We start from the raw sequence: 144,179 nt of genomic DNA, 5'->3' as shown, positions 1-144,179 counted from the left end.
CATGAGGTAAAATGTTTATCAGGTCAACATCTATCTGCCCTGAAATTTTCAGATGAATCGGTCAATTGGTTGTTGGGTTGCTTCCCCTGAATTGGTAATTTTGAGGAAATTTTGCTGTTTTTGGTTATTATCTTGAATATTATTATAGATAGAGATAAACTGTAAACAGCAATAATGTTCAGCAAAGTAAGATCTACAAATAAGACAACATGACCAAAATGGTCAGTTGACCCGTTTAGGAGTTATTGCCCTTTATAGTCAATTTTTAACCATTTTTCGTAAATTAAAGTAATCTTTTACAAAAATCTTCTCCTCTGAAACTACTGGGCCAAATTAATCCAAACTTGGCCACAATCATCTTTGGGGTATCTAGTTTAAAAATGTGTGGCATGACCTGGTCAACCAACTAAGATGGACGCCACAGCTAAAAATAGAACATAGGGGTAAAATGCAGTTTTTGGCTTATAATTCAAACACCAAAGCATTTAGAGCAAATCTGACAGGGTAGTATTGTTCATCAGGTCAACATCTATCTGCCCTGAAACTTTCAGATGAATCAGTCAACCCGTTGTTGGGTTGCTGCCCCTGAATTGGTAATTTTGAGGAAATTTTGCTGTTTTTGGTTATTATCTTGAATATTATTATAGATAGAGATAAACTGTAAACATCAATAATGTTCAGCAAAGTTAGATTTACAAATAAGTCAACATGACCGAAATGGTCAGTTGACCCCTTTAGGAGTTATTGCCCTTTATAGTCAATTTTTAACCATTTTTCATAAATCTAAGTAATCTTTTACAAAATCTCCACTGAAACTATTAGGCCACAATCATCTTTGGGGTATCTAGTTTGAAAAATGTGTCCGATGACCTGGCCATTCAACCAAGATGGCCGCCACGGCTAAAAATAGAACATAGGGGTAAAATGCAGTTTTTGGCTTATAATTATGAAACCAAAGCATTTAGAGCAAATCTGACATGAAGTTAAATTGTTAATCAAGTCAATATTTATCTGCCCTGAATTTTTCAGATAAATTGGACAACTGGTTGTTGGGTTGCTGCCCTCCAATTGGTAATTTTTAAAGAAATTTTGCCGTTTTTGGTTATCTTGAATACTATTATAGATAGCGATAAACTGTAAAAAGCAATAATGTTCAGCAAAGTAAGATCTACAAATAAGTCAACATGACCTAAATGGTCAATTGACCCTTAAGGAGTTATTGCCCTTTATAGTAAATTTTTAACAATTTTCATTAATTTGGTAAATTTATGTAAATTTTTACCAAATATAGTTCTCTGTTACAAATGGGCAAAGTTAATATAGATATAATTGTAAGAAGCAAAATCGTTCAGTAAAGTAAGAACTTCAAACACATCACCATCACCAAAATACAATTTTGTCATGAATCCATTTGTGTCCTTTGTTTGATATGCACATAGACCAAGGTGAGCGACACAGGCTCTAAAGAGCCTCTAGTTTATTTTATTTTCTACATGTCATTGTAAATGATTTTATAATCTGTTTTTTTTAATTCAGAAAATGTCTCTCAGTCAGACCACACTCAATTAGCGTTTTGTCATCTGATTTTTTTTTTAAAGAAAAATTTGATATATCATTGTACATATAATATATGTATATCAAGTCATTTAATTTTTATCTCATACAACAAATTTCAAAAGAAGGTCAGTATATATATATACTTTTTTTTATATAGATAAGACCGTTGGTTTTCTCGTTTGAATGGTTTTACACTAGTAATTTTGGGACCCTTTATAGCTTGTTGTTCGGTGTGAGCCAAGGCTCCGTGTTGAAGGCTGTACATTGATCTATAATGGTTTACTTTTTTTAAATTGTTATTTGGATGGGGAGTTGTCTCATTGGCACTCACACCACATCTTCATATATCTATTTGAAGACATGACCATAATGTCTTTTCTTAAAACTACTAATAATCTAATTTGTATGTACATCCTTGACTTTTCGACTGCAACCACTTTGAACATTTCTTATTTTGATAGAATGTTTAAACCAGCAGTTGCTCATACATTTGCTATACATGTACATGTATGTTCATTATTTTCTGAGCCTCTCTAATATAAAATTTCAATATCCAATAGGTACACTATTGTGGGTTGAAAATCAGATTAAACAAGAGCAATGCATCAACACTCGATGCTACAAATGTATTGCTCTGTCCATTTTAATCAGGTTGTTACATGTAGCTTTCTCAGTCGAATTGTGGTTGTAGTATGGGTTTTGATCATTGTTGAAGGCAGTACTGTGACCTGTAGTAACAAACTTCTACATTGTTCAGTCTCTAGTGGGAAGTTCACTCATTGGCAATAAAATCCATTTTTCTAATTTTTTATAGCATAATACCTTTCTGAACTAGTTCTTGGAGAGAAGATGCTACAATCCCTTTCTTTACACTTCTGTCTTGGTTCCAGATCTTGAAAGGTCTGGCACCAGCCATTCAGAATCCTTATTAAAATAATAGATATTTTCAAATATTAATTAAAACATTTCATTTGATATATATTTAAAATTGTCTAACATGTTCATGATGTTTAATAACCTTTTTACTTAATACATGATTTGTTGAATTGCCATTAATAAATCATCATGTTTACTGTTTACTGGTAGGTTCCTCCTAGTCTAAATAATTATGACGTCTGGCAAGGCTATTTTATTTATTTCTGGGATGCCTTTCTACGACCTTGCCAGACGTCATAATTGTTTGGACTAGGTTCCTCCTATCTGAAGAGCAAAGCTGTAAACATGAATTGTTATTTGGTATAGCTTTCAAGTTTTGCAAGCTTTTCTTTTCTTCTTATGGTATCCAGTTAACCATCAGATTTTAGATGATTACTAACTGCTGCACATGCGTAGGATAATAATAAATAAATATTTACAAAATAATAGTGCCAAAAATAAACAAATACTAACATGACATGTGGTTAAAACTATTTACATAACTACTAGGTTTACTGTTCTATATTGTAGAGAACAGTAGGTGTCAACTGTTCTCTAAAAATATTGAGAGTGGGGGAAAGTACTACCTTTGGAGGTAGTACATTCCATTGTCATGATTGTATCATAGTATACAGAAACTAGAGGCTCTCAAGAGCCTGTGTCACTCACCTTGATCTATGACTTATTTGTAGATCTTACTTTGCTGAACATTATTGCTGTTTACAGTTTATCTCTATCTATTATAATATTCAAGATAATAAGCAAAAACTGCAAAATTTCCTTAAAATTACTAATTCTGGGGCAGCAACCCAACAACAGGTTGTCTGTTTTGTCTGAACATTTCAGGGCAGATAGATCTTGACCTGATAAACAATTTATCCCCTTGTCAGATTTGCTCTGAATGCTTTGGTTTCAGAGATATAAGCCAAAATCTACATTTCGCCCCTATGTACTATTTTTAGCCATGGTGGCCATCTTGGTTGGCTGGCAGAGTCACACCACACATTTTTAAAACTAGATACCCAAATGATGATTTCGGCCAAGTTTGGTTAAAGGAGTAGGGGCATTAAAGCCTAGTTTTGGCCCAAGAAAATAAAATGTTTGATAACCATTTCAAATTGGCACATGTTTAGAAATGCATCAGGTCAGTAAATATAAATGAAAAACAAAGATTTTAATCTGATAACGTCAAAATTACGTCATAATATGTACTGTTTTCACAAAAACGATGAAAAATACAGAATTTATGCAGTTTTCTATCTTTATTTCCTTTGTGGAAACATCCTGCGCAGCCAAGAAACAACAAAATAATTTAACAGAAGCTTTATTATAACTATTGGCATAATCTCACCAAATATAAAGTTGTTTCTTGGGTGCACACATACTTTTTCAATCTAAAATATACATAAAATTTGATGGATAACAAGGAAAATCACGAAAGTTAACATAATATGCAAATTAAGTCATGATTTGTTGCCATGGTAACTTGTTTGATGTCAAATTTGTTTTGTTTTTCTTGATACCTTATACCTTAGTCAAGTTTTCAGTTATTTAAGAATATGTAAGATAACTTTTAAATTTGCGGTAATTTTTGGGCCAAATAAGGGCCTTATTGCCCCAACTCCTTTGGCCCAGTAGTTTCAGAGGAGAAATTTTTTTAAAAGAATACTAAAATTTTAGAAAAATGGTTAAAAATTGACTATAAAGGGCAATAACTCCTTAATGCATGTAATGGGTCAACTGACAATTTTGGTCATGTTGACTTATTTGTAAATCTTACTTTGCTGAACATTATTGCTGTTACAGTTTATCTCTATCTATCCGGTATAATAATATTCAAGATAATAAGCAAAAACTGCAAAATTTCTTAAAAATTACTAAATCAGGGGCAGCAACCCAACAACGGGTTGTCCGATTTGTCTGAAAATTTCAGGGCAGATAGATCTTCACCTGATAAACAATTTTACCCTGTTAGATTTGCTCTAAATGCTTTGGTTTTTGAGTTATAAGCCAAAAACTGCATTTTACCCCTATGTTCTATTTTTAGCCATGGCGGCCATCTTGGTTGGTTGGCCGGGTAACCAAACACATTTTTTAAACAAGATACCCCAATGATGATTGGGGCCAAGTTTGGTTTAATTTGGCCCAGTAGTTTCAGAGGAGAAGATTTTTGTAAAAGTTAACGACGATGACAGACCCTGACGCAAAGTGATGGGAAAAGCTCACTTGACTTGGCCCTTTGGGCCAGGTGAGCTAAAAATGAATATTTGTAACAATCTTGAAATGTAAGTAGGTGTCTGTAAGTTTGTGGATGAAATTTTCTGGTTCTATTGTCTGTTGGTATGAGTAATGTTGATGGTACAGCGACAGTATGGTGAACAATTTTATAAAACATTATAAGTCTAGTTTTAAGTCTGCGTTGTTGTAAGGTAGGCCAACTTAGAGTATTGAACATGTCTGTAACGCTACTGGTGTTGTGATAACGATTAGAGGCATACCTAGCAGCTCGACGTTGAACCATCTCAAGTTTATTGCATTGTTCTGCAGTATGAGGGTTCCAAACGGAACAAGCATATTCTAGTTTTGGTCGGACAAGTGCTAGATACGCCTGAGACTAATGTTTGTGATTGATGTTTTTAAATTTCTTTTTAGAAAGCCTAGGCTTTTATTAGCATTACCAATGAGGTTGTTTGTATGCTGGGTCCATTTTAAGTCTGATTGCAGTGTTATTCCAAGATATTTAGCGGAGGAAACATATTCTAGAGTATGGCTGTGAAGGATGTAGTTGTGTTTGATGGTATTTTTCTTGTTTGAGGCAGTGAGAACTGTACATTTGTCAGGATGGAAAGCCATCAGCCAGTCCTCTTCCCACTTTGCAGCAGCATCAAGACCTTCCTGAAGGCTATCACAAACTTTTTTAGATTTGATGCTTTTGTATATGATACTGTCGTCTGCAAACAGTCCGAGTTTACTGGATTCAAATATTCTGGTAGGTCATTGTAGGTCGTTAATATATACCAGAAATAGAACTGGACCCAGAACTGTTCCCTGTGGGACACCAGAAGTAACAGGAGCAACGTCTGATGACTCTCTATCTAGGACAACTGTTTGTGTGCGGTTTGATAAAAAGGCAGAGATCCAGTTAAGTCTTTCATTTTGTATACCATAGAAATGTAGTTTATATAAGAGTCTTTGATGTGGGACTTTGTCAAAGGCTTTGGCAAAGTCCATAATTACAAGGTCTGTTTGGGTGTTATTGTCTGAATTTGAAGCTAGTTCTTGTATGAAAGATAGAATTTGTGTTTCACATGATCTAGAGTGTCAGAAGCCGTGCTGGAGGTCGTATAATAGGTTGTTTTTTTCTAAGTGATTAATTAAATGTTTTGTTATGACATGTTCCATTTGTTTGCAACTGATACAAGTGAGAGAGATTGGTCTATAGTTAACTGCGTTGTATTTTTCACCTTTTTTGTATGCTGGTGCAACATTTGCATGTTTCCAGTTGGATGGTATACAGCCAGTTGTAAGTGATTTCTGGAAAATAATGGTGAGGAATGGTGCCGTAATGTTTTAAAGTTGTTTTAGTACTCTGCCGCTGATGTTGTCTGGGCTAGTGGCTTTGTGCGGATTGATGTTGTGTAAAAGTTTTTGTATGCCAGGTGCGGTAATTGTGAGTGATGGTATGACTAGATGGGGACTTGGCCCTTTATCAGGCATATTATTTGCTGTTTCGGTGGTAAAGAATGATTGGAACTGCTCATTTAAAATGTTGGCTTTTTGTTTTGTATCAATTATTATTCATGTTTTTAATTATATATAAGGGAGCTACCATTTGATTTTTATGGGGGGGCTAGGATGAAAAATTTTGTCCTGCATTTTTTTTTTAGTTGTAATCTTTGTCCTGCCTTTTTATTTTTCACTCTATTCGGTCCTGCCTTTTTTTTATTAGTTTATCCTGACTTTTTTACCTAAATAAATTGTCATCCTGCCTTTTTTTTTTGCAAAGTGTCTCATCCTGCCTTTTTTTTTACTCAAAACTCCTGTCCTGCCTATTTTTTTCAAATTTCATCCTAGCTCCCCCCCCCCCCCCCCCATAAAAATCAAATGGTAGCTCCCTAATTGGCCCTCGTTTTCTAGGGGAGCAACTTCACTATTGTCAGTTCTGATTGATTTAATATAAGAAAAGAGTTTTTTTTGGTTTTGATTGGTTGCTGTAACTCACATGTAGGTCTGGGTCATTTGTTGGAAGGTCAAGGATTATTTTTTCTATGTATGTACAATAGGCACGTCTCTGTTCTTGTTGGACTTATTCAGTTTTTAATATTTTACTATATGCTTTTTGTAGTTTTTCATGTTAGAGTACAATTTATTCTTTTTATTTATCATTCTTCTAAGTTTGTTGTGCACCCAGGCATGCCAGGGAAGTGGATGTTTATATGTTAACATTTTATGTGGGATGTTTGTATCTATTGATTTTGTGATGTTGTTTTCAAATATATCCCACATTTCATTAATAGTACTGTTGTTGTTATTATTCAAACAGTAAGCTCTTCTAGGTTTCTTTTGTAGGTCTGCTTCTATATTTTCCCAGTTTGCTTTGTCATATTTTAGTATTTTTCGGGGATGTTGTCCAACTTTTCGAAGCCAAGTGTCTGTTTCTATGTAGACGATGTCATGGTCACTTAGTCCTAGTGACGGGAGTGTGTTTACTTTGTTTCAAGACAGTTGTTGGATTGTTTACTAGGATTATGTCTAATATTCTTTTTTTTCTAGTCATGCTAGTTGGCGTATTAACTATTTGTTGAAGGTTAAAATTTTCTAGTAGTTCTAAAAGTTTATTGTGATGTTCAGCATCCGGTTTACCTGGTATTACCTGAGGTATAGACCAGTCAATATGACCTAAGTTAAAGTCACCACCAATCATGATATTAGTATTTGATGATTGGTTAATTTAACAAAGTGATAGTTCTAGTTGTTGTAAAGATGTTCTTTTATCTGATGGTGGTCTGTAATATGCACCTATTTTAAATAAGTTCTTACTATATATAGCTACCAGTCATTTTTATTTGAGACCAAACTATTTCACAGTCAGTTTTAAGTTCACTTACTTCTGTGCTTATAAGTTCTTTATTAATGGCAATAAGTACACCTCCATGACTTTGGTTATTTTTATTTTGAGGTCTGTCTGATCTATAGACATTAAATAGTTCTGATGGAAAGAATTCATATGATATATTTTTGTCTAGCCATGTTTCAGTGCCTATATGATTATGTCAGGTTTAGATGAATCAATTAACTGATTGAGATCTTCTTTTTTATTTCACATCGATTGAAAGTTAATGTTAAGTATCCTGATCATGCTGATAGGTTTATGATTTTTAGTAGTGGCTTTTTGTTATGTTTTGACTTTTGGTTTTGATCTAGTCTTAGTCATTGACGACGAAGATGCCTGAGGAGCACCAAGGCTGTTATTGAGTGATGTATCACTCATACTCCAGTTACTACTAGAATTTAATGATATGCTTGATTAGTTTTTGAATAAGCTAGTGGAGAAATTGGCATTCCACAATTTGTATATTCCCAGCTAATATTACTAGCATTCATACACTTGTACATTGTAGATGTGAGAAGGAATACTCTGACAGTTAATGTGAAACCAAGTATCGCAGCTGACGCAGCATAGTGCCTTTTGATTCCAGGTTACTGCTTTTAGAAGTCAATTGGAACCAGGAAGTACACGGAAACCTTGTTTTTAACAAATATCTGGAATTTATTTACTGGTAGTTGCTATCAATACACCTTATCGCTAACAATGGCTAATCCTGGCTGACCTCGCCGCTTGAACTTTTGACGTAGATATTTTGTATTATGACATCAATATTTTACGGAACCTGTGTTATATCCAGTAATGGCGGACAAATAGCAATAAGGTGTATTGCATTTTTCACAAATATAAGATACACAGGCACTCGTCTCAGAAAATAAATCCTATATACCTTTATATAACACAAGGTACTTACATGTAACTCGCAATTTAGAAAAATGTCAGGCGGGGACGAAATTCCGTTATATGCCGATTTCTCGGCTGTCAACCCCACTAAAACTTGTTTTTTTCGTGGGGTTGACAGCCATTAAATTGATTTAACTTCACAATGGTGTATAACATGCCTACTTTTGTTGTCAGATTCATCCATAGGCTTTTTAGCAATCCTACCCAAGGATGCCAATCTTAATTATTTCGTCTACCGACGATGGATTGGCAATGTGTCACATCTTTTATATATCTCACTTTCCGATTGGTCAATTTTATGGGAATGTCTAATTGATTCTCAGAGTTATCTGATCTTGTTTCATTTCATACGTAAAGTCAAGAGAGTCTGAATGACATTGACGTCATGGGAAAATTTGTAACTTATTAGACATACCACAAATAATACATGTTAGATTTTTTTCACGGTATCTTATACAATTTTACTAACTGGATGATAAGTTCAATTCATACGAAAACTAACAGTTTTTTCTGAAACAATTTTTATAATTGATCATTTACTGCGAGACGTTTATAGCCAATTTTGTGTAGGTTGACGAACTAATTACGATTGACATACTTGATCATACTTGGGTATGATTGCTACGGATGATTCCGACAACAAAAGTATGCGTGTTATACACCATTATGAAGGTAAATCAATTTGGATTTACGAAATAACAAGTTTTAGTGGGGTTGACAGCCGAGAAATCGGCATATAACAGAATTTCGTCACCGCCTGATATTTTTCTAAATCGCGATTTAAGTACCTTGTGTTATATAAAGGTATATACAGATATAGGAAAAAAAATTCTGAGACGAGTGCCTGTGATCACAGGGGCTTGTTTAGTGGGTCAGACGAGGTTTTACTGTCAATGGGGATCGCTATCCTATATTTTGGGTCAGACCCCACTAAACAAGCCCCTGTGCTGTGATCAGGTGATTATCATAAGATAAGTAAACTGTCTAACAGGTGTATATTGCTATCTTACGTTATCAAAGTGTATGGATGGAAGTAGCATATTTGATATAGAATTATTATGGGTAAAGCTGTATTTATTTACCTGTATAAATAATAAAGAAACAACTTGAAGACTCGAATTTCAATTCTTGCAAACAATACCAAAGAAATCAAAGCGGAAATAAAACAATCTGTGTTAAAATTTGACCGTACCGGAAAAGTCGCGGAAAGTCAGCCGGAATTCAACTCCGCGTCCTAAAAAATAAAAAAGTTATTAGCACTTTTATTTGGTCCTGTCATTCTCGCTTTCGGGTCGATCCGGCCCCACGTCGATCCGGCCCAAGTCGATCCGTCCCACGTCGATCCGGCCCAAAAAAAAAAATTATTTCTAAGGAATAAAAATAAATATATATTAATTGTAATTCATAAATGTTTATTACAATGTTAAAGGTGTACGGTAAAAAAAGTAAAAAAGGCCTTTGAAAAATATTTTCTTTAGATGAGTATAAAACAACTTGGTTGATTATGTCTTTATTACAAGTTTTCAAGATTATTGGGTATAATTATATTAAAACGTATATATAAAAGAATTCAGACATCAACATTAATCAGCAGTAATTAGCATTTTCTTTCAATTGACTGTGATCCTAACAAGTCTTTCATCTTGTGTAACATATAATAACAAATAGTTACATACATGAACGGTACAAGCCGATCCCCAAGCTGATACATATAAACTTTGTTTTTCTTTTTAAGTTCTTAAAATTTCTAAAATTGAGAAATGTTGTTTGATTTGCTGGATCCTTTCTATAAAAGAGTGCTGGTATTATATTTTAGAGAGTGAAAACGTGTATTCAATGTCATTGTTTTGTTGTTTTCTTGCAATAAAGAATAATGGATACTCATATGACTTTTTTTTTTTATCTACACTATTCAAAATATTGTAAAAATGACTGATAAGAAAAATATATTGACTATATCTGATGTTACAAAAAAAAAGTGTTATAGAATAGAATATTTTTTATATGTTATATAGAAGCCTATGATGTAACCTGGAAAAAAAATACAAATAATTATTATAATATACACCAACCAGAAGATCAAACTATAAAGACCTTGTTGAAAAACAGATTACGTAACTTTAATTAATCAGCATTGGATTGAATTAAGTGATTACGAATGGCATTACCTTAGTTCACAATCATCAGACAATTTTTGAATAAACAAACCAATTATAGACTAATGATTTGATTAAATAAGTCATTATTATGCGTTAAATTTTAACGGTTCCATTGAACTGTAAATATTTATTTAGCTATTTTGTGTGTGAACTGAATAAAATAAAAATCGCCATGACATTCAAAGTAAAAGTTATCATGGAAAATAACTTCATAATTTAAAAATGTAGAAACTGCGATACAAACAGACACAATAACACTAATTTGCGTATACTTTACTGACTGACCTGTTGTCATCCATCATCGATCAGACACTTTTTTCAAATTCCATTTATACTGTTAAAGTCAGCCGGAATTCAACTCCGCGTCCTAAAAAATAAAAAAGTTATTAGCACTTTTATTTGGTCCTGTCATGGTCGATGTTGGTCCTGTCATTATCAGAGTTGGTCATGTCACGTTTTCTAAAGTTTCTTACAAAACTTTTTATTGTTTTTCTTAAATCTATTTATCAAATGATGAAATCTTATTATATTTTCAAATTTCAGAAAAATATTTTGAGAAATAAAAGAGAAATTAGCAATTTCATCTGGTCCTGTCATTGTCAAGGTTGGTCCTGGCAGTCAGGAATGGTCATGTCACGTTGCCGAAAGTTTTTGAAAATAAATTTATATTTTTTATAACATTTTAGTTTCAAAATATGACCATTTTATATTTCAAATCTGAGAATAATTTCTTAGAAAAATAAAAAAGTATTTTTATTTGGTCCTGTCATTCTCGATGTTGGTCCTGTCATTATCAGAGTTGGTCATGTCACGTTTTCTAAAGTGTCTTACAAAACTTTTTAATTTTTTTTCTGAAATCTATTTATCAAATGATGAAATCTTATTATATTTCAAATTTGAGATAAATCCTTTGAGAAATGAAAAAGTTATTAGTATTTTTCATTTGGTCCTGTCATTCGGTCCTGTCATTTGGTCCCAGTCATTAGTGTAACCCTAAAAAAACGACTGTTCGGAATAAATGAGCCGATCCCGATAGTCTGGTCCTCTCCCTTGCAACATACGGGTATCACAGATACCATCTGTCATTTTTGAAGCCAAACAGATAAAGGACAGAGAACCAGTCTAATGAGCCGAAAGATCAATTTCTGAAGAAAGAAAAACACTCTTTTATTAATTTAATGATAAAATAGCCATAATTGAAAATAACGTACAGAAAAAAAATAACAAAAAAATCTTTTAACTTCAAGAGGGTGATTGGTTTTTAGGTGGGTTTTTTTCTGTTTAGGCCGAGTTAAATAGATAGACACAGTAAATTATCCTTTCAGAGAAAAACATATGGCCGTGAATAGCTTCCCGCCACATTTTTGTGGGGCATGAATACCTCACTAGATGTTTTCAAGCAGGGGAACTGAGCTTCAGCATTCATTAACACATGGCAAGAGTTAAATCTCTTTGTTCTTACAGTGTTATAATCTGGATAATGCACAGCAAAGGTGTGCATTAACTACCTCAGATATACTGCACAGTTCAAATCTATTTTTATCTTAAGGGACGGTTCCTAGATTTTAAAAGGGGCGTTATTCTATCAAATTAAAAAAAATATCACCGCGTGTAGCGAGACTAAAGACAAAATTGACGATTTTAAGCTAAAACACGATACTTTGTCCAATCCAAGGGTTAAAGACCTATTCGCCCCCACCCCCGAATCCGCTATCTGCCTTGAAATTACGACAAAGTTGAACTTCGTACAAACATCGTAGTTTAAAAATAGGAAAACGAAAGGTTTCTCATTCCTTTTTTTTTTATCTAAGCTGGGACATAAACTATTTTATTATATTTTGTGTAAAACGTAAATCTAAATCAGTGTTTTAAAGTTAGAAAGATAGTTAAAACAATTTTTGGTAATTTCTGACAAAAAAGAAATGTATCTTCGAATATCCGAATAAAAGAAATCTGATTTGGATTAGTTTCAGACTCAATGGAATTATAACGACTTTTTGGATAGCTATTCCTATAAAAGGACTATTTTTGGATCGAATTTAATGAAGATCATATTTAAGTTAGTTTCAAAACGGGGATTAGCTGGTTAGCTGGAGATCAATCAGACTTTATTTAGATGGACGTGTCTTAAAAAGTAATACAGAAGATAAAAAGGAAATTGGTTGGGGGGGGGGGGGGGTAAATGTTTTAAAAGAGAAATGTATTTTCTGTTTATTTAACATTTAAAATTTAGGTAATATAACATATTCCTCGGTTCTTTTTTTCTCTAAGCATATCATTGAGGGAAAGAAATTCAAAAGCAATTAATCTAAGTTAAACTCAATAACCCTTGCAGTTATTTTTCTTTTCATACACCAATTTGAAAGTACACAATTTCCGATTTCCCGCAAAAATAAAAGACCCTATTCAATATTCCTGCAAAAAATGAATAAAGGCTCAATACCGACGTCCCCGGCAAAAAAGATCTTTCAAAATATCTCCCCTTTAGAAAGTATACAGTCTTATCTTTCAACAAAATGTCTAATGATGAGAAAAAAAATCATCTATGTTTACGTTTAACGAGTACGACAAGACTATAGTTAAATTGTTAATGGAGTACTATATATACTTTAGTTCTTGTTTTATTTGTTGAAGTTTGACATTTTTGTTATACTTTTTTTCTCAACTCGAATGCATACATAGCAGTACTTTAACCTAGACACTATCGCATTATTCTAGGTCGGTTTATTCTTTCTGTTTATATTCAGTAAAATTTCGGACGAAGACTAAATTGAAGCTGGGTGCTATAAAGATGGGCAATTCAGGTTTAAGAATATGCTACACAAAATGATTTGTATTATGTTCCACGATATTTCAGAAGGTAAAAACAGAAGAAAGACGAATCAATGCACAGTAAAATAAAAGATACAAAAACTTTGATTAAACTATACATGCTATGTACTGTAACAGTAGTTGTCGTTTGTTTATGTAATTTATACGTGTTTCTCGTTTTTTGATTTTATATAGTTGGTTTTCCCGTTTGAATGGTTTTACACTAGTAATTTTGGGGCCCTTTATAGCTTGTTGTTTGGTGTGAGCCAAGGCTCCGTGTTGAAGGCCGTACATTGACCTATAATGGTTTACTTTTTTTAAATTGTTATTTGGATGGAGAGTTGTCTCATTGGCACTCACACTACATCTTCCTATATCTATATAGGTTTGAAGAATACATTTTATTTGATTAAAAAATAAAAAATATCACGAAATAGAAGTTCCTTCATAATATAAGTTCCGAAAGGAATAGATATTACAGTACATATGTTCCTAACGGAATAAATGGTATAGAATATTTGTTCCAACAGGAATAGATATTATGATAATGTTTATAGCAAAGTTCCCATTGGAACTTATGTTAGCAGGGCCGTAAAATTACATAGAGGCATGTAGGCAGTTGCCTTCTATTGCAAACCGAGAGAAAAAAGAGAAAAAATGAAGAAAAAAACACTGAAAAAAACCACAAACAAATGGTTAAAATCATGCTTTATTTTAATCGTACTGGTTGTTACTCTTACGCCAATTAAGGAGGTTGGGTAAAAATATTCGATAGAGCATTCAAACGCAATGTCATGCTATTAAAACATGGAACAGGTGAACAATGACGGAAAGCATATTGTGTAGTCTCTCTATGCAACACATACATCTACATTATGTCATAGAAGTCACAGTGTTGCAATATTGAATGCATATATATATATATAAGTGCGAGTAAAGAGATGGGATTCGACCAGGCACAGAAAAATCCCTTTAGCATTTGACAAAGCCTAACCGAATAAAACTTTCAGTGTAAACAAACTGTGTTTCGCTATAACAATTTGAATTTGATAATTAAAGTTTTGTTAAGTATGCATTTTCATTTTAAGGTTTGAAAATTGTGTGTCTGAAATGAAGTAAAATAGCTCCATTTGGACAGTCAAAAAACCTGATAAACCATAAAAAAAATTATTCAACTTCAGGGGGCATTTCATTTTAAGTACGCATATTGGTTCCCTAAAACGATAGCTTTTCAAGAGTCATAAAGCAGGACAACTCAAGAGATAAAAAAGATCTTACTTCAACCGCACACGTTATCTAACTTTGGATAATAAATATTTCCAATATATTCCGGGCGCTTATTTATTGAAAAATTACATAAATTTAACAAGAGGTACATTCTGGGGAAGTACATTGCATTTTCATCATAAAAGGTTCACAAAATTTTTCGCCTCGTTCCGCTCGATGAACCTCAACTGCCTCCCCTTATAGGAAAAACAATTTACGGCCCTAGTTAGGCGGAACAAAAATACGTTTACAGCTTCATTATGAATGTAGCAACTCGTTCCTGTTCTGATCTGTTCTAAATGCGACACGAACATATAAATCCATATTATTATGAAGCCCTGTGACATAATGCACCCATGACCGTAGAGGTGTACAAGTCAAGCTTCAGGGTGTATTTGAACAAAATACGGAAGGTGGCATTTGTGTTTTTACTTGTATGTAAAAAAAAATGGGCGATGTTGCTATTCCGAATTCAAAGAGTCTTAGACTATATAAAAACAGCAATAATATTCTTTGATGTGTATGTGACGGACCGTTACGGGCACATAACAAAGGAATACACATCTTAATTTAACATTATTCTTAACTTAAATAATACGGTTTTAGCAAAGTTCTTCTGATATTAATTGAATCTAAATATATTCTCTGTTTTATACCTAAAACATTGGCTGCGAACATTTAGATTCAAACTGGTACCGTCAATGTTTATAAACTATTTTGTTTAAAATAGTGATCACCATGGTTCTCATATATTTGTGAACCCATATTTTCTCAAAATATTTAAAAAGTAGTCACACACTAAAAATTAGTATATAAAGCAGTATTTTGTCACAGGCAAATTTTCCTTCCTCGTAATTTTTGTCGGAAAATATTAACACATCTTCTTTCTGTGTATTTGGCTTACTCGAATACATAGTGCTTGTTGGTTCAATGAGTTGAAAGAAAATTAGCTTATAATTCCGTTTTGCCGACTACTCGCATCTTTAGAATTTAGCATTGAAGATCAACGATATTTTCACATATATATCTATAATACTTAATTACGAGGTCCAATTTATCAGCCGTCATCACGTAAAAACGACGAATCACAGAATTCAACTTTATATATAACTAATATAGTACAAAGGTGTAGATTAAAAATTACACCACTCCAGGCCCTTTTGATTTCCACGTAATTAATTACCGTATCACCATGATTAGTCAGAGGCTAAACGTCAGGTTCGGGTAATTCTGTTAACGGTATTTCTGTTATTTCATTGGTTATAAATACTATCTAATGGCTGCTTCGTGGCTGTTTCCGGAATGATTCTGGGGGAAATGAAGGTCATTTTAACGTCTGATTGGCTATTAATGAGTGGCATGCATTATATGTTCTACGCGTCCGTAAGTGGTGTCGGATTGAAATCATGATACTAGGTTATAGGTACATATTATGATAAAGTGTTCATTTGCTATAGTGATTAGTTATGATGATAACTCACGTCAAACTGTCTATTTGGTGCAGATTATATAATCATGTGACAATGTGATGATTTAATCTTGAAAGTATGTTGCTATTTTGGTAAGAAACTGTACATATATGTATTATTGCTATTCTCTAAAAATAGGACAGTAATGTGTATAATTTACACTTTCAACTGCGTATTAAAACGGTTAAGTAAATGATTACTTTTGTGTTAGATTTCTTCGTCAGCTTAGAATACACAAAACGTATGCTCTCTGTATAAAAATAATAACCATTTATTTTTCATTGCTTGGACATATTGATTAGAAAATATTAAAATCACGGAATTTACCGAAGATGTAATTTCGTTTCCAGCACTTTCATCGCTTCATTGATTTCTGGTGTAAATAAACAAACCCGACGCTACTGATTAAAAGAATTCAAAAATTACAAGGTGAGCAATATAGTTTCTTATATGCAAAGCATCACGGTATTGTTATTGGCAAGGGTTTCAGCAAACTCCGGACAGTGATCGTTTCCGTTCCGGAACTGTTTTCCCTTACTCCATCATTAGGTGGCACGGTAGTATTTGCATTCCAGAATTTAGGTTGCTCTTTTGTGTACCCTACTTAGGTAAATGTATCTAAACAGTGTGATTGGACAAAAAATACAGTATCAACTGAACATACTTTCCCAAACTGAAGGATGAATCAGGTGTAGAAAAATATGAAATAATTTTACATACAGATGAAAATGAATTTTTGAGAATTTTTTTAAATTTTGTATTCACTGCACCATAAAAGACCTAAAATTACTAGTGGCCTTAGGTTTCTAAAAATAGCAAAAAAAGTAAACGGTCATGATACATATTCAAATTCATTTCTGAATAGTAAAATGAAAGTACTTCAGTTAAGTGTGAATGTAGATTTTTTTGCAGTGTTAGAAAGTGGTGAAAATTCTAAAAAGGCTATCATTATCCCTATGGGCCAGGAAATACTACCGTGCCACCATTAGCGCCCATCATTAGTGTAGAGTAGTATTCGGGCCCGTATGCGGATCGGAACTGGAACTGCCGGGGAGTTTGGGGTTTCAGTGCACTATAGGATACTTCTTCTCTCCGTATTAGCTTCCTTTATAAGGAACACCAAGGATTATCTCCAAGTAAAAAAATTAGTTGATACTATAGTGTCAGCTGTTGCATATTATATAATTTAGCTTTATATTTGACAATGACCCCCGAGGCAATCATTTATACGATCCTTCAAACCAAAAACACTTGCAACACAGTGAACTCCGAAAAAGATGTTTGCATGTGGGGTAGACAGTTTGACGATCTTTGGTGTACTCGTACATGCTGTTTTATTCTTTGGAGTTGTCAGGAGTCTGATTTAGAAGGGGACCAGGGGGCATGCCATCCTTTTCTGGGAAATTTGGTGGGCCTGAACTTATGAAAATTTCTGCATCCGCCACTGGTTGTTGGACCATAATAGTCCCAGTATGGACACAGTGGTAATCAGCAGTCATTATAAAAAAAGAAGATGTGGTATGATTGCCAATGAGACAACAGTTACTGTCTACATTAGTGACCAAAATGACACAGACATTTTAAAACAACTATAGGTCACCGTACGGCCTTCAACAATGATCAAAGCCTATACAACATAGTCAGCTATAAAAGACCCTGATATGACATGTAAAACAATTCAAACCAGAAAACCAACGGCCTTATTTATATATACAAAAAAATGAACGAAAAACAAATATGTAACACATAAACAAACGACAACCACTGAATTTATACAGGATCCTGACTTGGGACTGACACATACATAAATAATGTGGCGGGGTAAGACATTGTAGAGGGATTCTGATCCTCCCCCTAACCTTGGACAGTGGTACATGTATAACAGTACAACATAAGAACGAACTATAAAAATCAGTCGAAAAAGGCTTAACTCATCAGATTGCCCATTGATATATCAAAAGCACTGAAAACTCTATTTTATACGTCTGATTTCAATTTATTCACATCATCAGGTCTTACACTTAGTATATTTTTTCGTGATGAACATTACTATTTGGTTGATTATGTAGGGAAGCACTGAAGCATGAGTGGAGAAATCGCCCCTCTCCCCCTTATTGTCCCAGCTGACCTGAGAATCTGTCCCTCTTTAACCATTAATGTCATACAACAATTACTATTCCATTGTGGCATCATATATTTTGTATTAAAACATCAAAATTTTACATGAAATATTTGTGATGTACATGTACAGTTTGTAATGGCAGACATATACATACATGTATGTAGCAATAAGGTGTATTCAAAGCAAAATAATTAATAATAAATCAACTCAATGGAAAGAAGCATACTGGTAAGTCAATTGGTTTTTTCGCACAGCATCTGCATAGAGTGATGAGATATAAATCAGGAGATCAATCACTGGTTTAAGAAGTCAAGAATTTTTATATTTTACTTATTTGGGTAGATACATGTAACACAACATTTATCTTGACATTATACCTCAGTGTTCTTCATGAAAACTATCACACTGATTTTAAATATAGGAAAGCACAGTGTATAAGCAAACATTTCAGGAGGCAAAGAGTCTTTTATAGGCTGACTGCAATAGTCTGTATATTATCTGAAAAAGCTTAGTTCTTCTCAACTTTCTTATTATTTCAAACATTTTAATAGATGTCTCCTAAGTTTGTATTTCTTTTTCAACCCAGCCCAGAATATGTGGTTACCTTTAATATAGCTGATTTAGAGAAAGGCGACCTGGGTCACCTCTAACAAAGGCTATATTTATTGTCCATGCCTCTTTTTTTTCATAATTCATCTTACATGTACATCTCCTTTGAATTTGTTTGCTTATTTGTTCTATGGTCTATCTATGCATATCTATCTTTATACCACATTTTTTCATGGTCCCACAAAAATGTTTAAAATGTTTACATTTTACTTTTTTCTAGCTTCTCTCATGTGATAGCCGTACCTTTTTGGTCACTATTTATGTGTTGCGTTTAAATATAAATTGTAACACTTTACAGTGACTGAACAGGTAAAACAAATACTTCTCAAGAAACAGGAAAAAAAAAGACTACTTGGAACAGCACCAGACTACATGTATGTATGAATAAAAACTCAGATCGGAATAGCATGGAGGATATTATATGTGATTGTGAATAAGCAAGGAAAGCTTTTAATAATAGTGCCTATTTTTTAATTAACTAGATTTTTCATTCATTATCTGTGCAAATTTCAACATAATTTGTCATAAATTCTTATCTAATTTTACTCAAACTTTCAGTGGTGGATCCAGAAATTTTCATAAGCGGGAGCCTACTGACTGCCTACAAAGGGGCCAACTCCGGTCATGCTTGAGTGATTCCCTATAAAAACAACAAAACTCCAACTCTGACTTTAATTTAATATGACAAGTGTTTCATTCACCAAAATACTGGTGCGTTTCTTTGATAAATATCATGCACAATTTTATAAATGAGAGGGGAAAGAAGATCCACATGTGGTGTACCTGCACATGACAATTGCAAACTGTCCCATTTTTTTTTATCACAACCATTCAACTGATCATGCTGATACTGACATTACCAGAGAGTACACATCAAATGAAAAATCACAAATAACTGATACATATTATCAGATATTACAGAATTATATATGTTTTAAATTTATTACAAAAAAATGTGTTCTCAATCTTGTAGATAGATATTACAGGATCTCATATACATGTAAATACCAAAGACAACTGTCTATCCAAGTCACAATTTATAAAAGTAAACTATTAAAGGTTGTAGTTTGGTCTTCAACGCAAAGCTCGGTTCACACCAAACAGCAATTTTATATAGTCCATATCAATCATGACAATGGCGCTTGGGGTTAAACATGTTTTCGTAGGTAAATAATATTGCCATGGAATTTTTTCATGAGAGTTATAGTCTATAGAGTATTACTTCCTGTTTGGTAGAATAGTGAAATAGAAGTCAATACGTTCTTGCTCAATCCTATGTCGCTTTGAAGGTGTCATGATTGTCATCCTCAGCTTAAGCAATGTGTTACTGTAATTTGAATTTCAAAATGACTGAGCGACGTTTTTCGAAGCACTGGTCAACTCCACCATAGCAAATCACATGACTTTGACAATCAGTAAATTCCTATTATAAATGTATATATAAGTAAAGAATTGTCGTATAAAAATTAAATAATAGAGTACACAGGAAATGGCAAAGTTCACATAGTCTAGTATGATTAATCATTTAAAAAAAAACAAAAAAACCTAGCAAATGGGGGGCGGGGGATGGGGTACAAGTACGCCCAGTACGCCCTCTATGTCCCCCTCTGGATTCGCCACTGTTGTTGTCCATTTTGTCAAATAGTAATCCTCAAAAGTACGTGTAGGTTATATGCTATTTTTATCACGTTGATTATAGACACAGAATACATTTTATTATAATATCATTCCCCATTTCCATTCTCAATTTTATAAAGCCTCCTACCATTATAACATGGGTCCATCAATAATGCAACAAAAATGACAAATTAGTAGAAAAAAAGCGCTATGTTTTCATATTGCTTGAAGTGCAATATTCCAATAAAAATAAACTACTCACAAACCACTGATCTCAATATAATCAGCTAAAATACGGCAAGCTTTTTGGAAAAGCTATTACTTGTATTGCCAATAATGAAGAAGTTCCGGGTCGAGTCCGCTACCGATACCAATAGTATATTCACCTGTTACCTATTACCTTATCTATACGTTCCGCATCTGACTGGCGCACCACCAAACGTTGTATTCAGGATTAATATGCTATATACACGGGTCATAACCACAGGATTGACACTACTAAATTGTCAAATTGTTACCTATTGTAGTATTTTAATCAGTTAGACTTTCTAAGATAACAATACGAATACTAAAAATATGGCGTATAGGTACAGTTTTCAATTTGTTAGTGGGCATGACGTAAAACAGCGAGGCAAAGAATTCAACTTTACTTATAACTTATATAGGACAATGCTGTTGATTAAAAAATACTCCATTCCAGGACCTTTTGTTTTCCAAATAATTAATATTACCAATAATTGATAAGTTCCAGTTCAACGGGTTCAAACAGAAAGACTTGAAAGCAGAGAAAAACTGTGTATCTTATAATCGGCATGACTTTAACAGATGACAATACTAATACTAAAATAAGGCTTGCACATAGTTATATACTTTAATTCAATCACGGACCCGTGATATCACGGGTGTGTTCTAGTATATATTTAATAATAAGCTTTATCTGGTTCAATTACACCATATGAGGCATTTTCGTAGTTAAGTTCACTATAGTAAATCTTTGTCATTTAAATGCGATAAATTGCAGTTTACCTACCTTTTATACCTATCTGGTATTCATTACAACGTATAAACTAGGTTTGTTCTATAGTCAAGCAGTAGAAATACGATTTGAAGCCATCAAGACAACTGTCTTACTATTATGCGGGAACTTGGTCCCGTCTTTGTAATTCGTGTTGTAGTCTTTCTTTCATGGTTTTATCAATTCTTTTTGCGGGGAACTGCTCACATTGATGTTACATTATTTGGGAACTAGCTTGGACTCGGTATGACAACGGGACCTTAAACGATATTACTGGTCACTACTCTTGCTCCTTCAATGCTTCATGCCATGCGGAGAAGCAATACGTACTAGTTTTCAAGTCTATGGATGACCCGTGACCCCTTGCATCCGACTTGATCAAGCTACCACCAGACCATCTTAGATGCATCTTAACTTATTTGTGCATCCACCTTGACAGTAAAAGCCGACTTAACAATTTAATTATTATCATGCAGTTTACAGTACCACTTGGAACCCTGTTGTGTATATACTGTTATGAATATAAAATATATCATGTCGTATAATTGCCGATATAAAGAAAACTATTTATTTTTATTCATCGTTTTTTTTTGTCTTTTCATCTCTGCTATTTGTTTATGGATCGTTTTTTTTTTTTTTTGACAACGGTTTTGTTTGTTTTTCGACTTAAGTGGCCATATGGAATTTTCTGCCTTTTTGGAAAAAAACCTGAAATGCCTCAATACTTTTCTGCGCAATGATAGATTTTGTAACAACATGAGCAACACGACGGGTGTCACATTAGAAGCAGGATCTGCTCCCCTTCCATAACACCTGAAATCATCCCTAGTTTTTTGTGGGGTCCGTGTTGTTTTTGTATCCCTATTTGTGACATTTTGTTCATGCATCATTGTCAATATAATAGAAATTGATGCTACTGTCGTATAAGTGAGAGGTTTAGCGCTGTAAAACCAGATTCGATCCACCATTTTCTACATTTGAAAATGCCTACACCAAGTAAGGAATATGACAGTTGTTGTCCATTCGTTTGATGTGTTTTATCAGTTTTTTGACATTTGATTAGGTTCTTTCCGTTTTGAGTTTTCATCGGAGTACAATATTTTTGTGATTTTACTTTTGTTATAGAACCTTTAAAGTGCAAGCTCACATACCTGAAGCCTCGCCTAATAAATATTAGATATTACAGCACTTTCCCATATCGAACATATTTTGTGACTCTCTGATTTCCGAGTTGTTGTAATTATCGGACTTAACTGGGTTTTTGATGAGTTAAGTTTGATGTAGATTTTATGATAATTGATGAAGCTATCCTAGCAACAAAGAATTAACTTCAAATATTTGAAGTCTTTCTCCTGTAAAAATAGACCTTCGTTTTTCTGTATTATTTAAATTATTGGACTCATCCGATGTTTTGATGAGTTGAAACATAATCACGGCCGACACTCGGCTAACCGAGAGTTTGGTCGGTTAATCTATATTGAGTATGCGGCTATATCGGCGGTTGGTCTGTTAATCGGGTTGGCTAAAGTCTGTTAATCAGGTGTTATCGAGAAAATCATTGCAAGGTCAGTATGTTTCATTGTATAACTTTTTAATTATATTTATATCATAAAAACTATTCATGTCTGACAAAACGATTTGGAGTACTGAATCCAGTGGTGTAATTATTTTTTTTCTAGCTTCAATAAACGATCTATAAAATGAAAAGGCGATTTACTCATCAGTAAATTTATACACATTTTACACACACAAAATGTACACAAAAATGACAAGTTGGTTGAGTTTACTTGCATGCAATATTTTGAACATCGAAAAAAGACAGGCATTATGTTTATTTACCATATTAACATCAATATGTAAAAAATCTACACGAAAAACTGTATTTTGGTGACATAAATCAATTTTTAATAAAAATATGGTCTGTTAATGGGTCGGATGTATAAAACTCGGTCTGTTGATTGGTCTGTTAAGAGTTATGATAATGAATGACATTACAATCATAATTTAATTGCTATATGGGGTGTTATCTGAATAAAGGGATAGACGCAAGATTAGTGGCTAGAATATATGGAAACAACACATGAAAAATGAAACATAAGTTTAGACAATGGAATCTGAAAATTGATAGAAATGGTTTCAAAAAGTGTAATATCAAAGTAATATTAATTTCAAAAGACAATACATACCGGAAATAAACTCCTCATAGATACCAGGATTGAAATTTTATATTTACGCCTTATATTTACGCCAGACACGCGTTTCGTCTACGAAAAACTCATCAGTGACGAAAAAAATGTTTAAAAGGCCAAATAAAATACGAAGTTGAAAAGCATTGAGGAAACACAACTAATACCGGCGTCACACATCAGCGTATAGCACTGGCGTGTTCAAAATCATTTACGCTGCCAATACGCTAGTAATTTTGGATGCATTTAACCTGACAATCATATTTGTAACGTGTGCTAAACGAGCTTTAAGCGTGTATTGGGCGTACTAGAAACGTATGTTGGCGTATGTTGTATGTTTTTTTATGCTGCATACAAATTTCCTGTGATTGTAGCGTTCATCAAGCGTGTTTACTTTCCTTCATTGGCTAGAGGAATAGGGGGAGGGTTGATATCTCATAAACATGTTTATCCCCGCCGCAATTTTGCACCTGTCCCAAGTCAGGAGCCTCTGGCCTTTGTTAGTCTAGTGTGATCTAGTAAACATATCTTTTAAGGGGCCAGCTGAAGGACGCCTACGGGTGCGGGAGTTTCTCTCTACATTGAAGACCCATTGGTGGCCTTGGTCTGCTCTATGGTCGGGTTGTTGTCGCTTTGAAACATTCCCCATTTCCTTTCTCAATTTTACCTTTGTATTTCGACGTACTAAAAACTTATGCAACGCGCTTTGAACTATAATTGCTAAGCGTTCCTATGGCATGCAACTAACGTATACCGACTTTGTCAATTTTCTCTGTACGTTTGGTGCACGCCGGTCTATACGCCAATGTGTGACGCCGGCATTAGGTAATCTATTCCTGAGGTAGAAAACTTTTAAGCCTTAATATTTCAAAGTAAACGCATGGAATTTAACCAGCTGCATTGCAACACATGACAGATTCATAGATGTTACAGACTTTGAACAGACAAAAAAAATAAGGCTGATTGATAACTTGGCGTAAATAATAAATTCGTGCGAATTCGAGCGGCCAATCAAACCATATAACGCTATATTGAAGTGACACACCCTTCAATGAAATGCAAAGAAATAAAATTAAAATAAAAGTTCTCTTTCTATAAGGATACTGTTGCACCGTATTGTAATTTTTTCGTCACAAGTACATCTCATTTTTTTCAATGTGAAAATATAAACTAAAGGTAGTAAGACTATTGTCGTGGCTAAATAACTCTTAACTGACACGATTTAAATTGTCCAACCCATTAACAGACTGTATTCCCCTAATATTCATTAAAATGTGGTATTACTCAACTTATATAACAATTATGAAATATTTATCTATGACAATTATTTTTTTAGAACCAAAGTACTATTTTGTGTCCTTTAAATCATATATAAAAATGTTTTTAGCCTTTTATCCAAAATATTGCTATGCGTACAAGCATAAAAACCACATACTTGCGAGACGCCTTTTCGTTTTACTTAAAACTGCGCAGGCTATGCATTTTTTTTACTGGTGGAAAATGTTCTATGATAGATATCATTTTGTCAGACACTTTTCTTTTTTTGATGTGGTTCTCATAATATGGCAAAAATCTGTATATTTAACCAATTTTAACATTAAATTGTGAGTTTTACTCTTAACAGACGTATAACCAACCCGATTAACAGACCAACCGCCGATATAGCCGCATACTCAATATAGATTAACCGACCAAACTCTCGGTTAGCCGAGTGTCGGCCGTGATAATGATAATATCAAACTTGAAGAGGATCAGAAACGTGAATGTTCTCTCCCGTCTACAAAAAATAACACTCGAAAAATTGTTCCCCTTACCATTGTACTATTGAACTTGTCCGTACATATAATTTAAAAACAAAATGAAGGTGGACTGATTGACAAGACGAAAGCATTATAGATTTATACCATGAACAATTTTCACGTAGCTTGGGGTATAATAAGTACTATAAATGTTGGATTATTTAAGAATCCAAAATGGGATAAAAATTGAAAAAAAAAATGTATATACTGACAATTTATAGAAATAAGTGATTGATTGATCCTGCATTTTGACTTTTGTAAAATTTTATCACTTTTCAGGTCAGAAATTTAGATTTTTATAGAAAACAGCTTCCAGAAAGTGATCAATTGCGGGTGACTCGACATCGCAATGGTTTTTTTTTGTGTCATTGGGTTCATGTCTCATTAACATTTACCAATAGCAATATCATCCAATAGCAAAGATAAAAAAGACAATCATTATTTAAAAATAAACAATTAGAGACAACACTACCAAAATCCAAAATATTAACAACATTACTTATAACTCTCAAAGCATCTTTTGAAAAGTATTTGTAATATACATTTAGTTGCATAACAATCTATATTTGACACAAACTTTATTGCTTGTTTATTAAGGAAGACATCAAAATGTATTAAATAAACATTTTGCTATTTAAAAATCATTGTCTTACATTCATGTTAGGAAGTATAAAAAATTATCAATATATAAAAAAAAAAATCATTATTAAATAAAATGCATTACTGAGCGAAGCATGAAACGACGTCAGAGGTCGAACACTGAATAGTTGAGGCAAGTATGGACATACTATCAAAGCTTGATACTACTGCCCAAATTTGGATTATAATTAAATTGTTGATATAAAACAGGTTTCTAACACAAAATAGATGTGTTCAAAGATCTTAAAAATGTATTGTGCAATACTGTATATTTGAAGATTTTTTCTTGAAAACTTAAAATTTTGAAAAAAAAATATGAGCCCTTTACCAAAATTGCTAAACCCCAACCCCAAACTTCTTTACCCCCACCCCCCCCCCCCTTTTTATCAATTACCCCAAAACTCAATCCCTGCCTTCCCTTTTTAGTATGGAACCTTGAAGTACAATTTCAGAGACATCCATAAACATAAAACCGTTTACTTAAACAAAATGTATTGTCCCGAAACCCAATGTGTCTTCGGACGACAACGCAGACGACGACGACATCATGCCATGATACATATTATACGGACCCCACAAAATGTTTACGGTCGTATAAAAAGTACTGATTCTGTTTAACATTGCACATCGCAATGTTATTGAAATTACAAAAAAAAGAAAGAAATACAAAATATACGAAATCAAAAGGAAATCTTTGACATCCAGTGTATTACCGCCAAAAATACCTAGAGAAATTATTCGACAAAATATTGATCTTTGAGATGCTCATTGAAAACAATAGCTGTCAGTCAGAGCTAATACATGTTCCTAATTACAAAGAAGAATTTCAATGATTTAAACAATCCAGGAAGCCGGAAATGTCAAAAAAGAAAAAAAATCTTTTGAATTGGATATTAATCATCCGTACATTTTTGTTTATTATGTCTCAAATTTCATTCAGAAAAATATGAATATGAAATAAGTGTCTTTACTCGTAAAACACATATCATAAAATTGAGAAAGGAAATGGGGAATGAATCATGTATTATTGTATTTGTTTACTTTCAAATATAATTTAGATATTTTACAGTAATCTTTTAATGTATTTACTTTTTAGTTTGACACCATGTCAAATTTCACATTAAGTATTTAAAATAAAAGCATTGTTAAATATTGTGGTTTTAGTGAATATTTGCATATTTTAATATATAGTCGGAACTTTCCGAATCCGATTAAAAATTATGTCGGGAATCAATGGAATACATGCAGCCAATGTGTTGACCTTCAGTCTTAACCTCCGATGCAACATTGTATAAAATCATATCTAATAAGCAATATTGTAAACATCCAAATACTTAAGAGCAAATGTCTGCATTCCATTCATTTTTAAACTGTCTGGTATTAGCCTTAAAAGATTAGCTCAGGGATACATCCTTTCATATTTTACATTACACATTTTTTAATACAGTGAACCATCAAATATTGATATTTGTTTTAACATTATAATTCTATATAAAGTTAATAGCAATGTAACACATAACACATAGAGATTAAAACATCTGTCTTTAAAAAATTGCAATATTTAGATTTAACTTTTTGACACTTTTAATGAAATAGGATTATGAATATTCTCAAACTTTTCCTCGGAGAGGAGATGTGACATGATTTTTTTTTTTTTTTTTTTTTTAAATAAATATTTATTTATACATAATTACCCCCAAAAAACATCGATAACAATATAATTATCGTTTAAATGGATAAAAAATAAATTTAAATGTATCGATCTGTCGACATACTAATTATGCATATTTCAATCCCGGAAGTCACTCAGAACGAGGCTGTGACGTCAGTGGTTACATCAATCATATTTGACTGACGGGTGTAAAGGCATAATAAGCGCAATTTCATATTCGAATATCTTCCAACAAAACCCATAACAGTGATTAAAAATGGTTCTGTGTTCTGCCAGTAGATGCAACAATAGGCATAAGGACAATTTGATAAAAAAAAATCCGTTTTCTGAGTAACCCGCAGACTAGTCCCAGGAAGAGATAGGACTTCCTACCAAGCACTAGTCATATAGACTTTGTTCCGCCTACTTTACAAATGCATGTTACGATCGTGACCCAGAAGTTATGAAGAATCTCGAGGGATGTCCTACCATGAAGCCAAAACTTCGTCCAAATGCGGTACCTGACATTCCATTGACACAACCAACAACAGCTGAGCCCCACCTAAGCGGGGAGCTTGTGAGAAGCGGAGAATGGCTGAGGGAGAAAAAAATCTTTTTCTTCGCAAATATTTTTTGCGTCCCTTATTAATAATTTTTTTAATAGTTTAGTCATATTTGTGTTTAATTTTATAGGCAAATATATCTCAATGTTTAAAATTTGGTATTGTGTACCTGCGTGTACCTCACTACCTGTTCACGTGTGCAGGTGTGTACACTGAAATTGGACATAATAAATTAAAAGTCATCAACATCGATCAGAAGTTACAGGTATGCGGCACACTTTCTCTGCAGTGATGGGTTACCTTTGAAGTTGAAAGCTACAGGTGTCATGCCCCCGGGTGGTGATATATATGACATCGGCAATACGCACTATTGCGTAACATGCGTCGAATCTGTATACATCCATGATCACCTGCTGGGTGCACAGGTGAGGTTGGAAAATATACTAGAGCAATGGTTACAGATATAAGTTACGTAATGCATATCTGTTTAACCTGTTTGAATAAACAATAGTCAATACCTTACTGTCGGATATTTATAGATTATCGTTGATCATCTCAACGAGATTAATTTTCTCGCTTGAGCTGGTACAGCGAAAGTGAGAAAAGTAATCGAGTTGAGATGACCAATGATAATCTGTTTATCGCTATTTTACCCATAGAAAGGTATGAAAGGTGTATTGCAATAAGTTATTAGTACTTACCTATTCTATTTATTTATTAAAAATCCTTTTATTTCTTAATAAAAAATAAATTGTGAAGAGATATCAAGTGATGCTTTTAAAATGACAGACCATTGATGCAAGGTTATCGTGGTGAAAAATTATATGTAAAAGGTGACTTGAATGAGAAACAAATATTTTGGCTAGTGAATGTATGCAAGTCTTTATATTGCATAAGACATGGAGATGAATAACATAGTTTCAACTTAAATAATGCAGATAAATCCAATTGATACAGACCTGGGAGTAGTAGATAATGTATAGTATAGACTGAGTTAGTTAAAACATATTTTACTTGCTGAATTAAAGCAAAAAGGATAAGACACAAGTAAATCATACTTATGAAGTCTTCTCCATAATACAATATAAAATTACAATAATAGTATGATATAATGGACATGCATATAAGGAAAACAGTTTATAGAATAATACTAGCTTTCATATGTAAAAAAGAGAAAAAGAAAGTTTGAAAAGTCATATGATTCTGTGACGGTGACGTGTGTACTGATGATGACAATGATGTTCCGTGCCAGTAACAATAACCTCTATCAAGGCATAAAAAATGTGTTTGACCATTTTATGAAATTTTGTACATGTTTGAAAATTTGAATATTTTGTTCATTCGAAAGTTCCATGTGTCCGCAAATTAATAGTTTTGTATCTAAAACAATGTTTTCGGATAGCCAGTTGAGATTATTGAATAAGGTTTTTCAACATAGTGTGTATTTTTGGACAAACAAAGAAGTAATGGTAGACACCATCAATATCTGACTCACAGTGACAAGAAGGATCATTTATAAATTTATATTATTAGCTCTAAATAGATCATTGTTTAAGAATGAAGGGGAACATCTCAATTGCGTTAGATGATATTCAATTTCCTTGGACCGTACAAATGAAACGTTTCAATTTTACATATTGGCCTATCGTTTTTTTAATTCTTTCTGTTATGCATTACTACTCTCTGTTTTCTGTAGTGTAGATAATCCTGAAACCACTTCAATAAGTTTCCGTCAATACCATAAGCTTTCATTTTACATATGAGGCCCCTATGCCAAACTTTGTCGAAGTTGAAGAGAAGTCACAAAATACAAAACAATTTATAGACTGAGTATGTACCACATGGAAAAAATATCACAAAAAATAAGCCAGTACTCATAGAACATTTTCAATGGGATTATTATGGAGGAGAAAAAGACATATGAATATATATATTACTGTTTTAAATCTTTAAATCTGGCTTACAATTACCCCCCCCCCCCCCCTGTTATGTCATACTTATTACACATTTATTTGGGGCAGCTTTAGTAATTCAAATTTTACACCCAACACTCTTGGTAAGGTGATAGGTAATTTATGACGATTGTTGAGAATTGTTTTTAAATTATAAGAGAGTGATCTTGAAATATTTTATTTTATTACATTTATTCATTTTCGAGTTTAGGAAATTTTTCATGAAGCTTGATTAATGAAAAAAATTTAAATTTAAATCATGCAAAGGATATATATATATAATTCATGCCACAATGAAGCCATTTATAGATACCAAGCCACTTTGACATGTTGTTTTTATAACAATTATTTGATCATTATTGATATCTATTTTGAATAAATTTTAGTAACAAAGTTACTTAATATATAATAGATCAAGAATTTTGTATTTTTTAAAATTATGTTTTCTTGTTATATGAAAAATAATTTCGAAAATAAATTGTGACTTTTTGTCCTGTGAATTTTTGTCCGTGACTTTTTGGCTGTGACTTTTTGTCCTACATTATTTATGACCTGTCTTTTTGTATTATTAAATGTAATTCAATTACCTGTTAAACGTAAACATTTCTAAGAAATATCTCTTTATTTTTGGTGAAATTAATTATTGATCTTTCAAGCAATGCCGATATGAAAGATCGTCAATGTCGGATGACGAATTTATATCTTCTACTTGATTATTTTCAACAAGTAACGGCTCAAACTGATACGGTTGAATATCTTAAGTTTAAGAATTGCCTTGAAAACTTCTGTCAACACCGTTCATTGTTTAATTTTACAGGAATATGATCGACTTCGTCCTTTTTGAGACATTTTCTCAGATTGTATCCACTGACGTCATCACGATCACGTGACCGGTATCTCATTAAAAATCAAAGATTACGACAAGCGCTGAATTCTTTGACCATTAAAAGGCCGTTAATTAAATGAGGTTTTGACAAGAAAAAATTATTACAATATGTTATTTGACCAATATTTATTAATTAATTAAAAAAAAAAAAAAAAAAAAATTGTGTCACGTCTCCTTTCAGTATTTGTGTGATTTTACCTTTTATGTTTAACATTTCACACGTCTTAACATGATGTAGTCATCAGTCCTAGGTCTTAGTACATGGACATGTTATTAACCAAATTATGTTAAAACCAGGTGCTCCACAGGGCGCAGCTTTATACGACCCCAGTGGTTGAACACAGAACGGTTGGGGCAAATTTGGTCACAATATTAAAGCTTGATTCTGTCTGAATTTGGATTGTGATCAAATATTTGACATAATATAGGTTTTTGTCACAAAATTATTTTGGTCAAAGATCTCACAAATCTATTGCACAAAACTGTGCAATTGAAGATTTCTTCTTAAAACTTTTCAAAATTCGAAATTTGAAAAATATTGAAAAAAAAGGAAGCCCTTCAAAAATTGGTGAACAAAAAAATTCCACCCTCCCAACTTTTTGAAACCCTCTTGGAGCAATAGCCCTTAAACTCAATCCAATGTTTTTCCCTTGTAGTAGTGAACCTTGTAGTACAATTTCAGAGAGATCCATAGACTTAAACACAAGTTATTGTCATGATTGTTTGGAAACTAGAAACATGCTTCTTTTTGTCCCTTTTTTGGCCCCTAATTCCTACATATTTTACAAAACTTAATTCCAGCCTCCCCTTAAAGGCTTTGTTATGGGGTACATTGTGGTACAATTTCAGAGAGATCCATACAATTACACACAAGTTATTGCCTTGAAACTAGAAAAAAATGTTTGTTTTGACCCCTTTTTGATTCCTAAACTTTGGCCCCATAACCCCTAAAATGAATCCAACCTTCTACTTGTGATTTTAAACATTGTGGTATGATTTCAGACAATTGAAATACTTCTACACAAGTTATTATCCTGAATCTAGAAAAATGCTTGTTTTGGGTCCCTTTTGGGCCCCTAATTCCTAATCAGTTGGGACCATCATCCCCAAAATCAATCCGAACCTGCCTCTTGTGGTATTGAACCTTCTGAAAAAATTCATGAAGATCTATTCACCTGAACTAAAGTTATTTAATTATCCGGAAACCAGTGTGTCTTCGGACGACGACGCAGACGACGACATCATACCATTATACGATCCCAAACAATTTTTGGGGTCGTATAAAAAATAAAAAGGAGCAGTATCAGTATAAAGATCAATATTATCATATTTTATATCATATATAGATGTTATGAATATCTAATATATATGCTATGTAAAATAAAAACAAATACTGAACTCCAATAAAATTTAAAATGGAAATAACTCAAACGAAATGAATACAAATGTCATATTCCTGACTTGGTACAATCATTTCCGTATGGAGAAAATGAGGAATTTATTATAGCATATAGAAACAAAAGTTAGCATAGGTTTGTTTAACTCAAGGTTTACCATTTGAACTACTAGTATTTAAAAAAAAAAGACATGGACAGTTAACAAACCAAACAATCAATATCAGTACAAAGTACAATATCATCACATTTTTTAGTTTCCGATATCGATGTTATGAATATCTCATATAGGTTTAAATTGAACAAAATTATATTAAAAAAATAACGAACTCCAAGGAAAAGTCAAAACGCAAAGTCACTTGTAAAATGGCATATTCAAAACATCAATCCAATGGAACACAAATGTCATACAGCCCGTAACAGAGAAGTGATCGAATTGATGTTTCTTTACCGTCAAAATTAGCTACGTTATCGACAAACTTAATTGAGTAGTGACCGAACTATTGGTACTTTAACGTTAAAAAGATTGACAATGCTGACAAACTTTCATTTGTAGATAATCAAGTTTAATACCGATAATATTGAAAATAATTCTAATAATATTAAACAAAATATGTCCATGCACCATTTCGATTGGGCGACTGAAAGCAGTCATTTCTTCAAAGTCAGAACAGAAAAAAAAGATTTATGGAAGGACGTCTTGATAGTATTATTTCCTTTACAACTTTACCCAAAACTAAAAGAAATATACTGGTAAACAATTAAAAAGGTGTTTGATAGGAATGAAGTCCTTTATTTTTTCGGACTACAATGTGTACCGTATGTGTGATGGATTTGAATTCAATCAATAACTTTGAAATATTTTCTCATATGTATATTTTGTACATGTTTAACATGTATGAAGTACTTTTGTACATGTTATAACTTGTATTTTTGCATTGTACAAATTATAACATGTACAAAATAGAGGGACGAAAGATACCAAAGGGACAGTCAAACTCATAAATCTAAAACAAACTGACAACGCCATGGCTAAAAATGAATTAGTCAAACAGAAAAACAATAGTACACATGACACAACATAGAAAACTAAAGAATAAACAACACGAACCCCACCAAAAACTAGGGGTGATCTCAGGTGCTCCGGAAGATCCTGCTCCACATGTGGCACCCGTCGTGTTGCTTGTGTGATTACAAATCCGGTAAATAGTCTAATTCGGTAGGTCACATTCATGAAAGGGAAGGGGATAGTAGTTACGACGTAAGGAATATATCCGATATCATTTGTGAAACGGTTATTCCATAACGGTCAACCAACTCGTGATGGCGTCCGTAAAATTTACGAAGGGATGATTTCAACTTCACCATTTGGAACTCTTGGTTTAAGAGCTTCCTTGTAAGCAGTAACCCTCTATCAAGAAAATCATGATAAGAAATGCACGCACGGGAATATCGTATCAATTGGGAGATATATACCCCGTATGCAGGTGCTGCTGGAATGTTGCTACTTAGAAATGGAAAGTTCACAATTGGAAAGCTGAAATCTTCTCTTTTGTCGTAAAGTTTTGTTTTCAACCGACCCTCATTGTCAATTTCTAGATGTAAGTCAAGATATGAAGCCGACTTAACTGTATCTGTAGTATCCTTTATCTCGAATTCGATGGGATAAATGCGTTACACATAGTCACCAAATTTTGAACTGTTTAGTGAAAGAACGGCATCTATATAGCGGAAAGTCGAGTAAAAGGATATTGCTAACTTCTTATCTTTCTTCCTAAGAAATTCCTGCATGAAGTCAGCCTCATAATAATAAAGAAACAAAATAATATTTTCATCATTGTTTTCTTATTATCAATTCATGTTAGTATCCAACCTTTTTGATACAGTTAATGGCCAGATAAATAGTTTTTATAATAACTTAATCATGTTAATACCTTAAATACTTTTAAAATACACATGTAGTCAATGAACATTATTTACTGTAAGATTATAACCTGTACAAAATCGCAACTTGTACACGACATATACACAAAAGGGAGGACTGGTATTTGTACTCCTGTTAGAATATGTCTTCGTCCGTTTCACTTGCCAAACTTTTTTCTAGTACAGTTTAAACGGGAAAATTTTGTTGAGAATTTTTTTTAATATGACAAAATAACGAGCAAAACTATTTCTTGCAATGGCACACACAGAGAATATTTTTTTTTAGTTTGACCATGAACAATCACATATCTTAGAAAAGCAGTCGTTTAATTGATTATAAGAACGTTTCAGTATATCATGTCAAATTTCTTTAGTTTGAGAGTTTTCCTTTAGTTACAAATGTAGCTCCATGTCTGATGGTGAAATAAAAATGAATGTCTCAGAAAGTGGTGAATTAGTTTCCATAAATTGGTCCGAGACGACAATTATTTCGTAGAGCATTTCTTTTAGAACATAAATGAAAATAAAAAAAAATCCCACCTGCGCTTTCTCAAAGAAACTTTTACAGTGTGTTGTTCTACTTTTGGGACAAATTATATAAATTATAGAAAACTTTATCGGCTCTAACTCAAAATATGGAAAATTTTATGTTTAGGGCGTCTTGAAATCTTTTGACAGCTTCCGAAGTGCTAATTTTAAACCTTTTTCAGCTGGACCAAATCACTACTTTCTTTTAAAATTATGAACCCATTTTTTTTACAGTGTAGTTTCACCCCTCTACTTGCAATTTGAGGCATTAAACATGGAGAAATAAAGGAGTAGGTCCGGTAAGGGCCGATATTTGCCTCATTTCAAGTTCATCTAACGAAAGATTTTGGACACTTTTTAAACACTTAAGTGTCTATTTCAATTGATTCAATTAGTTTTTGTGAAAGATTTTAACTGATTTAGTTATTAAAAACGCTCCGTTTCAAGCTTAAATATGAAAAATATATCAAATATGCCAAAATACGTCACTTTTCAGATGGTTTTTGTCAAAAATGAAAGTGGCCGCATCCGTGTTCATCCTCAACCTTTATATATGTTATGTATAATCATAAAATACAACTTACATTTCAATATTATGGATGAACACGATTGCGGCCACTTTCATTTAAGACGGAAACCGTCTAAAATTTAACTAAAATGCTTAAATTGTGAAGATTTTGGCAATTTAGCATGATTTAATGATGCTAGTACCCGATATATGTGCATTGTATTGTCAAACAGCCCATATTTATGTAGCAGAATCATTCTACTTTCCAGTAAATAACTAAAAGATTACACAATTTCACAATTTTGTAAAACTGCTTTATTTTGGGGCCAAAAAGGGGTCTTACTGAACCTACTTCTTTGGAAGGAGTATAAAAATTAATGGCAAGTAACCCACTGTCAACACTAGGGACTATATTTCAAGGGACGACAATTGTGGTCTCGGACCTTATGACAGATGAATCGGGCCAAGCTTAGTAAATACAGTAAATAGACTACTGTAACATTGACGCACTCGTCGAACTGTTTAAAAGATTTGTGTTTATGACCAAAAATTTATATACAACTTCATTTATAAATTAATCTGAATTTCATAGCGCGTCGTCACAATAATGAAAGTTATAAAAAAATCTATAACCAGCAGATCTATACTTCTATAAAGAAAGTATTCTTGTTCAAAAGGGTATTTATTATAAAATGGTCCTAACTATAGAATAGATAGTTTACCACAGAAATCTTAAACGGAAGTTTCGACAATTTTAAACAGAAGAGATTTGAAATTAAATTTAACTTTAAATAAACACTGAAATAATTTTAATACCTCGAAGGTGTAAAGAATAAACAAACAATCTCAATCTTTAAAAGTGTCTTCATTGCACTAACCGAAGAGTTCATGTTTACAGTAGAAACAGTGGATGTGACTCCAATAAATTCATTATCATGGTAGTCATGAATATTTATCGCTTATATTAAATTGATAAAGATTTTATCGAGGTCGCACCAACTGTTTCTACAGCTAAGATCAGTTACATGTAACATGATCTCGTCGATTTGCACGACGAAGTCATTGTTTATGACAGAACACACATTCTAGATTATGTGTTTTTGTTTCCGTCAGTTCGAAAGTATTTGATCATTCCAACTCCTTTGTATTTTATAATATGTGTCATGAACAAAGACATATGTTCGATTGAATAATGATTTCCCTCGTAACAAATGATAGATATTTCGGAGATCCCGTATTTGATCCTTTACCGTTAAAATGAAAATGCCAATGACAGAGGTTGATTATAAAAAATGTTTTACTGTGTTAAAAAAACTTCGACTTAAACAATGAAAACTTGCACGTTGGACATGAAATACTTTGTCGATGAAGAAAATTAAATTATGTCACTTCTGAAATAAGTTTGTCGATAACGTAACTTATTCTGACGGTAAAGAAACGCGAATTCGATCACTACTCTGTTACGGGCTGTACTTCTGACTAGCCACAATAACTTCCTTCTGTAGAAAATGGTGGATTAAACATAGTATAAAGAAACATATAGCATAATTATACCCTGCAATTTATTTAGTTCCCTTGTTTAAGTTATAGATAATGCATATTTTAAGGTTTTTCTTATCGTAGAACATCCTTCGGTCGGTCTTTCATTTGATCAATCCTGACACCCCGAGGTGTGTTCTACGACAAGAAAAACCTTAAAATATGCATTATCTGACTTATATACCGTCAAAAAATATTATTCTTATAAAGATTTGCAAAATGTATCGTCCTATTTTACCGACCACACAAAAGTGGGATATTCCTATCTAATGCGTTCAGGTTTTAATACGCCCTACGGCTCATTTAGAATTTGAAATAAAACTCACTAATTAATCTAGATGTAAACCTTCGAAATTAATATCTATACACAATAAAAATATTACTGTAACTGCATGACGAAAGACACAAATGAATTGTTACCATTCGATAACGGTGTATGACAAACACAAGACACGTTGTAAGTAATTTATTGTACCAACTTAGTTTATTGAAAAGTGGGGCGGGGGTGGGGGTGCTATGTTTTTTCCAATTGTAATGACATTTCTACTGCGAAAAAGTGGTTAATTTTTCAACAATTTTAATTGAATCGAATGAAATATTCAGAAAGATTGTCTTTTAAATAGCAACACATTTTGTTAACAGATAATCAGTATAAAATTATATACCCTCCCCATCCGCCCCCTTTTGAGAGTTTCGTGAATGTTATTCTTTAATTAGTTGATCATTTGATATAGTAAAAGGTATATATACATACATTTTAAAAAAAAAGTTAAGAACTGACACGAAGGCGAATATAGATGTACATGTAGGTCACAGTATCATTTCCTATTCAGGGTGTATCGTCCTGAACATGCATGAAATATTTGCCACTGGACGTTAAGCAACCAACAATCAATCAACCTTTTCAGTGTGACTCAATAAGATTTTCAAATCTTACACACGAATATGTTAAATCTAGCTTCATGAAAATCTACACTAAAATTCATTTCGCATAAATTCTGTATTTAAGTGATAGATTAACTTTAATTCAAATAAAATTAAAATGTGGTCAATGACGATTTTTTTTTATACCTATCATTGATTAAACTTTTAAAAATAAATTTCCAAAACAGCAACAAAAACAATCAGACGAATTTGATTTTGAAGTAACTTATAGATTCTATTTTTATCAAGGAAAATAATGACCTCACACAGGTCATTATTTTATGCCTTGGAGCATATTTCATTGAAACATGGTATTGTCCGGGTTGATTCTGAAAAAGAATGACCTATGGTTCTGAAAGGAAATAACTCCATATAGGTATATAATATGAATTTAACGTTAAGATAAATTTGCTCGCCTCAGTGTTAACTTTTTTGTCTATTCAAAAAACAGCAAAACTTTCCGCCAATCATGTTTTTTGGCTGTTTCCATTACAATGTTTTGATCAAATTCAGAACCGTCCACTGTTTTTAGGATGGAAAGCACTAACTGTTCACGCGCTGAGTGCTTGCATAATTCTGTTAAAACTGCGTTTAAATCTATGAGTCCATGGTCAACTTGTCGAATGATTAAAACAACTGAATCACTATCTTCACAGCGACAAGCCTCAATTGCAGCATTTCTCACATTTAGCTTTTGATGGTCAACATTTTGTAATAGTAATGCAACAATTTCATCCCAACCTTTATTGCATGCGGAGAGCATTGCAGAATTTAAATCCAGTTTTTCATTGGGAATGTTTTGGAGAAGATATTTCACAATGTCACACTCTCCGTTTACACAAGCATTGTTTAAAGGTTCAGCTAAGTCATCATTATATTCCAATTCGTTAAAAATCCATTTAACTACTCTAGTCCAGCCAACTGAACATGCTCTTGTCAAAACAGTTGGGATATCAAAAGAATTACAATTAAAATTTCGTAGAAAAAACATTGTTATATCCTCGTTTTCGGATGCCTTAGTCCTCTGTTCAGATATTTTCTCAAGATCAAAGAGTTCAGTCCCAAATGTCTGATACATGAAATCAATAACAGGTAAATGACCATTAGTACATGCTTCAATAATACCCGACGACACCGTCATATTGTTAAACGTCGAATCACCGTTATTTGTAATATTCTTAACGATATCTATCCACCCGTTCCTACAGGACTCAATTAGAACGTAACTCATGTCGAATGTTTGACCATCAGTAGTCTGGAGTAACCACGTGACTATTTCAAGTCTATTGTAAGTACACGCATCATTCATTGCTGTTTTCATATCTAATTTGTCATGATTTATATGTTCATGATTCCATACACGTTTTACAATGTTAAGCCAACCATATCCACATGATTCGATCATTAACGAATTTATATCAACGCAATCTAACGAAATAACATCCAAAGACCACTGTATAATTTTCATACTGCCATATTCACATGCCAGTTTTATCTTTTCTGCATTCATTTCAAAATACTTATGACTAATATATAGCCAAATACGTTCCACAATATCTATCCAATCGTGCTTACAAGCTTCAATTATCGCAAGTTCGATGTTTATTTTTGACGGGTCGGCTTTTGTCAGTATCAATAGTACCAAATTCTGTTTTCCTTGACGGATATGCTTTACGTTTTGACCTTGATTGATATAAATAGCAAGCACTGACTTCAACGCCTTTTGAAAATCAATGTTGTTAAACTCTGTACAGTTAATCAAGAATCGAACTATATCGATATTACAGCATTTACAAGCTGTTCCAATCAATGAGCCAATGCTTAATTTTGCTTTATCAGCATGCTTTACAAGTACTTCAACAATATCTGCACTGCTGCATTTAGAACTCAAACATACAGTTTGTAAGGCATGTGGTAAGTCAAGCAAATGTTCGGGAACATTCATAATCAACCATTTAACTGTAAATACATTACCACTTTCACAAGCCTTGAGTAATGAGTTTTGTATTTGAAATGTTTCAGTATTGATATTTATCCAAAGCCATGTAACAGATTTCGTTCTTCCATACGCACAAGCATTTTCCATAGCTACCTTCATATCAAATATATCTCTATTGACATTTTCCCACATCCATTTTAATATTGAAATAGCATCTTCTCCAATCGATCTACACACTTTAAGCATTGCTGTCTTCATATCAAACAGGTTGTTATCTGCGGATTCCCATAACCACTTAACTAAATTCAAATCCCCATGTAGACATGCTTCATTCATTATTGTTTTTAGGTTAAATGTAGAAAGTTTCTGATCTTTTAAAGCTTCCATCGCGATGTCTGTAAGGCCACGATGACACAATGCATTTATAACCGTTTTCATATCCATCAACTTGTGATCACAATTTTGAAGAATGTTGCGAACAATATTACGAGCACTGTATTTATAACAATGCAATGTTCTCAGAACGGCGGTATCTAAATCGAAAAAAGCATGGGTCGTATTATTCAGAAGCCATTCAACAACTCTACTAAAACCAACACCACACGCCTTACTTAACACATCTGACCAGTCAATGTTTTCATTTTTCGTTTTACAAAATAATATTATTTTGTCCTCAGTATCTTCACAGCCATCGTCAATACTATTGAAAGTTGTGTTAATTAATTCCTGTATCTCTTCTGTTACACAATGTCTATGATCATAAAAATATTGCAATTTGCTTAAGTTCACTCTTTCACAATCAATATTAACAGCTGTATTCTTCATATAAACATATGCACACTTAAACGTCTCCATCAAATATTCCAGTATCTCCAGCGATCCATACCGACAAGCCTCGTTCATTACTGTTTTCATATCAAACAGAGTATTATCAACATTCTCCATCAGATACTTCACTATATCCAGCGATTTATACCGACAAGCAGCATTCATTACTGTTTTCATATCAAACAATGAATAATCAAAGTTTTCTATCAGATACTTCACTATATCCAGCGATCCACCATGACAAGCTTCATTCATTGCTATCTTCATATCAAACAATGTATGATCAACATTATCCATTAGATACTTCACTATATCCAGCGATTCACACTGACAAGCTTCATTCATTGCTGTATTCATATCAAACAATGCATGATCAACATTCTCCATCAGATACTTCACTATATCCAGCGATTTATTTTGACAAACTTCATTCATTGCTGTATTCATATCAAATAATGTATGATCAACATTATCCATTAGATACTTCACTATATCCAGCGATATACACTGACAAGCTTCATTCATTGCTGTATTCATATCAAACAATGCATGATCAACATTCTCCATCAGATACTTCACTATATCCAGCGATTCATTTTGACAAACTTCATTCATTGCTGTATTCATATCAAATAATGTATGATCAACATTCTCCATCAGGTACTTCACTATATCCAGCGATCCACACTGACAAGCTTCATTCATTGCTGTATACATATCAAATAATGTATGGTCAACATTCTCCATCAGATACTTCACTATATCCATCGATTTATACCAACATGCTGCATTCATTGCTATCTGCATACCAAACAATGTATGGTCAACACTCTGTATCAGGTACTTTAATATATCCAGCCGTCCAAAGACACAAATGGTATTCATTACTGTTTTCATATCAAACAATGTATGGTCAACATTTTCAATCAGATACTTTACTATATCCATTTGGTCGTGTTTGCAAGCTACGTTCATCAACATTTTCATATCAAATAGTGTATGGTCAACATTTTGTAATATCCACAAGATCTGTTCTCTGCATTGGCTGTTCTGATTTGTTTCTATCATCGTTTGCATGACAGAAGTTAAATTCACATGATGATGGTCTACATTTGAGAAGAATATCTCTATCAAGTTTCGATCTTTTGATTTACATACTTCAGTAGCGTGATCGAGAAGGTCCAACCGTTCATGATCATAATTCTTTAAACTCCATATTAGAATTTTTGTAAATCTTTTCTTTACCGCCATATCCATTACATATCTAATTGGTAGAACTGATGGTTCAATATTTTCCTGAAACCACTGTAATATGTCTACATAGTTAGTAATTTGACTGTTAAGTGTACCATATATGCTTTCAGCTAAAGTTTTGCGATGTGACGCAAAAATAGTAAAACTCCACTTTAAAATCTCTAAATTTTCATTATTAATTACTGATTTCTTAATATATTTATCTACTTCTTGCAACAACCAATCATAAAAAGAATGAATATTGCCTAAATCAAACTGAAAAAAAATACTATTCATAATCATTATTGTGTCAAGAGCGCTTCTGACATTCAAGATCAAGCATTTCATGGTTATAAAATTGTAGTCAGCTAATGCACGAGTGAATACTGCTTGAAAGTCACAAAACCATGGATATCGCGATAACATCAGTTTCATCAAATGCTTCATGCTTTTTGTACCTGCTGTATTGAAAATGTAAACTATATCATTTGGGTTAAATATGTTTTTATGCATAAGAATTATTAACACTTCTTCCCAGCCGTTTTCACACGCATCGTTCATAACACCATTTACGTTTCCTATCGAAAGGTTGGTTTCCAGCAAACACCAAGTTAAAAGACTAACAAGATTTTTTGAGGCTGATGTTATTATTATGTTATTTATATTGAACGTGTTATCAGGCGTATTACTTATAAGCCATTTGATAAGTTCAGTTACGTCAGTACCTCTGTATGAACATGATGACGAGATCTTGAAAGTTTCACTTGCTATCTTAGCTATTCTTAGCATCTCTTCTGCATCCAGATTCATAATAAGTTCAACTAGATTAATCTCCTGTGACAAATATTGCAAAAGAAAACTCGCTGTATTATTCTTTTCATTATCAATTGCTCTGTATATAAACTCATTGATATTACAATCAATTCCCCATTCAGTAAGTGGTTGTACAATAAATGCTGATATGGTATCCACTTCTTCGTTTTCACATAAGTAGTCAAATATTGAAAGTATTGTATTTTTACAAGAAGAAACCAAGTTCTGTTCTATTCCGTCTTTAATTAACTGCTCCATAAAATATAATGTCACTGTAATAGAGTTGTCGACATTCTGCTTCTTTGTCAGATACAGTAATAAAGCAGAACAGAAATAAAACTTAACCTTAACTGTCTTGTCAAGGTAAGAAAGATCGGTTTCGTCACTAATTATACACGTTTCTGATTCTTTCAATAAGATATTAACGAAATCTGCATTATCTTCTAACATTAGATTTGTTTCACATAGTTTTTTTAGAAATTCAAAAGGCTTCGTCTGGTAATCTTTCTGTACAATTCTTAGCAGTTGCTTTGCTAAATTAATGTATTGGTTATTAGGTATAATCAAAACAACTTCTCCTTTGGGTTTTAAATCTTCAGTATAAAGTCTAACCATTGCACTAATGAACTCAAAATCAAGTACATCTATAACCGTTTCTGGATCTATATCAAAGTATGATATAGCAACAGCTTCGTAAACCATCTGATGTTTGAACTGATATGATTGGTTAGATGTATCATACATGAGATATGTACCGTCCATTTTCTCAAGACTGTCAACAATGTTACATCTACGTGTAAACTGTTGGTTACTTCCACCTAGCTGCATTATTGCCTTCACCTTTTGAACATCTATGTTGTTTAATGATATACAGCTATTACAAAGGAGAATGTAAACGAGTGTTGCATATGAAACTAAGTCAAATCTCCATGAGTCTTTAACGTCGCTAAGTGCATTTACCTCATCTATCAAGGAACTACTTGTATGTTCGAAAAATTGTAGTCCTAACCGAAAGTAGCATTTATTTGATGTAAACAAATAACATGCGGTTGGGTATCCCATATAAGGATCTGTTTTGACAATTTCATTAAACGTGTTCTTGTCCAATGCCATATCACTGACATTCTGTGTTTGATTAAATCTTATTTGTATTTTTTGCTTTCTACAAAACTTGGAAAGGACTTCTTCCTTTTCATGATCAGTCATTCGGAATTGTAACAAATCAAGGTCCATTTGATAGTGACCCTTAAACAGCCTGTGGGAATAAAGTAAACCTTTAAATGATTTTCTAAATATCGATCCTACGGCAAATATTATTTTTAGATTTCCAGCAGATCTTCTTGCATTCAATAAATCTAACTGATTCACATTCAAATCACTGTTGCACGGGCAATACTTTGTACGGAATACATCGTCTAATAGTATTACAATTTTTCTGGTGTCTATAATAACCTCGTCTACTTTTTTGATATCAGAAATTTTAATCATTGTGTAACTTTTATCTTTCATACCAAATTGCCTCAAGATCTCTACTCCTGTACACGTTTTTCCAATGCCGTTGGAACCATAAATTATAAAAACATCGAATTTCTCTGCATTTGCTATAAATTTTCTGACGGCATTTGTTTCTACATACGTTCCTTCGTTCACGTGGCACTGAATTTCCAAATCTGTCTGACCTGTTGAAATCAAGAGAAGTATTTACAAGCTAATTATAAAGACTTAATATACAGTAATATATAAACAGCATTCTGAAAATTAATTAATACAGAATAACAAACACAACTACCACTAAGTACTCCACAAAATTTACACACACACAAAAAATTTCAAAATAAATCTCATTCGTCATTAATTAAATGTCTCTTAAAAATCTAAAAAAACTTAGTGATTGTTTTCCTTCAAAATATCTAGTAATGAACAATATTTGACATAGCATACGTTTCTGACACAGAATGAATGTGATCTTAGAACTTCAACATTTACCTTTTATCGTCCAACATATCCAATACAAAAAAATTCAATACATGGCTATTTCAAAATGTGAAATAACTCAAAATACTTAATTTGTGACGGAAGCAAACAAAGTTAAATTTAATTTAAACCATTTGGACCTCAATGTGAACAAATTTCATGACGGGGTTCAAAATCCATATATTACCACACAGTTATATTCAGCAAATCCAAGAAACCCCATTTATTCTTTTTTTGTTGAAACGACAGAAAGCTGAATTTTGGACCCCGATTTAGACCAACCTGAAAACTTCAAAATCAAAATCTAATACATGTTCAGATTTAGCATGGACCCTTTAGTCCTAAAAATAGGACCAATTTGAGAACCGGGCCAAAACATTAAAGATCTAAATACATGGTTATATTGAGCATATGATTGATCCCCAGAGATTCAGTATTTGTTGAAATAACACAACGTTTAATTTTGAACTCTTTAAACCATTATATGGACTAATTTTAAAACGGGCCAAAATTATAAAGCTTAACATACAGTAAGATTTGGCATAACAAGGAAAACCATCAATTCAATTTTTGATGTAATAAAACAGTTTAATCTTGAAACCTTTCAACCTCAAATAAAAGTAGATAAATCAGGAAACCGGGCAACAAAACTAAAAAAAGTAATAGTGTCAGCATATTAGAGAACCGCATGACTGTTTTAATTCCAACTGACTACATATAATCTACACCCCTCCCCCCAACAAAAACAACCAGCAAACAAACAAACGAACAAAAATGCATGTATTTTGTCCAAAGGGCCCTAGCTACAAGGAGTCTCCCGTAACCAGAACGTAACTACACCTCTGTTACGTCTGGATACAAAATATCTAAACATTTGGTTAAGACGTCGGAAATTAAAGTTATGAAAACTTCGGAGAAATGTTCTTTGATGTATGTATTTTACACAAAAGTTGCCTAATTAAAACGAATTTCAAATTCGAAATGCACTTTCGTGTCTATCGATAAAAGCCAGAAATCTAACAGGGATTACATGCTGACAGACAAACAAACGGATTGCAAGCCGGAAGGTAAAAACAAACCGGAGGGAATCACTTAATCTTGAAATAGATTATACGGTCAGTAGGTTTGAAGTATCCTGTTGTGGTATGCACCACTGTAATCATTGTAATGTAAAAATGCAAGAGACAATGAACCAACCAGATATGTGAAAGCCACCAAATGCTCAGTGAGACAAGTTGTCATTTGAAAAACTGAAATCATTATGTATGTTCATGCAATTCAGTTGTTGTCGTTTGTTGCTGTATATTACTATTTCGTTCGTTGTTTTGCATACAAATCAGGACGTTTAATAGTTTTCTGTTTTAAATATTTTACATTTTTCCTTTCCGGGTCTATTTGTAGCTTCAAATTTGGCACCTTTCGTATTGCGCATGGTCAATACATATTGGTTGATAAGTCTCATTCTAGAGGTGTAATACTAGTAAATGCGGAAAAGAGGATATAATTGTGGTAATATTTAAGAAAACACTTTTTCTTTCTATTTAAGAATTCTTCACTTTGTATTAGAATTAATAAATTGGTCAGGAAATTAGCAATGTATAAAAAGTATCAAAAATATTGTTTGTGACACCTTTTTCCTTTTTAAACTGTTGGGGGCATAAGCCTTAAAATCAACCACAAACGTTCTTTGTTGGTATTGTATCTATAGTTATAACTTCATAGATATCCATACGCTTATATAAACAAGTTATTGTCTTTAAATTAGAAAATGGTTGTTGGACTCTTTTTCTTTGTGACCTGTTATTCTTAAAACGTTAGTACAATAACCCCTAAATCTTCCTTTTGTATAATTGATCTTTGACGTACATTATTAGTAATCTACGGATATGAAGGTAGATAACTAATTTATCCCCGGTCTTAGTCCAAATCTAGCGATTTTTAGAAATTCGACCACAAAGTGTAACGTAAAAGCATTGCAACATGTCTCGTAATCATATAACTGATATTCGTATATGAGTGTGTGATGATGACAACTGACTGTTTGTTTTTTTAATACAAATGATTAGGTCAAGAGTCAAGACTACCTAAATGATCTACAGTATCCAATGATTACTGGCTAATTTTTTTTTAACAAATAAATAGATCAAGACTAACTGAATGATCTACAGTATCCAATGACTACTGTCTGGTGTTTTTTTTTGTACAGATAAATAGGTCAAGAATACTGGAATGATATACAATATCCAATGATTACTAGCTGTTCTTTTGTATACTAATAAATAGGTCAAGACTATTTACATGATCTACAATATCCAATGACTACTGACTGTTCTTTTGTACGTACTAAATAAAGACTACCTGAATGATCTAAAGTATTATAAGTAATGTGTATTTTTTTTCTTGCAATTACATGTTTCTAAATCAAGAATACAGACTACTAGTATCATTTCAAACCAAATGATTATGAAGAGCCTGTTGTAATAAGTTCTTATACCCCACTAGTCCATTAACATATGACTTCGCATTCTTATTCAATTTTTAACGTTTTTATACTGATATTTTCATTTTTTTAAATGTTTGAATGCAAAGTGTGAAACATTGATAGTAAAATAAAATATCAGAACAGTAAATAGAAATAGTAAATAATGCTCCTGAGGTCATATGTTATAGGACTTATTACCCACATACTTATTAAATAAGTTACTAGTGACATACACAAATGTAGTTATTTCTGTTACTTGAAGCAAATTATATTTCTGTAGATTTACACAATATTGTTATACTTGTTTTATTTCACATTAAAGATTAGACAAATAGGGATACTCCTTTGATTTTTTTATTTCATGTCAGTCAGGTCCCTTTATATAAAACTTGAAACCACTTCTCATATTGCCATATTGATACATGTATTTTCTAACAACTCTGCCCATGACCCATATAATTTGATATTCATTCTTTAACCATATATCATAGTAAGCTAGTTTTTTTATTTTACACTAATCCACAATCTTTCATGTTAAATTTTGTCTCCATTTAAGTTTATGCCATTGAACCATCATGTTTAAACACAATTCCAAGTAATTATACTGTTATAGAGGGTCACCATATAGTCATCTTGGCTGGCATTCCAGTTATTGAAATGTGTGTCAGATTTGAGAATGAACTAGAGAATTGATCTCATAATTTATTATGGAGCTATCGTATGCGACCCCTACTCAGTAACAAAAATAAACATCCTTGTTTTCAAAATTCCAATAGCGAACATAACTTTTATAATTGTCTAAAGAACCCAATTTTTCAAGACGTTTCGACCATTGGCCTTCTTCAGTTGTTTATTTTTCCTCTTAACTACATGGCCGTGGAATGATTGAAAAAGAAATGTCAGCCATGTAGTTTCGAGGAAAAATAAACAACTGAAGAAGGCCAATGGCCGAAACGTCTTGAAAAATTGTTTTTTTTATACAATTATAAAAATAAACATGTCAAGCGGCAAAATTTATCCCTAGAGATTACAAGTCACAAGAGAATGGATAAGTCTCCAAAATGCTTGCCAAACTGGAACTACAACAAGATCTCCAGACAAGGACGAACAAGGCGTTGAAGCCAAAGTTAGTATTTATGTACAAAGAAGTTGAGGGGCTGATTCATGCTATTGAACCAGACGAATTCCTCTTAAAAGCATGAACCATATCTGCAGAGAAATTCAAAGATTACCATGCAACAATTATTGTGGAAAAGGTAGTAAAGAATAACTGTTACTGTGAGTGTATTGAGATTCCGCCAAGTAAAACACCGTACAATATTCAAACCAGGCCTCTACAATAACTTTTTTTTCAACTTGTCCTGTCGGACAAGTACATACCAAAATTTACTTGCCCGAATGAAATTGTTACTTGTCCAAGAAATTTCTATTAAAAATAACCTTTTTATATTTTTACTTGATTAAAGAAACAAAACGAATTTAAACTATAATAGACATTCATGTACATTTCTTTTGATTTGAAATACTTTTCAAAAATATGAGTCAAGTTCAACTGAATCTAGTCATGTCACAGGACTTAGGTTCTAGTTTTTCATCAATGCCAGTCTCATCAGACTCTAAACATGAGGCACCATCTGATAGACCTGTACACTCAGTGGATTTGTATAATCCTTTTTTTTAAGTTGAAAAAAGTTTATTGAAATTCAATCAAAAGAAAGAAGAAGATAAGGTATGATTGCCAATGAGACAACTCTCTGCAAGAGACCAAATGACACAGAATCTAACAACTATAGGTCACCATATTGTCAGTATTTTTTTTCTTCTTATGATCAAATATGATTGCGTGAATTTAACATGTTTAATGGGAAATAAAAAAATAAAAATTTTGTGAAAAAATTACCAGTATAATGGTATTTGTGATAAGAAACAGAATAGGGTAGCAAAATGAGGTATGATTTGTCTTGGTCCCGAAATGTCTCCTGCCTTGCCATACTGTCTATCAATCATGTCTACTAAATATGTCTCCTACGCTGCCAAACTGTCTATTAAACTTCAGCTAAACCTGTAGAGGTGAAGAACTGTCCTGTAAAGTTACCTTATCTACAAAGCGCATCATTGATTCAGATCAGTAAGACTGGTTTCCGAGAATAGTATACATTTTACCTGTTGAAAAGTACCTGACAAAGAACCAGTTAAAATTTATCGATTGCAAGTAAACATGTTGAAGAAAAAAAGGTTTTGCATTTGAATAAACAGAATGCAGAAACATGTCAAACTAATATTTGTTTTCTTGTTTTTAGTTTATAATTACTTTGTTATTCACAGTTGGATTAAATTTATTTTCTGCTGAATAATCATGTACTTGTCCCGACGGACAAGCTTGATACAGCTTTTACTTGTCCGACCTTTTTTCTCTCTGGTACCGGACAATCGGACAAGCGTTATTGTCGAGTCCTGCAAACTCACTTTAAGGCCTTAATACATGTAATAATAGGGTAAAAATGTGAATAAACATGATAAAATTAGGTTAATATTTCTGGCCAACCCATTCCTGATCTAACTCTTCTTGGGTAAATACTGTAAAATTTCTGGACAACCCATTCCTTATTTCTACTGTTTTTGCTTAAAATACTGTTAAAAATATATATTAAACAAACCTAACATGGGTGCCGATTTAACCAGGTGCCAATTTGACTAGATGCCGATTTGACTTCATGTATACCGGGTGCCGAATTGACCAGGTGCCGATTTAAGGGACCGGTCAAAATTTATCGTCACATAGGACCGGTGCAAAAAAAAAAAACATTTAATAAAAGTTACAACCCTATCGCTTTCTGACTGAAAAAAAATGATGTCCTATGCCAACTTAGTAATAAAAAAGTTGGTGTCCTATCCTACTTTTCCAATGTATTGTAAATAAAAGTATACTTAATAGAGGCATTTAACATATGTTGTCTTTATAATATGATCAAAAGCAACAGTTTCATGTTTTATTTTGTTGATTCACAAACAATTACAGGCATGGCATTATCATAAATTATACTATGAATATAGCATTGAAAAAAACAAAGACATTGCATAATGCAATCAAACCACAAATAGGTGTTTGTTAAACTGAAAAATTAATGAAGCTGCATGTATCTTATATAGAATTTTATCAATACCTTTAAATATTAATTATAAAAACAAGCTCCAGGAGAAACATGAAACTCAATAGCATTTGGTTGAACTCTATATATATTTTAACCTGAAGACCCATAGGTTGCCTTGGAATGTGTTTTTTATTAGGAATGGTAATAATTGCTTTAACATTTTCCAACTTACAGAAAATGTACCTGATGTGACCCCCGAATTTTTGCTACTTTGTTGGATGATATAATGTACATGATGTACATGATGTATGTTTGTTGCACTTCACCATATAAGTGAAATTAAATTTTACAGCAAAACAATAAAAAACTAAATGACATTGGATTCAGTAAGCTTGATATATATCTAAGATAGCTGCATAGTTTGAGTTGAATTTAAAAAGTTATCAAAAAAAATTAAAGTGTACTATCTCTATTTTGTTCGAACTGCAAATCCTAGCTTTTTTAAACCAAGATTACTTTAATTCTTAAATTTTACAGCAAAACAACAAAAAACAAAATGACCTGGGATTTAGTAAGCTTAATATATATCTAAGATAGCTGCATAGTTTGATGAAAATCCAAGTTGATTTGAAAAAGTTATTAAAAAAATTAAAGTGTACTATCTCTATTTTGTCCGAATTGCAAATCCTAGCTTTTTTTACCAAGATTACTTTAATTCTTAAATTTTACAGCAATACAACAAAAAACTAAATGAAATGGGATTCAGTAAGCTTGATATATATCTAAGATAGCTGCATAGTTTGATGAAAATCCAAGTTGATTTGAAAAAGTTATAAAAAAAATTAAAGATGCCTATCTGAATTTTTATATAATAATTTTTATCTTTACATATTGTATATTATACTTGTTATTTTAAGTTTTGTTATAAATGTATTAAAAATTATTTCAAAGTAATCGTTTGAAAAAAAACTTGTGTCCTATGGATATTATCTGTGAAAAAAGTGATGTCCCAACAAAAGCGATTCCGGAAAAGTATCTGTCCTACTGCACTTTGCACCGGTCCTATGTGTAGATAAATTTTGACCGGTCCCTAACCAAGTGCCGATTTGACTAGAATTCCGTCAGACAGTGATCGCACCGAATCAGCTAGACGGCCAGCATCGATATTGACAATTTATTCACATGTCATACAGATACATTCTGTTACAGACTCTACTGTTGTAACTTTGTAAACAAAGATTGGGTCGGATTTCCGGTACTTCGATCAGTCTTATAACCAGTAGAAAGTGGACCAACACGGACACATTATATTTTCTTATAAAAAAGGCAGTTGTTTGTAAAAAGAAAAGACTATCAAGTTTTTCCGATTAATTATATATATTTAATGTTTTAACAATGTTTTAGTTTTACTTCACATAATCAATAAAGTTATAAAAATAGATTTATGAGTATCTTAACAACATTGGTTGGTACACTTCGATCTTTTTTGGTAATAAGAAGGACCGGAGGTATGTAAACTGGTTTCCGGTTGATTACTACACAAAAATGTAATACAAGCAAATTCCAGTTTGTATGTGAAATAGTAAATACGAAACCAAGCGCGGTAGACGAAGAAATGTAATGGAAAGTAAATACGAACCAAGCGCGGTAGGCAGAGAAATGTAATGGAAGTTCAGTTCACTAGTATCGGAAACATGCCGCTGAAAGCGTCAATTTTCCAAAAACCAGTTATCAGGTATGGCGACTCAGTAACCTTCCTTACATCACATATTTATTAAAAATGAATATATGGTATATCCAGTATTTGCGCATGCGCGAAAATGTTACAAAATTCTTCAAAAACATTTAAACTATTTACTATTTATTTAGTGTTTTTTTTTATTTCTAATTATATTATGAATTGGTTTAATAACATTTTTCAAGGTTAGGATACACATGTGTTTATCACTTTCGCGCATGTGCAAACTATTTATAGACATCAAGAGCGATTGGTTGCACTACCAGTCAATTCTCCGGTATTCGATAAGGCAAAAAATGTGGTGAATCCCGGAGAAACATCAATTTTAACTGCAGATCAGTCACTTTTGGAAACGCCTAAGCAAATTCACTGGAAATGACCTGATTTTTACGGAAAAGATAAGTTTATCGTCATGTTTGGTGGATTGCACATTGCAATAACTTGTTATAAAACTCTGGGTAATATATTGCGTGATAGGGGATGGACATGTTGTCTTACTGAAGCCAATATTGCAACAACAAGAACGGTAGATTCATTTTATGTATGTTCAAATGTACCTAGGACTAGAAATGCGCATCAGACAACTGTATGTATTTTGCTTGAACTGTTAATTTCGGATTATGAAAACTAAACTCAGAATATATAATTATGTCATGACTCTGTGACATTCAATGATTTAAAAGACTGGTGTATAGAGCCATCTCGACCACAGTTTCATTCCTGGCGTTCAATTATAAGTAAAGAACCTCTTCTGATTTTGATATTATGCTCATTTCATGAGTTAGATTTCGTACTTACGTAAGACCAGCAAATTTCTTTCTTTAATATAACGCAATTGATCAGGCACAAAAACAGAATAATGCAATTGTGAAGGGCGATGTTGGTGCCATAGGATTAACCAAAGATCCCATTTAGACAAATGGATGGTAGCTGGACCAGTAGTCAGTATACTAAAGATGAATTTGAAAGATTTTGTGGTTTGGGTCATTCTATAACAGATGGACGCCTAATGAAGACTCTACGAAAACACAAAAAGATGTCTTTAAACAGCTTTTAAAGGCTTTCTAGAAGAGTCATCAGATTTGTAAAAAATATACTCCATTTAGGAAATTGTTGAACAGGTGAGATATGTAAATAAACTCCAAGATATTGGTCTAAACAATACGAAAATCTTTTGAAGAAAATGCAAAACGAAGAAGAACCTGCTTTTTATAACCAAATAAAAAATAACAACTTCTTATTTTGGCCGCAAAATGAAATTGGAAACGTCTTTGTCAACAATAAGCTAGAGAACCTTAAGAGTGATTGCGATATCTTTTCTAGACTTTTCATTTATTGTCACAGTAGACAGTTTTACTTGGAATATTTCTTTATCCATAAAAAACAAACTTCTCATCCGTCTTTATCCCAGGATGTTTTGTTGAAATAGTGTTATTAAATCGCTGCAAATGAGTTTACTTGAAACATTCTGCGATTTGCTGATCCAAATTCGGACGCATTTCTCGTACGTGGGGCAGCAATGGTAAATTCCAGGTCACAAAATTGGACATTATTTGATGATTATGCAAATTATGTCATACTGCCTTACATAAAATCTTGCATCGATAAGTTTTCAAAAGACCTTGTAATTGATGTTTACTAAATGAATAATTTAAAGGCTGTGACAAGACAAATGAAAGGTTTTTGTGCCAGATGGAAAGGTGTTGGTTCTGGTAGAACACCAAGGGTTTGGAGTAGTTTTCTCTGTGAAGATGACAACGAAACGAAATTGTTCAAGTTTCTTGCTGACAAAATTGCTTCTTTAAAAGAGACTAATAAAAATGTGTATGTTACTCATGTTCGCATTCATTATGAAAAATGTCGTAAAATGTAATTATAGGTAGTACTGACACAGATGTAATAGTTTTAAGAATTGCAGCCATCGCAAAACTAGGTAGAACACATTGTTGATTGGTTATGGAGGTAATAAAGACTTTTGTTGGCTTCCTGTACGTGACATATCAAATTAGTTTTGTCCTTGTGTAGCTGCTCTTCCTTTCGTCCATGCATTCAGTGGATGTGACACTTTGTCGAATTGTCGTGGGAAAGGGAAGAGGTCAGCTTGGCTAACAATGGAAGGTTTTTTTCAGATTTAAAGGAGTTTGTTTTTGGCTTAAGTATGAAGCAAGTCACGATGTGAATTGTTTGCCAGGAAGCAGCGGCATTGTGATGCAATTCCGCCTACAAGAGGTTCTTTTCCAGAGCACTTCAAAAGAGAAGTAAATCGAGGAGGAGTTTTTTGGCTCAGTCGTATTCATGTATTTGACAGGTGCATTTACCAAGTCATGAACACTTGGGTTGGATGAAAGAAAGAATCAATGACAGTTGGAAACCGAAATGGACTTCTGTGACTGCCGTTGCATCCTCGTGTCAGGAACTTTTGAAATGCTGAGGCAAAAATCCAGCTGTGTTGGTAACTGTAAATGCTACCGTTCTGGCTTTCCTTGAACGGGTTGTTGTATAGGCATCTGTCAGATAATTATAAGATCAGCAACCTGTCTTGGTAACCAACCTAGGCATTATTACTTAACAAAGATTGTTATCACTTGTTAAGTTGATGGAAATTATAAAAATATTTTCTACGTATTTGCCTCCATTTTGGAACCGGAAATCACTATTTTTCTTCATTTATGTGTTGTTTCAACGTACTTAGGAACTGTTTTAACGTTTTATCATAACTTACATTGAATTATACCTATAACACATCTTTCAAGGATTTACATCCCTTGTGAAGTTGCTTGATTGTATAAAATTTGAAATGTTTGACTTTTTGGCCGGCATTTTGAAACCGGAAGTCACCTTTAGTTTCATCAATGTATTGTTTAATCGTAATCTAAGAACTGTCATTTAATTTTTATCAAATCTAACATTGGATTTTACACATAACACACCTTTCAAAGGATTAACGAACTAAAGGCAATTTGTAATGACACCATTTCCAAAATGTGTGGTGGCCATCTTGAAAAAATTATTTTTTTTCTGGCCAGCAGCGGATTTTTTATAAGTATCATTTAGTCAACCTTTATACCAAATTTCATGCTTGTATCACGATTTGCACAATTATGTCCATAATATCTCCCACTAAAAGCAGGTCATTATTTGACCCCAAATCTATCAGCAACAATAAAGTCACGTGACCGTGAAAATTCAGTAAAACTACGGATGAGACAAACCTTATTTACTCACTAAATACCACTGTAGTTATAATAACTTATTTATCCAAATTATCTTGAATATTCATAGTTTTAACTCGTCAAAACGTACATATCAAATCAGAGTCCTTCATTCTTTATTTTATCTTCAAACTTGAAGCTTGTGTGAAAATTGTCAAGTCTCCTGATTGAAAAATCTAAATATTTTCGATGAAACTAAAAATGATGGGCTGAACTGAAATTTAATAAAGCATCTCATTAAGACAAACACTCGATATCAATATCTAGCCAATTGAATTTTGGATACGCAAAAGTTATTTTCGACACGAAGCGGTGTTTTGTTTGCCTATTTGTGCAGGAAGTTACCTCCCCTTGATACACAAGTCAAAAATAAAAACCCAGCAAAGTGAATAAAAAGGAGTTTACTTTACCCCAAAAAAAGTTGAAAAATAAATGGAATTCGATTTACAACTTTGTTATTATAATATTAAGAAGAAATACTACTGTGCTTTTTAGAGAAGGATTAAATGTAAAAATTAAAAACAAAATATGAGTAAAATTAAGAAATTTAAAGATATTTATATATATATATTGTAGCTTTTTTATATATATTAGCTCTGGCTTATGAAATTTACTTTGCTATTTTCATAAAGGTTTATATATTGGATCACTTCTTGTAGAATTTCTTTTGAAACACTTCTAATAATGTTAAATCCAATAAAACATATTTTATATAATTTAAAAAATCTTTCTGAAAATGGAAATAATAAATAATACTGACCATTAAATATTTTATATTCTATAAAGTGGGACCAAGAGTCAGACAATAAGTTTCTTCAAAGTAAAAAAAAAGCCTTAAAACTCAAGCCTTTGTTTCTTAGTGAAACATTACAGTACTGCTTAGAAAATATCCTAATATTATGTTTAGAAAAAGGTTTACCAAAAATTTTAACAGAATATTCTATCAAAAATAATATTTGATGTGAAAAAGACATAATTTTGAATTTTAAAATCATTATAATTATAAAATTCAATTATTAGGATAGCTAGAATAGCTAGTAGCACTTGCCTAATTTCTCAGTGTATTCTATTTAAGTTGAACGTATTAAAAGTGTTTGAGAGAAAAATGGGGCTTCAGCTGCTTTCAAGTTTATAATCAAAGTATTGTATATTTTACCTAAATCATTGGATATTAATCTCAGAAATGCAATGATAGTTGTTGGGACAAATCTTGCATGTCTTGTGCATTTTACTTAATGATCAATGATGATTAAATTTATCAAGAAATTGCCATTTAAATAAATCAATTTTGTTAGAACACATCTCTATAAATTTGACTTGATTTTGTGCTTTTGTCCATTCATTAGCTATCATTATTGGTCATATTTATTTCAAGTTAAATGAAATTTTCTAAGACGTAGTAAAAGTTTCGAACGTAATAAGGAATAGCTTTGTTTGTGTTTCACCTTTCCAATACTATGCAAATGACCCTGACACATATTTTGTAAGCGTTATATGACGTTATGTAGAAAAAGAAAACAATGTCAACGTCAATTTGTGTAGGGGGATCAAATAGGGTTTCAATTACTTTAAAATGAAGTCGTATGAAATTGTGAAAAACAACAATAATTATTTTAATCACAATTTCATACATATCTATTATAAATCAGTATTTAAGGGCATTTTTGAAACAGGTACAATGGAAAGAAGTTTCACTTTACTGTTTGAAGTAGAAACGCAACCAAAACCAGGTACAAATGGACATGACTGGTGGTCACTAAAATTGATGTATAACAGTAAAAAGTGACGCCTTCAAAATTGTTTATAACTATGGAATAGGGAACACGGTATCGTTTAAGAGTATTACCGTTCTTCCGTATTTGGATACTGGATACGCAAACGTTTTGGACAATCGACGTTTTGGCGAACAAAAAAGATGGCTGATTTTTCTGATTTTGTTTTGAACGGAAAGGATAAAGAAATAGCAATAACAGTGTATTTTTGATAATGTTTGTATGTAGTATTGAAACTATGTTGGTAATCAAAGAGCTGAAGAGCTCTGAGGGAAAAGACGGCCATTGTTTCAATTTTTAGGGGGTATCTTTTGATAGTCTACATACAACGAATGAACAAAAGAACAGCTAGAACATATAGAAAGGCTGACAATAATGAAACTAATTGTTGTTAAATGTTATTTCATTTCCCTAGTCAAGAATTCATCATAGAGACAATTTGGACCAATGAGATCTGCACCTTCTAAATGAAAACATTTGATTAAAGTTGGGAGTTCATTATCTAAAATTCAATTGAATTTGACAACTACTACAATATATTTTAGAAATTTAATTATGTACACCTGAACAGCAGGCTAAGACCATTCTCAATTTGTTGTGACAGTATTCTCAAGAAAGTGAGGACTGAAAAATCTATTCAGTTTTAATTTTCCATTGATAAAGTTCCCAGTTACAACTCTCATCACAGGGATACATGTTCTTATAAAATCAAATATGATTGATATAAGCTGTGTGAAGTTTGTTTCCAGATCCCACATTTTTATATATCTGTAAAATTCATGAATAAATAGCTTTAAACTACAAAAAGCAATATTTAAAAAAAAAATTAAAAAAAAAAATGACCACTACAATAATTATGTAGGTATGCAAAATTATTTTTTAATTGATGACTACTTATCATATATATACTTAATGTGACATTTTTAATGTTCAGATACATTAACTTTCATTTTAGTGGGTAATTACTCATCAATTGAGGTGCTCCTTAATTGGAGAAAGATTCTAAAAACATAACTTTACAGAAAGAATGAAAACTGCAGTTGCTCTCCCCAATCTCAATAGGTATAAACTACAAAAAGCAACATTTTATTTTTTTTCATTTTATTTAACCATTTCAATAATTATGTTGGTACACAACATTTTTTTTATATAGAAGACTACTTATCATATACTAAATCTCACATTGTAAGTGTTCAGAAACATTTACTTTGATTTTAGTGTATAATTACTCATCAATTAAGGTTCTCCTGAATTGGAGGAAGATTCTAAAAACAGAACTTTACAGAAACAATGAAAACTGCCGTTTCTCTCCCCAATCTCATGTATCCCCATTGACATTGTTTACCGCGAAAGTTGACCTACAAATCATCTGATTATAGCCTCAGATTAAAGCATTGCATGTTGGTGTGTGAATCATCTACACTACAGCAAACATCATTAGATTTACATTTAACAAATACGGATTTTAAATTAGTATACAAATACTGTGAATGATTTTTATAATGAATAAAGGATATCCCTTTTTAGTGTGGCATAATCCAACAACGACGTCACTAGGTTAGATATATTTAGAATATTTCGTAATACTGATTTTTCCGGACTGTAAAAGAAACGTATATAGTGTAAGGGAAAGCTCAATATACGATAATTTCACGAGAAACAGAAGGGAAATGTGTAAAAAATGTATTTAAAGTCAATCTGTTCTCCTTGTCATCAATTTCAGTATGACATTTTGGGGGGTTTCCAAACTATCAAAACAAAATGATTGACGTGAGGGAATGATACTCTGGCTAACCCATTAGGGAATTGACGGCTTGAAGCCGTCTTTCCCAAAAAAAAAACCTACAAATTGTAAAATTCAATTATAATAAAAGCATGACAAGTTGAAATAAATACTTTAAACGTTAATCTTCTCACCGATTGATTTGGTGGACTTTTTGACGTTACGGATGACTGTTACGCCACCTAATTACTCCCCCTTGCGATTGTTACTGATATATAGCTTGACGACAACGGACGTTTCCAAGGACTTGCTTTCCAACTGGGAATGGGACAAATTTTGCGATCAATGTTGTGAAGGTTACATCACAGACGGTGTGTCGTTAGTGTGGGTCATTTGCATAACTAGATCCAGTCAATGAATATGTGGCAAAGACGTGATGCATTTACCAAAATGAGTGCAAATGATCCGAATAAAAGAAGAAAATCGTTAAAGGAATAAATATTTAATTACAGACTTCATTGATAATTTACAGAAATAAATATTTCACAAGTGACAAATATGGAACTAATGTAAACGCGCGTGAAGTCCCCCGGTTGAATGGTTAGCAACGTCCGTACATGGATAAGCAAACCCCAGGGGCTATTAGTTTTGTAACAATGTGCGTTAACCAATCAGATTCATAGAAATATACTAAGCCGGGATTAAGGATATCTATACACTTATACTAAAGTTTTTGTCTGGAAACAAAATGTGTTCGGAGGAACACGACGTGATATCATGATACGGCTGCAGAAATGTTGCAGTCGTATAAAAAGTCGGAAGAAGACGAGAAAAGGTGTTTTCTCTAGAAACCAATTATTTGTTGAAAACTCGTCCTCCAAACGTATACAGTTATGCTATAATCATTGACACAATATGGTTTCTTGTTGATCCAGATTTCAAAGAACTCTCCAGTTTAAAAAAAGGTTTATTTTGAATTTTTGATTATTTTGTTTCTTACATCAAGGAAAACTAAAGATGGCAAATAATATTGATAACATTAAAAATTACATTTAATTCTGTTGAGATAATTTTTCAGATTATCTTGTAGATTTTTTTCATCGATTTGTTTCTGTTCATCTGTTTCATGAAACTGCTGTATCGAATCACCAATAATTTTGGGTATTTTTGCAGCAATTGCAGTTGGTATTTTTCCAGCCTTAGATGCAATTTTATCTGCAAGCCTGTTTAACTGTGGTATCACTATTTCAGTTACATTCTAAAACAAATGTGAGACGTCATCACAGGGTATTTAATGATCTTGAATATGCTTGTAATATGTACGATATAATATGTTTTGTATAATGAAAGAAGAAAGAAAAGAAAACAATATACCATCGTGTAAAAGCTGATAGCTATTCAAATAAAAACTTTGACTTAAATACGTATTTGTTATTCTTAACTATCATAAGCAAATATTAGTTTGAAGTGCATTTAGTTTTTGATTTTTTTTAGCGTATTCTGCAATTTGTGAACAGGAACGTCGTGATATGGTTTAGTACGTTGTGCTATATATTTTATCATTTGTTTCACCAAGATGAAAAGTAAAAACAGCTTAAACAAATAAAAACTATTTATAACTCAACTGTGCATACCTTGTTGAGTTCATCTTGTCGAGCGAGTGTTTCTATCAGGCCGTCTTTATATTTCTCAAATAGAGTATATTGAAGTGTACCATGTTTGGCATCATGCAAAACTCCTCTAAAGTGGGTTTCTTTATTACAAATCCTTCCGATTTCCATAATACTGAGCTCGATTGTGGAGACCGATTTATTATATTCTTGGTCTGTCATTTCACCTGCTGTAGCATGGCCATAGTCTACATTTCTTATCTTAACCAATGTTTCAACTGTCTGCCACAAAAAGCAGAAGTTCTGAAGAATTACTTTGGATAAATAGGGATCAAGATGTGTAACTGTTATCCCTGACATTGCCGCAACAGAGCAAATACTATGCATACTTCCAGGACTCGGTCTCTTTTTGTGATTTAAACATGGTAGTTTAAGGGCATTGAACATCTGAATCCAATTGGTCTGATCCAAAATTGGGCGATTGTTTGGAAAAATGTACCGTGATGACGGACATTCACAACATGGTGTATTATACTGCCAGAGATGGTAAATGTCGTGTTTATGATTGTTCAAAAAATCTTCTAACGTCTTCCCCTGCTGATTTAAACAGCTGTTCCAGAACACATCTAGACAAAAGTTAACCAGTAGACATCTTGCCAATGTAAGGTCAAGGATGTCTGTGTGCAGTCCAGGCCTGGCAGTACTACAGCAATAGTCAACTGATCGTCCCGATTTATGACAAGGTTTCGTCGATGTTCTGTCAAATAACAGGTCCATCTGTTGACCATGTAAGATCCGAGGTGTTCTTGATGGATTATAGCCATTTGGACATTGACAACACCTTGAACTGTTATGTAAATGATATATTTCGTGTTGATTTTTGTTTATGAACTGTTCAAAACTGAGCCCGTTGTTTGACAGATCCAATTCTACTAAGGATATCAAGGCATCTTTAGAATGATCAACAACAAGAATTGCATGTCTTAAAAAGTTTTCCTTTAGTCTTGATGACATCGTTCCGTTTATTTCTGAAAAAATATTAAGTAATTAACGGTATCAATTTATAATTTTGACTATTTCATGCATGAGTTGACTTTAATATGTTAACAGGTAAAGGTTAAGCAGTAGTTAGATATAGTTTTCTCACATAATTTGAATGACGTACGTTAGCCAAAGATTCTAAAGGAATTTATACAATTAACTTAAAAATAATAAATAGTTATTTTTCTTATTATATTTTAAAAAGTATATATAAATTAAAACGGTAATATTTACACTTTCAGAAGATGTTATACTAATAGATTTGGAATTAATTCTTAATTATTTCTATTTCTCTTTCATTAGATTTATTTTCTGTCACTGCTTTTGTATGGCATCATAATATACTCTTGTCCTTTTTTGTATTATTGCCAAAATTATTGATATTCAAACAATCTTTCATTAATGCTCCACAAAAAAAGGTTAAGGCCAAATACCTTCTGCAAGGAATGTATCACTTTATAGGATTGAAATTATCCGTTGAACCAAATTTTTGGGACTTTTGGGAAAGTTTCATCCATTTGTTTTCAACATTTTGTAACAAATAAATGCAGATTGTTGCTATGGTTACACCTACAAGAGTTTCAAGTCATATGAAACGAGAGACTGGTGAAAATAAAGTCAATCCAATTCTTTAACCAATGCATGCATATATCATAAACTTAGCTGACTATGCGGTATGGGCTTTGCTCATTGTTGAAGGCCGTACGGTGACCTATAGTTGTTAAAGTTTTTGGTCTTTTGTGGATAGTTGTCTCATTGGCAATCATACCACATCTTCTTTTTTATATTAGCCTGCTGTGCACGATTTTATCATTTATGATGTATCCATATCGTAGTATGGTAAAACAATAGTTATCAAAGGTACCAGGATTATAAATTATTTCATTTGGTCAGTGTTGTTGTGTAAATATGGCAGCTAATTTATAGACGTGTTTTTGTTGATTGTCACCTTTGTAAACAGTCAACAAAAAAGTATGAATATTCAGGTTAGCACGTGTATAACATGTACAGTAAGTCATATATATTGTATCTGGATGACGGAGCGATGTTTACGTTTGTAGACTCTCTATGGCAAGCCGTTTTGCTATTTATTGAATTTCAAGATATCTCATATAATATATAAAATATCTCTTATAATTATATGTAAGATATCTCTTTTCAAATATATAATATCTTATATCATTTTAATTTTAAAAGATATCTTATATACTTTATAAGATACCTTATATAGTTTATAAGGTATCTTCTTAAGTTAATAAGATATCTTGTAAAGTATATGAGATATATCATAAATATCTTTTATATAAAATATCTTATATGATCCATAAGATATCTTCTTCAGTTTATAAGATATCTTATATAATTAATGAGATAACTTATATAGAAAATTATATGAGATATCTTTTAAACTATATCAGATATCTTATAAACTATATAAGATTTCTTATAAACGATATACGATTTCTTATAAACGATATAAGATATTTTATAAACTATATCAGATATCTTATATCATATATCAGATATCTTATATCATATATCAGATATCTTCTATAATATATATAATATTTAAGAATTTTATATAATATATTATTGATCTTAAATAATCTGTTTTGTAAGATATTCCCTAACAAGATATCTTATGTAATATAGAAAATATCTTATACACTTTATTAGATATCTCATATAGTTTATAAGATATCTTAAATCACTTATAAAATATCTTCTAAAGAAAATTATAGGAGATATCTTATAAATGATGTAAGATATCTAATAAACTATACAAGATATATCATAAACTATATAGGATATCTTATAAACGAAATAAGATATCTTATAAATTCATTAAGATATCTTATAAATTGTATAAGATATCTTATAAATTGTGCGCGTTTCGTCTACAAAAGACTCATCAGTGACGATGGAATCCAAAAAAGCTAAAAAGGCCAAATAAAGTACGCAGTTGAAGAGCATAAGTTTCATTACATTTGGTTGAGGCAAACTAAAGTTAGAGAACGGAAACCAATTTTGGGACGTATGGATAGACGAACGGACGTGCAGACGGACAAGGGTAAACATTAATATACATGAGGCAAGGCAGGCAAACACTTGACCGGAAGCCTCTCTTTTGTATAATTGAAGAAATCAAAATTTCAACTTGAAACAAAAATTCACTAAAAATATATAACCCGGTGTCATATGGGATTTTGAACCCCCTAATAAATGAACCCAGGGTCAAAATACCATGCAGGATAATGAACAATGTAAAATAAAGTTTGTTATTTTATTCTCCTTTTAATGAAATCCTAGACAATGTACTAGTATTTTGATCCTAGGGTCATATTTCCCATGTGGTATTTTGAACCCCACCATGGAAAATTGAATCCCCCTGTTACAGATAAATATAGTATTGCAAATAATCAATTTGTTGGCTATACTTTCTTTAATTTAAGGATTTTGGTAGGGGGTCAATATATCGCAGGGGATCAAAATATCATGGCTAAGTGATTTTTTTCAAAACATCTTTTTAAACATGTTTTATACATACACACTACTTATTGGAGTATTACTACTATGTTAAGGAGTTAGAATAGCTTGAATTTTTGAAATTCAAGGTCTATAGTAGGGAGTTCAGTATACTATGGTAGGGGGATCAAAATACCATGGCAAAGAAAAAAATTCAAAATATCTTTTTCATCATGTAAAATACATACAAACTACTTATTTGTGGCATTATTGCAATTTAAATGAGTTACAATAGCTAGAATTTAGAATTAAGATATGTCAAAAGAGGGGGGGGGGGGGGGCAACATACCATATTTTTCACCTCCAATTTCAAAATGCTCTAGCAATTGCAACTCATTTAAATTGTAATAATACTAAAAAAAAGTAGTTTATATGTATCTTACATGCTAGAAAAGGTAATTTGAAAATTTTAATTAGCTATGGTATTTTGACATCCCTGCGATGGTAGTTGTCCCCCTTTTTACATCTCTTAATTCAAAATGCTAGCTATTGTAACTCATTTTTATTGTAATTATACTCCCAACAACTCGTTTATATGTATTTAACATACTGGAAAAGATATTTTGAAAATTTTTACTTAGCCATGGTATTTTGCCCCCTTGAGTATATAGAACATCCTTTTGTAGACCTTCAAATTAAAAAATATTTCTATTCTAACTCCTTTATATAGTAATTATACTCCAATAAATAGTTTGTATGTATTCAACATGCTGGAAAAGATGTTTTGAAAATTTCCCTTAGCCATGGTATTTTGCCATCCTGCGACATATTAAATCACCCTACTATTATAGACCTCTAATTTCAAAATTCTAGCAATTAAAATTTCTAAACATAGGTATTATACTCCAATAAGTAGTTTGTATGTATATTACATGCTGGAAAAGATATTTTGAAAATTTACTTAACCATGTTATTTTGACAATGTCCCCCTGCCATGGTATATTAAAATCCCTACTATACACATTTAATTTCAAAAATTCTAGCTTTCAAAACTTCTTTACATAGTAATTATACTCCAATAATAGTGGAGTGACCAAGCCAACAATTTTTCAACTTTAATGGACCACCCTAGCTGCAGGCTAAATTATGACTTTTTGAAAAGAGAAACTTAATTCTTTAATTTTTGCCTGGTCGTAGACTTGAAGTATGGTGCATTTTTTAAATAAGGTCAAAGGTTAGTGATTGAGTTTTTCACTATTGTCAATTTATTTCACAATAAGTTATAAAAAGTCTCCAAAACATATCTGAATTCTTACTAAACAAGAAATTCATAATGAAATAAACTGTAAAACTTCATTTTCAACTCAATTTGAAAATAATGAAACCACCAAATGCACATTTTAAAGAATTCAGACTAATGTAGCAACAAAATAGAAGATGGAACAACCGAATCTCAATTCATTTTTTTTTTTACATCGCATGTACTTCTAAAGATACATTTCTGAATTTTACAGCATTTATAAAAGAATCGAAGTCAATTTGGTTGTTGCTTTGATGTATATGTATTGCCAGTCACAAATATTTCACAAGGCAATTAAATCAAATGAGTTTAATGATGGACTAAAGTTTCAACTTATATTCTAGCTCAATGAACGTTTTAGGTTTTACATGCCTTTGCCTTACAAAAGCATACATGGACACCTTAGAAAGAGTGGTTGTATGGTGTATTTTAACAAACAAAAGGCATGACAACTTTCGGAAAACTGACAACAGTCATCGTTTTCATCGTTGTCTTCTTCCAATATTGCTCGGTGAGTTAAATAATTTCTACAACCATCAGACCCTTCACATAAACAAATATTGGTATACGCGGATTTCTGTTGGTTGCATACACAGTTGTTACTGCAAGCTGTTTTCCCTTGTCCGTATACGCACAAACAAGGTCTTGAAGGAATTTCAAATCTACTGACTTAGGTCCCTCAAAGAAAACCGAGAGCAAACCGTTTTTACCCTCTAACCAACTAGAGACTGTCAACCTGGCTTAGCAATATGATTCAAACTTGCATTTGAAGCATAGCACGTGGGATGTGCTTTAAAACGTGTTTTCACTTGGGGGGAACTTTCACAAGACTGGCGTCCTTTGTGGCGGCAAACTCCAACCTTAGCTTGTTTAGATCATCATGAAGATATCTAAACTTTCCCTTCGGATCATACAATGAGGCGATAAATGCACTTCCAATGTTAACGGCGATTCCAAATCTCCAGTTTGAAAACTTATCGGATTTGGCACAACTTTTTGGAATTTTTGTCCTCAATGCTCTTCAACTTTATACTTGTTTGGCTTTCTAACTATTTTGATCTGAGCGGGCCATCACTGATGAGTTTTATGTAGACGAAACGCGCATCTGGCGTATCAAGTTATAAGCCTGGTACCTTTGATAAATATTATCATAACTTTGAAGATTGAAAGAAGAGCAAATTTCCTCTTCAAGGAGATGAATTATATCACATTTACAACATTTCCACATGGTACCATCATCATGGAAAACAGCTGAAGGTATGGAACTAATAGAATATGCCAATATCCTGACTACAGTCTCATTTTCACGAACATTACCAAGAACTAAAGCACGACGAACTTTTTTTACTGAGTTTATATGTGCCTTATCAAAGTCACCTGATTTACACTTTTTTTTAGGTCTTGATCGTATCATCGAAAGTATTGAGAGGAGACCTCGACATAGGACTGAAGAAGACATGGGTTTCAGACTCATTAGAGCAGCCTTCAACAAAAGATTTAACCACCTGGTTGCCACGTACAAGAGATTTAAGAAGATAATCATGAATTTATTGAGGCTTTCATTTCTGTAGAAATACTAGTATCTATCAATGGCTAAGGATGATCGGCAACGTTACATTGATCGGTCATATTTGAATGGATATACCCTATCAAATCAGAGACTTTCTTTTTGTCTCGTGTCATTGCCGTTGGCTTGTTTTCTTCGTGTTCAATTTCTGCATCTGTGGCTAATCCCGATCTTGATCTTATTTCAGAACTAAAATACGCAAGGATGTGTCTTGTAAGCATCCATCGAAGTACAGCGTTTTTTCCTTGTCAGTCCTATGATGCCTCTACAACCTTTAGAATCTTTAATAATAGTTTTCTCTGTAGCCATATCACTCCGGATACTATTTAAGGCTCCATGTTTATGTCTGATTGAAAACTCACCTGACATAAAGACAGATTTTACCGTTTCAGACAATTTCAACGTATCAAATATGAAGGCTGGTATCCACCTAGCATAGTCCGTCCTATTGGTAATGAAAAAGCATCGCAACATTGCAGATACCATTTTCAAATGTAAAAGCCACTACCCATTCCGTTCAGCCCTAATGTTCTGTAACAATATCTCATATGCACGAAGAAACATATCCCAAAATGCGAAGATTGGTGATAGTTTACAAGAGTGTATTCTGAATTCTTCAAACAATGGCAACATATGTTCTTTAAAATTAGAAAAAAAAATGTGGAATACCTTCAGCGCTTTTGTGTGTTTCAGCAAATGAACTGTGACATACATTTGGTTCAATTTTAATTAACGATTTTCGTCTTAACACCAATTGAAGAATGCTTTTAAAATTGAACAAAAGAGCCATGAGAGCTAGCCTCATATACCAAAGTTCGTCCTCGAACACGTCTGGAATAGACCATTTTACATTTCGGTAACAGCATACAATTAATTGTAAAATGTTTGCACAGCATATTGTTGACTAGCACGTTTTGACATATCTAAACATTTTTTCATAGTTGTAAATACTATTGCCATGTCGAGGCTTGGCATCTATAACAGGGGAATAGGCTACAGACGAAATTTCTGATTTAGCCTTTTGTAAGAACTGGTCCAAAATGGAACAATTTGTTGAGTGCTTTCTGCAGAAAATCATTAATGGAATCGAATCTAAGTTTTGTCTCGAAAAAGTCACAGAAATACCAAAGACAGGGCAGATATATCTCGGTTTTCGATGACACAAGACACGATCTTCCCATAAACATTATAATAACGAGGAGGTCCATACCGTTCTGTTGGCTTGTCGAAAGGTGAACATGCCATAAGGTTGGTATTCGAATCTTTCAACATCAACGATCTTTCTAGTCCCCGTTTAACATTTCTGGAACTCATGTGGGCGTTTAATGATTCGTTTTGATACTGAAATACAACTCTAGCCATGGAGTAAAATGTATTTTTACCATCGATTTTTTCAGCATTTAAGTCAATATTTTCTGCTCCCTCCTGTATAATACGACAACCTTTTCTAAATACAGCAATACCATTAGGTAAATAGGACATGTCTTGGATTCTGTCTATTTACAGATTTACTAAAACTAGTCCGACATCTACGTACCTAAGAATAGGATGCACAAAAACCATGTGAGTTTAGATTTAGAGCCAAACTCATGGTGTAATTGTAATGCCAAAGCAACCTGAAATGGGGTTAACAGGTTTATGTTTAAAGCAAGTATGCATTCTTTTATTGCCAGGACTTTTCGCAGTTTGTCGACAGGAAGTTTAGAAACATTACTAAATCTTTCAATGAGCATCAGAATAACAAGGAGGTCCATACCATATTCATTAAACTAAAATGCAAAGTCATCATTAAAGTTAATTTATAAGAAATACTGACTTGGAATGGCTTCGAAACTTTACAATAGGAAGTTTAAAACATTTTAATTAGGAAAATCATGAAATTATCAATGTAATCTAAATTTACAAATGTTGTTACCACTTCGTTAAAATAATACAGAGTGTGCTTTCGCTAAACTGTGTGAAAATGAACAAAATTAAAAAAAAAAAAAGGAATTCTAGTTTTACATCATGAATTAACAATTAAACTCTGTATAAAATGGCAAAAATCATATGTCAAAAGACAAAAAAAAGTAACAAATTTCAAATTTTTTCCAATCATTAAATTTGAAAAAAAATCCAAAATTCTTTTTCTTTCCATTTTATAAGAAACTGCACCGCATGAAGTGTCTACGACCGGACAAAAAAGTTAGCTTAAGTCATTGGCTTTGCAAAAAAATCTTTTTTAGCCTGCAGGTATGGCGGTCCATTAAAGTCGTAATATAAGCATTTTTTTCTTGATCTGTCACTCCACTATAAGTAGCTTGTATGTATTTTACGCATGTGGAGCAGGATCTGCTTACCCTTCCGGATCACCTGAGATCACCCCTAGTTTTTGATGGGGTTCGTGTTGTTTATTCTTTAGTTTTCTATGTTGTGTCATGTGTACTATTGTTTTTCTGTTTGTCTTTTTCATTTTTAGCCATGGCGTTGTCAGTTTGTTTTAGATTTATGAGTTTGACTGTCCCTTTGGTATCTTTCGTCCCTCTTTTACTTGCACCAAAAAATATTTTGAAAATCTTATTAAGGATGTCCGCTGCTCAGTTTCAAAATAAATAACTTTTCATTAAACTAGTATGTATTGATAAGTAATAAATTGAGGAATCAAAAAAGCCAAAAAAATATAGGGGTCTCTCTTTATTTTTCTTAGCTTTATCATTGACCAGTAAAAGTTCTCAAATACTATTAAAAAATAAAGTATATATATATAATGACCCCCTGCCTTTGTATATTAAACCCCCCTTCTATAGACTTTCAATTTAAAAAGTTCTAGCAATTCTAACTCTTGTATATAGTAATGATATTCCAAGAAGAAGTTTGAATGTATTTTACTTGCTTGAAAAGATGTTTTGAAAAATTTATTTAACAATGGAATATTGAACCCCCCCTTTTTGTCATGGTATATTGTGCCCCCCTCTTTACACCTCCAATTTAAAAAAAATAGCTATTATAACTTCTTAACATATTAATATATTAAATAGTTATGATACTCCAATTAGTAGTGTGTACGAGTCTACATGCTGGAAAAGATATTTTTAAAATTATATACTTTTAAATTTAACTAAGCCATGGTCATTTGACCCCTCCCCCTTTTTACCATGAAAAATAAAAACTACCCTTATATATTCATAAGTACAATGTATATGTTTGTTAAAATTTCAAATAATGAAATCATTCAAGTTACAAGGTCTAATTATAATTCTTCAAGAAGAATTTTGAATGATTTTTTGGAGGTTAAGACTTCAGAGCAGTTATACCATGTATACCAAGCAAAGCTATTTCTTGTAACCAATCATGGAAAATTGACATCCCCTTCTCTTCTTGTATGAATGATTTTTTTTTTTTTTTTTTTTATCTATAATGAGCTTTAGAATAATGTATAACGTTCTAATAATCATCTAGAATGGGGAAAAACAGTCAATTGTCCATATAGGTGGGGGGTTTAATTTATCATAGTGGTGTTTTGACCCCAGTGTCAATTTACCATGGGGTTCAAAATACCAAATGACACCGGTCAAAATCTGTAATGAGATTTTTAAAAGACAGTCTATTGACAAATAATATGACGAAAAAAATTAATGAGTAATGCATTTAGTAGAAAGGACAAAATATTGAACAGCAGCCTCCTTGTATAAATATTCAGAAGTCAACCTATTTACTTTGAACTCAAAACTCTCCAAAAGCCATGGGAAACCGTAAATAATCTCTGCAACATTCTTAGTCCATAAAACATCATCTTTCTTTTTTTTACAAAAAGTGATTTATTACTTTCAATCGTCTAAGGAGTTGAGAATTCGGTTGGTATTTAGGCGTCTTCTTTGATTTTATGCACCACTCGATGAAAGCGTTGTCATCAAATTTTGTTTTAAAGGAGTAATCATAGGTAATAGTGAACCAGGCGCATGTTCGAATTCAATACAGTAATCATTTGCTCTTGACTGTTGTTCAAATTATGCAAATTAATTTGATATTACAATTTTGCAGGAACCTATGTTATAGACTCCATCTAAAGAGAGTGTCCTATCTTAATATCTAGTTCCCATAAGGTCAGTGTGGTTGTACCGCGCTATACCACTATACTGCTTGGTGGTGGACGTGTAAATTGGTAAGCTGGAGGTTGAGGAAACAGATGGATATTTGGATGTTGTTGAAACGAGTATGAACCTGGATTGTTAAAGTTGGTAGATTGGGTCCATGTTGGTTGAGGATTGAGATATTGATTTTGTTGTTGAAACAAGTGTGGACCTGGATTGTTAACGTTGGTATGTTGGTTCCATGTTGGTTGGGGGTTGGCAAATTGGTGTTGTTGGTTTAGTTGCCTAATTTGATGGTTCATTGTGGCCATACTCTGTTGTAGCTGTAGGGCCATTTGCGTAGTAGGCGCAGAGCAGATAGATAAATTTTGGGATGATTGGACTTCAATTGCTCTGATTCGAGATTCTAAGGCTTGTATTTCCATTTGGTGCATCCTTTCATATATGTTAAAGGGATCTATTCTATGGAAATTCTGGTTAGTTTGTTGATTTTGGTTGTTGGGATCCATACTGTTCTGGATATGTCCTTCTCCATGATAACTGCTATTTTGTGTTTTGTTGGTCAAGGATATCTTTCTTTTGAAGGAGTTTAATTGTTTTCTCTTGGTCCTTTAGCTTTTGTTCCAATTCTGTTACATAACCATGTAGCTCCATATCCCGGTTATATTATTTATACCAGTTTTTGGTCTTGAAGTGGTTTTTGGTTTTGTTGAAGTTGACAAGTTAGAAGTTTTTGCTATCTTATTTATAGTTACACTATTGTTGCTGTTCAGAGTATTATTGGTTTCCTTCATAGATGTTACATTATACTGGATATTGGTGGTTTCTTCGAAAGGACTTTGGTCAATCGGAATATTGATTGTTTCTTTTGCAACAGAGTGGTCAACAGGAGTGTTGATGTACATGCAATTCTCAGGTGCATTTTGGTCATTCTTACTCTTGCTATACTCTTTGGTTGACGTTTGGTCATTAACACTTTCAGCTTGGTTTGAGTGGTTCAGCAAGTATGAATTTCTTTTCCTGATAGTGAATGGATTTGGTATGATAACTTCAGTGGTTGATGTTTTAATTAGTGAGCCTGAAGGTTGGTTTTCATAGGTTTTTGCTAGTGGAGGTAAGATGCTAGGATTTAGATGCGTTGTACTGTCATCATTATATAGTTCGTTCTCATTACAACCATTGCATATGTAAGGTACATTTGGGTCAATCTTGTTTACCTTGCTTTTTGTTAAACCAACACAGCTATAGTGGAACCAGTGATCACAACTTTCACATTCTATGGTGTCTTTATCTGCTTTGCCATTACATACTGGACATAAATATTCGTGTTCCTGATATAGATCAGATTTCGATGTAATTGGGTGACACGGGGAGTCAATAAATGAAGCTCCCTTTGTGTATGTTTGGTCATCGTCATCTTGAGTTTGATTTCTGACAACATTACTGTGACTTATCGCCTGAGTAATTTTGTTGTTCATATCACATATAGTGACTTCATTTTGTGATAGCTAGTTTTCTATTTGCGGGAGGATAGTTTCCATAAATAAGTCTGCCTTGGGTCCATTTACTAGTGCAGATGATTGTGAATGGTATAAATTTATGGTATATTTCTGGTATGCCTTAGCATGATCATGCTTTTGGGCAGATACTTTAAGCCTTATCTCTATTTCATGGCCTTTTTTATCTTTTACTCTCTCTTTTAAGACTGAAAAATGTTCTAAAAAGTCACCCCCTTCTAGTATTTCAAAAAGCTTTTGTTTAAAGATAAGATATGATGATGTGTTAAGCTGAATACAAAGATTTTTCTTTTGTTTCATTTCATATCTGATCATAGAATCTGAGCAACCTGATAATTTCTTGCTGATAGCCTTATTAACATTGAGTTGGTAGTCTTTCTGAAAAGTAGGTATTTTATTATCAACATGATTTGGTGTTGGATCTGATCTCCTTAGATTTGTATTTGATCTTTGACTGCGACGCAGTGATAGGGACTGACTATTGCCCACCTCATTAATGGTGCTACTGTCTGCCATGTTATGCTAGTGCTAATTTTTATATAGGGTTTAGCGCGGAACAACCACACTTACCCCGGGTAAATTGTACGTGTTTGCTCTTTAGATTGATTTCAACCCAAGATTTTGTTATTTTCCTTCTATGATAAGTTTTAGCACAGATCAACCAACTTTACCACAGGTGAGGTTTGACAAGTAAATTTTGTTAGCTATTCAGGTAATTAATAGAAGAGATGCTTTTTCCACCAATATGTTGCTACTTCACTATTTAAATGATGCGGTATAGCGAGGTACAACCACACTAACCCACGACCAAAAGAGAAACTGAGAGATGCTTTGCAATCCTAGGTTTTGTTAAAACACAACTTTCATAAAGTATAGCGCGGCACAACCACACTTACCAGGAGAAGCTTGTTTGTTTGGTCTTACTTAATGAAGAATTAACTACTGGAATATGCTTTGACAGCTACGATTTCCTTACCCTCTGCTTAAGTGACTAGGTATAGCGCGGCACAACCACACTTACCAGAGATTAGGTTAATAAAATGGAAATAAACTTTAGTAACCAATGTGTGCAGGTATGCTACTAAGGTTATGGTTACTGGGTATAGCGCGGTACAACCACTCTTACCAGACGGTACAAAATGTAAACTTGTTAGCTCAGCATTTATTGTATAAACAAACTATTTTAATACATAAGTATACATATACAGACTCATACAGTTTTTGTTATAACATGGATTTTTCTTGTAGGATCATTGATGGTTGGTTATCTGGTTTGATGATAGGTATAGCGCGGTACAACCACACTGACCTAGTAGATAAATGTTGTATTTGTTTGTAAATTTACAAGTAGATATTTTAGATGCTAGGTATAGCGCGGAACAACCACACTTACCGATAGTCTATGATTTTAGTTTAGATCCAGCAGTCTCTGATAATTCTCGGAGTGAATTTCTTTAACCAGACTTTTGCCAGAAGAGGAGTTGTGTGGATGCCGTCCTTATATAAATTTGTGTTTAAGTATTTCCTGGTTTTTTGTAATCCTTTATCTTTATCCGTATGTGTACTGTATCTAGAAGTCCTGTATAAGTCGCATGAGAAGTCTGGCGAAAAGTTGTTGAGAGAAGTATTTAGAATTTTGATACTTGAATTTAGAGATGAGACTTGTATGTCAAGAATTTTGTCCTGTTGAAGAAATTCAATTGGGTTCATATGCCCATGAGAGTAATTCCACTTTCTTATAGAATATATTGGTATTTCAAGGAATGTTACTCTACACTGAGGATATGCGGATATAATTTGGGCTATTAATTGAAAATTTGTTGTAATTTGCTCTACGATCTCAGAAGTGTCTTCAGAGGTTAAGCTTATGAGGAATGTAGAGCGGTCCAAAGTAGTTATGTCACAAGTACCTATCCAAATATATAGCCAAATTTTATTGTATTTAAGAACTAAAGATTTAATGTTCTTTTCGAGCCACTTTACTGAATCACGAGATTTTGAGCCTTTAAAACAGTTCCATACAATGTTTTCTTGGAGTGGATGGAAAATGTTATCTCTCAGGAATGTGCCTTTGCTGTCCGAATAGATAATTGGTGTATAAGTTTTTACACCTTCAGGTTCAATGATAGGTTTGTTACTAAACTTTTCTAATTTTATCTCGGACATAAATGCAGGAAAATAAAGCACACAGAAAACAATATAATAATGATGCTGCTGCAGGTTATATGACTATATATAAAGCTATCTAGCAAATGTTATTGATGATTATAATAAGCCAGCAGACATGAAGCTTTTCCGTTTGTTTACAAGTTTGGGTTAGGATTTTTTTTTTGAACGAGATTCTCAATGGCGGGAAAGAGTGTCACAGGTGAAAATCCTTTCTTTTGTGTAAAATGTAAATGTAAAAAAGTTTTCTATAGGTCACTCATGGATAAATACAATGTTCAAAACCATATCAATCTGTAAATCTGTGAACAGGTGCAGTAAATAATAAACAATTGGTGATTTTTTTCTCTCTTTCGATCTACACACATCCGTCAACATCGACCATTCGGAACCCAAACTGAAACAATTAATGTCTTGACCGACAAAAAACATATTTTGCAAACTTAATATACTAATAAGCTTGAGAAAAGTGTTACCACCATAACATTTTGCAGTTTCCATCTACTTAATAAATATCGCGATACCTCGTATGATAATAAAGGCTTGAACATGATAAATATAGGAAAGCAAAGTGGTTCAACTGTTTTAATTTTTGTATTCGAGCGCCACTGATGAGTCGTTTGTAGACAAACGCGTCAGGCGTCTATGATGAGTTTACTTCACAGGCACTTGCCTCAAAAAATTTATGTAATATATTAAGGTTTATATGAAAAAATAATGAGACAAGCACCTGTGGTTTACTTGCAGTCATTTTAATTCATTAACATTCCATATCCTGGATATTTAAACAAATTAAATACATGACATAGCTAGGATACTATTATAATATAATCGTGTTTATAGTGACTCACCTTTACTGTTTATGTACAGTGTTGTCGATTCCACAGATTATGAAACATACACAAAACACATCATTAATTGTAAATATCAACATCATATAAGCTTATACTCAAACGTCTATAACTTCAACGAGATAAACTCGTTCTTTCCTTTGTCATATCATAAATTACAACAGTATTATTAGGAAATACCCTTTGACATTAATAAACGGTTTTTTTTTCAAATATAGATATATATATAGATCTTTGCAATGTAATCTTTTTTTTTATAAACGAACTTCCCCAATCCTAATTTTACTTTTAAAAGAAAACACAAATAGTTCATTCATTTTATGTATGACACATTTTAGTCATTTTACACAGGGGCGGATGCAGGAATTTTCGAAAGGAGGGGGGGGTCCTAACCCAGGCTAACCCAGGACAAAGGGGGGTGCAAAACATATGTCCCGATACAAATGCATTGATCGGCAAAAATAAAGGGGGGGTGCGCACCCCCGGACCCCCCCCTGGATCCGCCACTGTTTTACATAATTTTAAATCAATTAGGTTTTGACCAGTAAGAACGCATTCCATTTCAGCAATTCTAAAGATATATAAAGAAAATGCAAACCCTATATATATGCATAACAAATCAGATCTGGCGGGAGAAGTTATATCATTATTGACCTTGAAATGATATACATCAGTTGCTAAACTCCGCATGCCTGAATAACTTTTATATAAATATAAACTTTAAAATGATCTCAGAAGTTTTAAAACACATTGCATTACTTTTTTCAACATTGATTTTATTCATTTAGTGCATAAAAAATATATTTTGTTTATAACATTTTCACAAAATGTCATTTATGCATGTGTGCACAAAATTATCAGACAAGAGGATTCCAGTGATGGTTGATATCGGTGTGCTCATGAATTTTGGAGGGGGTAAATTGATCCAAGTAAATTAAAGGCTCAGAGATTAAAGGAACTGTGTATAATGTTCACACAAGCAATTGTAATTCAGGGGAGGATCCAGCCATTTTAAAAAGGGGGGGTCCCAACCCAGAGTAAAAAGGGGGGGGGGGTTCCAGCTATATGATCCCATTCAAATGCATTGATCGGCCAAAAAAAGGGGGGGGTTCCAACCCCCGGAACCCCCCCCCCCTCTGGATCTGCGCCTGTAATTCTTTCTTAAAGTATTCTATATAGAGGGGGACAAGGGGGTCCCAACAACAGCAAAACAGCAAATTGATTTGGCTCATAACAGATAACAAGGAACTAAAATGGACAAAAACAGATAACAGTAAATGAAATATTAAAATAATTCGGTCTTTGACAAATCAGTATTTCTTATTACGGATATAATCCTTTGTAATGCATTCCATTTTTTATGACTATGTTTTTAGTATTAATTTATGTACCTAGAATGTGTTTAAATTACTACTCAATATATTATATTTTTTATACGCTCGTTTACGGAACGTATTATGGTATACTGTTGTCCGTCTGTTGTCAACATGTCGGACATTAACTCTAAAACTCTTTAACCATTTGCATTAAACTTTGGGAAATTGTTTTTTTTTTATAAATTTTAGATTTTAAGTTTCTGGGTAATGGGTTTTTATTCAATAAAATTGGTGTTTTTTCAGTTTTCTGATAATATCTCAAAAATGCTTTCACAAAGCAAGGAATTTTGGTGAACTGTTTATATCTATTAACATGAGGTAACTTTCAATTTTTATAAATTTTAGATTTTACGTTTCCGAGTTAACGGGTTTTATTAATTAAAAAGGGGTGATTTTCCAGTTTTCAGACATTAATACAAAAATGTTTTCAGCAGTTTTCATGAAACGTTGGTGTATTGTTTATATATATTGACTGAAGCTCCCTTTGTTGCTAATAAAAAAAGTGACCTAAAAGAGTTTGAATATTCTGACTTTTTCTAAATGACCATTTAATGAGGTGTGTGAATTTTTCTTCATAAAACTATGAGGCAAAGTGGTATATATATAGGGTAGAAAAATCAAAAGCACCAATTATAAGCATGCAATTTATCAAGTACTTCGAACGAATTTTGACACTCTAAAAGCAATTTATTCCACTATTTTCAAAGGCCTTATTTGAACAATTGTTTATCAGCTGAGGTTTTTGATTGTACCAAGTGTACTAGTAAGTAGAATACATAGTTTAGTAGGGAAACAATGGCTTGAACGAAATAAATCTTTTGTAATGAGTTATGTGCAGTTTCGGACCCAAGTACATGGTTGGAACTTTCATTGTACAATGCATTTGGTTCTGCTTTGAAAAGAATTAGAGAGCTGAGTCTATGTACCATATTATATAAAAGGTTAAGTGGTTGTTAGGACCTAGTCCTTAATTGAGATCCTTGTCGGATATTCCTGGCCATATGATTTTAATAATATTATATTATAATTTAATATGTTCGTACGGAAAACAAGGAACATTATTCTCATACAGGAAAATAAGATTATTCTAAATACACATTCATAAAAAAAATGGAATTTATTACAAAGGATAATCATAAGATATACTTGAATTGTCCTGGACCTCACTTCTGTGATGGGTATATGTTAATGGAATCCTTCTCTGAATACGGGACAAACATATTAGTAGTGGTAGACCCCAATGGCCAATGATCTTCGATTTATACCGAATATTGACCTTCAAAAAAAAATGCTAACATTCCAATTTTCAATAACAGTTAACAGCAAATACATTATCACAATAACAGATAACAAAAAAAACTAAAAGCCCAATAACAGCTAACAAAGAATAACACAATAACAGCTAACAGCAAATATATTTTCAAAATAACAGATAACAAAGAATTAAATTGCCCCATAACAGCATAACAGTTAAACCCCTTGCCCCCCCCTTTCTATATATATAAGAATCAGATATCATTTTAAATAAAACATCATATATTCAGTAAAATATGTGTGAAATAACAATATGCTATTGATAAGTTTTCATGGGGAGATAACCTAAAATATTATTCTTTTGAATAAAGATTTTTGAAAGAAAAGTTATTATCTCCCCCATGGAAACTTCCTACAAACATATATTGCAATTTTACACATATTTTACTGAATATGAAATGTTTTAATTCACATAATGTCTGATTCTTATAAATATAGAATACTTTTAGAAAGAAAAACTATATGAAAGCTTAATTTGGACAATTTAATAGCAATTCAAAATAAACAGTTACCCTTCAGCATGGAAATAACTATAATATACCTATACAAGCTGATAAACTAATTTTGTCACAACATCATTAAAGTGGAATTAAAGTCTTATAGGATTGTAAGTATGTTTTATTTTATCACCTTGCACTTTCATGACTTGGCTGTGGTTTTCTACAGCAGTTGGTTCAAATTTCTGACCAGTTGAACAATTTGATTTTATAAAACAAATTGCAATTTGGTCAAAATTTTGAATGAGTTGCAATTGGTGGAGAGCAACACTAACAGTCAAGTCACTGTAACTTTCTGTCAAACTTTGAATCTACAGTGAATATTATTCTCAGATTACTTTTGTTTAAAGCAATTTAGTATCTGCTGGAATACAATATGTGTGGCTTGCAATTTTTTGTTACACCTAACCTTTCAAGAAAATTAATTATTTCATGGAATTTTCCCGAAAGAGTGTTTTAAAAATTATATGAAGTTTTTTACGGACATTTTCTCTAAAGCAAAAGACAATTAGATTGCAAATAAGCAAAATGAAATCAACATGAAACACCTAAATAAAATTTACAAGAGTGCACACGCTGAAATGTCTCGCCTTCTATACTAATCATTGATATTATGTTGATAGTCCTAAGTATAAAGCTAAGCTTTATTACAACTGTCACATAAACTTAACATTAACCAAGATAACTAAACAAAGACCAAAGAACCTTGAAAAAGAGGTCCAGGTCAGATGAACCATGCCAGGCAGACAGGTACAGCTAACAATGCTTCTATACAACATATATAGTTGACACATTACTTATAGTTTAAGAAAAATAGACCAAAACACAAAAACTTAACACTGTTCAATGAACCGTGAAAATGAGGTCACGGTTAAATAAAACCTGCTCGACTGACATAAAGATCATAAAATATTTCCATACACCAAATATAGTTGACCTAGATGGCATATAGCATTAGATAAAAAGACCAAAACTCAAAAACTTAACTTTGACCACTGAACCATGCAAATGAGGTCAAGGTCACATGACATCTGCCCGGTAGACATGTACACTTAACAATCATTCCATACAACAAATATAGTAGACCTATTGCATATGGTATGAGAAAAACAGACCAAAACACAAAAATTTAACTATAACCACTGAACCATGAAAATGAGGTCAAGGTCAGATGACACCTGCCAGTTGGACATGTACACCTTACAGTCCTTCCATACACCGAATATACTAGCCCTATTGCTTATAGTATCTGAGATATGGACTTGACCACCAAAACTTAACCTTGTTCACTGATCCATGAAATGAGGTCGAGGTCAAGTGAAAACTGTCCGACAGACACGAGGACCTTGCAAGGTACGCACATATCAAACATAGTTATTCTATTACTTATAATAAGAGAGAATTCAACATTACAAAAAATTAGAACTTTTTTTTCAAGTGGTCACTGAACCATGAAAATGAGGTCAAGGACATTGAACATGTGACTGACGGAAACTTCGTAACATGAAGCATCTATATACAAAGTATGAAGCATCCAGGTCTTCCACCTTCTAAAATATAAAGCTTTTCAGAAGTGAGCCAACGCCGCCGCCGGATCACTATCCCTATGTCGAGCTTTCTGCAACAAAAGTTGCAGGCTCGACAATAAAATGAGGAGGCTAAAGAAAATAAACTGACAATGGCATTTCGAAAGACGAAAAACGTCGAAAAGACAAACAGTACATAAAAGAAACTTAGAAAACTAAAGACTAGGCAATACGAACCCCACAAAAAACCCACAGGCACTGTGTTTAAATTTCATAGAATTCTAGTCCCTTATACTAAAGTTATTGTCTGGAAACCAAATGTCATCGGACGACGACGTTATACCAATATTAGCGGTCGTATAAAAACTTAAATATAACAACTGAATCATGAAAAATAGGTCCTCAAGGTCAGATGACACCTGCCAGTTGGACATGTAAATCTTACATCATTCCTTACTCCAAATATACTAGACATATTGCTTAAAACATCATAAGGACTTGACCACCAAAAGTTAATAACCTTGTTCCCTTATCCATGAAATGAGGTTAAGTTCATTTTAAAGCTGTCGGACAGGCATTTGGACCTTGCAAGGTAGGCACACGCCAAATATAGTTATCTTATTACTCATAATAAGAGAGAAATTAACATTACAAATTTTTTTACTTTTTTCATGTAGTCACTGAACCATGTAAATAAGATCAAGGACAATGAACATGTGACAGACAGACACTTTATAACATAAGGCTTCTATATCAAAGTTTTAAAGATGTTAGCAACACTGCCACCTCACTATCCCTATGTTGAGCTTTCTGTGACAAAAGAACATTCTTATCTAGCTATAGCCATCAACAATATCATCAAAAACATTCGTTTTTGTACAATTAATTTCCTAACTCTCTGTACATTTATATTTTGATTCCCTCTGTATCTCCAAATAGTTGTTTTTTATCTACTAAATTCTTCATGACATCTCCTATATATTATATTGCACAATGTCATTGATATGTCCCAGTTCTTTTAAATATATGCATTAAAACGATATGAATACGGTACAATATGCAATATGATATAAATATAAACCCTGCTTTGTACTAGGCAGACATAAGCCAAATTTTGTAATGTGCTAGTTCACAAGGTATTAGCTATATATAGTCAATAGGAATTTTAACCCAACCAGTATTCACTCACACACAGGCCACAATCTTGCCAGCGAAATGAAGATTTTTAAGTCGCCAAAAAATTTTGAAAATTGTCTCCATTGCACTTGGCACAGTGGCTGAAGTTCTAACATGAGGTCTTGTCCTGCATATGGGAAAACTGTGGTGAATTAGTTAACCAGTTTTATAAAAACCCTGCCCCATTCTGTGGGTGTCTGTGCATGTAATTCAGTGTTTGGTGGCTATGTATCATATATGTTTTTTATTCATTATTTTTTTGACAAAATTTCTTGTTTGAACTTTTTGACATTTGTTTTAATTAAGGACCTTTTATAGCTGACTGTACTGTACAAGTTTCCCTCATTGTTGAAGGCTGTTCAGTGACCGATAGTTGTAAACTTCTATGTCATTTAGTCTCTGGTTTAGAGTTGTCTTATTGGCAATTACACCACATCTTTTTATTTTTATGCAAACCACAAAATCTTAACAATGTCCAATGAACCATAAAAATAAGGTCAAGATTAGATGAAACCTAGGAAACTGACAGGTACACTTCATAAAAATTCCATACACCAAATATAGGGGCCATATTCCTAATAGCAAAATGAATAGTATTTGAGGAATAAATCAAACCATAAAAACTAAACATTGCCCAAAAAAACATGAAATTGAGGTCATGATCAGATAAAACCTGACAGACTTACATGTACAGCTTACAATGCAATCATGCAATACACCAAATATAGTTGACCGAATGCTTATAGTATCTGAGATACAGATTAACCATGTAACTATAACTTTGATCACTGATCCAATCAACAGCTAGGCCATGAGCTCATAATACGCCCGTCATCTTGTGTGCAAGTTTTATGCAATAATCAAAAATAGTTTCTGAGATACAGCGCGACATATGAAAACCCACCTTTTTGAGATACGACTTGACATGTAAAAATAACCTCCCCCTTTTTTTTTTTACAAAATACTCAATAACTCTAAAATTAAATTTTAAATCATCATCAAAAAGTACACAGATCTTAAGATTAATATAACTAAGAAGTGTGTAAAGTTTTAAGAAATAATCATAAATCGTTTACGAGATATGGCACGACATGTGAAAAAAAAAAAAACCCTGTTTTAGTTACAAAGTCCTGTATCTCAAAAAAAATTAATCTTATTTTCACCAAAAAGTATACCAATCGTTTGACCATCATAAGAAACAACTAAATTAATTTTCATGAAATTTGGATAAGCAGATCCCAAGTTGCGGTGAGATATGTTTACACCGGACAGACAGACCTATAGACTGATAGACGGATAAACAGCCGCTGGACATTTGTAAACCATAATACGTACCGTCAACCGGTCATTTGTATACCATAATATGTCCTGTAAAAATTTAACGGGCGTTTAAACTACAGGCTCTAACGGGCCTTTGTCGCTCACCTTGGTTTATGTGAATATCAAACAAAGGACACAGATGGATTCTGGCCCGATTCATGACAAAATTGTGTTTTGGTGATGGTGATGTGTTTGTAGATCTTGCTTTACTGAACATTGGCTGCTTACAATTATAATGAACTTGGTCCAATAGTTACAGTGGAAAATGTTAGTAAAAATTTACAATTTTTATGAAAATTGTTAAAAATTGACCATAAAGGGCAATAACTCCTTAGGGGGTCATGCTGACTTATTTTTAGGTTTTACTTTGTCTTTGCTATACATTATTGCTGTTTACAGTTTATCTCTATCTATTCAAGATAACAACCAAAAATGGCAAAATTTCCTTAAAATTACCAATTCAGGGGCAGCAAACTAACAATGGGTTGTTCGATTCATCTGCAAATTTCAGGGCAGATAGATCTTGACATGATAAACAATATTATCCAATGTCAGATTTGCTCTAAATGCTTTGGTTTTTGAGATATAAGCCAAAAAGTGCATTTTACTCCTATGTTCTATTTTTAGCCATGGTGGCCATCTTAGTTGGTTGGCCGGGTCATCGGACACATTTTTTTAAACTAGATACCCTTATGATGATTGTGGCCAAGTTTGTTTTAATTTGGCCCAGTAGTTTCAGAGGAGGAGATTTTTGTAAAAGTTAACGACGACGGACAACTACGACGAACACCAAGTAATGAGAAAAGCTCACTCGGCCCTTTAGGCCAAGTGAGCTAAAAAGGAGGCCAGGTGAACTCTACCTTATGGAAATGTTGACCTTGTAAGAAAACCATATATATATAGATATCCCTTTACTCATAATAAATGAGAATAATTTTTTTTCAAGCAGTTGTTGAACCATGAAATTAGGTCAAGGACAATAGGCATATGACAGATGGAAACTTCATATCATAAGGTATCTGTAAGGTATAACGTATGACACATCCAGGATTTCTACCTTTTAAAATATAAAGATTTATACAAATAATTTACACTGCCACCACAATAACCATCTCTATGCATGCTATGTATTGCATACTTCGATAGTCAGAAAAAAATTGGAGAATCAAATGCATAATGCTATACTTAGCTTGATTCTGACCAATGCTTATATTCCAAATACATATGTATATGCCTCTATTGTTGTTGTTACCAATTATGTAAATCAATTGTATCTGATTTTATGCCCTTTATGGGCCCTGTAATTTGGGAAATAAAAATATTCTATTCTAAAAAAAAAAAAAAATATTCTATTCTATACAAACAAATGGTAAATAGATTGTACACTCAACCAATAAAACTTAAACCAGGATTTCCTCAGCAGAAGATGGACAAGGCATTTTATTGCATCAAGTATTACATAAAGATTATTGTTGTTTTATTGATAATAACTACTATTTAGGAACATCTGGAACTTTCAAACTTTTAGCAAATAATGCTCCCATGGCTTGTTGAGAATTACCATTTGCCAATGTCAGTTCATGTAAAACAGCCTCTCTTGGAAATCCTAAATCCATTAAAGGTTTAATCACTTGTTCGGGAAAAGATGAAGGAGTGTTTGGGGAAGAATTGGTATTTGTATTGCTGGAAGCACCTGCTGTCCCTGAAAATAAACAAAGAAAACATTAAAATCACGGATCATACTGATTGAAAAGTACAGAATAAGAAATAGAAACTAGAGGCTCTAAAGAGCCTGTGTCGCTCACCTTGGTCTATGTGAATATTAAACAAAGGACGCAGATGGATTCATGACAAAATTGTGTTTTGGTGATGGTGATGTGTTTGTAAATCTTACTTTACTGAACATTCTTGCTGCTTACAATTATCTCTATCTATAATGAACTTGGCCCAGTAGTTTCAGAGGAGAAGATTTTTGTAAAAGATAACTAAGATTTACGAAAAATGGTTCAAAGTTGACTATAAAGGGCAATAACTCCTAAAGGGGTCAACTGACCATTTCAGTCATGCTGACTTATTTGTAAATCTTACTTTTCTGGACATTATTGCTGTTTACAGTTTATCTCTATCTATAATAATATTCAAGATAATAACCAAAAACAGCAAAATTTCCTTAAAAAAACCAATTCAGGGGCAGCAACCCAACAACAGGTCGTCCGATTCATCTGAAAATTTCAGGGCAGATAGATCTTGACCTGATAATCAATTTTACTACATGTCAGATTTGCTCTAAATGCTTTGGTTTTTGAGTTATAAGCCAAAAACTGAATTTTACCCCTATGTTCTATTTTTAGCCGTGGCGGCCATCTTGGTTGGTTGACCGGGTCATGCCACACATTTTTAAAACTAGATACCCCAATGATGATCCTGGCCAAGTTTGGTTTAAATTGGCCCAGTGGTTTCAGAGGAGAAGATTTTTGTAATAGATTACTAAGATTTACAAAAAATTGTTAAAAATTGACTATAAAGGGCAATAACTCCTAAAGGGGTCAACTGACCATTTCAGTCATGTTGACTTATTTGTAAATCTTACTTTGCTGAACATTATTGCTGTTTACAGTTTATCTCTATCTATAATAATTTTTAAGATAAATAACCAAAAACAGCAAAATTTCCTTAAAATTACCAATTCAGGGGCAGCAACCCAAAAACAGGTTGTCTGATTCATCTGTAAATTTCAGAACAGATAGATCTTGACCTGATAATCAATTTTACTAATTTAGATTTGCTCTAAATGCTTTGGTTTTTGAGTTATAAGGCAAAAACTGAATTTTACCCCTATGTTCTATTTTTAGCTGTGGCGGCCATCTTGGTTGGTTGGCCGGGTCACGCCACACATTTTTTAAACTAGATACCCCAATTGTGATTGTGGCCAAGTTTGGTTTAATTTGGACCAGTAGTTTCAGAGAAGAAGATTTTTGTAAAAGATTACTAAGATTTACGAAAAATGGTTAAAAATTGACTATAAAGGGCAATAACTCCTAAAGGGGTCAACTGACCATTTTGGTCATGTTGACTTACTTGTAAATCTTACTTTGCTGAACATTATTGCTGTTTACAGTTTATCTCTATCTATAATAATATTCAAGATAATAACCAAAAACAGCAATATTTCCTTAAAATTACCAATTCAGGGGCAGCAACCCAACAACGGGTTGTCCGATTCATCTGAAAATTGCAGGGCAGATTGATCTTGACCTGATAAACAATTTTACCCCTTGTCAGATTTGCTTTAAATGCTTTGATTTTTGAGTTATAAGCCAAAAACTGCATTCTACCCCTATGTTCTATTTTTAGCCATGGCGGCCATCTTGGTTGGTTGGCCGGGTCACGCCACACATTTTTTAAACTAGATACCCCAATGATGATTGTGGCTAAGTTTGGTTTAATTTGGCCCAGTAGTTTCAGAGGAGAAGATTTTTGTAAAAGTTCACGACGACGGACGACGCCGGACGCAAAGTGATGGGAAAAGCTCACTTGGCCCTTCGGGCCAGGTGAGCTAAAAAGCAACATTAAAACTACAGATCAAACTGATTGAAAGTACAGAATAAGATATCATTCAGTCAGGTGGGATCCAATATTCCTAAAAATTTCTTCTAGAAACATAGAAATTATATAGATTATTACTGTTTTAGATAAACAGACAATTTTCTATTTCAAATAGACACATTTCCTATAGATTTCAAATATTTGTTAGAATATATAGTTTGGTATCACATGGGCTTGCTTTATAAATCTTGGATTCTGGTTGACTACACAAATCTTGTATACAATTTAGTAATCTGATATTTCTGTGCTCTCATTTATATTTTATCTTAAAGTCATAAGAAACCCCAAATTAAAAAAAATTATGCATATGTTTTTTTATAACTCAATGGATAGTGTTCATTATAAAACTTATGTACATATACTTTTTTCTGAAGAAAATTCTGTAATTTGTTCATATTTAAAAGAAGATCCCCAAAATATTTTTCGTATTCAAAGACAAAGTTACCTCAGTGTTACCCATCTCATAAAAATCCGGTGATCGCAATACGCATGGATGTCCTTAAAATAAACTATTATCTGATTGTACATGTTAAACACGTGATCAATATCCATGTTTTTTTGTTGATTGTTGACAAACAGGGGAAAATCGTTAAACTTGGGCTTCAAAACACGAACTTTAATTACCTGCCATATTTTCACAACACTGACTGATTGAAAAAAAATTGACGATTGTACGAAATTTAAGCGAAAAAAAAAGATAAAATCTTGCACAGAAGACTAAGTTTATGATGTTTGTATGCATTGGTTCAAGAAATGGAATAACATTATTCTTCAACGGTCACTCGTTTCATATGACTTTAAAGGTAATTCCTTCTTTCTATAAAAAAAATAGAAAAAAAAACCTTTTCTGAAAAGCAAAAGAAACGACTAGATCATGTTGTAAATTTATATTAGCTCATCAACAAAGAGCTTTAACACAATGTCAACAGTAGATACAGTGGATTCATTTAGTTTTGAGGGTCCAAATGTTTTTGTGAATTGAAGACAAATTCTTTTTCTAATGACACTTGATTTTGTTTTGCCAAATTTTGCAACAATCTAAAGTAAAATTTATACTTTATTGAATGGCATGGTTCATTTCAACCCCAAAAAATTGGTACCCAAGAAATAATAATATATCCAGAGTATATAAATATTACCAAATGTATCATTAGGCTGCTGTTTCATATATACCAAGGACACAATATTTACATAGAATGTATTATATATATTCATGATATAGAGATTAAAGGGAAACTTCGCAAAAAAATCAAAAATTGATATTATGTTCATTCAGTATAAAAATGCTCAAATTCATAGTTATTAAAGTTTTATTCCGCTAGATAAGCGATCACCATCGATTTTAAATTTAGAGTATCAATTCTCTGCGTTCGGCCATTTTGTCTTCTTTCCCGATTAATAACAACGATATGTCTATAAACCACAAAGGAACAAAACTACAGTAACCGATGTAGTCGTAATTGTGTGTCGATATCTTGTCAATCGTACGGTTGTTTTATCCGACTAACTAACTTGATACGGAAAATATTCTTATTTTTTTAAATTACCATGGTCTGTTGTTATTAAACTGTTGATATTGGAATTAGGTAAAAAGTCAAAGTTGAAATCATAAATAATTGTTCCTTGAAAATTGTTTTCGAAAATCTAATTTGTTCATAATTCTTTAAAGTAATAAACTTTTTTTTCAAATAAATTCTGATCTTCCCTCATCTGATCACTAGCATGGCTAAAGGTATTACTTCCAAAGGTATTGTGAGGGGTGTGAGGTGACACGTCCAGGTATTCACGCGATTTCCTGTCGGGCTTGCAAGTTCATGCATCGTTTCACCTCTGCAGGTACACGGCGGATAACTTATAACTTTCCATTTTGAACTATCAGATGTATAATATACAACTCTGTCTTACTTGTCATTACTAAACTCATACGCTTGTTTATAAATAACATTTTTGGTGTAAAGAATATTATTCATAAAAATATAAATAATACCCAAAAAATAAGATTTGATGAAATTAAAATCTATTTAAATATTTTTTCCAAGGGTGAATTTGGGAAAATGTAATTTATATTCATTGTCAATAGTGAAGGACAGATTGGAACATACCAGAAATATTGATTTAAAAAAATGTACGCACTTGTCGACGATTCGTTTATACGACTGGGTAGAAAGTTACGGAACTATAGCGCAATTTAAAATATATATACATGTATACATTGAACATAAGAAAAAAACATATATTTGGAATAAAGTTTTTGTAAATAGACTAGTTCACGTATGCCAACAGTATGTCATCATCGAATGTCGTTAGACTATTAGATCTATATACTAGAAGAAGAAGAAGAGAACCAATTTGATTTAAATACAGGTCGATGTATAATTTGCTTTGGTTCTTCGAAGTTGTGGACATAGTAAAATCACAGATTTATATTTCAATAAGATTGTTCTCGAACAAAGGAAGGAATTCGTCATCACAATTGTTATATATGGCACTGGACGAACACTAATTATCCCCAAGGGATGTGAATATTTTGCTGGGAAACTATTGAGTATCAAAGTTTCAAATTAATTTCTGGATTTATTTTCTTTCTTGGTATTCAAGGGAAATATGACATTAAATTGGTTCTGTCTTTTTTTAAACATCGTTAAAAAGATGTGTGTCTAGGGTGGACGCCACAAGAACCCTGTAATACTAGTACGAGAGTATAGCATGTAAACATTCCTTCTCAATAATATGGTTGTATTGGAAATCTTTTCATACAGATTGACAACTCATGGTCCGATATGCATGTAATATTTGCCACATGACGCCCATAGTTCTTTCTACCATCATCATCTTATTCTTTGATATTGCTGTGAACATCGATGGTTCACACCCAAACAAAATGGGAGTAATGTACCTTCAGAGCTTCTCCGTGGTATACACTTGTGAAAATTAATATATAGACGAAATTTCTGTATTGAAATGAATCTACATCTTCAAATAAACGGATTTTGAGTAATCACCTTACAAACCAATATAAACGTATGGCAAGATATAACCATGAAGGAATTTAGTTTTTGTCAGACGCAAGAACTCATCACTATCATAAACGTATACGTATATATGCATGCAGTTTCAAATATCAAGAACAAGCGGTCGATGTCGATAGTCCGTTTTCTAACTGTTCAGGGTTAGACATGTCACTTGTTCATTCTTGGAAGCCTTCATATTCCCCGTCCAACGATGGGAACTCTTTCTGGTTGTGTTGACTATAAATGCTTGTATGGTAATTCTGTCGTTTATCTGTACAAGTGGTTGCATTTCCTCTCCTTTCCCAACAAACAAACTAACGAAACGCTACTAGTCTGCTTTCTCTAGAGCTCATCCTCAATGGCACTTATACGTCAGGAAACTTACATGTATACTAATAATGATTGTTTCAAGAACAACGATGTATGGACGAACTATTCTAAATTCGTCAATATCAGTTATGTATGACTAAAATATAAGTTTTATTACAACTACTGTATTACTTATTTGGATTAATGACGGCTATCATGTTCAACATTGCACAAATATTATCATCGAATTTTTAAAAAAAAAATGTACAAAAATTCTCAAAAAAAATAATGCCTTAGCTTAGATCATTGGTATTCTTTTCACAAAAAGTTCGTTTAAATGATTGTCAAATGAATTTAATTATGTAAGAATGAAATGTTAAAAAGAAACTAAAAAAAAAATCATGCATGTTGTATGTTGTATTTTTTTTCAATTAAAAACTTTAAAATTGCGATAGTTTTATGAGCATTAAACACAGCCAGATTTGAATACCAGTTAAGAAATTCCGGTAAAGTCAATGATATCAAACAGATGTGCAATGGTATATCAAATTGGGAAATATTGCATTTAGTTTTTATTAAAGATTAAAACTACTACTTTTTACTTCATATTTGAATCTTTACGCCAATTGCCGCTAAGAAAGTAATCCAAAATTGTTTCCTTTTATTTTATACACTTTCGGAATTATGAATCTGAATTTTATTTTCAATTAATTTACACAATTTAATTATTGTATCTTTATTCTCGTCGTGTATTAAATCTTAGTGTATTAAATACAGCAAACTCTATCTAATCCTTTCTGTTTATCCTTTCCAAATAACAACATTCATACCTGTGTACGCTTGAACTCACACCTGCGGCTAAATAGCTACAAGGTAAACGAATTGACTTCAAGCCGAGTAATATACAGTGACCTTTACAAAATAATATACACACTCTGCTCACACATTAGTTGCATTGAAAACATCAAAACAATAACGGTAAATAGAACTGAAATGTTTTCAGTTCAATATCAGTAAAATTGTTCAATAAATATCTTATGAAAAAAATCTCAACAATAATTAATGAAATTTATTCGAAAACATTTACTAGAGATATTTTATAGGAGTTTAATTCAATCAATACAAAACGGTATATGCATATTCATTTTCGTTCATTCTTATATTGTGGTTAATAACTACGACCATTCGTCAGCTGTGAGCTTTTAATTACGTATATTGTCGATAAGCTATAAGAGTTAAACAGATTTTATTTTTTCCCAGAATTCAACAAATCGGGCTAAAACGTCACGACCCACTCGAGAATTCAACCAAAAAAGTTACAAATACTTGATTTTCTCCGTTATTAGAAGGAATATAAATTTAAAACTTTGCAAATGTGTTTTTTATGTTAAGATGAACATAATTAGATGATAAGTAAAAAATCGCGGAATTTCCCTTTAAGTATAATTGCTTTGTTAAACCAAAAGAACCAGGTTGCAAATAATTAGTCCTTTAATTGTGATTAAATTAAATATTACTTGAAGTAACTTCTGACATTTGACTATTTCAAATCACTCAAATAAATAAGCTGTAATTTATTTTAACATTAAGAAAAGTTTAAGGTTCAAAATGGTTCTGACAAAAAGAATAGAAAGCATAGAAGAATGGGGTATCAAAATAAGAGCAATTTATTAAAAAAAAAATATGTATAAAAAATAAAATGTTTTCTTAGTGTCAAGTCACATGTACACTTCACACAAAATATGATGAACAAAAGTAGCTTTTAGAATAAGCTGAATTTGAAAAAATCATTTAAAATGCTCTGAGTAATCATGATAACTAAGTGTCATATTTTATCTAAATATCTATCTTATAATTATCATAATTTTCTTTTTATGTAGAAATGCTTGTGTCTTTCACTCTTTGAGCAACATTTAAGAAATTACAAAAAATTAAGCATTATAATTTATTGAAGTAGGTTAATAAAGAATCTGTGCATGATTATATAAGAATACAGTGATATGTGTTTTAATCAAAAATGAAGAACCATTCATTTGATTCATTTACTGAAAATGCACAACTCACAAACTTTAATTTCCCAAATATCTAAATTTAATATGTTTAAGAAACGTTCTTACCATAAGACATATTAGATATATTCATTCTAACAGTTCACTCTTTCTTTTTCTATGTTATGTTATACACCACGATATTATTATCAAGGCACATTGATTGTTGATTTAGATAATGTAATTATAATAAAGAAAACCAGGCAGAAAGAAAAACTACAATGTTTAAAAATATCTTGAACTCTGATTCTGATTAACGACAAAACCCTATTAGTGACTCCCTCCCTCCTTAAAACCCAATATGTGGATTAAATGTGAATAAAAAAGAGTTGTGGTGTATATAGCAATGAGACAGCAATTCAAAAACACAAAACACCAGAGGTCATCTAAAGGTCAATCTAACATCTTACCTTTTTCTTATTTTCTTTGTAAATAACCTTCAAATTGACACATTAATGTATATTAAATAAGAATATCGGACTTATATGGTCACTGTTATTTGAATTGATATTGTTAAGTTCATGTTTTCTTACACAGTGCTCCATCTTTAAACAATGTCTTATGGAAGAGGGAAATTTTTGAAGACGTGGGATGGTTGCATCATATTGAGGAATAACAGATAAGAAATAACAAAAATGCTACATGTATAAATAACTGGTTTCTTATATAGATCTATATATGAAATTGAGATCTTGTTTTATTTAGATTTCGAGTACAGTAAACCAACTTATTTTCGCGAGCCATTTATTTCGCGAATTTCGCAAGTTGAAAAATAAAGTCAATAAAAAATCGTCACCAAATGTAAAATTTGGATATTTCCTTATTAAACAACATCATGTATATTTTAAATTCGCAAAATTAAATAGCAGCAAAGTGGACTAGAAAGAATTAAACGCGAAATAAAGTGTTCATGAAAATAAGTTTGTTACAGTATATCCTGTGTGTATTAAACAAAGGACATGGAGATCTTTGTATGATCTACCAATCTTTCCTTACCTTGATGTTCTGTTTGTGACTTGTGTATTGCCTCAGCCAATAATTTATCCTCTTCTTCAGCAGCTTTAGGAGACATTGGACCCACATTTAGTCTAGCATGGCCTGGTAAGTCTGTCTCATCCAGGAATCTGGTTTCTGTCCCAGTTGTGCCAATTACTAATAGATTTCTTTTCAGATCAATACAACACTGAAATAAAAGGATTGTTTATAAACTCGAAAAAGGATAATTACATTATATGAAGAATGGGAAAGATACAAAGCTTTATCTCTAGACAAGGGTCATCTGTCCATTATGGTTGTTGACCATTTGATCTATGAAACTAAGTATATTGACATAGTCATAGAATACAAAACAACTGTCCCTAATTATTTAACAAATTGTCAGTCATTACACCTTGAAATAGCTCGTAGTAAAGTCATATCTCTAATGTTTTTCTAAGTTGTTTTTTTTTAAACGGTTCCAAATGCAGATATGGACACAAACAGTGTAACTATTCTTTACCTTCAACTTTGTTTTGGGGAAATCAAAATCACAATTGTGTAGTTTTCTTGACAAGTATAATATTATTTCATGACTTGAATATATCCGAGAATATATTTCATTGAAAAAATACTTGAAATCATTATGGATAGAAAGTATAGAATGTTTAATCGATGCACTATTTTTTGTGTATCTCAAAGTTAGTGATAAACGTTGGTAGAGTTTGATATCAAGTCAGTACAGTAGGGTTTTAATTGCATTTCATGCAATCTTTACCCAAAAAGTGACGCTATATATATTTGAACTTGATCGGAGTATGTGTAACATGTATAAGTTTCATAAAATTTGGTTGGGGCAAACTTAAGGTAGAGAACATAAATGAAAAATTCACCAATTTTTCCATTTATAAGAGGACATAATTCAAAAGGTTAAAGGTAAACCACCAAAATTCTAACTTGATCTGTGTTTGTAGTAATAAGCATTGTGAATAAGTTTCATAACATTTGGTTGAGGCTAAAGTTAGAGTACGAAAACCTATTTTTCCATTTGGAAAGGAACAAACAGACAAGGGTAAAATGTAATGCACCCTCCACTACATCTGGGGCATAATAACAAAAATATATGTTGGTAATTTGGTATATATGTATATATGTATATATATATGCTCATCTTAATGGTTTCTGCAAAAAATGTATTTTGCTCCATAAATACATGTGTGATTTGGAATATGTCACTGTGACATAGTAAAGCAACCAACAAATATAAGAATAGTAAAATATGATTGATCATTGATCACAGTTTTTGGTTATTTTCCAAAGAAAACAAAACTCTGCAGTACTTAATTCCTAGAAATTGAGTAATAGTCTTGTGTTATACCTGATGTCTTTTAAGCATGTCTAAGCCCAGTAACATGTCCATTGGTTGATCTTTTAATATAGAAAATGATGACTGTAAAAAATCTTTCCCGATCTGTATCTGACCTACAAATCACAAAACAAAACATGTCATGCATGTCTTAAACCAAAATGATTTCAGTACAATCAGTTCCTTTGAACAATATTCTTCATTTTAGGCATGTTTTATTCACATATTTCAGGAAATGGTCTCAATCCTGAAAAGTTAAGTCCAAAGTTGTGAAATGAAATTCATAATTTTGGAATATGACTTTCGGTAAAATTCTTTGTCTGATGTACTCAAAATAAAAATAATGACATTAAAGATAGATTTTATTGATAATGAAAGTCTGTAGTGACTCTCTGCAAAATGTGCTGCTTAATGCTTAATGATTAAAATGAGTAGAGTGAAGATTGTACTATTCTCAGGAATACATGTGAAAACATTTCTATTACTCAAGGTCAAGGTCTCATAGACCATTGCATCTCAGCTGTGTGTGTTAAATGGTCACTTTGAAGGTGATATTTTGGGGAATTTTACTGCTATAAGTCATATGGATCAAGTGTTTTTGATTATGCTTTGGCTGATATGGACCTCTTAACTTCTATTATTTTTTTTTCATGTTGATAGATGTCACATATTAATCAGACCACTAACAGATTTCTGTTCATATATCTCCCACTATTACTCCTGATGTTCAGGAAGACTCTCCTAAGTTTACACCTTTACAGTGTACTATAATGGGAAGCTATTTCTAAATCAAAATAATCAGCACTATAAGTGATGGTGATGTATTACTTACCTAAATGCACCCTGCCTATGATCTGTTGCATCCCCACACCTTTAGCTATACCACCCTGATCCACTGGTACTTACCTAAATGCACCCTGCCTATGATCTGTTGCATCCCCACACCTTCAGTCAGGGATACTACTTGTACAAGTTATTTTTATTTACTCAAAGAAGTAAATAAAAATATACACAATATATAAGTAAATAAATAATATTTCAATAATCTCCCCTTAATTTTCTCAAAAATTTTCTTGTATAAGTAAATTTTTCTTGCAATCCAACAAAAGTCCTCAAGTTTTGAAATGTAAAATCATGCCTTTAATGATTTTTCCCAGGTTTGCTCAATTTTTTTTATTAGAGTTCAATGTTTCATCTCATTAATTCAACAAAGAAACTGATTGCGCAAAGATCCACAAGGCCTTCAAAAATTGCTCCTTGGGGGCTTGTAAATGAGCAGTGTTCTGAAGATAACAGACAAATGTGATTTTCATTGTCCATGAAATTACACTTAAATGATTAGTAAAGACATCTGCAAAGGGCAGATAATTTAAAATTCTATTAGAGCAAGGAAATCATAAGAATTCAATTAAAGAAGATAGGATGACTTTTTTACTTCTACAAGTAAAAAAATCTGAATGTCTAAGGGACATAACTCAGCCAATGTTTTTTTTTACCTATACAAGTAAATAAACTTCACTTGTATAAGTATCCTACAAATTTACTTATCTAAGGGGTCATCCATAATTGTCAACCATTTTGCAAAGTGTACAAAACATACACTTTTTCAGACCCCCCCTCCCATCCTCCCTCAAAAAGTGTACATCAACCATTTTCAGATTTCAAGAGAGGAATCAATCAGTCTTAATAAAAAGAAGATCCTGTTTATATTATTTTAGTTTAATATAGAAATTTGCATTGAAAATAAACTAAAACATATCTGACTGTTTTTATTTGATGACATCTATCTGCGATGCTTGTGTTTTGTCAGAATAAAGAGTACAAAGATTAATGTTTCCCTTATCACACAGTGGGAATGGTAACTCCAATGAAAAAGGGCACCTAAAGCATGCAAAAGATTAACAAAAGGGCACATAAACTATGCTAAGAATCAAAGAAAGGGAAATGCATGGTTATATTGCATTGGTAAAGTATGGACTGACAGTTGTTGATGGAATCAGAGCTCAACTTGTCAAGACAGCAATCAATAAATGTGTAATGTTTTAAAACATTTTAAGTTTCTAAATGTCCCCCCTGTTTTTCTATTTAAAAGGTCCCTGTAAATTTGCCATTCATGGCACTATTATCGTTTATATGTATATACTGTAACGTGTACATATATTGGATATTTTTTAAGTTAAGGTTAAACTTCATATGGAGGTGCTCCTAATTAAAGAGGCTTATACTAAGAAAAACAAGTTTACTTCCGGTTTACTGGTTTACTATTTTGGAATGCATTACAAGGAAATTAATCTAAGGACCAGTTTAAAAACTTTTCACAAAATGGTCTCTTGTCAAAATCAAAACATTCAAAGAATTTAGTGTTTTCATCGATTTTGTTTATTAAACAGAGTGAAACGATAACGATCTATAATAAAGCAGGTGAAATCGACAATCGGGGGTACTGAGAAATGCTTGCAAACTTTTTATTTAAATAATTTTACTAGTTCACATTTTTTGAAAGATTTAGTATTCATATGATTTGATCTTTTAATTGTTCAATCCGGATTGAGGAGAATTATGATATCGAAATAAATATCATCAAGTGAAAATAATAAAGAAGAAATAAGAAGAGAAACACACCCAAGCCAATTCTCAATTGTATACATCGACCTTCACTACGGAAACGAAATAAATTTCGGAAATAAAAAAAAAAAGCGAACAGTAAAAATGTTTATTTTTTAACCCCTCCCCCAAGTGTACGTTTTGTACACTTTGAAAAATGGTTGACAATTATGGATGACCCCTAAGTATATTTATATTACTTCTTCAAGTAATTAAAAATAACTTGTACAAGTAGCACCCCTGACTGACCTTTAGCTAAACAACTCAGATCTACTGTTACTTACCTAAATGCACCCTGCCTATGATTTGTTGCGTCCCCACACCTTTAGCTATACCACCCCATCGTCTGTCCACCAGTCTCATTATATTACATCTTTCTGCACAAGCTTCACTCATTATTGTCATCTGAGCACCTTCAACAAGTATTATAAAGTTATAATCAGTTTTCTATAAATTAAAACAAAATAACTCTTACTTATATTGATTTTAAGTAAATTAAATCTCAATTTAAGGATGACTTGTAACATCAATAAAGTTCTATATAAATAATATTTTCTAAGTATACAACCACTGAAACAATTTTAAATTTTTAAATTATGATATTGTATGGAGACATGTAAAATTGTTTTCTTTACCCTTAGTCATCTTTCTTACTTTTAATGTTCATTTTGAACTCAAATACTAACTTGAATAATTCAAATTGGACACATTTTTTTTTTGGAGGGATGGGCTTACCTTCAAGGTCTGAAACAGGAAGTTATGAGACCTGAAACTTAGACAAATAGATTAAACCTGAAGGCATGTAACTACTGATCGTGCTTATTATCAAAATATGCCTTGGCTACGACTACTTCAGGTTGCAGGTGTACCCAGATCAGTATCACTCCAACCTAACATGTACAACTGTTGTGATAAATTTGTTCACTGGGGTCTACTGAACATGCAAAACACAGTTAGATCCAACTATTAGCATCCCTCAGACTTCCAGGTTGAGAAAAAGAATGTAAAAATGCCAAATTGACGTTTTTTTGCACATGAGGACTAATTCCCACCCATGATCCTTTATCTTAGATCTAATGCAATAAATATGCATCAGCATCAGGGTACAGGGTACAGCTCATTTGCAAACAATTTGCATTATTTGAAAATAATCGTAAATTAGACAATTTCTGAAATTTTACCAACTCAGCATGGTCATGATTGTAAAGGGTTATTACTTTTAAAAAAAACATCAAAATATTTCAAGTATATAAAATTTGTAATCATTGATGCTGGTACACTTCAAGAGTAAATCATAAGTATCCTATTTTATACTGCAACTATATAGCTAGTTGTGTTTATTTCTTAAAAATCAATATATAACATATGCATGACCTCTTGACCAAGACTTTCAGAAGAAAACTTTGTTATACTCTATGGCTGTCTGTACTATACCTGAATCTACAAAGGCTTTAACATGGTGTCCATTAACTACACAATCAATATATAACATGACCACTTGACCAAAACTTTCAGGAGAATACTCTATTGCGGTCTCCATGTTGGATTCAACATTCTTCATTCTGAAAAGTAAGAGCAACATTTATTAAAAGACCTATAATTAAGAAGTGAATGAAATGCTCCGCATGGCACAGCTTCATACAACTGCAGCTTGATACGACCGCAGAGGTCAAACCCTAAACAGTTGTGGCAAGTATGGACACAACATTCAAGATTGATACAGCTCTTGATGGTGATTAAATAGTTGACACAACATAAGTTTCAGACACAGAATGAATGTGGTCTAATATAAGAACTTATTTTTTTTTAAATGAAAATTTACCATTTATGGTCCAATATCAAAAATCTAAATACATGGTTAGATTCAGCATATCAAAGAACCCAAGAATTCAATTTTTGATGAAATCAAATAAAATTCAATTTTGATCCCTTTAAACCTCGAGCTCAATATGGACCAATTCGATAACAAGGCCCAAATATCAAAAATCTAAATACATGGTTAGATTCAGCATATCAAAGAACCCCACATATTCGATTCTTGTTGAAATCAAAGAAAGTTTAATTTTGAACCCCGATTTTGGTCAACTTGAAAACTGGGCCAATAATCAAAAATCTAAGTACAATGTACATGTTCAGATTCAGCATATCAAAAAACCACAAGAATTAAATTTTTGTTAAAATCAAACTAAGTTTAATTTTGGACCCTTTGGACCTTAATGTAGAGCAAATTGAAAACAGGACCGACAATTAGGAATCTAAATACACGGTTAGAATCAGCATATATCAAAGAACTCCAAAAATTCAATATTTGATGAAATCAAGCAAAGTTTAATTTTGGCCCCTAAGGCTAATTTCTTAACTGTTGGGACCAAAACTCCCAAAATCAATCCCAACCTTTCTTTTGTGGTTATAAACCTGGACTAAATTTCATAGATTTCTATTTACTTATACTAAAGTTATTGTGCGAAAAAACCAAGAAAAATGCTTATTTGGGCCCTTTTTTTGGCCACTAATTCTAATCCCAACCTTCCCTTTGTGGTCACAAACCTTGTGTTTAAATTCATAGATTTCTATTTTCTTATACTAAAGTGATTGTGCAAAAACCAAATGTCTTTGGACAATGATGACATGATACCAATATACCATCGAATTGAAAATTGTATATTGAGCAATGTTTCGTACTTGACTAGGGTATGTGTGGTTTACTTTTTAAATTGTGACTTGGATGGAGAGTTGTCTCATTGGTACTCATACCACATATTATATCTATATATAATACCACTGGCAGTACTCAGAATACTGAGAAAGTTTTAACTATTTACTTGTTTTGCTTTCATGAATATCCCAGTGTTAAGTTTAGACATGTTAGAGCTTTATCAACATGATCAAATATCTAGTAATATATTTCAAATATGCTATTACTCATAAATCTGCATGCTTATTTCTGGTTGGTTGTTTTTATAAGTAAACATTCTCTTTTCATTTTTAATCCAAATTGAAAAAAAATAAAGGGGAAACAACTGTGTTTAGAATTTTACCACTGGACCTGATTTCCTCGGCTATCATCTTTTGAGCTTCAGCACTAAAAGGATCTGCATTCATCAACTGTATTCTTTCCATTTCCTTTTCTTTCCTTTCTCTTGTCTGTCTTTGTAAAACATCTTTGAATTTTTCTGGAAATACATGAAATAGGTATACATATAAAAAATCACAAATGTATCATTATTTACATGATTTATATAATCATAAAGGTTGATTTTAATGCATGTACATGTAATGTATGTCATTCCTTAATGACCAACAAAATGTTCATTTTTACTTAACTGACAGATCTTAAGTATCTTTAAATCACTGATGTAATGTACAAAATCAAAGAGCTGAAAGCTCTGAAGAAAAATGACGCCACTGTCTCTAATATTGGGATAGTTTTTATGCAAGTCTTGATTTTCACATACCGTAATTAGTTTAACAATGCAACATGTCTCGTAAGCATATACATGTAATTGATATTCGTATATGTGTGTGTGTGAAGTGAAGGTGCCAACTGGCTGGGTTTTTTTTTAAGACAAATGAATAGGTCAAGACTACCTGAATTGTACAAATAAATACCGTAGAAAGGCTTCTATATTTCTCACTGGTACATAGGCTGAATCCGGGTCCGTTCGCGCCCATTCACGTTTGCACCAACTCATGTTCGCCCCCTTTCACTTTCACACCCTACATGTTCGCAACTAATCTTAATTGGTTTTGTGTTTAATAACTCTGTAAGCAAGTGTTTTCTTATAAGTATAATTGTTGTCATTGTCTCAAAATAAAGTGAGACAGCATTTTTTTTTTGTGTTGAATAAATCTTAATCATGTTTTGGATAGCGTATTGTTAAAGATAATAATAATCGTTTCTAAATAAAGTGGTATTTTGTCAACGTTTTATTTAGCGTTGAATAACTCTTAATCATGTTTTGGTTAGTGTATTGCTATACTTTGTTTCATTGACCTCTTTCATAATGAAGTGAGATTCTGACTATTTTTTTTCTGTGTGTTGAATAAATTTTATCATGTTTTGGTTATAATAGTGGATTGCTATATTTTGGTTCCTATATTTTATTGTTTTGTTGTTTCAGATCAAAGGGCTTAAAAACAATTATCTTTTGTGTTTTTCCTTTAAAATCTTCAATGTTTTACTCATACCAAGCTAAAAATACATTCAGTATTTACACCAAAGCAATTTAAAACAACAATCATGATTTTCCAATTATTCAACTTGAATTTGAATTAAAATTGGGCGCGAATGAGTAGAGTGCGAACGGACCTTGGGTGTGAACGTGCGAGGTGCAAAAGTGTATTGGGCGCAAACAGACCTGATACCACATAGTCTGAACCCCCTTCTCCCACAAAATATGATGTAAATTAAAAACAAATTGTTCAGAGAACAATTGAAGTCTTTCCACTAGAAAAGATCTATTTTTATATTGAAATATGAAAAATCAGTTTAAAATGTTAGTTCCTATGGCTTTATGACGTCCTATTAACCTATGACCTTGACCTCAATTTCAAGGTCACAAACCATGGACCTTGAATCAAAATATCCTAGGTCTTTAATATGTTTGGTTAATGAGTACTACCACTTGACGCGTAATTTTAAATGTAAGATGGACAAAAACTCCCTTTTATTGTATGCGCAGCCTTTCAACCAAAATATACAAGTAAGGACATGTCGCAACTAATAATTTATGAAAAATTATTTGTCAAAATGTCATACAGTATTTGAAAAGAAGTGAAAATAAGCCAAAATCAAAATTTATAATATGACCTTGACCTTTGACATTGACCTCATTTTCATTTTTAGTACCAATGACCTCATGAAGACCCTAGGTCTCTATCAGTTATGGTTTACCAGTTGAAAATGCATATCGCTTGAATCAAATGAAAAAGGGGGAATAACTCTCATATGGAGTCCCCATAGAGCTATGGTTCAAACGAATATTCTTATCCTAAATATGTAACGAGCAATTTGGTAAAATAAAATCTTTTACGATTACAAAGGAGAGGTGGCCACAAGAAAAACAGTGTTTGGGGAGATAACTCTTACAACGTAATGTATTTTGTTATAATTACATTTGATATATGTTTCTACATTATAATACTTTATTCTGATTGGCTAACTGCACATCACATGTTATTCCTCAAGCAATTGCATCACTCAATAAAACTTTTCATTCATGATAACACGTGGTCCCACAATAAAGTGCACAGATGAATTGAATAAAAAAGTTATAAAATTCGTGTTTTCATGATCCTAGCTAAAAAAAGTAATTATAAGTATTGAATGTTTCTTTTTGTAACCTCATAGGGTTGCAAAAGCGTTGACCGTGTGCACATTTTTAGAATGAAGCGCTTACGCGCTTCATACAAAAAGTACTTCGGTCAACGCTTTTACACCTCAATGAATTTACAAAAGAAAGCATTCAATACTTAAATGCAGTTGTAAATTTTTAAAGCAAAAAGAGTTAATACTAACTTTCACTTTTTTGGATGTTCATGTACATTTTGAATGTATTTATTTTTCTCAACTACATGAATTTTTTGGTGTATTTTTAATGATATATATGAGTAGTCCAAATAATTATTACGTCTGGCAAGGCTTTTTAAATTTTATTCTGGGACACCTTCCTATGACCACAAGGCTTATGTTAATTTTTTTCTGGGACGCCTTCTTAGGAAGCCTTCCTACGAACGTCTTAGGAAGGCGTCCCAGAAAAAAATAAAATAGCCTTATTGGATATTTTTATGCATTATTTAACCAGTTAAGTCTTTTACAGGATTGTTTATTTAATGCTGTTTAAACATTACTGAAAAAAAACCCACCTTAAATTTGCTAATTATTTGGCATGAAAGTTTGATTTATTGAAAGGGACTCATAGTTTTTCATTTAATTTTAATAATTGTCTAATGGTTAAAACAATAGCTTCGTTGTTTACTTTTATACACAACAACATATTCACTTTGGTCTCGTTGTTTACCTAATATTCACTATGTACTTGGTAACAGTTATTAATTAATTGAATAGAAAATATTATAATAAATATTATTGGAAGCCGAATTGACGTCAAATAGGTGCCGATTTGACTAGATGCCAATTTAACCAGGTGCCGACTTGACTTGTACGTTTCAATTCCTCTGCGATCGTTTGCGGTATTTTCTTGAGAAATCCTATTTTCCATCATCAAAGAGAAGAAGAAACTGCTTGAAATGATTCCCGAACGCTTCGTGATTGTTAAAATAAGTTTAATTCACTCAAAAAACAATTTTAAAACTTGCGATGTTTAAACAGGAAGTTTCAAAAGCACGTGTAAAAGAAGAAATTAACCGGTGAGAGTGGAAATCCGTACATAACATATATCACTATAGTACGACTTTTAAAGCAAAACAGTTTCATCCTTTTGTAAAACAGTCTTTAATATACCTATCACATTAATGTTTGAAGGGTCTTAAGCTTATTCAAACCATATAAGTCGGTATGAAACACCAAAACGGAATGATAATAACCGATTACGTTTTGTAGTTTACAAAATTCTGGACTGGTTCCTGTCAAACTACAACACTTTCTTCGACTGTAGTGGAATACAAACAGAAACCAGTTAGTTTGTAAACTGGTTCCTGGCTGATTACTACACAATGCTCATGCATAATGATAACACAAGCACATTCCTCCAGTTTGTATTGAAATTAGTAAATACGAAACCAAGCGCGGTAGGCAGAGAAATCAGGTCGGCAGTTATGGAACAATGACTGCGTCATTTTCCAAAAATCACTAGACTAAGTGATTTAATTTTATAGTAGTTTTAAATTTACAATACTAATGATCCAGACTAAAGTTATCAGAACCAATTCCTGTGTTGATAGGATGACTGGTCATGTCAGGTGATGACCTTGAACTGAATCTGGGATAATTACATACAAATCACTTGTTAAGTACATGTACATGTATCATACCATTACCAGTAACCTCTTTTTTCTAAAAAAAACCACCCCTTTTTTAAATAGTATTATTTTAATTACCCCGGTGCCCACTTGTTTACCAATTTAGGTCATGTGGATTGATTGAACGATGAAGAAACGCTAAAACTTTTTTCACCAAATGTATAAAAGATTATGTATGCCAATTTCGTCTAATCTAATATTACATTTTAACATTTTGTACTTCAGCATGATTTTATGTATTGTTTTTACCCTGATGAGGGTACCCTAGGCACCGAAACATGTTGATCAATAAATTTCTGCAGCAGTCCCTAAAGTGTTGTTGTTATAAGACTCTCTACATTTTATGTTTTTTATCATAACGACCCTGCATACCCTCGGGTATCTACTTTATGGACTCTACCGTACTACAGACTCACCAGGCGTTGGTTCACTTTCGTTTGTAATTAATATTACATTTGTTATAAAGTATTGCATGCAGAGGAGATATTCATAAAATGTATGACAACAATGAAAGCCAAGCTCTCATGATCATGGTCCAAGGAGATGCTAGATGAAGATATAAAAGAAAACTTCTGTGTCATTTGGACTCCTGTGAAGAGTTGTCTCATTGTCAGTCATAACACATTGATATAGGAAGATGTGGTATGAGTGCCAATAAGACAACTCTCCAACCAAGTAACAATTTTTTTTAAAGTAAACCATTAAAGGTAAAGGTACAGCCTTTAACGAGGAGCCTTGAATTGGATCACACGGAACAGCAAGTTATAAGGTAGCAATACACAGTTAGGAGTTTAGTTTCGCATTTTGGCCCCTGTGGATTTTTAAAATAGGAAAGTTATTGTGTAATAAAATTCATTTTTAGACAGATGAGTGCTAATTTAGCCTTCAAAGGTGGTTTATAAGTTCATCAAGATTATTTTTTACATGTTTTATGGGCTGTTTTCTGTTTGACAATCCGTATTTTCATAGCTAGACCGGCCATCGGTCCAGAAATTAATGTACTGTTTACAAACACTCTTTTTCTACGCGAAGTTTTTGACGCAATTTTACAAAAAAATGAGATGAAAGACATATGATTATCATTGGATTTGCTGAATGATATATGTACACAGTTTCAGAAAAGGTATTACTTCAAGCGATTGAAATTCTACTTTTAGCCAAATTTTGGGGAAATATATGACATCTTTCCCCCCCTTTTTGCAATATTTTATAACAAATAAATGCAGATTGTTGCCATGGATACACCAAAAAGAAATTATATTTTACCATTTTATATACTGGATATAAAATCTATGGAAGATTCTGATTACATACATATGCCCATATATGACACAAACAGTAAGCTTGATATTGCAAGAAAGCAATTAAAAGGGGATGGTAAAATTCATAAGGGCAAATTTTAGTATTTTTTCCTAACTGTTTATTGCTACCTTATGGCATACTTACCAAGCTCAGAATTGTATAATTTAAGACTTTTCATGCCACAAATCTATTGATATTTAGATTCTTAATCAATTTCTGAGTAAATTAAGTATTTAAGAATGACAATATATATATGTCAATTTTATTGTTTACAGTCCTTAGCAACCAAAATTAGGCATTTTGACACAAGGCTTAAATTTGTACTCTATCTGCTTAACTCTTGCTTCTGATGGATTGGGCTGCATGTAGTAGCCTAAGTATTGAACGCGTTGGTTTTTTTCTTGCGAATATATCAAATTATTGTTTTTATCAAGATTTCATGTTACATTTTGGCATATATTAAATGTATAGTTAAATCAGATGTAAGAAATTGATTCCCTATCACCAAGTTTTTTAATCAAGTCTTTGGTATGCAATAAGCATAAAGATTAACATTTTTATGCTTGAAATTGCTAAATTTTATACAATGTTGCATCATCAGAGATCTTATTAAGATATTCAACATTAAAAAACTGACAAAAGAGGTACAGTTTTTAAGATTTGGCAAAAAATTGAGGTAGAGACAAGATTTACACTCTGACTTGGCACCTTTCTTTAAAATCAGTTTTTGTCGCGTTTCAATGTCAACTGCTAACCTTCATAAAATATTCATTACTCAACCAATTTTCAAAAATAAAAGGCCATTTTACTCGTATTAGCTAGCAGAACTCAGAAAACAAGTTAAAAGGGAGAATTTGAAAAAATATTTACTATTAAGGTAGCAATACACAGTTAGGAGTTTAGTTTCGCATTTTGGCCCCTGTGGATTTTTAAAATAGGAAAGTTATTGTGTAATAAAATTCATTTTTAGACAGATGAGTGCTAATTTAGCCTTCAAAGGTGGTTTATAAGTTCATCAAGATTATTTTTTACATGTTTTATGGGCTGTTTTCTGTTTGACAATCCGTATTTTCATAGCTAGACCGGCCATCGGTCCAGAAATTAATGTACTGTTTACAAACACTCTTTTTCTACGCGAAGTTTTTGACGCAATTTTACAAAAAAATGAGATGAAAGACATATGATTATCATTGGATTTGCTGAATGATATATGTACACAGTTTCAGAAAAGGTATTACTTCAAGCGATTGAAATTCTACTTTTAGCCAAATTTTGGGGAAATATATGACATCTTTCCCCCCCTTTTTGCAATATTTTATAACAAATAAATGCAGATTGTTGCCATGGATACACCAAAAAGAAATTATATTTTACCATTTTATATACTGGATATAAAATCTATGGAAGATTCTGATTACATACATATGCCCATATATGACACAAACAGTAAGCTTGATATTGCAAGAAAGCAATTAAAAGGGGATGGTAAAATTCATAAGGGCAAATTTTAGTATTTTTTCCTAACTGTTTATTGCTACCTAAAGGGCCCCAAAAATTACTAGTGTAAAACCATTCAAACAGGGAAATCAACGGTCTAATATGTCAATGTATGTATATACATGTATACATCTATATACATGTATACATCTTCTTATTTTTGTAATTATTACATTTTTTTAAGTTTCTTTTAATTACTCTACCACACATTTGTTACATTACTAAATAGGGTTAGCTATAGCCTTGCACGCATGGATAAGGTTAATTTTACTTATTATCTGCATGTAACTAACCCTTTTTAGTTGGGTTTGTTTTCATCATAAATTTTTCATCAATTTTCCAGAATTCAAAATTATTTCAGATTCAAATAATTCCTCGTTTTAAAGATGTATACTGAAAATATGAAGTAAAATACCAAAGGTTCCATTTATTAAGGCCTCTGCCAACTCTGGATTTCTTTCCCGTAGAAGTGAAAGTTCATGTGGATTTTTCAACAGCAATTCTCTGATATAAGCAGGATCTTCAGGGTCCGGGGGCTGGTTTCTAGCTGCAGACTGTTGACTAGTCCCTGGTATTGGTACACTGCCGAAATCTATGTCAAAACCTGCAAAAATAGCAAATAAAAAGGTACTCAACACTTTTCTTACAAAATCAATACACAATTTAATAATATATAGCAAACATATATCGTGCGAAAGTGAAAGATGGCCAACATGATTGGGTGAGCTTATTAAAAAAAAAACATTAAATACAAATTTCTTTATATCTAATTAAAAAAAAATGTTTTCTTTTCACTAAATAGTCTTCTTGTAGCTTTTCGTCGCTAAATTAGTAAATAGTGAGACCCCTAGTCCAAATAATTATGACGTCTTGAAAGGCTATTATAATTTTTTTCTTTGACGCCTTACATCAACGTCATAACGCCAAACTCATATATTCAGTTGGACTTTGATAGGGAATTTACTGCTTTATAAAAACGTTTAGCTCATTTCTCCTCAAGATGCTTCATTTAAGGTGTATAAAATATATTTTTACACCAAACTCGGTACATTTTGACCAACCTGAATTTCCGGATAATGTAAAACAATGGTTCCGGAAATTCGGGTTTTACCGAGTTTGGTGTAAAAATTATTTTATAATCTCCTAAAAAGAAATCCGACAAACGTTTTAAAAAATGCAGTCGACATGTTCCCGCCTCGGATGGAATTGTTACTTATATTATTATTTCTGTAGGGATTAATTGGAAATATTTTCGTAAAACAAACACATAAAAGGTAAGAATTTTTATATATGCATTTTGTTTTAGCCTTCTTTGAAACTTTGATGGCTAAATTGGGTCTCAAAGTTGAGAGCAAAATATGCTCTCAAAGTCCAACCGAAAATGGCGGCTTCAGCATTATGACGTCGAAGTAAGGCGTCAAAGAAAAAAATTATAATAGCCTTTCAAGACGTCATAATTATTTGGACTAGTGAGACCCCCTGATTCTACTTTTTCAAAGAGAAAGTGTTTTTATTAGTCAGTACTTTCATATATATTAGTAAATGATTTTGAAAAAAAATCTTCATTTCATATCAATAATGAATACGATTTTGATTACCTCCTTGCCTAGGCATAGACTGTTGTAAACCTTGAGAACCTCTATTGTGCTGAAGCAGTAACATGTCCCCATGTTTTATCCCATAACTTGACAGGGAGCGTTTGTCATCTTGAATGGGTTTTCCGTTCCATGTTATGCCAATTTCCCTAGCGGGTATGCCTATTTCAAATTCACACAATGCTTTAAAATTCTCTAATTCTAAATCATCGCTCACATCTAGCGTGAAAATTTGATCTGACAGTGTTGTCACAGTTATTTGCATTTTTCGAAAATTGTGTTCATGGAACTTCCTGTTCCCTCATTGCACATGCGTAATTTTACGGTATTCATAAAACTGTGATGTCGATCCCGCACCTGTTACCTTCTGTAATTCATCCGAAATTTGAAAAGATAAATCTTTTACTTAAAAAAAATTTCTTGATATATTTGTCTCATAATCTTTTAAGGCTGGGAATTGATCCTTTTTTATGATAAAATTGAGAATGGAAATGGGGAATGTGTCACCGAGACAACAACCCGACAAGAGCAGAAAACAGAATACGAAAAGACTGATTATATTTGACCCAACCAAAACCTTTTAGAAGTCTGTGGTAAATAATTGTACGGACTTGAACGAAATAAAGTCTTTAAAGTCCTGCTAAAAATTAAAAATCAAAAAAATATTTTTTTTAACTGTTTACTTTATAGACATTTTAAACCTTACTAGAATAGGGAGTGACGTACCATAACTTAGAAATCGAAAAGGGTCGCTATTATAAAATAGAATATGTTAACTATGCCACTTGCTGGAGGATGAAGAACAGTTTCTCTATTTGAAAAATGTTTACTGTCTTACCGGCAATTTTACGACAATCTATAATCCTTGCACAAAAAAGAAAAAAAGACTTGCCGAACCCATCTTTCATGGAAAATAGTTTGCTCCTGTATGAACCATTCATTAGAGGGCAGAAGTTTTATATTTTTTGTCCACGTCGGTTCAATTCAGTTTTATAATTATATTTTATGCATACATTTTCGATTTGTTTATATGTCACAAACTGATTATGTTATATGACCAAAGATTATTATTTTATGAAAAGAACCTGAAATTCTTCCAGGAGAGTTATTTTTTTTTCTATGTTAGACCATGGTAGACTATTTTCAATCCCTTTTCTGCCCACGCAATACCATTAATTAATTAACAAATTTAGTTTTCTTTATATTTCCTTTCGTAGCCTAATTTTTTTTTTTTTAAACCTTAATAGATCTTAATAGGTACAAATGTATCAAGCCAAGCTATTCGCTTCAAATGTAGAGAAAAAACACTATGCATCTTCTGGTAATTAATCGGGTCTACTGAGCTAATGGGTAATGTCTGCTTCCATGTAACACAGATGATCATTCGAAGAAATAACCATTCAAAGTCATTTACGAGGCTAGAGCTGAAGACTGACAAAGACAATGGGCTTCTGACTTACTACAGACGCAAAAATATGACGGGGGTTAAACATGTTTTGTGAGATCTCAAATCCCCATTATATCTCTAGCTAATGTGGTATTAACAAGCACACTACAAAACACAAAGTCAAACTCAGTTTGAAAAAAAAACCATGCAGCTTTTGCTTGCCAAACCAGAACTCAAAGAAAAACAACATAGACGTACAAGCCAAAAGCTAATATTTTTGTACAAGGTTGGTTCGGGGCTTGTTCTTGCTATTGATCCAGAGGATTGTTAGAAATCAGTAAACACGAAAGAACATCACCATCACAGCTAAAATGTTTGATAACTTTCAATCATCAAACATTTTCGAAAAACAAGTGAGGAACTATTAAAAGTGTTTTAATGTTTAATTTTTTGGACTATAGACAGCAGAAACCACACATAGAAGACAATGTTGTGCGCGCAACAAGCGTAATTAGCTTTTAATAAGCCCTCTTAAATCGTCAATAGGTCGACGGCGCCTTCAACCCGTTGTATTAAAGACGGTATTGGTTACAACGACGTTTAAATATGTATGCAGATGAAAAATACAAACAGTTTTTTTTGTTGCTGAGAAATATTCCTTATAATACCATACCATTCAAAATATTATATTGTATATTTTTTGTAATTCTGGTACAATGAAGTATCCAAGTGCCAAACCAAATTTCAGCCTTAAATGATGGCCGACCTATCTTCACGCCTGGTAAACCATCTAATCTCAACCAAATGTTGAGACGGTAAAAAGTATTCTGGCACTTCCTGTTGAGCTTTTCTGGTTCAAAATATCCAAAATAAACATAGGGTAGGTCGACTTTTCGTCAATTTACTGAAAATCAATGATTGTTTTGTAAAATAAGAGAATGTCATGCCATAGATAAATGATAATTGTAACTAATATGTCTCTTCTTGGTTCAAAATTTCTGAAATTGAAGTCACCATCACTTTTCTCCTACGGATTATCATGTTTACGTTCTTTGAATCCGATAGAACTGCCATGATATTAATGATTTAGCAAGAAAATATGTCAATTATTTGTGTTTTTTTAATGCTTTAAGATAATCACTTCTGTAAATTGCAAGACTATTTGATTGTCAAGCCTAGTCTTAGCACAGAAATGAAAAATTCTAAATGGTTGAGATATAAAGGTATTGGTTGAGTCTTTCTGTCACAATATTGAGACTTTCTGGTTACTTTGTGTCATGAAATATATTACTGTTAAAAACATTGGCACTTAGGTTTCAAAGTTTAAATTAACTATGACTGGCAACCCAACACGCGTGCATTATTATTATATATAAAGATAAAAACTATTAAAATAGCTATGCTAGAGTTTATTTCAACTAATCAAAATGTAATTTCTATTGAAAAAATATAGTTATTTCCCAAAATTAACAAAGAAACTTTATAAGTGCGCGGTACTATTCGAGTTAACCTTTTTAACGATTAACTTGATTTATGTTTTCTGTCTGTGGTAAGTTAAAATCTGAATACAGATACAATTGTAAGAATTACCGATAGAAAAATACATGCCTTTCAAGTATAAATAAGATTAGTTTATAATATATAAATATCAATATGATTTGGAAGAATTCGATTTCTCACAGACATTGTTCAATGCCGAAAATGCGTACCTTTATAAAGAAATAAAATTATTAAAAACTAAACAATAGAACAGGACCCCCTTCTCTAGGTTTGTTTTTTCGTGCACATTATTTCAGGATGAGTTCTCACTCTAAAAAGTGGTGATCATTTATTTGTGAGCAAAAACAAGCCTTAGATATGATTCGAATTTAAAACTGCTAAATGCAAGTACTATAAATGACGTCCAACTTAGTGTAATAACACGTGTTGTATTGAAATAATTATAACTTAGATTGATTGTTCACAACTGCATTCAGGGCACATCCATAATATTTTGTAATATTCAGCAACATTAATATTATACCCGGACCCTGTCACACTAGGCCAAGATCGCACCACGATCTCTAAAAAAAAATGATTTTGACGATCGTAGTGCAATCGTGTAGATCGCATTATCAGGCGGAAACCCGGTTGAAATAGAACAAAAGCATTGAAGCTCTTTGTTAGAGAAGGCGATAAATGCTTACTGAATTGTTTACTATAGTAACAAAAATTTTGTTAATAGAAACAAATAAAATGACAATTTTCTTCTCTATTACGAAGTGGTTTTTTTTTAAACACCATTTGCATAAGTTTTCAATTTACCTTTAACATAGTTAAGCAGAACAATTATGTATCAAGTAAAAATTGCTGCAAGTTATGTTTATTAATTGACATCGATTTTGTATATATCCTTATTGGTCAATCAATTTTTCCCAAATAAAGTTAAGAGGGGGGGGGGGGGGGGGAGAGGGGTTAGTGAAAAAAACTATATGAATTAAAAATTTTGAGCATGTTCAAAACTTTGAATTAAGGGACGTTCAACGGATGAAGTGTCCGTTGTACATCCGGTAGGCGTCCATTTTTACAGTATGTGTCCGTTCCGTTTCCGTTTTTAATCCGTATCTTCATCAACGGACTCCCAACGGATATCAATTTTGTCAACGGAAACCCTTTTCTTTTATCCGTTAGGCGTCCGTTCGTGCTATTCGGTACGGTGTGATCACAGCTGAAGTGAGAAGTAAACACTTCTAGGCTTAGATTTAGAATAATGTTTTAAAAAGGGACAAATATTAACTGCGGGATAATACCTTGTGTATACTATAAATATAGATATAAAAGAAGATGTGGTATGATTACCAATGAGACAACTCTCCACAAGCGAACAAAATGACACAGAAATTAACAACTATAGGTCACCGTATGGCAAACCCCATACTGCATAGTCAGCTATAAAAGGTCCTAAAATGACAATGAAAAACAATTGTAGCGAGAAAACTTACGGCCTTATTTATTTAAAAATTTAAAAAAAAAATGAACGAAAACAAATATGCAACACATAAACAAACGACAACCACTGAAATACATGGTCCTAACTTAGGACAGGCACATACATACATAATACGGCGGGGTTAATACAAAAAAGAAGATGTGGTATGATTGCCAATGAGACAACAATCCACAAAAGACCAAAATGACGCAGACATTAACAACTATAAGTCACCGTACGGCCTTCAACAATGAGTAAAGCCCATACCGCATAGTCAGCTATAAAAGACCCTGATAAGACAATTTGTAAAACAATTCAAACGAGAAAACTAACGGCCTTATTTATGTAAAAAAAAAGAACGAAAAACAAATATGTAACATATAAACAAACGACAACCACTGAATTACAGGCTCCTGACTTGGGGCAGGCACACACATAAATAATGTGGCGGGGTTAAACATGTTAGCGGGATCCCAACCCTCCCCCTAGCCTGGGACAGTGGTATAACAGTACAACATAAGAACGAACTATAAAAATCAGTTGAAAAACTCATCAGATGGACAAAATACAAGTGGACGTGGCCCGGTAATTATACATCCCGACACAAAAAGACACAATGAACAGATCTGAGAGTACTCGCAGTTATCTGACAGCTAGTTCAAAGCCACTAACAACTTATAAAAAAATCATGGAACTAAGACTAAACAATCAATCCGTACACATCCAACATCCAATGGCTTTAGTGTAAAGACGTCATAAACAGCCAGAGAAAAACATGACCTTGTTAAACATGTTATAGCGGGATCCCAAACCTCCCCTAACCTGGGACATTGGAATAACAGTACAACATAAGAACGAATAAAAAAAAAATCAGTTGAAAAAGGCAACTCATCAGAAGTACACAAATACAAGTGGACGTGTATATCAATTTCATTTCAAAAGCACACACGACGTGTCAATCCAGTGCATAGGTGGGTTTATATTCGTGCAACATTTTCATGTACTCGTCTTGAATATGCATGTAGTTAAACAATGGGCGTTAATGACTCATTCAAACACCAATACTACAATCTTTGCAGTTTCACTCCTGTTCATATTGATTATAAACATAGAAAAAACGTTATAGAAAATAACTGACCCACTGACATTTACTTTGGTGAAATTACTACCCGTTGATATATAATTTGACGATGAAAAAGAGACCCATTCCTGTGGCATGTCTATGTATTCTTTATAAAGAAGGAACCACATACCACGATATATGAGGCTGTCAGATTGGAATAAAGGTCGAGTGTTGAAGATTCACAGTTAAGCACTGATTATGTAAATATAGCGCAGGGGATGCAAATTGTCCCGTGCTAACGATTTTTAACACCAAGTTCTGTAGATAAAGTGTTATGTTGATGTTAACACAAGCACTGCAAATGTAAAGAATAGCGATGTAGATATCTAAAAGCTAGCTATTGACAATTGAGATGTCAAGATAAGCGATGTAGGAATAAATTCTAGCTTTTGGAGATGTCAATTACACCATTAGTGACTTTATAGTTTCTGTGCAAAACTGCATCCCAAACACTAGACTATTGATCTCCAGCGCTAGAACTTTAATACTTAAAAAAACACACAGTTGTTTACTATTTAGACTCTATTACAACCAAAGGTCCCTTTAGAAGCTGCTGTCATAACTACAGACAAGATTTAAATGACAGTTGGAACGTTTTGACGGTTGTATATGTAATTTATACTAAGCTATAGTTAAAAGTTTCATTCACCAGAAGATCTCAACATTGTTCCAGAATATCTCAACCGATACCAGAAAATCTCAACATGACATACTTTATAGCATATTTCGCTTAATGCAATTATATAAGTAAAGAAAAAGAACAAACTGTAATTTTATGTTTTACATTTACCTGCTGGAGAAAAGTCATTCCGATGTCATTTTAAATCAGATTGGTCCATGTTATACACGGGAGAAACCCTAATTCAATTATCTATGGCATGACATTCTCCTATTTCACAAAAAACGCATTGATTTTCAGTAAATTGACGAAAAGTCGAAATACCCTATGTTTATTTTGGATAATTTAAACCAGAAAAGCTCAAAAGGAAGTGCCAGAATACTTTTTTCCGTCTCAACCATTTGGTTGAGATTAGATGGTTTACCAGGCGTGATCTAGTATCTTGTATAAGAGATGTTCAATAGACAATTCGTGTCTCTTATATAATATTGGTTTTCTCTTAAATTGACAAATGTGTGTTAGACAAACCATTTACACCATATAAGTGTTCAGTGTACGGTAAGACTGACGAAAACAATGTATGGCCAAATATAAGTGTATAAGGACAAATTCATATTTGTGATTTTACATTTTACTTTGCACATGTAGATATAAAATTATGAAAGCTTTTGACGAAAGAACCATAACATAATTCTGGTAATTATATTTGTAAAGATCGTGATGTTTTTAGTAATTCTATATACGTGCAAACTATTTTGATTAAAAAAAAATGTGACAAAATGGTAATGCTCATCATTTCAAATAAATACCACACCGCATCATCTTGATCGTATATAAAATCATTTACACGAAATTTTACACGGAAAAGACAACAGTTAGATTTAATGTTAAACCTTATTTTTGTCACGTTATAAATGTTTATAACAAAATATTTTTAAGAAATAGTAGGAAATGTTCAACCGAATTATTTAACACTGTATAAAGTGAAAACAACAAGTTTCACAGTTTCATAAACTGCCGGCGGAAACAAGATCGTATAGGTGACATTTTTGGAGAAACATATATCAAGGTAAGTTTTATTACGTTAAGATAAATAAAAAACAACAACATATCATTGATTGATTTATTGATTGATTTTCTTATAATCTAAATAAAAAAATATATCTTAATATAATCTGTTTTTCCAAAGAATACAAACGCTTTATATAGCAAAATGCTAATTACTGTGGCACTTCTAGCTTTCATTACCAAGTCTTTATGCTTGGAGACCTACATCGGAAAGGAGTATATACGAATAACACTAATGCCACTACAACATACATAACATATTCTTTGACTCGTCTTCTTGCACGGAGACATTGAAAAAGATTATGAATTACACTACTGCAGCAGATAGAACATATTCCTTTGTATATGAACTTTGACTCGTCTTCTTGCCCGGAGACCTGCATTGAAAAAGATTACGAATTACACTACTGCAGCAGATAGAACATATTCCTTTGTATATGAACTTTGAGTAGTCTTCTTGCTTGGAGAAATGCATCGGAAAAGAATGAATAAAACAAGTGCTACTGCATCAGATAGAACATATTCCTTTGTATATGAAATTTGACTAGTCTTGCAGAAAGACCTGCATAAAATAATAGAATGTTTGACAGTACTGAGTGTGACTGCAACATACAGAACATATCCTATAGTCTAAGAGTTTTTGGTTAATTCCCTTACAATCAACAAAAAACGATATCGACCAGATTTTATTTTAGAGTAACGGATTCATTGGCTTGAAGTATAGAAATAGCTAGATGTGGACCAGATTGTCTTCAAAAATGAGCCAAACTTATACCGTTTAACAAGCTTTAAAAGGCAACGACATGATAAATTCAATACAATTCAAATGAGAAACCTAACGGCCTGATTCACGTACAAAACAATTTAAAAAAAATTATGGCACATATATACAGCAACAAATGACGACCACCGAATTAGAGGCTACTGCTTTGGGACACGGACATACATAATGTGGCGGGGATAAACACATGTGCTGACACTAGCCCTCCCCATAAAATAGGACATAGGACAGTTGTGTAATAGCACAATATAAGAAAAAACAACATAATGTTTCTCTGTTTGTCTGTCGTATTGTGCCGCTTTGCGTCTTTTGCACATCTTTTGTATTTGATAGGCTGTTGCATCATTGGCTGGGGTTTAATATACAAAAAAAATCTTTAAACAAAATAGATATTATTTTTTTTCTCGAGGCCACTGACTTTCATCAAAAAGAAAATAATACGTGTTTAGTTTTATAATAATTAACTTACAACGATATTTATTCTGAGGTGTTTGATTAGCACTAAAATAAGTCACTGATTTATCAACCCCCCCCCCCCCCCCCCCGAATTTATACTAAATATATAATACATAAGGTAAGTTGGTTTCATTTTATTTCCATTCATCAACATACAATATTGTTTACGTTTTATTTCCATTCATCAACATACAATATTGTTTACGTTTTATTTCCATTCAACCACATACAATATTGTTTATGTTTTATTTCCATTCAACCACATACAATATTGTTTACGTTTTATTTCCATTCAACCACATACAATATTGTTTACGTTTTATTTCCAATCAACCACATACAATATTGTTTATGTTTTATTTCCATTCAACCACATACAATATTGTTTATGTTTTATTTCCATTCAACCACATACAATATTGTTTACGTTTTATTTCCAATCAACCACATACAATATTGTTTATGTTTTATTTCCATTCAACCACTTACAATATTGTTTACGTTTTATTTCCATTCAACCACATACAATATTGTTTACGTTTTATTTCCAATCAACCACATACAATATTGTTTATGTTTTATTTCCATTCAACCACATACAATATTGTTTATGTTTTATTTCCATTCAACCACATACAATATTGTTTATGTTTTATTTCCATTCAACCACATACAATATTGTTTACGTTTTATTTCCAATCAACCACTTACAATATTGTTTACGTTTTATTTCCAATCAACCACATACAATATTGTTTACGTTTCATTTTAGTATGCATCAGCTTATTACTTTGTGGGCTCTCGTTGGAATGGTGGCGACACAAGTACTTCCCCCTCTAGGCGAAATTGGTAAGATATACGATTTATTTTACAATAGATATTAAGGCTCCAGTGATTGTTTTAGTTCATGGGGACCGTTGTTCGTGTGTGTTATTTTCCTGGGACAAACCTTTTTCCATGTTAAGTCAACAACAAAATATTATTTCCAAAACATAAGGAAACATCTTTGTTTTCCAAGGAAACATAATTTTCTATTTACTTTCCTTCTTAAGACCATAACCTCCTAGAAACTCGATCAGTGATATATTCAATTGCAATAAATATGTAATGTACAATTATTTTTTCCCCAAGTACACCTCCTTACTTGATTTATTCCGTTAAAACGAAGTCGGAGACCCTATTATTATTTTACATCAATAAAACGGAGATTTTTTGTATCAACAGCATAAAAATCTATGGAGTAAAAATTAGAAATTTGATGATTTAAAGACAAATTTAAAAACGTTTTTATCCGATTTTATGTGTTTTCTATACAAATGGGCACCTTTTTTGAAAGAATTCAATAAGTAATTTTATGGGTGAAAAAAGAGATAAAGGCATATTTTTTTCGATTTTCAGATACAGTTCAACGAGCCAAAGGTGTATGCTAAATCTTAAGAAAATCTGTGATGTAGCCCATTTACTGTAACTTGACGCTATTTTATATTTTGTTCTGTACATGAAATATAAAACCAGATGTTACACTAAAAGCTACTTTTCTCCCCGATACAAACGTATTGGAATTGGTGTACATTCACCTTTGAACATAAATGTATTTTTTCTTCTTTTCAACAGAGCCATTAGAAGGACCATGCCAATGTATTCTGAGTTGCTGTCAACATCATTTACAAATCCGAAGGATTCCGGGTTTACCTTTCGATCCTCTTAGATTTAGCTATCAGTGTTGCGGGTGTATTGACTGTCCTCCTCAAGTTCCAAGGAATCCCGAAAGTGAATTTCCTGTTGTTACTATTTTAAACGGACAACTTATTGAACTCGATGGTAACTGACATTGTGCCATTAAATATTATCTTCTTTTTCGTTAGTTGTGCTATAGTTGACCCTTTAATCTTCTATATCAGGAGGTCATTCTGATCCAAAAGTGAGTTCTAGCTGAGTTCATCTTGCAATGAGAGCTGAAAACACGATTTTGATTTAAATAAGGCAGCAACCATTTGATTTTCAAAAGAAAGCATTACATATAGTGGCAGCTGAGGTTGAAACCAACTGCTGTTATTACTCATAATCTAGTGGGCATGTTTTCGATTGATCGTATAGATAGGCGCTAAGAAATGCTTATCAAGCTCACATGACCCTTAATACCAGGCGCATCTAACAAGTAAAAAATACCAAAACTCACACGGACCTAAGGACCAGGTGATCTAACAAGTAAAACGTAACATGAGTAAATGCTTATCAGGCTCACATGATCTAACAAGAAAATAAATACCAATAGTTTATGGAAAATAAGAAGATAATTACCAATGAGACCACAATCCAACAGAGACTAAATGTCGCAATCAATTATATGTAATCTTACTGCCTTCTACTATGGGATGATGCAATAACATATAAGTAGCTTTTAAAAAAAAAACACAATGACAAAATGTAAAAACAATCAACCCTGGAAAGATTATACAAAATTTACAAAACAATTAACCAAAAACAAATATGTAAGACAGTGACGAACGTCAACCACTGAATTACAGTACTAAAATGAATACGTTTTAACTGAGAGTTTTTTTGTATGTCATATGCTATATGAATTTTATCCCATTCTTACAAATAAAGCGAGAGTGGGTATACTTTAGTGAGGCCCGTTAACAGATTCTCAAAATCTTAACTGTCGCAAAATAAACTGAAAAAGTTCTTTGACATGATATTGGTTTTAGAATAAATTAAGCCTTTAAAATGCAAAGGCAAAGAAAGAACTAGAACAATTATTATAAATAAGTTACATACAAAATAATTTTGTATAACAATGAAGAAATTTGAGAAGACGTTAGCGGAAGATGTTTTTCTTCCTGCTTTCTTGTATATTTTCATTGGCCCAAAGAACACACACCTGAATGATCCTTAATGTTACACAATTGCAATTATAAAGGTCATGTTATATAATCTTACATTTTTTTCGTGAGAATGAATTAATGAAATGTTACTTTTCATTTGATGCACTGAAGCATAAAGATATAAATATCTTTTTACAACCACTTTTGATCATAGAAATAAAATTACAAAATTGATACGAGGAAAACACGATATTGGTGTCTTCTTACGTCCAACAGTTTATGCTTAAGCTTCCTAGGTTAGCGGTAAAAATGATTTTTTTTGTGATTGGTTAAAAAGGTAGGTTTTTGTTACATTTAGTGAAAATAAAATTAAAAAGCTAGATCTTGAGAAAATACTGCATTTCTAGTACCATGAGTACACTCCTGAAATACTCTTTTGAAAACATTTTAATATAACTTTAATAGAACGTATCTGATGTTTAGAACCAGTAAAATATAAAATAATTTTTACGTAAAAATCTTATTCGCCATGATCATTGGAATGTTTTTTTTATCTACCTGTGCTGCATAAAGAAATCATCAAAATCGTTGTAGAAGAAAAAGTCAAAAGTCATTAAAAAAAGGTTTGGTTCCCATGCTTTTAATACATAATGATTGAATAATCATTTGAATACAGGTTTGTGCTATTTTACCTCACCTTGTATTTTGTAAAACGTTATCTAATGATCTAGATAACCATGATAACACACCATGATAAAACTTGATATTTAAGGTCAACATATTTTGATGTGTCATAAAAAATCTATCGGATTAAAAATGTGGGGTTTCCCTTTAAATTTTATATTTTTATGTATAATTACTGATTTTATCCAAGGTAACAATAATTATGTGCATTCAGGAGAAAGCTATATACAATTGAAGTCCACATCAGACCTGTAAAGAAATCATACAAAACCAAAATGTGACGCCGTATTGGTGCATCGAAAGTCTTCATATTCGTAGTAAAGTCAATAAGATTGGAAAGCAAAACAAGAATATCTCTTTGAATTACTTTCGCTTGATCCCATAGGAACTGAACTTATCTGGCGCGATTCCACAGATTCCAAAAAGTAAATACCGTGTCATATATATGATAATAATTTCTAAAAATGCATGAACAGTAATTTTTCTATATTAATCTGCATCTGCCTAACTACAAACAAGCAAGTTTAACATTGCAAACATGTTAGATGTTAAGTTTTATTGTTTAGGATTATTCTAAATGTGAAAAAACTGTTTATATTGAGTTAATAATCGATTTAAATGGGATTCATTCTTAAGTTTATACTAGTAGTATGATTAGTCTTAGCAAAATACAATCATTATACTGAAATCACCTGACAGGATCATCGTAAAACATTCTATACTGCGATATTATGCCGAAACAACCTGTCACGACCAGCGTCATATGTATTAGTGATATAAAGTACGTAGATCAGCGTAAAATACCTCTAGATAAATATGAAACAACCTGTCTTGACCTTCAAATAGTCTAGGTACTACAAGATGAATCAGTATAATACATATCACACATAAACAACCTAACATGATCAACGTCAAACATCTATAGTGTAATCCAATTAATGCATAGAAAACCTGTCACGACTAGTCAAATAGTCTACGAACAGTTTAAAACAACATATCATACTGCAACATCACGTCAACACCAGCGTCAAATATCCTTAGAGAAGTGTATTTCAAATCATTCTGAACCAGTATGTAAGCGGAATCCGAGTTAAATATCCACACTGCATTACAATACATAAACAGTTTAAAACGACTAATTAAACAATAGTGCTTACAAAGAGTGGGTTATTGACTTTCCTGATCTTTAAACGTTCGGAGAGGATTACAAAGCTCGCTTTTTGACTCAAGATGGCAATGATTAATCAAAAAATGGTCAGACCCCATCAAAACAGCAAAAAACGTGTCTGCAAGCCAACGAGCACCGCACCGATAAATGTTAAAAATAATGGTAGAAAGAAATGCGTGAAACTTGCCAAGCATAAAAACATGAAGTACATATGTACATTACACGTTCATTGCAATTTTGAAGGCTGATAAACAAAAATATGACAGATCTCCTTAGAAGTAAGTAAGAACAGGAAAAGTGAAAACGTTTTTATATGGATTTGTTTGATAACGTGTCAAAGAGATGAGGACTATGCTGAACCTTTTGCTTACCTTACACCCTCCCAAATAAAATGTACCGCTTTTATGTGACCTCTTTTAATGTACCTGTTGTCATTTCTTTTTGAGTTCATGCCAGTCTTAATTGAGACAATCTATAAATTTGCAAACTACTCGAATTTGTGAGAAGAAATAACCTTTCGTCTGGTCATGACGGATTCCATTGTTGCATTTCTAAAAAATACATAGCTCAAACCACAGTGTCTATTGTTATTTCCACACAATAGTCAACGCAATACTGCATTCATTTTTTTTTTACTAGAAGAATAGTTTACTTTTTTTTATGAATTACCTATACTTAATTTCTTCTAGCGTCACTAATGAGTTTTGTCGCAAAAAACCGAGCATATGTTTTACACAACTATAAGCCTGGTATCTTTGATGATGTTTTATAGGAGAAAATGAGAATATGGTGTACATAATCATATGTCTGGTATTTTATGAGTTTTATCGAAATCGGACATATGGCGTTTCGTGTTTTTCTGCTTTTCTTATGAACAAGCTAACAATCCACAGTTCAACAGAAAACCTGTCAACCAACCTAAACTCATTTGTCTGATTCCGAGCGAATCATAGTCCTAAATGTCACATGCTTTTAGGAGAAGCAGCAGATACCAATTTCAGAGTCAAGTCCGCACTGAAAAGTCTCATATTAAAAATGTGCACTCGATTAGCGCTATTACAACTCAAGAAACGATAAAACGAAGAATTCAACTATTATAATTACATTGTTATGCTTCAGATATTGCCATTAAATATAGAATTTTTTTAAACCTTTTCGGTTTTTTTTTCGATGCATAGTTTTAAAATTACTATGGCAAGCTCGTACAGTCACGTTTGTTGTACCCTTTTCTGTATAAAGCATGATATCGGAGTGCCTTAAACTTGCGATTGTTATCAATCAATAATTTTTCTATTCTAATAAAACATACATGCAATGTTACTTTAAGTCAATAAACGAATGATAAAAATCAAGACAACAATGTTAAGATAATAACTATAGGATTGTTGTTATTGTTTGTGTTCAACGTGTTAAATAAAATGTTGCAAAGGCTATTTTAGATGAATATACCATTTAAACTTTTTCAGTGAAAATAAGTCCAAAATAAGCTGAATCATCATTGAACCACATATTCTTATTGATTCATAATGTACTGCACATTTTCGTTTTTTTAAAGTCGGACTTTCACATTACAATAATCAAAATAATTGTTCATTTTCATGGGTAATTAAGATAATGAAGTTACCTAGTTTGCAAGTTTTGACACCCTAATATATAATTTATTAAATAAACATTCAGGTGTTACACAGAAGTCTTAACTTCTTTCCTGTGATAACCTATGTGACGATACAACACTTTCTTAAAGTCATACTTCCTTCTTCCTTTATACCATGTATACCCTATTTAATAAGTCTGATTCGTATTTGTGAAATCATGACTTATTGAAATTTGAGAATGTATTGTATCAGATAGATCATTCTTTAATTTTTACACCTGTTAAAGAGAAAAAATTGTAAACGTCCTTATTGAATATATTTTTTAGACCAACATTGTGAAATGTCAAATTCTTATGTATGTACTGACAGGATATAGGATCATAAGTGTTTATAATTGTATATCTTGATTATCGATAAAATATATATTCAAACATCTAACTACAGTGTAGGATTAACACACGTAAGGAATATGGTATTGGTAGAATTTATAAGATAACACAAATCGTAGGAGGAGAGGGTTTGGATTTTAAAAATAAATAACTTGGCCTGCCAAGAACTTTAAATAAATAACTCTGCTTAAGACAAATAAATCATTTATCCGGAAAACAATCCTCCTGGCAATCCGGACATCCCAGAATATCTAATGGTTATCCACTAACTAGTTATAATATGTTGATAAATTACTCAAATTTAGGAAAGAACAATTATTGCTGTTTGTAACTGATTTATTCAAGTTTTGATCCCATCGCAAGTATTATTAGAGAACTTTCCATTCTAAATTAAACACGCATCAGGGTAATGGATACTTTTGATATATTTTTCAATTAGATAAAATCTTACAGAGTTTGGCTATTAACTGTGGTTCGTAATACATGTGCATATACAGTAACGAAGCTATATAATTGGGCACAGTTGTAGCTTATAGGAATACTTACAAACCTGTTGATAAATGTTGTTACAGAAACGAACATAGATGTTGCCGAGAAGAACATTTACAGCTCTTACAATCAGATCACAGATCTAGTAAGTATATTTAGCATATATTTACCAAGAGAAAACCTAGAATAATCGTTCTGTAGCACTATTATGTGGAACTTTCGAACTAAAGGAGGTAAATAAAAGAAGATTTATTTTCATTAAAAATCCAAAATCTGGATTGTGTTTATAAGCTCTACGGGCTATAAGTGAGCTTTTCTCATCACTTTGCGTCCTGTGTCGGCGTCGGTCGTCCGTCGTCTGTCGTCGTTAACTTTTACAAAAATGTTTTCCTCTGAACTTACTTTCAACAAACTTGGCCGCAATAAGCATTAGGGTATCTAGTTTTAAATGCGTCCGATGACCCTTCCTGCCAACATACAGACATGACTAAAAATAGAACATAGGGAAACATGCAGTTTTTGACTTATATCTCTGAAACTAAAGCACAAGTGTAACGGATGCATTATTTCATGCATCAATTGTAAATAAAAATATCCGGTAAACGACATATGCACCTATGAGCTTCTAGTTAGTGTAAATGAAAGAAAATCCCATTAGGATCTATTGTTGATTGTTTTGTTTACAGTAGTTTGTTTCATTATTGTTTGTTTATCGTAATGACGTCTTTTGAAAGAAAATAAAATTTACACATTTTGAATAAAATTATAAATAAATCATGTAACATGAAAATTACGTAGATATTGAAGTCAATGAAAATGATTTAAAACAATTAATCGACAGACGGGTAATACTCGGAAAACTATATAAAACTACCCTTTATAAGTAGATATATCATAATGCAATATAAGATGACCTATCGATAGCATTCTTAAGACATAATTTATGTGTCATATAATAACACATATTTATCGAGTTATAGTTATTAGTATAACTGCTTTCCTGAATGACATTGTATGAATACATTTTGTTAAAAGATTTCAAATCTTAACAGACAAGCAATCTAGGTCATCTTTACTACCTGTTATTTTGGTGAACAGGTAGATACCCTCTAAGGAATACCCCATATTTTTACAGATTATATCCAAAATTTAAATCATCATATTAACAATGTAAGCGGACGCTTAAGAAATGTGTGTACTTGTAAAAGTCTTTTAACTGTGTTAAAGTTTTAATAACTACAAAAAATGACAGCTGAAGGGAATACTTGTTATAAAATGCTTCTTCATAACAACATGTAAGTATAAAGTTTTTATAAATAATCCACAGTTAGAACATTTAATATATTTGAAATATATATATATATAGAACAAATACTAAAATAGATTTTTCTCTGGATGGTCGAAATTTGAATTATACGACGTTCGACACTCTTGACATCGTTTTCCTGTTCCATAACGGTTTTTTGCTTATCAGGTCAGGGGATCCCAAATTTACTTTACTTTTAAATATTTATCTTTACTTATTTTGTGTAAAGGAGAACGAATAATACTCCAACGTATTTATTATACTTATAGGTAATTGAAAACTTATGTACATGTGTTATTGCGATACTTTATAAAAGCTATAAATATAAACATAATAAAGTGGCTTGTGTGTTTGATTTTATTTTATCACATACAGTTCGATATATTTAATTTCCTTAACATGCTTAAGTTATTACAGTTTCGCACATATTTACACCTACAATTGAGCTTTCCAACGTTCATATTTTCGTAATAATGGTAAGTCGAGATAACCGCGTCTATCCTGTCTATCCGAGCAATTCAATTATGTATTTAACTTTTCCCCATCACAAAATGCTGCAGTTCAGATGACATATGTATCATTATACAGTTTATTGTACAATTTATTTCGATAACAGGAAATTGGATAAGCATGTTTACTTAACGTTATGAATTGCACTTTCAATTATATAATATAATAATAATAAATAATTGACAAGACTTCTAAAAAGAAGGATGTCAATTTGAAAATATAGATTATCGGAACGGATTATTTTATATTGTATATTTTCTGATGGTAATTTACTTCCTTACTAATAGGATGGCGCCTCGGAAACAATGGATGATCTTTAAATTGATGAGGTACAGTGATCATTCCTGAATGTTACTGATATAATCTCCCACATGTCCCATATATCATTGCCATACGTCTAGAAGTCATTGAAATTTTTATATTACAAATTCTAAGTTTTATCAATACCTATTTACTGTGCTTGCAAACAAACATCTTGTTAATTGGTACTTTGTATATTGTTGGAAAGCCAGTCATTTCCTCATTCGTTAATAGGAATCTTATAAACATGACACATTGATAATTGGTTTACAATTATTCAAATGTATTCACACGGCCACTCACTATTCATTGATATTCTCTTTATTTAAATTACATACTTAAAGTTGAAGGGTTTGAGAGTAAGTTTTGGTAAAATTCGATCTGTTTTATTTCCGTATGTAGTTTACTTCCAGTTTCCTGTTTGAAAACTTTAAGTTAAATCTTATGCGACTTTCATACAAGAGAGAGGTTTACTTACTTACTTACTTAGGTCCTTGGCTCATCCGGGGAGCATAGGCCATTGACGAACTCCCTCCCTCTTACTCAATTACAGCTTTTCTAAAGTGTTCCAGTTGTGTCCTTACTGCTTTATTTCAGATTCTGTGTCCCTGCGCCAGGTGTTTCTTGGTCGTCCTCTGTTTCTTTTTGCTTGATGGTTCCACTTAAGTGCCTTCCTTGTAATGCTGCTTGTTGGTTTTCGCAGTGTGTGGCCTATCCATACCCAGTTTCTTTTCTTGATTTGGATGTCAATAGGTTCTTATTCAGCTCTTTTCCATAGGTCTTCATTTCTTACTTTGTCATTATTGTTATTCATGCCAACACAGAAGTGCTGACTATATGGCTGGTAATGCATTCGGGACGAAACGTCCACCAGCAGTGCATCGACCCAGTGGTGTAAATAGGTACCAGCATTTTGATTTTATACGCCAGACCGCGTTTCGTCTGTATAAAATATAACCACTGATAATAACACAAATATCAAATAAACTAAAATATTTACGTCTCGATTCCCTTTTTTATATACTGTTGAGTGAACTTAATGGAACAAAACATACAGTATTTTAAGTGCAGAAAAATTAACAAAATTTTTAAACTGAAAAAAAGAAGCAAAAAACTATATTTAAAAAAGAAAAGAAAACAAAAAAGCAAAACCACAAGTCCAACCACAAAGATATCTAACGATAAATATATATACCGTATCATAGACTTTTCGATCTAACACATAGCAAGCCTAAAGAAAATTCAAATACTCATGTAAAAATCATGTAACACTTATATCTAATGATGTATTTTGCAATGTATGTAGGTCGTGAACTTTAAAAGGAAGGCAACACGTGGGCGTTTCGCGGAAAAAGAAGGGTAATTGTGTTTTGTAAACTATTTAATTTAAGACCAACAAAGTTCATTTAATAACAATTAACAATGTTCTTAAAATCTTTAATCGTTTTAGGAAGTTTTAAAAAAGAATTTAAATTAACAAAAATATACGTGTATCTAAAACTAACAACAAATTTCCAAATTCAAAAGGAATAATGCAGAAACCACTCTTACTTAAATAGTAATGTCAAGAAGGCAACATAGCATATCTCAAACATTCACTAGGTGCGGTCAGTGTTTTTTTTAAATAGGGCTTTGTGTTAGATATACATGTTTTTAAGGCATAACATATCTATTGTTTCCTGTTTGAAGTCATTACTAGTGTACGTAACGGTTTATATATATTCTTTCGATTTCTGTTATGTTCAGGGTTGGGCGCCGCATAAATATTTATCCCCGCCACACCTTGTATGTGCAAAGTCAGGAGACTTTAATTAAGTGGTTGTAGTTTGTTACTGTATACATCTTTTGTTTGTACAATTGTTTTGACCGTCAAACAACAAGGAAATGTGTTTTAGCTTAGAAGTTCTTAAAACAAACCTGCTCGTTAAATCGAGTTTTCATTCATTCAGATGATAGTCAAACAGATATGTTACCAAAAGCAGACTCGGCGAAGGTTTTCTATTTTTATTCTGAAAAATATTTAGCAATTGCCCAACAAATATAAATTCGGATTGCAATCATTTCTCAGATTAGCACAATTATATATGAGCTACATTATTGAAGGGCATTAAGTACAATCGGAATTTTGTTTATCTACTTATTTCCGCTTGAGAAAAATATAATGTGAAATTTAATTACCACTGAAACTAAATATGGAACTTTTTAAATACAAAACAATAAAATTTCTTGAAAAAATTGATGGACTTTCTATAAACAAACAAACAATAAGATTATAGAAGAAACTTTTCATAATTGAAAATACCATCTTTGATCAAATACATTTAGGTCCGTATAAGCCATAAACTAACCGTAAGATATACAAAAAAAGACCCCTAACGTTTCATAAGGAATATCATCTTCAATGTGGAAGAAAACAAATAAACAAAACTGGTAAGTAGATAAGAGAACGACAGGTAATGTAAAAAAAAATAAATGAAGGCAAACCCATACAAATGGAAAGGTAAGAAAATATGTTGCCCTTCGTATTTACTCTTTATTGATACGTAAATGCAATGTCTGGTCAAACTTAAACGTGAAGTCCCTACTCAAATGATTAAATCAAATTTTCAAACACATCCAACAAATTGATAATAACTAGAAACTTTTTTTCGCAGAAGATCATCCACTCTAGATATAAGGACACATTGCAAAGTGTCCTTTTTAAAAGTGCTACTATATCCGTACTTTTCGTTCACCACTTTAAACACTTTAACAATACACTAATTAAACACAATTGCTACCGTTTCTATATCACGATCTATCATGTATTTGTATATTTTGTAGATTATTGTATCTAGAGGTTCTATAACGCAAAATAAAATGCAAATCATGAGGACCTTGCGCTTTCTGGTAATAGCTTTACTGTTGGTGAGTAGTTTTAAATGATAAGAATACTTTTTACATTAACCGTTACCGATGGAGCATCACAACCTGCTTGTTACGTTGCTTCTATTTCAACATTAGTATTTTTTATTCAAAACTATCCCTCATTTTCCATACTGCTTTTCATTATTTTGCATTTTGTTCTATCATTCCTTCTTTTTTTAAACTGTTCTCTTCTTTATTTAGCTAAAACTAGTAATAAATTCTATAAACTGTCTTTTTTTCATGCATGATCATTATACTATTAATTGTACTTATTTATTTTGTATTATGGAGAAAATTTTATAAGTATTATTTACTTATATTTCATTATGGTTAATCTAGCTAATAAGATATCCTAAGATATGAAAGGGATATAATAACGTTACTGTTGTCGCATTTTCCCGCCTATCCCTATATAAGTCTTGTAGGAGTTTTAATTTTAGTTCATTTATATATTTTGGAGTTTAATATGACTTTCATTATCACTGCACTAGTATACATTTTAATTTAGGGACCAACTGAATCTGAATAATGGCAACAGTAGCATACGGCTGTTCAAAGTCATGAATAAATTGAGAGAAAACTAATCCGGGCTACAAAATAAAACCGAGGTTAACACATCAAATGAGAGGAAAACAACGGAACAAAAGAACCATTGAATTTCGCAGTGCAACAAAAACAAACGCCAAATGCAACATACTTATTAACGAGCAATTTGCTAATAACTGCCATAATCCTGACTTTGTACAGAACATAATGAAAAAAAGGTGGATTGAACCTGAATTTATGGCTAGCCAACCCTCGCGCTTAATGGCAATGTTAAAAATACTACTAAAATGACAACATTACATTTCAGGAAAAAGTAAAATCACAAAAATACTGAACTTAGAGGAAAATCAATTCGGAAAGTCCATAATCACATGACATAATCAAATAACAAAACGCATCAAAAACGAATGGATAAGAACTGTCATATACCTGACTTGGTACAGGCATTTTCAAATGTAGAAAATGGTGGATTAATCCTGGTTTTATAGCGCTAACATACATCACAAATAAATGCAAGAAAACTCACGATAATTGATCCTCATGGTACGGGATTCTTTTGCTGTGTTAAAGGCCCATTGGTTATCTTCTACTGTTTTCTGCTCTTTGGTCGGGTTGTTGTCTTTTTGACACATTCCCCATTTCCATTCCATTTTTTAACAAACTTACGGATATCATATCTTTAAAATTAGGAGAGAAATGCGCTCTCAAATGTAGGAAAAACCTAAGCGAAATTTTGAAATATACGGTGTACGTATTTCTGTAATACTTTGCATCAGGAACGCTCAATATGTTATGCTCAAAAGGTAAATACAGTCTGAGAGCATAACCATTACATGATCTTTAAAAGTTAAAGAAAATTGCATCCTCCTAGTATCAGCACTAACGACTTATCACATGCAGGCATTATATCAAATATGGGGACAACTTTTATTCAACTAATGGACAATATGTTATATACTTATCATGCTTATAAGGAAATCTTAACAGAAACGCCAATGAATATATATGAAAATATTTTAACTTTGTAGATTGGATTTTGTGAGACTACTAAACAATATATCGTACGAAAAATTGGAAATGCAACTAGGCGCTGTATACCTATATCTTACTGTAAACCGGGTAAGTCGATGCGAGTAATGTTGATCAAGTATGTTCTCTGCTCATGCTTTTCCACCTTTGCCAGCAATTCGAAATCCTTTTGTTTTATACATATAGTGACATTTGAAAATGTCACCTGCTAACTCTTACTTTTATTTTCATGATTTCATTACATATAGTTTAAAAAGCAATATTTGAAAATACTAAAAACATCCTTGTCATTTTTTCATATTTCTTAAAAAGAAAAGGGTGACAATGTTTAATGGATGAAAAGTCTAGGGAGAATCATTTCCCGCCAAATTTTCAATGGCTTATATCTCCAAAACAAGCACACAGACCTTTTTTCTGCTTACTAGCTCCTTAACTTATATACTATAAATTTATAACAGTCTTTAAAAAGTTTGTTATTTTAAAACAAAAGAAGCAAACATCATTAAGAATGACGATGTTATACCTGTATAGAAGTAGATTTAAATCATCCATGTTATACCTGTATAGAAGTAGATTTAAATCATCCATGTTATACCTGTATAGAAGTAGATTTAAATCATCCATGTTATACCTGTATAGAAGTAGATTTAAATCATCCATGTTATACCTGTATAGAAGTAGATTTAAATCATCCATGTTATACCTGTATAGAAGTAGATTTAAATCATCCATGTTATACCTGTATAGAAGTAGATTTAAATCATCCATGTTATACCTGCATAGAAGTAGATTTAAATCATCCATGTTATACCTGCATAGAAGTAGATTTAAATCATCCATGTTATACCTGCATAGAAGTAGATTTAAATCATCCATGTTATACCTGCATAGAAGTAGATTTAAATCATCCATGTTATACCTGCATAGAAGTAGATTTAAATCATCCATGTTATACCTGCATAGAAGTAGATTTAAATCATCCATGTTATACCTGCATAGAAGTAGATTTAAATCATCCATGTTATACCTGCATAGAAGTAGATTTAAATCATCCATGTTATACCTGCATAGAAGTAGATTTAAATCATCCATGTTATACCTGCATAGAAGTAGATTTAAATCATCCATGTTATACCTGCATAGAAGTAGATTTAAATCATCCATGTTATACCTGCATAGAAGTAGGTTTAAATCATCCATGTTATACCTGTATAGAAGTAGGTTTAAATCATCCATGTTATACCTGTATAGAAGTAGGTTTAAATCATCCATGTTATACCTGTATAGAAGTAGATTTAAATCATCCATGTTATACCTGTATAGAAGTAGATTTAAATCATCCATGTTATACCTGCATAGAAGTAGATTTAAATCATCCATGTTATACCTGTATAGAAGTAGATTTAAATCATCCATGTTATACCTGTATAGAAGTAGGTTTAAATCATCCATGTTATACCTGTATAGAAGTAGGTTTAAATCATCCATGTTATACCTGTATAGAAGTAGATTTAAATCATCCATGTTATACCTGTATAGAAGTAGATTTAAATCATCCATGTTATACCTGCATAGAAGTAGATTTAAATCATCCATGTTATACCTGTATAGAAGTAGATTTAAATCATCCATGTTATACCTGCATAGAAGTAGATTTAAATCATCCATGTTATACCTGCATAGAAGTAGATTTAAATCATACATATCGAATATATACTTAGCCAATCAAGATATTGCAGCAGTAAAGCAATAAGTATAATTTCTAAAGTGGAAATTATGATGCATTTTTTTCAAATGATCATGTGACGGTTAAAATTTACTCATTAAAAAAATGGACATCAAATATTCGATTAACAACTAAGAGTCATACCTTTTAACCACGGTCTACATGTTTATTTTTTTAAACCTGAATTTCGACATTTTAAATAAATAATCACTATACTACCATTGTGCCAACAATGTCGATGTTTTACTTATACCATTGGTACATTTAAACTAACAAGTCACTATACTGCCTTTGTACAGTTAATGTCGGTATTTTACTTGTATCACTGGTACATTTTATCTCATAATATGTGATGATCAGTTTGAAAATTTGTTCATTAAAAAACTAAATTATCAACCATCACTGATTCTCCTAACTAAACATGTTAACCGCTGTACATTATGCAACAAGAGTATGTCAACCATAAATAATCCCAAATGATTGAGCAAACACAATATAAAAGATGTCTTCATGAAAATATGAACATAATGATTTGTAAATATGTTTTGTACGATAATCAGTTAGAGCATTTGTTTTTATAATATATTTGACATTATCTATTTGTAGGACATGAAATTTTACCATGCAAAGTTGAATACACAAACGATATCTGTACATCATGTCCACCAGGACTTGTCCAACCTGATTATATACAGTCTACAGTTGATCAGACTATAACAACGTGTTTTGAGAATAGAAATGAGGATAATTGTGCTGCACATGGTATCTATCTAAACAATTTTATTTGATCTATTTCCACTCAACATATCCTATTTTAAAATTGATTCTGTTTTTCATTTTTCAAATCAGAGTTTTTGTATGTGTCCCACAACCCTTTTACAACTGAAACAATTTTTTTATAAACTAAAAACAAATTTGAATCTGAAAAATTGAATAATTAAACAATTTTGACGGTAACTAAACCTTATTATTTTGTTTGTTTGCCTTCTCAGATATCCCAGAAAGAAACTCCTTTTTTGTTTACACCTTACTAATTTAATGCTGCCATTTTTCCTGTATTTATTAAACATTTCAGATATTGAACCTAGCCGAGAATACGGAGCCAAAGCTTGTACTTTTGCCAAGTATTGTAAGTGTAATACAGACGAGTGTTACTATGGCGACCCATGTGCCTGTAGCAATTCACGTGAATGTGGCATAAATGAAAGTTTACATAAAAATGGAAGTGAGTAGTGATTGTCTTTATAAATCCTATTTTTTCAAATTTGTCGTAGCACGGTTATCACTTATAAACGTTTTTAAAAATACTATGAATTTAAAAACAAACCATTTCGGTAAAGTTAGTTACACTTATTCATTTTGTAATTTTTGGATTGTTTTCTTAGATACATTATACATGTATATGATTAACAGATTTTTCCGGTTTTTGTCATCGTTTGCAATATAATAAAATTGAGAGGTTTAGTTAGCTATAAAACCACTATTTATACACCAGAAAATGACTGTAACAAGTCAGGATTACAACAGTTGTTACACATTCATTTGATGAGATTGACATTTTGGTTTTACCATTTGCTTCGGGAATTCCCGTTAAATGTTTTCCTCGGAGTTCAGTATTTTTGTTATTGTAGTCATTTACCATAATCCAACAAATATTATTTTTAAATGGCAATGACAAATAGATATAATGAGCTAGGTCGAAGATACATTCAAATTTCATGCTCTCTTCTTGATTATTACAGCATGTGTCAAATGTTCACCAGGTACAATGAAGAACAAAACCGGTTGTGGCCCGTGTTATCCTATCCCGGTAACAGTTGAAAGGTACAAATCTCTTCCTTACAATACGTTTACTTTTTTATTTATTCATACTGTAATATTAGCTATATGAATATCTATCGTTCTGAAATTTATTTGAAACTATTACAAAGGAATGGTTATGTATATTGCAAAGCCTTTGGCAATACAAATCTTTAAACAAACTGAAAAAAAATTAGAAAATACTTTAAATCTGAAGAACAGTATTGTTAACGAACAATATTCATTGTACATATTTTTGTCGAAGCCAATGAATCAATAAATCATTTCCCAGACCAACTATAAGCAGCTATTTATGATGCAATGTATTTATTTGGCTGTATGAGATGTTTACGCTGCTACAGGTACAACCAAGTTTGACCCCGTACTACAAAATGCATATTTTCAGCGTAAATGGCTAAGCTACATATGGGCCTATCTCAATTAAGACCTGGATATTCAATAATCAGTTGTTTGAAAAGAATGTTTGAAAATTTGCCGAAGACTTGCAACTTTTTTTTTTTTTAAAATCTCCTCAACGTATCCTTATTTACTCTATAACAATTATTATTATTTAAGACGATATATAGGCTTTAGCATCTGATTTTGTTCTAAATTATTTCCCCCTTCATCAGTCCAAGATATACAACCCTTGGGATATGGATACTTTTTTCATAGGAAAGCATTGGTTACAAAGAATAAGACTGTCTGTCACTGACATTGAGTTTTAAAGATACACTCCGAAGTGTTGAACAATTGTCATTCCGCTAAACACTCATCAAAGATACCCAGATATGGACACGGATTTCGTTTAAATTAAAATTATTAGTGCTGTTTGAAACGAATAAAGGCAAAAGTCGTATACTGCTGTTAACAATTCACAAATTGATTTAGAGAAAGCAAATCAGCTGAAAGGCAAACAAAAAGTTGAAGAACATTAAAAGAACAAAAATAATCAAAGATTTGTACCAAATCTGGCTAACGACATCGAAACCTAGCGGTAAAAACATCTTAAAGTTTTGAATGATTTAAACATTTCATGATAATCCATCTGGAAATGCCTGTTCCCAGTCATGAATATGACAGTTTTTTCCCCATTTGTTTGATGTGTTTGAACGTTTTATTTTTCCATTTGATAAGGAACTTTCCTTTTTGAATTGTTTTCTGAGTTTGGTGATATTTTACTTTTTATCGTATCACTGACCTTTCCAGGCAAGTCTATTAGCTATATATTGATTTTATTGGTGACTGTAATTTGCTCCCGTTTTGCATTGGTTGGACCACACATTTGAACATTTTTACTGCAATTCGTAATTCGGTATCAGTTCACAGTTAACAAAATATTCAGAGCATTATGATAAATTATTGTAGCTTTTGTTTCCTATTTCTCTTTGCTCTTTACTACATCGGAAAATACCTGTACCAAGTCAGGGATATGTCAGTTGGTATATGAGTTGGGTATCTTTCGCCCCTCTTTTGTTATCAATTTGTTTCATGTGTTTGAGCTTTTGATTTTTCTCATTTGATTAAAGATTTCGATTTCAATTTTCCTCAGAGTTGACTATTGATCAAACTTTTTTCAATACACAGTCATTTGTGTGTTTTCTAATAAAAAGGTTCACAACTTCATCATGCATTAATTTTGTTAATCATGTCATAACAGCTGGTATATATTTTGCAGTATAAAGGCAACACGACGACCTTTAACGTCTATGAAAACTCAAAAGTACGTATGTTTTGTAAAAATCAATTTTACATTAACCTCTGCTAAATATTCAACTCCACCAGATAAGTTTAGGTTGAGCTTCCCGAGGGTATCACAAGCCCAGTAGTCAGCACGTCGATGTTGACATGAATATCAATTATATGGTAATTTTTATAAATTTCCTGTTACAAAACTTTGAATGTTTCGAAAAACTAAGGATTTTCTTATCCCAGGAAAATATTACCTTAGACGTATTTGGCACAATTTTTTAGAATTTTGGGTCCTCAATGCTCTTCAACTTTGTTCTTGTTTGGCTTTATAACAATATTGATCTGAGCGCCACTGGTTAGTCTTATGTAGACGAAACGCGCGTCTGTTGTACTAAATTATAATCTTGATACCTATTTACATAGATTTTGCCTTTTATGTTCTGCAACTCTGAAACTGTTTTGGTTTCTATACATCCTTGGCTTTCAAACATTACAGTTTAAACGTTCCTCATGAATATCAATTCACAAACGCGCTTTGAAGTTTTTATAGTTTATATTTTATTACTAAACTTATATATAATTAGTATTAAAAGGAAAAATGTATTATAAATGAGAAGTAACAATATCTCTATTCTACTGAAATAATTAAAAGAGAAATTTGTAACACAATTAATTCTACTGATGTGTGGTAATATGAGACAAAACAACTACATATAAAAGGTCTTGGTTATATAAGTTTCCTTAAATGAATAATTCATTTCCTGTTTTATAGTGGACAAGACGTTACAACTGGCAAAAAGCTACCTACGTTGGCAGACAGACAATCAATCGTGACTCTGGTTCCAAGTAATAGTATAACGCAATCAAAAGGTAAAATATTCCCTAAATGTAACTTTAAACACGAAACCGCAATGAACAAAGATACTTAAATAAAATGGTAATTGTGAAAAGTCAGCTTTCTATTATAATTGCTTATGCCTATATATCATGAATGTATATTTCTGAAATTATACCAATGTATTTTGAACCGAATGCGATATTTCGAAAAAATGATATAAAAAGTTACCAACAGTCGGCTTTTGTAGGTTTCTGAGTTTTGGAAGACAGGTTTTAGACATAAAATACCAAAAAATGTCTAATGTGTTGTATATCTGTCTTTGGTAACCAAGTTAAAAAAAAAAAAGGATTGTGTACTTTAAAATAATTTATAAACTGAAAAGTATAATTTTAAAGCAGTAATTTCAATCAAATCGGATCTTTTCATATACAATGAAATATTAAACGCAATGTCAGCGACAACACGTGCGACAAGAAAACATAACACACGTGATTAATTTTGTGTTCATTCAGATTTTTATCCTGTTGTATTTATCGCATTTCGATTACCATGAGATATGAGATGTTATGATTCTGTATTCATATTGTACGAGATATGTTAAATAATATTTTATATCCATCATAATTTAGTCAGATTATACACGTCATTTATCATTGCACAGGCATAATAACTCAAAGTAGAGAAGATACAACTGTGTCAACTATTACAGGATCTTCAAACAAATTGATAGCAGTGTAAGCATTTTTAATTTTGTCAGTTTCAGAAATTTTTTTTTAGCTGGTGCTTTTAACGTATTATTTTTTTAACCTTCAATCAACGAAGATATGCGTATTTAAATGGAACAAAATAAGGTTGTTAAAATGTTTGTTTTTGGCAAATATTTTGTTGGAAATTTTCAAGGCACAACTATGTAAATATTATTGGAAGATTGTTTTGTGACAATATGGTTTGTTGAAATATAACACAAGCACGCCGCTGAGTGTACAAAAGGCTTCAGCAAAAATGAATTTACTAAACTGCTAACACAAAACTGGAGATCAATCTGACCATTAAACAGAACAAAATGTTCTTTAGAAGACACACTTTTTACTTCTAAAATATACAGACACTGATTCTGAGAACTTTGCTTTACTATATGTCTTTTAAAAGCTTTGTCATCAACCTTCGTATACGTTAAAAAACAATACAAGGATACTATATTCAAAAATACATATAAATTGGGATTTTTATATAGATGTTAAATATTTTAGAATGCATGCAGATTCTATCTAAAAAGAGACGGAAAATTTTGAATTGACAAGTAATTTACCATGTTCACTCTCAAGATAATTGTACTAAAACAACATAATTTCTTGGCAATTTTTAACGGATAATAGGTAATTAACATTCGAAGACAAATTGCTCATTGTTTCTTTATTTGTAGAATTATAGTTTTGGCTGTTCTTGTTATACTCGCCATAGTCCTTATCATAGTTTTACGAAACCAAAGACGTAAAAAAGATCAAGGTAAAACTATATTGTGACATTTGTCATTACGACAGGCAGTCATTTAATGTTTTATAAATATGTACACATTGAACTCATTCAACACCGCGTAATCTGAACAAAATAATATATAAAAAAATAATAAATCTAAAGAAAATAAACTTAGATACTGAGCAAGGAAAATAAACTTACATTTCTAACAAATTTACATTTAGAAGTTAAAAAAAGAGAAAAAACGCAAAGCCACATTTGCCATTTCTCTGTACATCAGAAGAAAAAAATTCAACACTATTACGTATACAAATGAACAATAGATGAACACATTGACACGAAGAATTTAAACAATTCAGAGGTATGTTTGGCTTACACAATACAAAAACGAAAAAAACTGCTTTGTTCGTCACGATTTTCAAATTTGAAAAAAATAATGAAATATGTCAGCTAAAAAAATAAGCAATAGCAATGAAATACACATAAATCGTTAGACAATCAAATGTGCTACCTAGCTAGTGGTGTATCTGTTTATTGAGGATTAATTAATTTTCAGAGATAAATTTCATAGAACAAGGAAGACCCCTGGTTCCGCCTCAAAATGATATGTGTGTCAATGACAATGTTGAAGATAGGAATCGGGAAGATAATGACATTGTTGGTAGTCTGGACAATGTTGAAGGTCAAAACAACAAAAATACCAATGATTCCGATTTTGCTAATAATAACAGTTCTCGACAGAATGCATCGTCTAAGGACAAAAGATATCAAAATCAAGTGAAAGATAGTGATATTGTTGACGATCTACCAAAAGCCATTACGAAATATTTTGATAAAAATAGTGAAATTTCATCTTCCTCCTATGATTATTCATCTGGGCATCACGTACCTCCAGGATCACAATTAAATGACAACAATACAAATATTGTCAATATACACCAATCAGAAAATCAAGACGGTCAAGAACAAATGCAAGAAAATGTGGAATTAGCGCATGTTGAAATTTTAGACGATGGTAGTATGCAACAACATTCATCAGAACGGTATTCATTGACAGAACACAGCTGCACTCCTGTAGCACAAGTCTCTGATGATCGAGGGGATAAAAGTGGAGGAGACTTATTTGTTCATAACAGAGGTAACACTTCAGATATATAATTAAAATACGTCATGGAGTATTACGATTTTATTCATAAAAAAGTGGTATTAGTCTCACCCATAAATATTATTTTGGTCAAAGATGTTACCACTGCTTTAGATAGATCGCAAAATATTTATCTGACAAAACCGAGATTAATTTCAAATGAGGGAGCATATTTTTTGTCGTTTTTTGACGATTTTAACATCACTGCCCTGAACGAGAATCTTCCAATTGGTGATGCGACTCTCATTGTTAATATGGAACGGTTTGAGTCATATACTACAGATTGTTAGTATCAAGTTTAGATTTTTGTGTACCTATGTGTAATAAAATAAAACAGGGAACTATGTCTTATGTTAGCCTGTTTGTCTATCAACACTTGGTATATACTTTGATTTTCGATTGTTTCGTCTTATATTAATAGAATACTATCAGTAGTTCATCACTACAAGCTTTTGAAATGTTATTATACTTTTCATTTTCAGACGAACCAAGTAGTGGATACTATTCTGATAGTAAGTCCATTAAACAATATGAAACGAAACCCACAAGAACATTTGTATTCCAACCATTATTTTTTCCTCTGTTCTTTCAACTACAATATAAAAAAAATGAAGTTGTGGTAAAATTCCACAGAGACAAATATACACAAGAGACAAAATGATTCAGATGTAAGAAACTAAAGGTCACCATTCGACCTTCAACAATGAAAAGCTTTGTAAAACTAACTTACTCCAATAAGAAAACAATGACTATGATAGCGACCTAACAATGCAGCAAACACTAAATATATATATATATATATATATTTTCAAATGTTAAAACAGTCATTATTGATTAATTCGAAAATTATTTATCCATGAAAGAATGATTAAATAGATTGCAAAACATTGATTGGTTTATTTGCTATTTGACTAAACTGATAGATCTGTATTGTATTGTTCAGATATTCCAGACCGTTCACCAATGTCAGAGAATAAAGACCAAGTTTCTTTACAAAAATATGAAGAATTAGTTTCGGGTATGTATATAACTACTTTGAAAGTATTCTGTGATAGTTGGTTACAAATGAAGATTATAATGTTTGTTGTGCTACGGCGTAATAGAAGAATTATGCGTTCCGTTTCCAGCAAAAGTTTTGCCAACAATTTATAAGACTGTGATTATGTGCAACACTCTCGATAGGTCTATGATAGTTGGTGAGCAGTTGTAAAGGATTTGTCATGTTGCTTTTTCCGTTGAGATTTGTTTTCCATGCTGAATCGCGTTAAGGTCATCTAATGGTACGAAAAACGATACGTAAATGGTATTTTGCATGAAGTTCCTTTATTTATAGAGGGGATGTATTCCCTTGCACCTTCGAAATGGTTCGTTGACTTTGAATACTTTGCATAGTTTTCATTGTTTGACTTTTAACTTAGCATTTGGCATTTTCCTATCAAAACTCCATGAAAGCGCGGAATATCTCTTTGTGAATAGTTTATAACCTACAAGATAATTGTAGCCTCTTTAAACATAGTATCAAACACATATTTATTTATAGATAACAGAGACATTTGATTAACAAGTTAAAGACATTATACTTACTTTTGGATAAGCATTAAATGTTATGGTGTGTGTTTGTAATTGCAGTTTCTGATCGAAATACAGAGGGTACAGAGAGCATGACAAGCTGTCTAGAAATGGTTAATTTCAAATTAACAGGACAGACAACTCCATCCGATCATAGTGAATATATTGAACCTAAGCAGATTATCGTTAAAAATGATAGTGGAGTCTTTGACAGTGGCAACAGACAGAATTGAAACTTTATTATTAAAGTTCTGAAATTATATATAACTATTAGAGACATTAAAGTTGTATGCCAACACATGAACGTGGACGAACAAATTTGAAAATCTTGAAACACAAATAATATCTCTGATGGTCATGAAATCATCTTGATTGATAGGTTTTCAATGTCATTCGGTTAATCAAACTCCAAATAGCACAATTTTATTGTGATTGAATAACAGATCTACTATATCAAATTCTGTGATAAAAAAGGCGACAATAAACAGCACCGACGGTGATTCTGAAACATTTACAATAAAATTGAGAATGGAAATGGGGAATGTGCCAAAGAGACAACAACCCGACCATAGAAAAAAAAACAACAGCAGAAAGTCACCAACAGGTCTTCAATGTAGCGAGAAATTCCCGCACCCGGAGGCGTCCTTCAGCTGCCCCCTAAACAAATATATAGTAGTTAGAAGATTTTTATAAAGGAAGTGAAGTGTATATTCACATGAATACAAATTCAAGTGAGAGCACGTGCGTCATTAAAGGTATACAAGTTTTAAATAAAGACGAATAAGTATACCAAGTGTATACGTGTAAACATGTTTATCAAACTTATCGATAAAACCCTGGAAAATCTAGGACATGAACGATCGATAGTATCTTCAATAAGAGAGTTTGTAGCTTTACTAATTTTTTACTAAGTAGGGCAATTGCAATTTACACAGTGCCTGCATTATATAATGACTTTTATTAACCCTATTATGTGTTCCTATTATATACATGTATGTACCTGTTATTTATATATATTTGTTAAAGCATTACAGATTGTACTTATAATGCAAGTTTCGTGTATTACTATCTTACTGTTCATACCAGCTAAACTTTTGAAACTGACTTATCAAACATACGTATTATGCATATATATGCGGTGAATATAAGGGTACAAGGGAGGGAACATCAATCGGGAAACAAAAGATCTTGTAAAGTAAAGACAGCCTAGATCATGACAAAGTTATACGAACAAAGACAAGACGATCATATTTGAGTCATTTTTTTCTAGTAAATGGGAGACAACTCAAATAGTAAATATATCTGACCGCTCATTGTACGAAGATGATATCAACAATTCTTACGTAAGTTATAACACATGTATGCTATGTCCAAACTAAACATTAGGAATATAATATGCATGAAATATCATATTCTTTATTTGGTTACAATCAACGTATACATGAGATGTCTGATTCTTATTTCAAGTAAAACACATATAAAAGATATCATATTGTTACGTTAAGTATAACACATGCATGATATGTACCATTCTCAAATAACGTTTAAGACAGATAGGATATTTCCCCAGGTATAACCCATGTATCATATGCCCAATAATGACGTTATGGATATAACATGCATGATATGTCTCATTCTTAATTTAATTATAACAAATGAAAATTGTCGGTCCCTAATTAAATATTTGTAACGTATTGTAAATTTCTGTAATAATTCATTCTGAATATTGATTACGTATGGTAACGTACATTATTATGACATTAACACTTTTTTTGTTGTATTTTGTATATTCCTGTTATATCAAGATTTTTTGTCGATTGTTGACAAACAGGTGACAATCGTTAAATTTCGGTTTCAAAACACGAACTTTAGTTACCTGCCATATTTTCACAACAAAATTGAACGATTAAAAAAAAACAATTATACGAAATTTACACGAAAAAAATGAAAAAATTCGTGCACAGAAGACTAAGTTTATGATGTTTGTATGCATTGGTTCAAGAATTGGAAGAACATGATTTTTCACCGGTCACTCGTTTCTTATGACTTAATTTTTTTTGTATTAGTAAACTGTTTTTTTACCAGTATTATTAAATGGTAAATATTGTCTGAAAGAAAAATGTTTTTATAAAGTTCTTATTTTATTTGATGTATAGGTAAACTGATGTTTTGTTTTTACCAGTATTATGACACCTTCATTTTTCTGGAATTTATCATTTTATAGTTGTTGTAATGATGTGATTGCTCTGAGAAATTATCGAGTCCCTCATATGATCTCACCATTTTATGTTTTGACTTTTAAATGGCTACTAACAAATTATGCATTGTTGATTTTTGTTAGTTAATTCTTTGCAATAATGGTATTTTGTACATATACTATTGATTCTTAAATAAAGATATCAATACTTACTTAAAACTTATCAATACTTACTCAAAACTTATCAATACTTACTCAAAACTTATTAATACTTACTTAAAACTTATCAATACTTACTCAAAACTTATTAATACTTACTTAAAACTTATCAATACTTACTTAAAACTTATCAATACTTACTCAAAACTTATTAATACTTACTTAAAACTTATCAATACTTACTCAAAACTTATCAATACTTACTCAAAACTTATCAATACTTACTCAAAACTTATTAATACTTACTTAAAACTTATTAATACTTATTCAAAACTTATCAATACTTACTTAAAACTTATTAATACTTACTTAAAACTTATCAATACTATCTCAAAACTTATCAATTCTATCAGACATTGTTAATATAATACCGTCACAGATAATTAATACCTATGTAGGGTATTAACCTTAACTCTGTTTAGTGCTATACAACCAGGTTCAATCCACCATTTTCTACATTTGAAAATGGCTTTACCAAGTCAGGAATATGACAGTTGATGTCCATTCGTTTGATGTGTTTTATCCTTTGATTTTGTCATTTGATTAGGGACACATCGTCTTGCATTTTCCTCGAAGTTCGGTATTTTTGTGTATTTACTTTTTCTACCTTGAACATGGTACATAACCAAGTAGAAAATGAGCTTTGTCAGAACACAATTCTCTGCAGTTTTACAAATGATAAATGATAAATGACGACATGCTGACAGAGAAAAATTGCACATCATTCAATATTGATTCTATGCTTCTTGCATGTAATACTTTTTAGAAAAATAAAAACAAAATTTAGGTTTTTTATTGATAAAAAGAAGTGCAATACGTGCTTTTATGATCTACTATAGAAGATTAAACTGCAATTGACATGAATCTGTTTGGAAAACACATTGTGCATCGAGTTATATGACATTTTGCAATCACCACTCGTAGTCGTTGTCTTTTTGATTTAACCATCATATGGTAGAACAACTTACATTTTTATCTCTTTTGGCTTTTTGGTTGTGTATTATATAAGAGGAAGTTTTGATATAACTCTACACGTTGGTCCTCTTATTAGTATAGAATGCAGAGGTCGAATTGTATTAGTATTTGACTTAAATTCAAAACATGAAGTCAAAGTCACCCAAAATTACCAGAATTCCAATATATACCAATGTTTTTTGTTTGTTTGTTTGTTTGTTTGTTTGTTTTGTTTTTTATATATCATTGGATTTTAAGTGAACCGATTAAAGCAGTGTTAGCATTGACATGAGATTTACTCTCTATACATGTGTTTTTGAAAATCTTTAAAGATAAAAAAAAAAGGCGAAGCCGTAAATAACCAAAATAGTCAGCAAAGAAAGATTTGTATACGTTAGAGTCAAAATTTCTTTCTTGGAAAAATACTTTTGTTCGATTGTCATTTGTTAATGAGAGAATCGACCTTACAGTT

At 32.1% G+C, this 144,179-nt stretch overlaps 3 protein-coding genes and 2 long non-coding RNA genes across 9 annotated transcripts; 2 read left to right on the top strand and 3 right to left on the bottom strand.

The window, feature by feature from the left end:
• Positions 1-2,376: 2,376 nt before the first annotated feature.
• LOC139500608 (uncharacterized) lies at positions 2,377-9,641 on the bottom strand. The gene is made up of 2 exons (XR_011658317.1): positions 9,565-9,641; positions 2,377-2,481 (listed from the first exon to the last, which is right to left on the bottom strand). It is a non-coding gene; the product is annotated as an uncharacterized lncRNA (long non-coding RNA).
• Positions 9,642-38,478: 28,837 nt separating this feature from the next.
• On the bottom strand, positions 38,479-75,598 carry LOC139500471 (uncharacterized). The gene is made up of 4 exons (XM_071289209.1): positions 75,437-75,598; positions 60,483-61,486; positions 59,899-60,106; positions 38,479-44,534 (listed from the first exon to the last, which is right to left on the bottom strand). Exons 2-4 carry the CDS (start codon positions 61,470-61,472, stop codon positions 38,479-38,481), a joined length of 7,254 nt encoding a protein of 2,417 aa, XP_071145310.1. The 5' UTR covers positions 61,473-61,486; positions 75,437-75,598.
• Positions 75,599-84,105: 8,507 nt separating this feature from the next.
• Positions 84,106-108,254, bottom strand: LOC139500577 (protein DDI1 homolog 2-like). 2 transcript variants are annotated; one of them, XM_071289331.1, is made up of 9 exons: positions 107,943-108,254; positions 106,760-106,948; positions 99,611-99,737; positions 97,999-98,126; positions 96,849-96,977; positions 93,973-94,076; positions 92,616-92,802; positions 92,030-92,056; positions 84,106-84,347 (listed from the first exon to the last, which is right to left on the bottom strand). In XM_071289331.1, exons 1-8 carry the CDS (start codon positions 108,202-108,204, stop codon positions 92,037-92,039), a joined length of 1,146 nt encoding a protein of 381 aa, XP_071145432.1. In that variant the 5' UTR covers positions 108,205-108,254; the 3' UTR covers positions 84,106-84,347; positions 92,030-92,036. The 2 variants fall into 2 exon arrangements, with proteins under 2 accessions (XP_071145432.1, XP_071145431.1); XM_071289330.1 differs by lacking the exon at positions 92,030-92,056.
• A 6,610-nt stretch (positions 108,255-114,864) lies between these two features.
• On the top strand, positions 114,865-118,198 carry LOC139500576 (uncharacterized). Its single transcript, XR_011658305.1, has 3 exons — positions 114,865-115,105; positions 117,114-117,190; positions 117,956-118,198. It is a non-coding gene; the product is annotated as an uncharacterized lncRNA (long non-coding RNA).
• A 1,863-nt stretch (positions 118,199-120,061) lies between these two features.
• Positions 120,062-140,755, top strand: LOC139500575 (uncharacterized). 4 transcript variants are annotated; one of them, XM_071289327.1, is made up of 14 exons: positions 120,062-123,639; positions 128,434-128,517; positions 130,092-130,182; positions 132,425-132,580; positions 132,894-133,043; positions 133,561-133,642; positions 135,297-135,341; positions 136,083-136,180; positions 136,810-136,882; positions 137,572-137,654; positions 138,181-138,762; positions 139,251-139,280; positions 139,712-139,786; positions 140,398-140,755. In XM_071289327.1, the coding sequence occupies exons 2-14, from the start codon at positions 128,470-128,472 to the stop codon at positions 140,568-140,570; spliced, it is 1,686 nt and encodes a 561-aa protein (XP_071145428.1). In that variant the 5' UTR covers positions 120,062-123,639; positions 128,434-128,469; the 3' UTR covers positions 140,571-140,755. The 4 variants fall into 4 exon arrangements, with proteins under 4 accessions (XP_071145428.1, XP_071145430.1, XP_071145427.1 ...); XM_071289326.1 differs by lacking the exon at positions 120,062-123,639 and adding an exon at positions 124,587-124,789; XM_071289329.1 differs by lacking the exon at positions 135,297-135,341 and having other exon boundaries at positions 123,423-123,639; positions 140,398-140,644.
• The last annotated feature ends 3,424 nt before the right edge of the window (positions 140,756-144,179 follow it).

Source organism: Mytilus edulis, chromosome 13, assembly GCF_963676685.1.
Source record: "Mytilus edulis chromosome 13, xbMytEdul2.2, whole genome shotgun sequence".
Lineage (NCBI taxonomy): Eukaryota > Metazoa > Mollusca > Bivalvia > Mytilida > Mytilidae > Mytilus > Mytilus edulis.
This window is presented reverse-complemented; position numbering and strand designations above follow the sequence as displayed.

Coding starts and splice junctions, on each gene's coding strand:
- LOC139500577 (XM_071289330.1), bottom strand. CDS start 108,204: ATGCAAATAACTGTGACAACACTGTCAGATCAAATTTTCACGCTAGAT. Junction 106,949..107,942: donor GTCTATGCCTAGGCAAGGAG/GTAATCAAAATC, acceptor CTATTTTTGCAG/GTTTTGACATAGATTTCGGC. Junction 99,738..106,759: donor CTTAATAAATGGAACCTTTG/GTATTTTACTTC, acceptor ATGTATTTCCAG/AAAAATTCAAAGATGTTTTA.
- LOC139500575 (XM_071289327.1), top strand. CDS start 128,470: ATGCAAATCATGAGGACCTTGCGCTTTCTGGTAATAGCTTTACTGTTG. Junction 130,183..132,424: donor TATATCTTACTGTAAACCGG/GTAAGTCGATGC, acceptor ATCTATTTGTAG/GACATGAAATTTTACCATGC. Junction 139,787..140,397: donor ATATGAAGAATTAGTTTCGG/GTATGTATATAA, acceptor TTGTAATTGCAG/TTTCTGATCGAAATACAGAG.
- LOC139500471 (XM_071289209.1), bottom strand. CDS start 61,472: ATGTCATCAAGACTAAAGGAAAACTTTTTAAGACATGCAATTCTTGTT. Junction 60,107..60,482: donor GACAAGATGAACTCAACAAG/GTATGCACAGTT, acceptor CATTTGTTTTAG/AATGTAACTGAAATAGTGAT. Junction 44,535..59,898: donor TTATCTCAACAGAATTAAAT/GTAATTTTTAAT, acceptor TGATTTCAACAG/GTCAGACAGATTTGGAAATT.